Source organism: Zingiber officinale, chromosome 5B, assembly GCF_018446385.1.
Source record: "Zingiber officinale cultivar Zhangliang chromosome 5B, Zo_v1.1, whole genome shotgun sequence".
NCBI lineage: Eukaryota > Viridiplantae > Streptophyta > Magnoliopsida > Zingiberales > Zingiberaceae > Zingiber > Zingiber officinale.
Window position 1 is genome coordinate 33,709,843 of NC_055995.1, and position 144,179 is coordinate 33,854,021.

Genomic DNA, 144,179 nt, shown 5'->3' on the forward strand with positions numbered 1-144,179 from the left:
AGCTATTAGTATGACTATTAGTCCTTAGACCTGAAGTCACCATGGATCCCTACATAAGGAGTTATGTACTTTAGTTTCGTCAAACGTCACCCGTAACTGGGTGGACTATAAAGGCGATTACTGGGTATGTAATGAATTATGCAGAGGGATGTGAGTGATGTAGATGAGATCTATCCCTCCCATATGACGGGAGCGACATCGCTATTCTTGATAGAGTGAGACCACTAAGTGCATGGCCATGCCCAAATGAGTCAACATTAGATGTTGAGCTCATTTGATCAAGTGAGTCTACTTGGAGTTCAAGATTTAGATTGATTAGAGGATGACACGGTCTATGCCTCACATTGATCAATCTAGATGTCTAGGATAGAAGGACAATGTCACATATTGTGAGGAGTCACAATTAGTAGTCACAAGGTAATGTCGGATCTTGACATTCTTGTAACTTGGGTAGTAATGATGTGTTGCTAGATACCGCTCATTACTTATGCTCCTAAATGGGTTTAGGGCATTGCCAACGTTACAAGAACCTATAGGGTCACACACTTAGGACAATTAGATGGAGATTAGGTTCATATGATGAACCAAGAGGATTAGATTCATTTGATGAATCAAATTGGATTAAGAGTAATCCTAATTGGGCTAACTTGAGTTTGACTCAAGTTGATTCAAGTATTTAATGAGTCTAATTTAGATTATGACTTATTAAATCAATTTAATTTAATGAATTAGATTCATTATATTAAGTTGGCTTGAATCATATGGTTGGATTAGATCAACCATGAGAGAGATTTGATCAAGTTTGACTTGATTTGAGAGGAAGAGAAAAAGTCATGTTTGACTTGACTTTTTGCCACATCACTAGTGAGTTGGCAAGATGTGGACCAATAGGATTGCTCCACATCATCAATGTGTGCCACCTCATGGAGGTTACAAGCCTCCATAGCATTTAATGTGGCCGGCCCACATTAAATGAGGAGGTTACACATGTTGCCATGTCATTTAGTGAGGTGGCAATATGTGGACCAATGGTGTTGATCCACATCATCCTAGAGTGCCACCTCATGGGGGTTACAACTCTTAATGGTTTCATATTAATTGCAATTAATGCAATTAATTTGGTGGTTTTACCATGGAGAGTGGCCGGCCACTTTGGGTGTAAAGGTGAATTTGATTTTTCATTCATGTGGTGCATCTTCTTCCTCCTTCCTCTCAAGCTCTCCCTCTCCCTCTCCTCCTTACTTGGCCGAACCTTACCAAGGTGCTAGCACACCTTTGTGTGAGGTTTTCTCCACCTAAGTTGTCCGTGTGGATACTTCTAGAGGACCGACGCTTGACGGTCTTGAGATCCGGCAACACCTTGGAAGAGCGGGATTCGCGTAGGGCGCGCATCAAGGGTAAAACACTTTTTCCTCGTAGATCTAAGTAGTAGATCAGTTTTTGAACTCGTACAAGAAATAGTTTTTCGAATTTTGTATACGAATCTTTGCACGGATCTACGGCTTTGGGTCCTTCGGGGTTTCCGCGACGCGAAAAAGCGGTTTTCGCGGCTCGAAGAACCCAACACCCAAGTCCAAGGACAAGAAAGGTTTGGGTCACAAACCTAAGTCCCAATTGGTCAAGCCCACTTATCATAATGTTTCATTCGATTATGGAACAAAACCTAGGGCTAGGAAGACCATTACCAAGGTCACAAGGGGAGTCACCCCTATAGTTGACCTTGATGAGACCCAAATGACCAAGGCTTTAAAGCCTAAGAGGGTCATTAGGAGGGTTGCTAGGGAAGTTATCCCTAGTGAATATTTAGTGAACCCAATGAGCTCTAATAGGTATTGGGTTCCTAGGAGCATCTTCTCTACCCCATAGATGGGTTAGAGAGTGTCAACTCCGATTAGAAGGGTAGTTAACCCAACTTTGAGGAAATTGATACTCAAGGAGCATTTTCAAGGTTTTGAGAACTTTTGAAAATGAAATGGAATTATCATTTACTCCTTTGAAGAGTTAAATGTGCCTAAAGATTGGAAATTTCATTTTTAATCTCAATTGGCATAATTTGTGAAAATCTAGAGAACTCTCGAAAAAAAAAAAATGAAACATGCCAAGTCTTGAGGATAAATTTGATCTTTAAGTGGCATGAATTAATCTAGAGTTCAAGAAGTGTCAAAATTAGGATTTTGGCATTTTGGGGCAATCTAGGATTAAATTTGAAGTTAGCCAAGTGGTTAAGGATACTTAGATAGGTAATCTAGGTATATTTACTTATGCTAAATCTTGCCATGATTGTTTGCCCTCACATGTCATGACATCATGTTTAGTTTTATTATCATTTGAAATGTCATGATAATGCTCAGGCTAGTTTTTATGTCATGTTTATTTAAGTTTCAAACTTTATGCCATGACATCATGACATTGGCATATGTTTTCATTTATGATACCATTTTATGTCATGTCATCATCTCTTGCATTAATAATCAATTGAATTGATTTAAGGATGAAAAACACAGTTTGATATTGAGATCAAATTTGTGTTTAGAAAATACATGAGACCTTAGTCTAAGATACCTAAACCCATATCTCACATCAAAATTGCCATGGATGTGTTTGATACACTTTAGATGTGCGTGAGATATTAGGATCATGAATTAGGATCAAGGTGCATAGTTCTTGTACCTAGATGAGCCTAATTCAAGAAATGGAGGATCATAGGGAAAGCTTGTGTACAAGTCATGTACATTTAGCCCTAAGATTATGGTCCTAAATTAAAAGGTTTAAAATCATTTTGAAATTGATTTGGAAAACCTTGATGAAGCCATCTTAGTGATTGCATTCATCATTGAACATTGTGATACAAAGTTGAGTTAAACTTGAACTATTTCAAAGTTTTTGAACTTTGTATCAAGATTGGAAAATGGAAGTTATTTTCATTGAAAACTATTTTTCCATGATAGTATATGTTATGAGGAATGTATCCTCAAAATTTCACAATTTTTCGAATTTTCTGGAATTTTCTAGGAGTTTCTGAATTTCGGGAAGGAAATTTCAGAAATCTCCTGTCAGAGTCTGGATCGGTCTGGGGACCGATCCAGGGAAGTCCTGATCGGTCTGCGGACCGATCCAGTGAGTAAGATCCAGAGAGCTTGGTGCGATCTGGTGAAGGCCTGATCGGTCTGGTGACCGATCAGTGACGATCCAGTGCGATCAATGAAGCCTGGATCGGTCTGGGGACCGATCCAGGGGGTTTTTGATCGATCTTAGGACCGATCAGTGCGTGCCAGTTTCTGTTTTTCAGCAGGTGTCTGAAATTTTAGTTTTTTGGGAGTTGAGTTTCGGGTTTCTAAAGGTTTGAAACTCTCCAAGACATTGTTGGTGCAATGGTCAAGGGGGAGTTGACCTTTAGGGGGAGTTTTTACCTAATTGTCAAGGGGAGTTGACTCTTAGGGGGAGTTTTTACTCCTTAAAGACTTTTGAGGATTAGTGACATAGGAGTGTCACTAAGTTGATTGTTGAGTTTAGTATCAAGGGGGAAATTAAGAGTTTCAATGAAAGGTATGGAACTTTCATTAGGAGGAAACTCTTGACCTTGATTCTCTCTTTTTGATGTGTGTCAAAAAGGGGGAGAGATGTCCCAAGGGGGAGAGTGTAGGTTTTGTAAGATGTCCCAAGGGGGAGAGTGTAGGTTTTGGAAGAATGTTCAAGGAAGAACATTGGAAAACCTAAGTTAGGTTATCGGGTTAACCTAATTTGATTTTGGATTTTGTCAAACATCAAAAAGGGGGAGATTGTTGGTGCAACCTTAGGTCAAGGTTGACTTGGTTGACCTGACTCGAGTTGACCTGACTCGAGTTGTGTTTTGATGTTTGACGATGTTTGACGAGAAGAGAGTTGTATTCTTGATGTTTGACAAGAATAGGTGTTTGGGAGATTGTAGGTGCAACCTTAGGTCAAGGTTGACCTGGTTGACCTGATTCGGGAAAAGTCCAAGCAGGGAGCTTGGCACGCGAAAAGTCCAAGTATGGAGACTTGGCATTGGAAAAGTCCAAGTACGGAGACTTGGCACGGGGAAAAGTCCAAGCAGGTAGCTTGGCACGCGGAAAGTCCAAGTATGGAGACTTGGCACGGGGAAAGTCCAAACAGGGAGTTTGGCGCGAGGGAAAGTCCTGGTAAGTGAAGCCAGGCAGTTGGAGAAAGTCCTGGTGAGTGAAGCCAGGCAAGGGAAAATCCAGATGGATCAGGGATGATCGGACATCTGGTGTTGAGGAAAGTCCAAGTAGGTCAAAGGGATTGACCGGACACTTGGCGGGGAATTCTAGCAGGTCAAGGGAGTGACCAGATGCTAGGAATGAAGTATCAACAGGTCGAGGTTGACCAAATGTTGGTTTGGAAGGCTTGGGACTTGGTTTGGGCAAAAACCAAGTCACTAGTTATCTGATCGGTCTGGTGACCGATCGAATCGATGTGCTCGATCGATATCGTCGATGCGGACCGATCGGAAGGTGATCGATGGCCGCGAGAAGGCGCTGATCGGTGCGTGGACCGATCAGAGCTTCCGATCGGTCGTGGCGACCGATCAGGAGACGATGTCGCGGAAGGAAGAGCTTCAAAGCCAAGAGTTGGGATCGGTCTGTGGACCGATCCAGCTGTGGCCTGATCGGTCCACAGACCGATCAGAGTACGCACAGAAGTTTTCTGTGCACTGACTGATCAGTCTGGGGACCGATCAGCGCAGGGCATGATCGGTTCACAGACCGATCAGGGTTCTAGCCGTTGCAACGCAACGGCTAGTTTTTTCGCTGTTTCTTCTTCGCAGGTATAAAGGAGACGAGGGCATCTTCTGTGATATAGTTTCTTTCTCTTCTCTTCTGCTACAGAGCTGCTGTTCTGGTGCTTGAGCTTTGTTGAGCTCGTCTTCGCAAGCTTCGCGTGAGCTTCTTCTTTCGGCTGGGACTCCGACTGAGCTGCTGCTGTGGTTGGCGTCTGAGAAGCTGTTGCTTCTTCAACAGTCGACAAGAAGTTGTGGCGAGGTTTCTCCACCCATAAGGAGCTCATATTTAGCCGGTTCTCCGGGGACTCATCCACCGACGGATTGGTAGGCTTCGTCCACCTTACGGACACGCCGAGGAGTAGGAGTTCATCTCCGAACCTCGTTACATCGGTTTGTTTTTCTTCTCCTTAGTTTCTTCCTTGTATTTCCGCTGCGACTAACCCTAACTGTAGGAAGAACGCGAGAATTTAGGGCGGCTATTCACACCCCCCCCTCTCTAGCCGCATACGAAGGATCCTAACAGGTCTCGTAGGGATTGTCGGGCTGTTAGTATTACCATGCTGATTGGGTACATAATGTGGATTGTATGTAGCTTGGTATGTGTTTTAGGAGACATCATGTTGACCGTACATTTGCATGTTGTATGTACACACGTGTTTGGTTATGTACTTTTGGAGGAGTTATGTTGATTGTATGTTTGTGGTTTATACACGTGTCTGATGTGTTTATTATTGGAGGATACATGTTGATTGTATTTACGATCTGTGCATATGTTTCCAGGGGGATTATTGGAGATTTTTGGTTGATTATACGTGTGTAGTTGTGTACATGTGTTCGGTGGGATGTGTGGATTTATCATGACGATTATATTCATGTTGTGGAGTGCTTATATGGAGTTAGAGTTTGCATGGATGATGACGGTGTCTGTATCATGATTATATATATATATATATCATGTTCATCATTCATTGCATACTGACGACTATTGTCTCCCTTGTGGTGAGAGAGTTGTCGGTTGTTTATAGCTGTCCATTCGGCCACTGTTGGAGAGTGGTAACTAGGAGTGGAGCTAGTCCTGTCATGCTTATTCAGCCGCTCAGTGTTCTGTCAGCCTCGACCACTCTGGAGCAGTGGGTCTTGAGGGTACAGTAGTCAGATGGCTTGAGTTGTGAGTGGTCAGGGACCCTTAGCTATGTAGTTATATAACTACTTAGCTGACCGTCCGCTTCGGCCGCCTATAGCGGTGCATGTACTGGAGGCTAGTACGGTTTGTCACGGACTCAAGCCTCTCGGCCATACAGGGGTCGTGGTGTCTAGAGAGGTGGCGGGGGTGACCATGGAGCATGCATGCACATTTGCATTTGATGCGCGGTGCATCGTTGGAGATATATTTGCATACATGCCTAGTAGATACTAGTTGCATGTGTTTGTGGTATGTTGCATTTGTTTGCGATATGATTGTTGCATATGGTTGTCATGCTGCATACATGTCATTTATTTTACATGTATATGCAGTCGTACTTATATTGCACAGGTGTCACGGGTGTATCTGTTGCAGATCCGGTGAGTTTACTGATCATTGTACCATGTGTCGATTCCAGATTAGGTATGTATCTATCATTATGTTGGTTGTGGTTTGTATAGTATGTATGTCAGGTTAGTAGGTTTTGTTGGTGCAATATCCCATAGGTCAAGGTTGACTGGTTTGACCAAAGCTTGAGTCTTGGTCATAGTTTCGATGTTTGACAATACATGTAGACACATGGACAATGCAGGTGCAGTTGTTCATATGGGGAGATTCTGATCAGGGACTGATCAGTGTGAATGAAGAAGAGTCAAGTAGGTATACTTGACTGGAAGGAAACCCTGGTGAGTGAAGCCAGGTGAAAGTCCTAGTGAGTGAAGCTAGGCAGATGAAAATCCTGGTGAATGAACCAGGTGAAAATCCTGGTGAATGAACCAGGTGAAAATCCTGGTGAGTGAAGCTAGGTGAAAGTCCTAGTGAGTGAAGCTAGGCAGATGGAAATCCTGGTGAATGAAGCCAGGTGAAAATCCTGGTGAGTGAAGCCAGGTGAAAGTCCTAGTGAGTGAAGCTAGGCAGATGGAAATCCTGGTGAGTGAAGCCAGGTGAAAGTCCTAGTGAGTGAAGCTAAGCAGATGGAAATCCTGGTGAGTGAAGCCAGGTGAAAGTCCTAGTGAGTGAAGCTAGGCAGATTGAAAACCCTAGTGAGTGAAGCTAGGTGAAAGTCCAAGTAGGTCAAGAGAGTGACTGGATACTTGGCATGAAAGAAAAGTCCAAATGGGTCAAAGGGATTGACCGGACACTTGGTGAGGGAGTCCTAGCAGGTCAAGGGAGTGACCAGATGCTAGGCATGATGGACCAACAGGTCAAGGTTGACCGGATGTTGGTTTGAGAGGCTTGGGACTTGGTTTTGGGCAAAACACACATGGATCGAATCGATCGACCGATCGATTGGCTCATGCCCAATCGATCGGTGGATCGATTCAGAGGTCCCGCGATCAAAGTCTCTACCAATCGATCAGGTGATCGATTGGGGAGAATCGCGATCGCACATAAAGCCTCCGGATCGATCCGTCGATCGATCCAAAGCCTCCCGATCGATTGGGAGTTTTCGAATCGATCGGGATCCGACCGTTGACGTCGTTTATAGCTGTTGGCGTGCGATTTCTTCAGTATTACTTCACAGATTCATTTCAGATCTTCACCAGCTCCTCCACAGCTCTTCTCAAGCTCGAGATCGCCAGTTCTTGAAGGTTCTTGGAGGCTCTTCCAAGTCAAGAGGCGGATCAAAGCAAGAAGAAGAAACTAGGGTTAGGGTTTGTGCACTCATTGTAAGCTTGTAAGCTTGTATTTCTTTACTACCCTTTCTTCTTCTTGTATTGAGTCTTGTAGGGCTTCTCCGCCCTTGGTAGTTACCATAAAGGAGAGTTTTATTTAGTGGAGGGTGTGTGTGTAGGTGTGGATCATTGGACTAGTCACCTCTTGTGAGGTGGATACCAAGTAAACCAACCGTGTTAGCGTTGTGTGATTTGTTTCTGTATTTTCCGCTGCACATCTTCGAAGAAACAAGCAACGGCGAACACCGAGCACGCGACGAGCTATTCACCCCCCCCCCCCCCTCTAGCTACTTTTGGTCCTAACAAGTGGTATCAGAGCGAGGCCGCTCTTCACCGGAATCATCGCCGGAAGGGGCAAACAAAACAAGCAAAGCTAGAGAGTGAAGAAGTTGGAGCAAATTCATCAAAGTCAAAGAATTCAAGAAGCTCATCTTCAAGATGCAATTCCAGGATGGACTTGGATTTGACACAAGGGTGGCTCCACCGTACACATCCACAAGCTTCGATTCTTGGAAATCAAGAATCGAAAATTTTCTTATGATGGAGATAGAGCAATGGTTTGCTCTAATGGAAGGCTTCAAAGCTCCAACAAACTCCAAGGGCAAAGCTCTCAAGAAAAGCAAATGGAGTAAGGAGCAACTCCAAAGATGTGAGGCAAATGACAAAGTGACCAAGCTTTTGGTCAATTTATTGCCAAGCAACATCTTGGAGCAAATTGGAGAGTTTGAAGATGCCAAGGAGCTTTGGAGAAAATTGGCAAGGATTCATGAGATCTCCTCCACTATACCAAATCAAGGAGAATCCAAAGAGGGCGACTCAATGGATCAAAACCAAGAAGAGGAGGACTCCGAGGTTGAGAGATGCTCAACATCCGAAGAGGAGGTCCAAGAAGCTTCATCCTCAAAGGAGAGCAATCAAAAGAGCAAGGAAGGAGTATATTCCTTGTTTCATGTACAAGAGGATGAAGATGAAGAAGAAGGTGAAGCCTCCACCTCTAGGATTGAGGGGGAGCAATCTTCATTGACACCGGAACAAGAGCAAGAAGAATCCTCCACATCCGGGTCAAGAGAAGATGAGGATGAAGAAGCTTCCACCTCCGCAAGTCAAGCAAAATCGAATGGAGGAATATCTTCGGATCAAGAGGAAGCTTCTACCTTCGGATCCAAAGGAGAAAGTGTCATCCCTACACAAAAAGGTATAAACATTTTAATTAATAATAAAAATCATATTATATGCTTTGAATGTAGGGAACATGGGCATTACAAAAGTAAATGCCCTAAATTGGCCAAGAAGAAGGGCCAAGTGGCACAAAAGAGCAAGGAGAAGCCCAAGGAGACCATTCCCGGAACAAAGAAGAGCAAGGAGCACATTGTGTGCTTTTTGTGCAATCAAAAGGGGCATTACCGAAGTCAATGCCCTAAAGGGAAGAAGGTGGTCAAGGCTCATGGAAGAAGCTCAAGTCAAGGGGGAGCCTCCAAGGTAAAAAGAAAGGTAACTTTCATTGAGTCTACCCCTTTAAATTATGGTAAAAACATGATAGTTCTAACTTACATCATTTTAATGCTATTTACCATGAAAATAGGAAGCATGATAGCGTTAAGGAAAAACATATAGCTTTTCATGCTAAAACCACTACACCTAGGGCTAGGAATGTAGGTAAAAGTCTAGGCAAAAACTCTAAGGATTTTAGCTACAAGCCTAGAAATAAAAATGCTCATAAATTTAATGGAAAACCAAAAACTAAGGACTTAGTGATAGAAAATCAAGTCTTGAGGTCAAGACTTGATAAAATGGAAAAGACCCTAAAAAGGATGGAAAATATCCTACAAGGGCAAAATGAGCAATACCTAGGGCTAGGAAAATCAAAGCCATCAAATGGCCATAGAGGGTTGGGATACAAACCAAAGGCTAAGAAGGATGTGCCCTTGTACCATAGGGTTCCATATAGTTATAGAACCAACCCTAGGTCTAGTGGTCAAGCCAAAAATACAAGGGAAGTTATCCCTAAAAGTATTTTTGCAACAAATGTGACTAAGACTTCTAAGAAGTCTAAGAAAGTCACAAAGAAGGTTACAAGGGAAGCAATCCCTAGAGTTAACCTAGAAAAAGTGACCAAGACTTCTAAGAAGCCAAACAAGGTCACTAGAAAGGTATCTAGGGAAGTTATCCCTAGTGAATACCTAGAGCATCCAAGGAGCACCAATAGGTTTTGGGTTCCTAGGAGCATTTTCTCTATCTCATAGATGGGTTAGAGAGTGTCAACTCTGAGAAGAAGGGTAGTTAACCCAACTTTGAAGAAATTGACACTCAAGGAGCATTTTCAAGGTTTTTGTTAACCTTTGAAAATGAAATGGATTTATTGTTACTCTTGGAAAGAGTAAAATGTGCTATAAAGGAAGAAATTTGAGAAGACTTTAAATGGCACAAGAAATCAAGTGTTAAGAAATACCAAATTGGGACTTTGGTATTGTCTTAGGAATTTAAGGCAAATCTAAGCCTTAATTTAAAGTGATTACTCTTATGATGAAAAATGGAATATGCCAACATTTGAGGAACGTTTTAAAATTTTAATTGGCATAATTAATTCAAGAGATTAAAGAAATGTCAAGTTGGGTTTTGGCATTTTCTTAAGGAAATTGGGCAATCTAGGGTTTATGCTTTAGGATTAGCTAAGGGTTAAGGATACTTAGATAGATAATCCAGGTATATTTTAATTATGCTAAATCTTTCCATGTTTGGTTGCCCATTATATGCCATGACATCATGTTTTATTTGTGCATTCATGACTTATTATGAAAAACTCAAAAATACCATGTCATGACATACATACATCATGTAGTTATAGGAAATTTTCTTCTGAAAATTATTTCTTTTTGATGTATGCCATAACATTATCATGCATTATGTTATTTCCTTAAAATTAAGGACAAATGGCAGTTATCATCAAGTGGTATACCAAATGACATCCTAGGTGGATGGTCAATATCCACAAGATGCCTAGATAAATATGCATGAACCCTAGGTTAGGGCAAAATCAAAATTAACATCTCACAAAGACCTATAAGATGACTTGTATGTGTTTTATGCACAATAGATACAAGTGAGATGTTAGGAAGATGAACAAAACTCAACATGCTGAGTTAGTGCATTTCCTTGAGTTTTAAGTTCATCAAAACACATAGTTATGTGTTTTCCCATCATTGGGAAAGCTAATGTACAAGTCATGTGCATTAAGCCCAAGGAACATGGTGGGAAATTGGTTTTGAAAATGTTTTCAAAATGATTTTGGAAAACCTTGGTGAAGGCTATCTTTTGATAGTTCTCACCATTGAATAGTTAGACATAAACTTGAAGAATACGCTAAAGTTTTAGCAAGTTTTCAAGCTTGTGTCAATCTTTGAAAATATGATGTATTTTCATAGAAAACTATTTTTCCATGATAAATTATACCCTAAACAATGTCTACACGAAATTTCATGATTTTTGAATTTTTGTAGAATTTTCTAGGGGCCTCTGAAGGTGACTGAAATCATTTTTCAGCAACTATCAGACCTCAATCGATCCTCCGATCGATTGAGGGTCTCAATCGATCAGTGGATCGATTGGGAGCAAGCTTCTCGCGAACAGAAGCTTGCTGGATCGATCAGCCGATCAATCCACAAGGCCTGAATCGATCAGTGGATCGATTCAGCAAGGTTCAATCGATTGGAACCCAACTCCAATCGATCCAAGTTGCTGATTTTGGTTGGGAAGGCTTATTTTCAGCATTTTGAACCTATTTTAGTCTAGGTAACCATTTCTAACCCCTCAAAATATATTTGTATACATAAAAAGGGTGTTTTCGTGTGGAAAACAAGGATGGATTGGTTAAGAAAGGCTAAGTTGAAGTTTAGGTTGAGGTTTGTTTCAAATTTTGAATATTTGAACCTCAAAACTTCTAAAATTGGGTTTCCCAAAGTTTTAGGGATTCCAAGTCATTGTTGGTGCAATGACAGAAGTTACCACCATGTCTTTAGGGGGAGGGACTCTTTAAAGACATGAAAATTATTTTTCATGAACCTTGGAAGGTGGTTAACCTTCCGTTAAGTGGATAATGCTCAAGGATGGGCATTTGCCTACATTGAGGAAGAATGTAGGGTTAAGGATAAATGAAGGGTATGGGACCTTCATTTGGGTCATTAGACCATGTTAATGCTCCAGAGCGAGCATTATTTGAAAATGAAGGGAATGAGTCCTTCATTATCGTGTTGGTCACAACGAGTGAAGTTGTGAACAACGATGAGCAACTCTTCAGGGGGAGAGTTTTTCAACAATGGGGCATTTGTTGAAGTGTGCCCAAAAATTGAGGCACGGGTTGATGTGTGCTCAAAGATGGGTTGATGTGTGCCAATAGGGGGAGAATGTGTGGTTTAAGTTAGGCCTTCATTACCTATGGGGGAGGTCATAGGGGGAGAATGAAGGGAACCAACATTCATACTTTGGCATGAATGGAGTTAAGGCTATGGGATTAGCTTAACTCAGAATGGTCCAAACTTAAAGATATTGTCAAACATCAAAAAGGAGGAGATTGTTGGTGCAATATCCCTTAGGTCAAGGTTGACTGGTTTGACCAAGCTTGAGTCTTGGTCATAGTTTCGATGTTTGACAATACATGTAGACACATGGACAATGCAGGTGCAGTTGTTCATATGGGGAGATTCTGATCAGGGACTGATCAGTGTGAATGAAGAAGAGTCAAGTAGGTATACTTGACTGGAAGGAACCCCTGGTGAGTGAAGCCAGGTGAAAGTCCTAGTGAGTGAAGCTAGGCAGATGGAAATCATGGTGAATGAAGTCAGGTGAAAGTCCTAGTGAGTGAAGCTAGGCAGATGGAAATCCTGGTGAGTGAAGCCAGGTGAAAGTCCTAGTGAGTGAAGCTAGGAAGATAGAAATCCTGGTGAGTGAAGTCAGGTGAAAGTCCTAGTGAGTGAAGCTAGGCAGATTGAAAACCCTAGTGAGTGAAGCTAGGTGAAAGTCCAAGTAGGTCAAGAGAGTGACCGGATACTTGGCATGAAAGAAAAGTCCAAGTGGGTCAAAGGGATTGACCGGACACTTGGTGAGGGAGTCCTAGCAGGTCAAGGGAGTGACCAGATGCTAGGCATGATGGACCAACAGGTCAAGGTTGATCGGATGTTGGTTTGAGAGGCTTGGGACTTGGTTTTGGGCAAAAAACCAAGAGCTGGATCGATCAGTGGATCGATCCAGGCCTTTCCTAGCGAACAGAGAGCCTCTGAATCGATCAGTGGATCGATCCAGAGGTCCCAATCGATCAGCCGATCGATTGGGACGCTACTGCTTCGCACGATAAGCGCTGGATCGATCCGTGGATCGATCCAGGCATTTTTCCATAGCACAGAGGCGCTCTGGATCGATCCATGAATCGATCCAAAGCCTCCCTAATCGATTGGGAGTTTTTGAATCGATCGGGATCCGACCCTTGAGTCGTATTTGAGCCGCAGGCGAGCGTTGTCTTCGACACTTCTTCACAGATTCATTTCAGATCTTCACCAGCTCCTCCACAGCTCTTCTCAAGCTCGAGATCGCCAGTTCTTGAAGGTTCTTGGAGGCTCTTCCAAGTCAAGAGGCGGATCAAAGCAAGAAGAAGAAACTAGGGTTAGGGTTTGTGCACTCATTGTAAGCTTGTAAGCTTGTATTTCTTTACTACCCTTTCTTCTTCTTGTATTGAGTCTTGTAGGGCTTCTCCACCCTTGGTAGTTACCATAAAGGAGAGTTTTATTTAGTGGAGGGTGTGTGTGTAGGTGTGGATCCTTGGACTAGTCACCTCTTGTGAGGTGGATACCAAGTAAACCAACCGTGTTAGCGTTGTGTGATTTGTTTCTGTATTTTCCACTGCACATCTTCGAAGAAACAAGCAACGCCGAACACCGAGCACGCGACGAGCTATTCACCCCCCCTCTAGCTACTTTTGGTCCTAACAGGTTTGATATGTTTAGGTGCATTGATTATGATAGTATGATCATGTTCTTTATTCCCTACTGAGACTGTATACTTTTGATCTCCATGTTTTATTTGTAGACCATGCACTATTTTTTCTATTACCCGCTGAGTTACCTATACTCACCACCGCATGTATACATTTATGTTTTCAGGTAGCTTGTAGATGGTTGGTGTCGCTCGGAGTATCCTGTCTGTCGGGTCCTACGTCACATCCGAAGACCGCGCTTGTTTTCTTTTGTATATCTTTTTATTATTTTTGGCATTGTATTTATGTGTAGCCATGTGGCTATCTTGTGGTTTTGGTATTGTATTTGTGTTTAAGCCGTGCCGGCATGCATTGTATTTATTTGGTTTGTGTGGGATTTCCTTTGTTTTTCCGCTGTGTTTTAGTACAGCCGTGTGAGCTGTTTTATATATAACTGCGTGGTTGTGATTGTTTCATTCCAGCCGAGTGGGCTGTTATTATAACTGCGTGGTTGTGTATATAAATATTCCAGCCGCATGTGGCTGATGTATATTTTGTTTGTAGTGATGCTTCATATTGTCACCGGTACAGGGGAGATGCTGTCGGATTTTTGTCTGGCAGGGACTCCTTTGGGGGCGTGACATAAATATTTAATTGAATTTATAACATGGGTGGATTTAGATCAATAATGTTAAGCATCGTTTGTGATCCAAGTCTAAACCTCTAAGAACAAATAAGTTGAATTTGGGATCAATAATGTTAAGTTCTGTTTGCGATTCTAAATTTAATTTCTAAAAAACACAATAGGTTGTTAGGAAAGGTTCAGGACTTGTACAAATTTTTTGTACAGGAGAACCGGTACGATATTCCGAGTAACAACCAACAACATTATGACAACATATTCCTTCAATGGCCTCATTAAGTGCATAAGTTATGAAAGGAGTGCATACAAGTAATGAAAGATTCCTTAGACGATGACTATACGCCTCACAGGTTGTACATACTCCCTTACTCGACAATCTTTGACACCCGACATTCCATGCCACCTCATGATTGTGAAGGTTATGAGATGTAGTATATAAAGGAGGGGTCCTCTCCATTGGCGAAGTATGTAATATTTTATACTCTGCTACACCCATGCATCCGCTATTCATCTCTCCATCCTTTCGATCGGGCAGCATACTGACTTGAGCGTCAAATAGCCAACGTCAAGGACTCCTCCCCTGGTTTTTAGCGCTGACGTCTTTTATGCTCTCTTTGTGTTGTGCAAAGAGGAAGAAGAAGCCCCTTTGTCTCTAATTCAAGGATCACTCCCTATCAACAACATAGCCACCTGCCTAGCGCGCTGTTTCCACTAGTTTCAGAAAGGATCACTACTGAAACAATCTAGCCACCAGAAAGTGTTTCCGACCATTGAGACTCGCCAGAACACCAACTATTGTCACCGGATATGTTGCTCCAGCAATTAGATTCACTTCCAGTTCAACAAGAGTTGCTTCCCACCACCGAAAGTGAGATTTTCACCCCTCCTCTGCCACCGAAAAACTGTTCCAATGAACAATATTTGCTTCTAGAACTTGAGGTGTTGCCAGACTCGCTCTAGGAAGTGAATTGTGAGGTTTTCAAGGGCTAGAAGCATTGTTCACTGGTCAATTTGTATTGTCGGATTGCTTTGGCCCTAGACATGAATCATACCTTGATCCCTCTCTCAGATCGCTTCATCTCCCACCTTTAGCTTGTACCGATGCGGAGATATGACTCATGAATTAGTAAAGTCGCCTTGAGGATAACTTCGTGTAGATATGAATAGAGGCGAGTCTTCAAAGCATCGCTGGTTGATTCCAATTCCACTCCAATTGATTCCAATGAAGGTTAGCCTTGCGAGACTAGCAAATGCTTTCTCTAAGATTCGATAATGAACTCGCAAGTATAATTAAGTTATCATAAAATTTTATTATAGCCACAACTCACACGTTGTATTCTTGTAAGTGTGTGGTACGTGTAATGTAATAATTAGATTTTATTATTATTGTTTATGTCTTCCGCTGTGCATGTTTATGAAACTTATTTTAGTATGAATCCCATTAGGCTCCCTGACATAGTAAAGTTTAGATCTTTGAAAGAAATTTATGAATCAGATCAATTTACTCTCTTTATTACTAATCCCACAACTTTTGAAGAGGCAGTAACAAAAAAAGAATGAAAAAAATGCAATGAAAGAAGAGTTATTGACAATCTATAAAAATGAAACACAAGAGATGATGAATCTACCTGAAGGCAAGAATGTGATTGGTCTCAAGTGGGTGTTTAAAATAAAATATCATGCCAATGGAACCATTCAGAAATATAAGGCTCAACTTGTTACAAAAGGTACTACAACAACAAGGTGTAGGATCATTGTGTTAGAGGAGGAGGAGGATGTTGGGATCTAGCGCACCAAAGACGCGGAAACGTAGCAGAAAAATTACTAGGTCCTCTTATCCTGCGAATCCATGCGAAGGGAAGAATTATTTTCTATTCATAATCTATACTAAGCTACATGATAGGATTATACCTTTGTTGTGTGCCCTTCGCAATCCCGACAACAACCTCTTCTTATTTAGATGCAGATCTCAGCGCGTTCAAGCATCCGCGCCACTACGGTATCCACACGAACAAGCCTTGTCTTTGATTGTCTCACAAACAAAGCAAGATGGAGAGGGAAAACACACAAGGTTGTAATAGCAACCTATATGTGTGTCTCAGCCAAGAAAACGGAAGGAGGAAGAAGAAGATCAAGGGGACTTTTCACCTTCTCAAGCAAAGAAAATCTTATGAAAAAATATCATCCAAATGATATTTATAACCATCTCATGGTATACCAAGAGTCTCCACCCTTTCATCTTCTAATCACCCTTTCATCTTTAATCCAATGGCTCAAAATCAACCATTCAATCCAATGGTTGAATTTTGACCATTCAACTTCCTTTGTGAACTCAAGTTCACCCAATGAGTCTAACCCATTGATTCCCATGCAATTGAACTCAATCCAACAACTGGATCCCTTTGAGTCTAACTCAATGAGTCAAATTCGGATTACACTTAATCCATTGATTCATCACATAAATCCATCTCCATATCAACTTGTTCTTAGTGTGTGACCCTATAGGCTCTCGTAACGTTGGCAATGTACCCAAATCAACATTTGCGATACATAAACAATAAGTGGCATCTAGCAAGGCATCATTGCTACCCAAGTGACGAGAAAGTCGAGATCCGACCTAACCTGTCCGTGGCTATCATCATGTATGACTTGGTCCCTCTATCCTTGATATCTAGATTGATCAATGAGGCATAGACTGTGTCATCCTCTTATCAATCTTTGTGTTTTTTGATCTCTAAGTAGACACACTTATCAAATAAGCTCAATATCTCATATTGACTCATTTACGCATGGTCATGCTTTCTTGTGTCCTACTAATCAAGGGGCTCACAGATATTGCTTCCGTCATATGGAAGGGATAGATCCCATCTACATCACTCACATCCCTCCGCATAATTCATTGCATACCCAGTGATCGACTTTATAGTGCACCTTGTTACGGGTGACATTTGACGATACCAAAGTGTACAACTCCTTATGTAGGGAACTGTAGTGACTTCAGGTCTAAGGACTATTCATACCAATAGTTACATGAGAATATTTATGGCACTCATACGACGATCCATGAAACATTCTCATGGTCGGTCATTCAGTATATATTTTCTAATATATACCCATGTGTCAACCTGATATCTCATATCCATGACTTGTGAGATCAAGTCATCCGCTGACCTACATGCTAGTCTTAATGCATTAATATTGTCCTTGTATATTAATGCTCGACTATGAATAGTTAAGAGTAGTGTTCTCTACAATATCTCACTATGAATTCAACCAATTGATATATTATAGATAAGAACCTACTACTCAAGGACATTATTATATTTATTCAATCGGCACTGAACTGCAATAAATACAATAACCAACTTTTGCCTTTTATTAATAATGATATATAATACAATATGAGCCCTTTAAAATCATCTCATAATTGGTACTAGGGCTAATACTAATAGAGGAGAGGGGGTGAATAGCTCTCATGACTTTCATATTTTTCACAAAATATAGAATGCATAGCGGAAATAAAGAAACATAATCGCAAACACAAGTAATTTTACTTGGTTTGGAACCTATGACGACTCCTACTCCAAAGTCCACACGTGAGAGTGCTCCCATTGGGTAATCACTATAGTTTAAGAAAAATCTTTACAAATAGAGTACAGAAATGATAATTAAAAGTATTGAAATAAAATAAAGTTTACCAACAACTTGGAAAATTGGATCTTTGCATAGTCATTGCTAAAGTAGTGTTACGATATTGTAGAATCATCTTTTAAGAAACAGACATAAGAGAAGATCATTCTAGTTTGTTCTAAATCACTATTCTAAAGTGTTGGTCGAGACCTTCTTTTATAGCCGAGTTGAGCATGATCAGATCCACTGATCCCAGGATCAAGTTTCACAACTTGACTTTTATCGGTCAACTGATCCACCCTGATCGGTCGACTGATCCTTCTGTATCGACTCGTCTTTTAGTCCAGATGTTGCCACTTCAGATGAAATCTTCATTCGATCGATCGATCCCACCGTTCGATCCACTAATCCCACTATCCTCACTGGCTTATTTGGTCTGATCAACTCACTGTTTATCCACCATTTGCCCAACTGAACCTCCCTATTTGGTCGATTGATCCCTCGGTCAAAACCTCATCGCGAGTTGAAATCTAATCATTTTTCTTGGGGGTTCGGTCGATTAATTCAGATGTTTGATTGACTGATCTAGGCAAAATCTCTGGGTTTGGTCGACTGATCCCAACATTCGATAGACCGAACAAGGCAAAATGCTAACTTGCAAAATGTTAGTCTTCCTGCAAAACAAAGTTAGAATAATAGACAAACAATATATAAAAAGTAACTTTGACAGCTTCTGGACTGTCCGATCCTGACTTTGAGTTTTGTTGAAACTCTAGGTCAGACCAATATCTACTGTTCCTTCTTCAAGGAACACATCCTCACTTACTCCTCTCAGAAGAGATACCTTTTGCCAGACCGGTCCTTCGAACTGTCTAAACTTTTGCTCAGTGTCTGAGACATCAGGACTTCATGCTAGACACCCGATCCCTGACCTGTCAAGTCTTCCACCTAGTGTCCATGACCCCCAGGATTTTCACCTAACGTCCTCGACTCTAGGATTTCGCTCAATGTCCTCAACTAGCTAAGACATTTTTCAGTCCCTTGGACTAGGACTTTGTTGTCTAACTGCAGCTATGACTTTTCACCTGCCTAGTCTCAACTAAGACTTTTCTTTGCCTAAGATCACTTAGAACTTTCCTATACACTCAGTTCAACTTGTTAGACAACAAGAAACTTTAACTTTAAACTTTTTACCATAATCAAAACTTAGGTTCAATCATTTGGTGCTTCCTACACCAACACAAGGTATTGATTTTGAGGAAACATTTTCTCACATTACTAGATTTGAAACTGTGAAAATTATATTGGCTGCACAATTACATTGGAATGTTTATTAATTTGATGGTAAATTTATATTTATAAATGGAGACTTGCAAGAAGAAGTTTATATGTATCAGCTAGAAGGTTTTATAATTGAAGGCAAAGAGATGAAGGTGTGTAAATTGAGAAAAACACTTTATAGGTTAAAACAAGGTCCACGGGTATGGTATAGCAAGATTGATGGCTATTTCTGGCAAAATGATTTTACGAGAAGCGAAACAAACTCACTCTTTATGTGAAGAACAAGGTAGAGATAATTATCTTATTGTGTGTCTTTATGTCAATGGTATAATATATATGAGCTCTTCTGATTCTCTACTGATCGATTTTAAATCTAATATGATGAAGAGATTTGAGATATAAGATATGAAAATATTGCATTATTTTCTTGGTCTTAAAGTGAAGCAAGGAGTTGACGGGATTTTTATCTCATAAAGAAAATATGCGACAGATCTACTTAAAAGGTTTAGTTTATTCAATTACAATCTAGCTACTACGCCCATAAATATAAATGAGAAGTTGCAACTGGAAGATGGTTCAGAGAAAGCTAATGTAAAAAATTTCAAAAACTTGGTTAGAGGTTTAATTTATTTAACTCATATTAAACCAGATATTACTTTCTATTAGTGTAATTTTCAGGTTTATGCAAAATCCTATGAAGTATCATCTTGGAGTAACTAAAAGGATTTTATGCTATATTGCAAGAACCGTGGATTATGGAATTTGGTACACTAGAGTTTCAAAATTTGATCTTTGTGGATTCACTAGTAGTGATTGGGCAAGTTCAGTAGATGATCGAAAGAGCACATCACTAATACGTTTTTAATCTTGGATTAGGAGCAATTTCATGGAGTTTAAAGAAGCAAACTACTACAGTCTTATCCTCTTCAAAAGTAGAATATGCAGTAATAAATTTAGCAACATGGATTAGAAAACTACTTACAGATCTTCACTAATAATAAAAAGATGTGACTATTATTTTTTGTGGTAATAAGATGACGGTTGTAATGACAAAAAAAATTATATTTTGCATGTGATGACTAAAGATATTGATATTCGTCTACATTTCATTTAAGACTTGGTTGTAAATTATGAAATTATGTTGGAGCATTACAACACGTATGAACAAATGCCAGATATTTTGATGAAGTCATTTTCAAGAGATAAGTTTATTTATTTTAGATCATGTTTTAGTATTGATAATTTTAAATCAAAAGAGAGTGTTGATGAAATAATTTAAAATTAATAATTGAATTAGTGAGATGGAGTGGTGATTAATAGTAGAAATGGTTAAAGGAAAAAGTTCTATGCTGAAAGTATTTGTATTAAATGAGTTAGTGGGATAGAGTAGGAAGCCAGTGGTTTGAATGAGTTAGGTGAATATATAGTTTATAAATAGCTTATATAGTAAAAAAAAGATTATTTTATTATCTACGTGTCTCCAATTCTCTTCCAACACGCAGAGCCTCTGCTACTCCCCGAAGTGTTTTGTTTAAGACCGCAAGCCAAAAGATTGTGCAGACACACGGCAGTCAAGAAAAACTATTTAATTGCCTGTATGCACTGTTTTCTACCGTTCAACATCGGTACGGTTATTTACACTGTCGGCTCGTGTTGCCTCAATGCACTGTTTTCTACCGTTCAACATCGGTACGGTTATTTACACTGTCGGCTCGTGTTGCCTCAATAATTGCTACTCGCGTTCTTAATATAATATTAGCGATCAAACATTCACGCAAACCTGATCTTTCCTCATCACAAACCATTGACAGGAGCCTAATCGCCCTTCACAAACAAGCTTATGGAAGGCCCCGATTGCTTAAACATATTAGGAACAATTATTACATAGAATATTGAACAAGAAGTACTACCAAAGCTAGAAATTTGACCTCGTCTTTCATCACTGGAACATGATTTCTTCTGAAGCCGTGATGGGTTGATTCGTGCAGCTGAAGTTCCATGGACTGATGAGGTTATCAGTGAACTGAGCCTGAAAAACTTCAGGGCGTGGATGAAAACTGTTGCTGCTGCTGCTGCTCTTGAGATTGTTAAGAATCTCATTGAGGGCCTGTAGTCTGTTGCTCAGTTCCATCGCCTGAGCTCTCAGCACGGAATTCTCAGCCTCCACGCCAGATCTGCGCTGCGCGATGAGGTTCAGCACGGACAGCGCATGGCTGCTCTCCTTCCTCAACTGACTCACCTGCGCCATCAGATCATCCAACTGCTTCTGCTTGCGCATCCTCGATCGCCTAGCCGATTCGCGGTTCGATATCATCCTCTTCCGTTTCTTCTGATCCAGCAAAGCCTGCAAGTCCTCTTCCGAACCCGAGTTGTGCAATAGGCTGGATCCGGAAGAAGTTCCACTAGAAGAAGCCATCAGAACAAGCAGAGGAAAAATAAGTTGCTTTTGTCGACTAGAATTCGGTGAGGCTACAGCTTAGCTACTTAGTTGACGAAAATACGAAGAAGCCAATATCTTTGCGAAGATGGAAAAAAGGCTCCAGCTAACACTCACTTCTCAACACAAGAAATCGTGAAAAACATAGAACCAGTAGAGAAAAACTACAGAGAAGGATTGAGCAAGATGACTCATACGCAGAAGGGTGAACTTTATCACAAACCAGGACAGAAGGACTTCACTTAGGGTATGCTGCATGAATCAGAAACATTAAGAGGTAGAAATGTTGCATGTGATCAGTCCCCAAAATGGAATCAACACATAATTATACAGCAGCTTCGTTTCCCTGAAGATTTTGAACTCTAGAGCAGTGGGGAAAAAAAAATACAAACAAGAAAGCCAATGAAGAATGAGAACAGCAGAATCTTAGGGAAGCTAGGCAAGGAGAAGGTGAAAAGGGAATTGAAGTTTAGAAGATGGTGGCATTTATAGAGAAAGATGGACCCTCCGGAAGTTGCTCTGATTTATTGCAAGGTAGGTGACATTTCACACAAGCAAACAATTCCAGCTGGTGGGATGAACTGACCTCTCAGTTACTCCCAACCGATCTCTGCTTTTCCTTGGATCCCACCACTGGTAACTCCACTGTGGATGTGCGTTTTATAAGCTGATTTGACTACTTTGCAGTAAGTGAGTTACGATATCTTTTCTTGCAAAAATGATCATACTTATACTGTAATTATATAAAAGACGGTAAATCATCTGATCAGCTTATAATCAATCGGTTCATTACAAACTGCAGAATCTATTACTACAAAAAATAAAATAAAGCATCTAAAGTAAACTAAGGCATGAATGCTATATTGTGACATCTGATAAACTAACTCAAGCATATATACCATTGATAAATGTATAGTTCCTACCCTTTTGGTGGAACACTGAAACTAAACTATGACACATAATGCTATTACACTATAGCACTTTGTATACTAAACTATGACACTTGCTACTAACTTTGCCGAGGCCACCAAAACCTTATAATTCAATCGAGAATTTACTATTGGCTTCCAACAATCATAAGATCAATCAACTAGTGGATACATTTGGGTAATACTTTTGGCATAAGATCGAACTTCCATGAAAACATCTAAAATATTCCTCTAATACTGCTTAAGTATAAAAAAATATACCAAGTGACCTCAGATGGCTTATTGAAGATTTCCTTGACGTCGTTAATTACTTGTAATTTCACATAAGATACATCTCTATCTTGTAGGGTGATGTGTAATTTTTTTTCCTTTTAATTTTAGATCTATTCTTTGTCTTATTGTATAGATAATTGATTGAAAATTTTGTTTGTTTAGTTGAGGTTTCATCCTAGAGTGAAAATCTTACTAACATTTGCATATGGACTAACATTTGAATTTATTTTGTATTTGTCAGAAAAATGTCCTTTCCTTTAACCCACAACATAATTAGCTTGCGCTTGAAAGTTTTTCAAGCTAAATCTTTTTCTCTATTATATAGCAGTTGAGTCTATTAGTACTACTGGACCATCTCATTCTAACCCACAACATATATAAAATTTCCATTTAAACATACTATAATATTAATTAAGCTTGCTTTTTTTAATTTGATCTTCAGATTGAATAGATCACTTATGTTTCTTGATGTTTTCAAAAGATGGTTTCTTATTCTTTTTTTTTTTGTGAAAATATTTGTGGTCTGTTATTTATCATGAGTACTATTGTAGACATGATATTGTTTCTCTTATTGTCCTTTGATGAATTATTGGCTTCGGTTAAATTGTTTGATTAATTGCAAATGTTTTTTTTTTCATCTTTTTAGGGTCCCATGCAGTCTGGACCAGTAATTAGGTTCACTTAAATGGTCTGCATCTACAATGAATCATCATGTCTGATACGGTTGGTAATGAAGGGGCCCAAGAGGAAAGGATTAGAGGAGTCAAAGGCCAGGTGGCGGTCAAAAGTCAAGAGGAGGTGGCAGTCAATAGTCATGGCGACTTGGCGGTCGAAAAATCAGGTGGAGGGGGCAGTCAGAGTTCAGCATAGGGGGTAGCCAAGGGTCAGACAGACTTGTTGATCGTGAGAAAAGATGTAGGAGAATGAGGAGAAAGCCAGGCGGAAGCAAATTGGGATCGGCAGAGCCAGGCGGAAGCAAATCGGGATCGGCAGAGCCAGGCGGAAGCAAATCGGGATCGGCAGAGCCAGGAGGAAGCAAATCGGGATCGGCAGAGCCAGGCGGAAACAAATCGGGATCGGCAGAGCCAGGAGGGAGCGAATTGGGAGCGGCAGAGCCAGGCGGAAGCAAATTGGGATCGGCAGAGCCAGGCGGAAGCAAGTCGGGATCGGCAGAGCCAGGCGGAAGCGAAGCGGGATCGGCAGAGCTGAGCAGAGTCAACTCGATCTACAGGTCTGCGGTGGAGGGCTAGGAAATACAAAGCGCAGAGGCAGGTGGGGATCGGCAAAGCTGAGCAGAGTCAGACCATCTGGCAGGTGACACCTAGGGGCTGGAACTGATAGGGAGAAGTAAGGCCAGTGCAAGTCGCAATGAATCGGAGAAGCCAAGTTGTGCGGGTGCGGAGAATCTCAACGGTCTGTCGAGGATAATCATTACATACCAACAATACGTGCGAAGGCGAAGGTTCCTAAAACCGAAAGATGCCCTCATATCCAATAGTAGCCCGCCAGTTGTGTCTCGCTACAAGACAAAACCCATATGAGAAGGCGGAGTTTCCAAAACAGAGAGATGCTTTCACGGCAAATAGCAGCACGACAGGTGTCCGGGATTACAGGACAAAGCCCGGTGCCTAACGTTTTTTGACAGGATGGCAGGTTCTAAAAGGAGGACGCATAAAAGGGGAGAGATCCCTCAGAAGCAGGTACGCGCACACACTCCCTCGTCACTTTTTTTCCACAACTGTTTTTCCTTTGGCTTCTCTCTGTTTTTTCTGGGGAAAAAGGACCTAACTTGAGCGTCGGAGGGCCTGATCCGGGGACTTTTTCCCTGGGTTTCGGTCTCTAACGTGAAGGGGGAGATCGTCTGAGTGTGCGCAGGGTCCTGCGGCAACATCAGCCACCCGTGGAGGCCGAATCATCTTCTGCGACTTCCCGTCAACAGCCAGGCCACCTCGACCAGCCTCCGTCCGACTCAGCCTCCGGACGGGATCAAATTTGGCACCGTCTGTGGGAAACACAACAACCTATTCCGGAGCGTGAAGATGGAGGACTCTGGTCGAAGTTCCAGCAGGAGGATTAACGTCACCATGACCGCGGGGGAGTACGAGCTCTTCAAGGAGGTCAGGAAGCAGGCCGCCTCTGAAAAACAAGGAACGGTTTCACGACCTCGCCTGGCGCCCGAAGCATCTAGAGAGCCATCTCCTGCCTCCGACAGGGGCTCAAAGAGGAAGCAGCAGGAAGAACTCCCTCGTACTTCATTCCGGGAGCCTCGCCGCAACTATCATCGAGCCGAACCTCGTGCGCACAGTCCAAAGAAAGAGGAGCCGCCGGCGTCGGTGGCGGAAAGCTCTCTACATCCACCTCGGGATTCCGGAAAGGGGAAAGCTATAATCCCTGCCAGAGATCTGCCTGAGGATTCGGATGACAAAGTACCCTTCTCGGCTCGGATCCTTAGGGAAAGCCTGCCCAAGGGATATCGAGCCCCGAACATTGGAGAATACGATGGGAGTAAGGACCCGGAAGAGCACCTGAGGAAGTTCAAGAACGCGGCTATCTTGTACCAATACAGCGATGCTGTCAAATGTCGAGTATTCCTACACACCCTGTCAGGGTCGGCGCAGAAGTGGTTCGATGGATTCCCCCCGGAGTCCATCAATCGCTTCATGGATTTCAAAACGGCCTTCCTACGCCGTTTCGCCAGTAGTCGTAAGTATCAAAAAACCGACCACTGTCTTTTTGCTCTCAAGCAGGATTCGACTGAGCCCTTGCGGAGCTACATCAACCGGTTCAGTCTGGTGGCCAACGACGTCCCCTCCGCCACCTCAGAAATATTGATGAGCGCCTTCTCCCACGGATTGCGAGAAGGGGAATTCTTTAAGGACCTCATCAAAAACTCCGCCCGAAGCTTCGACGATATGGTGGAGAAAGCTTCTTGCTACATCAAGGTGGAAGAAGCGCAGGCCGCTAGGTGGAAGGCCGAGAAGACGGTGGCTCCGGGCAACAGACCTGAAAGGAGAGCACCGCAGCCAGCTCAGCCCTTCCAGCGCGTTCAACCCAGGCCTGCCCCCCAGCCCGCTCAAGGAGTCAGGCCAGCTCCGCGAGTCGCCGCCGTACACGCGCCCAGGCCTGGACCAAGGGGGGCACCATATTGCACATATCATCGGTCCAGGACGCACGATCTCAGTAACTGCTTCCAATTCGCCCGCGACTCCAGGCGAGCTGCGGAACAGGGCTTGCCTCCCCCGGCGTTGGCGCCCCAAATACAGAGAATGGAGGAAGAACGGGCTGCAGCTGGGCGTGCTCGGCAGACCCGGCTCGACCTAGCCGGCCCATCTAACCAAGTTGGCCTCGGGGAAGACCGAAGGGATGCCGGCGAACTGGAGAACCGGGGCAACGTTGCTGTGCGAGAGAGCGGTATGATCTCAGGAGGGCCCACTGACGGGGACTCAGGCCGAGCCCGCAAGTCGCACGTTCGGCGGTTGTATGTGGGAGCCGTGGGATGCAGCCACGAGCAGGCCTCCGGCCCTGTTATTAGCTTTGGACCTCAAGACTTGGAGGGCCTGGAACTGCCCCACGACGACGCCCTCATAATCAAGGCCGTTATCGCTAATAGCCGAGTGACTCGGGTCTTTGTGGATACCGGGAGCTCGGTCAACATTTTATTCAGGGCTGCGTTTGAGGAAATGCAGATCGACGCCGCTGAGCTCCAACCTGTAACCACTTCCTTGTATGGGTTTACAGGTAATGAAGTCAAACCCATGGGTCAGATCAAGCTGGCCATTTCCATGGGCATTGAGCCATTGGTGCGCACGCGGAGGAGCACTTTCATTGTGATGGATTCGCCTTCCTCCTACAACGTCATCCTGGGAAGGCCAGCTCTGCATGAGTTCCGGGCTGTCGTCTCCACTTTTCATCAGAAGATCAAGTTTCCGGTCGGCGAGCAAGTCGGGGAGGTCAAGGGAGAGCAGAAGGTGTCTCGAAGCTGCTACATAGATATGGTCCGGGTGGAGGCGCGTAAGAGCCGGCGGACTCAGGATGGTGGAGTACATGCTATCCAAGAAGAGCCTCTGCCTATTGCAGAGGAGCCCATTCCTTGGGAAGAAATTCGGCTGCATGAGGACAGAGCAGAGAGCATCACCCGCATTGCCAGTGACTTACCGCTGGAGCTTAAGTCTGAGCTAATACAGTGCCTGATCCGCAATAGGGACGTTTTTGCTTGGTCACCAGAAGAGTTGCCCGGGGTCAGGCCAGAAGTAGCTGAGTACAAATTGCATATTATACCCGAGGCCAAGCCAGTCAAGCAGAAGAAGAGAAACTTCTCCGCCGACCAGAACAAGATTATCCGAGCTGAAGTGGATCAGCTCAGGAGGGCGGGACATGTGCGAGAGGTGCAATTCCCGTCCTGACTTTCTAACGTCGTGTTGGTGAAGAAGCCAAACAACAAGTGGAGGGTGTGCATAGACTTTCGCGACCTCAACAAAGCCACTCCCAAGGACTGTTATCCTCTCCCGCGTATCGATCAGGTAGTGGATTCTACTGCTGGCTGTGAGAGGATATGCATGATGGACGCTTACCAGGGATATCATCAGATACCCTTGGCCAGGGAGGACCAGGAGAAAGTCAGCTTCATAATGGCCGACGGTACCTTTTGCTATACAGTCATGCCATTTGGGCTCAGGAATGCTGGGGCTACCCACCAAAGGATGATGGACAAAGTCTTTCGGAGTCAGATCAGGGGGAACGTAGAGGTCTATGTTGATGATATCCTGATCAAGTCCCCCCTGGCGTCCAGCCTAATAAGAGATGTAGAACAAACCTGCGGGACTCTGAGGCAATATGGGGTGAAGCTGAATCCCCTGAAGTGTCTGTTCGGGGCCAAAGGAGGAAAGTTTCTGGGCTATCTGGTGACCGAGCGAGGGATAGAGGCCAACCCGGAGAAGGTGCAAGCACTTCGGAACATGCAGATCCCTCAGAATCTGAAGGAAACGCAGAAGCTGGTCGGTAGGATAACAGCACTGTCCCGATTCATCTCCAGATCTGCAGATAGAGTGGCGCCCTTCTTCAAAGTGCTCAGGAAAGCGGCCAAGTTTCAGTGGACGGAAGAATGCACACAGGCCTTCGAGGAACTAAAGCAGTACCTGGAGTCCTTACCATCACTGTTCAAGCCTGTTGTGGGAGAGCCCCTTTGGGTCTACTTGTCAGCTACCCCCGAGGTCGTGGGGGCCGTGCTGGTTAAGGAGCAAGACAATGTACGACCAGTGTATTTTTTCAGTCATCTATTGAAGGGGGCTGAGTCTCGGTACACGGCCCTGGAAAAGTTGGTTTACGGACTTGTTCTAATGGCTCGACGCCTCCGATCGTATTTTATGGCACATCCCATCACCGTCCTGACAAACAGTACTATGGACCGAGCCCTCACCAAGGTGGAGGTAGCGGGCCGGCTTATCAAATGGGCGACCGAGCTAGGGGAATATGATATACAGTATCAGCCCCGAACCGCGATCAAAGCACAGGCTCTAGCGGATTTCTTGACAGAAGTTTATCAGGCCGACTCGGAGGAAGTCTGGAAGATTTATGTAGACGGATCAGCTACCCATCGGGGAAGTGGCGTAGGCGCACTTCTAATATCCCCACAGGGAGATATTATGCAGCTGGCTGTACGACTGAATTTCAGAGCTACCAACAATGAGGCAGAGTATGAAGCTCTATTGGCAGGTTTGCAAGCAGCTCGGCATGTGGGGGCGAGCAAAGTCGTAATACATTCAGATTCGCAGCTAGTAACTCAGCAGGTGACCGGACACTTCGAAGCAAACAATGAAAAGATGCAAGTTTACAAGGAAGCCTATGAGAAGATGAGGAAAGATTTCAAAGAAGTCACAGTTACCAAGATTCCCAGGGCTGAAAATGAAAGGGCAGATGAACTAGCTAAAATGGCCAGCTCTCTGACTACTTGGGTACTTGACAGACCTATAGTGCAGACCTTCCTTATAGCTCAGATCGATTTACAAAATAATTTGGGAGAAACAATTGATTGGAGGGCGCCCATAATAAGTTTCCTTCAGCAGGGAATTATACCCACCAACCCAGAAGAGGCACGAATGCTCAGGAGACAGGCCCATTCTTATATCATGATCGGAGATCAACTCTACAAAAGGTCTTTCTCTAGACCTCTGCTCAAGTGCTTGAATATGGGAGAAGCAGATCAGGCCTTACGAGAGATACACTTGGGGTGCTGTGGTAATCACGCAGGCGGGAGAACACTGGCTCGGAAAGTACTGTTGGTCGGGTATTTCTGGCCTACTTTGCAGAGGGACGCGCAAAAGTTGGTGAATACTTGTCTGTCATGCCAAAGGTACCAGAATCTGACGCACCGACCTACAGAGATGCTGAGAACTTCTATAGTGTCTTGCCCGTTTGGCCAGTGGGGTATGGATATCGTGGGTCCTTTCCCGATGGCTACGGGGCAAAGGCGTTTCTTGCTGGTAGCAGTAGATTACTTCTCCAAGTGGGTGGAAGCGGAAGCTCTGGCTAAGATCACTGAAGATGCGGTGATCCAGTTCTTATGGAAGAATATCTTTTGCAGATTCGGCTTGCCTCACAAACTGGTGTCAGACAATGGTAGGCAATTTCAAGGGCGCAAGATACAAGATTGGTGCAAGGGGTTTGACATAACTCAGGCCTTCACTTCGGTGGCGCATCAAAAAAGCAATGGTCAGACAGAGGTAGTCAACCGAGAAATAGTGCGGGGGCTCAAAGTCAAGCTGGATCATACGGGAGGCAGTTGGGTGGACGAGCTCCCAAGCATCTTATGGGCCTATCGTACAACACCCCGAGAAAGTACAGGTCTGACACATTTCCATTTAGTGTATGGCAATGAAGCAGTGGTACCTCTGGAGGTCGGGATACCATCTGTGAGAAGAATAATGTATGATGAAGGGAACGCAGAGCGACGGCTGGCTGAGCTAGATTTTATCAGCGAAACCCGTGAACAAACAGCGGCCAGGTTGGAAGCCTATAGACAGAGAATGAGGCAGAATTATAATAGAAGGGTGACCCCCCGATTCTTCGGAGAAGGAGATCTCGTTTGGAAGCAGATAAAGCCCTTAGGGGAAGTGACGAAGTTGGCTCCTCAATGGGACGGACCGTACAAAGTTATCAAGAAATTGGCATCGGGAGCCTATTATTTGCAGGACGCTCAAGGAAGGAAGCTGGATCGACCTTGGAGTGCTAACTACCTACAGCCCTATCGAGTTTGAGGGGGCTGGCTCTGTGGACGTAGGCCGGATCAGACGAAGGGCGTGGAGACAGTAGGAGAGTCAAGTGAAAACTCGAAGAAGACATGTGTACATGTAACAATTTCCCAGTTTAAGTGGCTAGTACAGATCATTTGAAAGGAGCAAAAATCTCATCCGGAAAGCCTTGAATGATTTGGTCGTGATTCAAGAAGTCTGCCGGGGGGATAGAGCTCAAGAAGCCATGTGCATGCAGTTGCCTGATAACTCCAGCCGCCGTATATGGCACGGTCGTAGCAAAGCGTGCCCCAGCCTAGGATAGAAATTCGGGAGAAGTTAGATACGACATTCGGCTTCGCAGGCAACGAACCTCCTCTCCTTCTTGATAGACAGTTAAGGCGGTGGATACTCCAGTTAACGCCGCTCGGGACTGTGACAGTTCTGCTTTCAGCGCCCGCAATTCAGCTGCTTGAGTCTCCAACTGTGCCGCCTGGACCTCCAGTTTATTGTTCTTGTCCTGCAGAAGAGTATTCTTGGATTGTATTTCCTGAGCTTTGTGGGCTAGTTGCTGTTGAAACCCCGCCTCAGAGGCAGCTCTTTCCTCTTTTACAACCCGGAGCTCATCTCTCACCTGTATCAAGGACTGTTTCTGACGGTCAGTCTGATTGGTTAAGGCCTGAATCTCCGCTCGCAAAGCATAGCTGGCTTGGGCGGGATCGTTCAATTGCAACTCTAATTCGGAGACTCTCTCCTGGAGTTCCTTGCTTTCATGATGAAGGGTGTGGAAAGATTGGTTCAGCACTAGGGATTCTGCATGAGTCTGGAGGAAAGATATAACCCTCAGTTATGGCCAACCACTACCCAGTATAAGGTGAAGAGTACTTACTTTAGCCCAGGACTTTGAGAACCTGTCCATCTGGGCTAATGGAGGTGCGTCACCCATTTGATCCATACTCTCTGCCCACAAACTACCGAGGTAGCCTTTCATCATCAAAAGGCTTGTGGGGGCGTCGTGTCGCCGAGTTAGAGCAGCTTCAGAAGGGATGGTGGTCCTGTAACGATGGCGGGCGGAGAAGGAAGGTTGAGACGGGCCGGCGTCAGCACCATGAGGGGCCAGCGGTGGTTCGGGAACGGGCTCAGTGGGCACTGGGTTTTGATGATCGCCGGGGCCGTCTCCCTCTGTAGCAGTAGGAGCAGAGCGGAACGCAGCCGGTCGCCCCCTGTAGGGGTTAGGAGAGGCTGCCAGATAAGGGGAACGGAAGTAAAGAGGGAAGTAATGTCAGGGCCAGTCACGACAGTAGCAAAGGGCATTATGGTCATATGAAAAAACAGAACCAAGCGTTAATGAAGTCAGATTTGGTCTTCGGCGCCGCCTGTGAAGCAGGGGCTGGTTGTCAGAGTCAGAATCATTAGAGCGAGGCTGACCCTGTGAAGAGGCCGCCGCTCTCCTGTCGGTGGCGCCCCGGCCGGAGGAGCTTGGACCTGCGCGATGAAGAGCCACGCGACTGCGTCCGGATGCCCGCGAGGCTCCTCGGAAGGCGCTTCTGGCCGGGTGAGTAGCTTGGCCCCGACCCCGACCTCGGCTCGAGGCGGCAGGGGAAGGAGAAACGGCTTGTGAGGCAGGGTTGGGAGCAGGCTGAGTCGCTGCCCCGACTGAGGCAGACCCAAGGTGAGGGAGTAGCCTCCTGCCCAAGATTGTCCGACTGCGCCGCATTATCTCCCGGTCATCGAGGGGCAGAGGCAGAACCTCCGACGCACGATATAAAACTTCAGCTGAAGGCGCCAACACGAGAAGTCACTACCACAGGGAAAGTGATCGAAGAGGAGGCATCCAACACGAACTTACCTAAGGAGCGCGGGGTGTCAGAAGTACAGCGGCTTAGCCTGAAGAAAGAAAGTAGCTCTTCAGATAGTAGTCTCGTCAGATTCAAGCGCCACTCCTCCATTCGATCAGCAGCCATGGCATAGGGGAGGTCCATGTGGAATTCGTCCAGCGCTGGAGTCAGAGGTAGTTCAGGTTGCCAATGCATGGGCCATTCTGTTTCCTCCGGAAACCGGAGAAAAAAGAACTTTTTCTTCCAGTTAGCACTGGGAGAAGGAAGAGAAGAAAAGAAAGCAGTTTGGCTGCGGGCTTGGAAATCAAAGAGACCATCGGCACGCCGAACGAGAGTGAAGAAGCAATGAAAAAGGGGAGCTGACCAGGAAACCTCACAAACTTCGCAGAGTACTACAAAGCCACATAAAATCTTTATGGAGTTGGGGGTTAGCTGACCTAAGGGGATCTTAAAGTAGTGGCACACTCCAGACAAAAAAGGATGAGGGGGCAGACGAAGGCCAGATACAAATTGCTCAGTGAAGAAAGTGCACGAACCAGGCAGAGGGTCGAAATATAAGTTCACGCCAGTATGAATGATGGGGCGAAAGCTAGTAGGGATTTCGTAAGTGTACCGTAGGTCATCCCAATCTAACTCAGCGAAAGTTGAAGCGTCTGGGAAATGCTCCGCCAGCAAGGAAGCCCAAGAAGGAGAAGTCATTGCAAGGAAGATTATAGCAGAAGGCAGGAGGAACCGATGAAGAGAGGGGGGCTTGGAGGAAAAAGAAGAAGCGCGGCGCAGCCTCAGAAACGATCAGTCGGCAGCGGCGATGTTTGAGTACTTCGGGGCGATAGCGAATCATAACAAAAGGGAGAGAGGAAGAAGATACTTATAGGTATGGTGGAGGAAGAATATTCTCGTAAGTCCGCAACGGACGGTGGATGCAGGGGCGGATGCAGGCAGGGAGCGTTCTGTGATGAGCCTCGGAAATATAACCAGAGGGCATTATTGGAAAGGCGAGGGCTCGAAGCATGAAGCATCCCCTGAAGGAGTCGCTCCAACCAAGACAAAAGTATACGGAAGAGCCATCAAGGAGACAGGTAATGCAGGTCAGCAGGCTTCAGGGACATGCGAAATAAGAGTTGGCCCGGGCCGGGCTAGGCGCAAAGACAGCTATCAGAGGAAGCAAAACAAGGCCAAACAAAGCAAGCAAAATGAGCAAGGGCAAACAAATCAGCGGAGATCTAACAAGGCCAAAGGCGACCTACTAAAGAAAGAAACAAGCTAAGGATGTATAAAGAGGAAGCGAGATAATTTGCCGGAGTTCAGAACGACCATAGCAATAATTACAATCACAGAAGGGTCGGCGTCAACACATAGAAGGAGAATATGGTAGTACATCACTCATCATACTACATCCGGGGGGGAAGGCACTGAGTCAACGGAAGTCGAAGGAAGGAGCCCGGGGTCGGCTGGCGCTATATCGGAAGAAGCAGGATCAGTGAGCTCATCAGAGGCGGCAACGGAAGGGGCCTGGGCAGAGATATCCCCGAGAGCTGGATCGGCCACAGGTGGAGGAGCCTCCAAGAGGAACAGTCCCTCATCCGCTTCAAAAGAAGGGAAGGTGTCCTGCGGCAATTCCCTGGTCAGGCGAGCTGTGCCCAGGAACGTGGCGGGAGGTGCCGAGCGTAGGAAGCCCTGCTCAAAGGCTTGTCTGACCCCACCAGCGGCCCCGTGGCAGAGTAGCAAGATCATCCAGCGTCCCAGCTTATGGAGGAAGAAAGAAGAACGGACGTAGGCCAGCCTGTAGGCCTTCAGCCGCTCTGATTCGCCAGCCCGGTACGCCTCCAAACTGTTCCGGTTCTCCTCAGCTTCAGCGCGTGCCACAGTTAAATCACTCTGGCCTTGAGACACCGTTTCCTGGGCCTTCAAGAGATCCGCTTGCAAGGATTGGAGAGTGGATTGGCACGCTTCCCACTGAGTCTGCATGGTTGTTTCTCGGGCAGCGGCAGCACTAGCCAGGGCTTGGGCGTCAGCCAGCCTCATCTGCAAGAGCTCATGACCTTGCCGTAAAAGCGTCAACTCCTCTGATTGAGAGAGCAGCTCTGCCTCTTTGTCCTTCAGCTCAGAGACTGTCGCTTGACGACGATCCACTTCAGAGGCCAGGGAAGACTCACTTGTCTTCAAAGCCGCCTCCAACTGTTGAAGTTTATCAAAGGCAGCATGGGAAATGGTCCGAGCAGAGGCCGCCGACTCCCCGATGGCACGCAAATAGGCATCCAAGCTTCCCAGAGAAGGCTCAGGAGGAGCGGAGGAAGCCGCAGGGTGCTCAAGTTCCTGAAGACGTGCCTTGAGCACCGCGTTCTCTCGCTGAAGCTTGGTTGCTCGCTGCACGGCGCTCAGACTCGCGGAGCAGGTCTGCAAGTGGCCGGAAGAAGAGAAGGGGGGTTACAGAAACACACAGGTATAAGGAAAAAGAAGAGAAAGGGCTTACCGCGACCAGGGAACGAGTAATTTGATCGAATTCCTCCAAAGGGAAACTGCTCTCCCAGAACTGCTGACTGGCTGATTGCCAGGAGATGGCCAGGTCCCCATAGAAGTTGACCCTACCGAAGATAGGCGATGAGTCGGCAGCAAGCGTGCAGGCCGGATCGGTCTCCGAGGGAAGCCTCCATAACGCTTCGAAGGCTGGGTCTGTCGAGGGCAGGTTCAGGGTCGGCATGGCCGAGCTCGGAGGCACGCGAAGAGGAGACGTGGAGGGCATCAGTAAGTACGGGGGCTGATCACTGGAGGATGAAGGCGGGGCAGGTAACGTACTTTGGATTGGCGCCGAAGCAGTCAGGTCCAACGGTGGGTCTGCCACTTCCGGATCAGAGGCCTTCTCCGGGACCAAGCTTGCCTCTTGAACCGGGCTCGTATCCGAGGACCTGGTGGGGGAAGAAATGCTCACTACACGTTGATGGCGGGGAGGTGGAGGAGAAGTTGCGAGGGCTGGGGCTGTTCTCTTGCCCTTGCGCATAAGGCGCAGCTTCATAGTTGGCGGAAGAGAGGACACTGGCTCTGCGGGCGATGGCTCGGTCGCAGGTTGATCAGCGACGTGGGGTAGGGCTGAGTCTGCAAGGCTGAGAGCTGGTGGCTCAATAAGCATCAGGGCGTCCTCTGCCTTAGAAGTCCGGGGTTCAGAAAGTTGTGGGCCAGCGGCAACCGCGGGACCAGAAGGTAGTCCTTGAGTCAGCTCTTCGTTCAGAGCTTGCAGAACGGCCACCGCAGGCGTCTCTTTGCTAGCAAAGGAACGGAGGATGGCGGCCGCTACAAAAAGAAGAAGAAAAAGCACCTCAGTTAGCGAAGAGCAGCGTACAAAAAATATCAACTTACCAAAAGGAGCTCCAATTTCTGTCGGGATAGGGCTAAGACCAAAAGCGTACAGAATGCCCTCCAGCATCAGCACGGACAAGCGAACGACAACGCCGCTCAGCTTGCCTGAGGCTGTGTAGCAGGCGGAATCGTGAGCATGTGAAGGGAGGTCAGTAGCAAGGATAGGCCGCCATTGGGAAGGCCTAGCTAAGGGGGTAGGGGGCTTAAGGAAGAAAAAGCGAGATCTCCAGCCTTTATTGGAAGAAGGTAAGTCGTCAAAAAACTTAAGGCCCGGCTTGGCCTGAACATTGAATATCCCTGCCTCAGCTCGCCGGAAAGAATAGAAGTGATGGAATAGTCTAGCAGTCAAGGGAATTTGATAGATGCGGCACAAGATGATGGTTCCACAGACCGCTCGGAATACATTGGGAGCAAACTGAGAGATACCAATCCCACAGTACTGACTCAACTCAGAGAGAAAAGGATGTAGAGGGAAGCGAAGGCCGCCTAAGACCTGATCCTTAAAGACAGTAATAAACCCTGCGGGGGGAGAAGAAGGGTGTTCGTCTGTCGTGGGGAGGTGAAGCTCATATGTGGCGTCTAGCCCCAAGTTGGATTGCAGTGAAGACAGGTCGTGATGGTCCAAATCAGAGATGTAATGTGAATACCAGAGAGGGTCCTTACCATCCATGGCTGTGAGGAGCAAGCAGGCGAGGGGGATGAAGGCAAGAAGGGTCACAGGTCAGGCGTAAGCAGAGAGACGAGGAGCTGCGCTGCTAGAAACGGCCGCGAACGAAGAGAGGAGGATGGCGAAGCGTCGGGGTAAGGAAAGCAGACTGCCTTTAGGGTTTATAAAGCCCCTTCATTCCTAGGAAACATCGAGAGTCGAGCCGCATATCTTTTTGGGACAACGTGCCTCAACGCCGTCGGATGGGAAATAAGCGCCGAAGGATGCAAAAGGGAGTCAGATGCTAGCGTCAGGGGGCGTGCGCAAAGGCGCGGGACAGGTGTCATCGCGAGAAGGAACGCATTAAAGGTCGACAAGGCAAGGTAATCATGAAGGGGCGTGGCCTCAAAAAAGAAGCATTCTTCGTGAAAGGCTCAAGGCGAGGCGGGAAGTTTCATGAAGCTGCAGAAGTCAAGCAATTCAAAAGGGTCGTAGGTAAGACGGGACAGTAGAAGCGATTGCCAGACCAAAAAAGTAGCAAGCAGGGCTGCGGAGACATTCCTCGACCGAGCAAGCAGCTCTGCGTAGGTAGCCCTAATCCGAGCAATTGACCAGGAGCGTCACAAGAACTGCGGAATCATCATAAGATACAAGGGCATTGTGGCCCAAGGGTGGAGTAAAGTTTTTACGCTCCCTCTTCCATTCTTAATTCTATACTGTGCGTAATGCAATTGCAGGAATAAACGCGACACAAATGAGGACGCCCAAAGCTAGCAATAGCGACAAGAATAACTAAAGCAATGAGGTCGGCGTAGGCGGCACGGATGGAGACGAAGAAGAGTGACTCATCTAGGCCTTTGCCGTTCGGGGGTTATTACTAGTCTCGGACCAGCGCCATCGCCACCGGTCTCGGACCGGAGTATCATTACTGGTCTCGGACCAGCGCCATCACCTCCGGTCTCGGACCGGAGTATCATTACTGGTCTCGGACCAGCGCCATCGCCACCGGTCTCGGACCGGAGTATCCAGACTCTCGCCTTAGTGCGAGTTATAAGTGAGCTCTGCTCTCACGACCAACGACCTTTCAGGTCGGCTCCCATGCAAGAAATAAAAGTGAGCCTCGTGCTCACGCCCAACGACCTTTTAGGTCGGTAGTCCCAGACTCTCGCCTCAGTGCGAGTTATAAGTGAGCTCTGCTCTCAAGACCAACGACCTTTCAGGTCGGCTCCCATGCGAGAAATAAAAGTGAGCCTCGTGCTCACGCCCAACGACCTTTTAGGTCGGTAGTCCCAGACTCTCGCCTCAGTGCGAGTTATAAGTGAGCTCTGCTCTCACGACCAACGACCTTTCAGGTCGGCTCCCATGCAAGAAATAAAAGTGAGCCTCGTGCTCACGCCCAACGACCTTTTTGGTCGGTAGTCCCAAACTCTCGCCTCAGTGCGAGTTATAAGTGAGCTCTGCTCTCACGACCAACGACCTTTCAGGTCGGCTCCCATGCGAGAAATAAAAGTGAGCCTCGTGCTCACACCCAACGACCTTTTAGGTCGGTAGTCCCAGACTCTCGTCTCAGTGCGAGTTATAAGTGAGCTCTGCTCTCACGACCAACGACCTTTCAGGTCGGCTCCCATGCGAGAAATAAAAGTGAGCCTCGTGCTCACGCCCAACGACCTTTTAGGTTGGTAGTCCCAGACTCTCGCCTCAGTGCGAGTTATAAGTGAGCTCTCCTCTCACGACCAATGACCTTTCAGGTCGGCTCCCATGCGAGAAATAAAAGTGAGCCTCGTGCTCACGCCCAACGACCTTTTAGGTCGGTAGTCCCAGACTCTCGCCTCAGTGCGAGTTATAAGTGAGCTCTGCTCTCACGACCAACGACCTTTCAGGTCGGCTCCCATGCGAGAAATAAAAGTGAGCCTCGTGCTCACGCCCAACGACCTTTTAGGTCGGTAGTCCCAGACTCTCGCCTCAGTGCGAGTTATAAGTGAGCTCTGCTCTCACGCCCAACGACCTTTCAGGTCGGCTCCCATGCGAGAAATAAAAGTGAGCCTCGTGCTCACGCCCAACGACCTTTTAGGTCGGTAGTCCCAGACTCTCCCCTCAGTGCGAGTTATAAGTGAGCTCTGCTCTCACGACCAACGACCTTTCAGGTCGGCTCCCATGCGAGAAATAAAAGTGAGCCTCGTGCTCACGCCCAACGACCTTTTAGGTCGGTAGTCCCAGACTCTCGCCTCAGTGCGAGTTATAAATGAGCTCTGCTCTCACGACCAACGACCTTTCAGGTCGGCTCCCATGCGAGAAACAAAAGTGAGCTCGGTCCTCACGCCCAACGACCTTTCAGGTCGGCCCCATGCGGGGATTAGAAATCAACTCCTCTGCGAAAATCATAAGCGAGCTCGGTGCCTATGCCTAACTACCTTTCTGAGAGATATGCCTCACCTTGAGCAGAGCGTTTTCCATAATCAGGTCAGCTACATCTGGCTTTACTTTACGCGAATTTCAAATATGCAGCAAATACGCAGGGCAAAGGATGCGGAACGTCATCTACCCTACTCCTAGAGCGTCAGCATTAACTATGAAATCAGGTTTTGCGCGTTCATTACAGTTTTAAGTCTTAAGCACTATGTCGATTTTATTATCCAAAACTCATACATGAAAAGGAATCATGAAGCGATTTTTGACTCTTACATACGGACCAGTTCCTAAAAAATACTTGCTAGATGAAAATTGAGCAGGAGAGACCATGTCGAAAGGAGACAAATGTACAAACACCGCAGCACAGTCCAATAAAAAGGTGATACAGCCAAGGCCACAAGCAGGAACACCGTATGACAAAGGAGTCACTGCGACAACTATTCCCTAGGCCAGCTTTGACTCGGGGAAGGAATTGGCCCTGGGGAATGAGCACTCCCGCGTGAAGACCTGTCGGGAGAGTCATGGGCGTTCACAGCTCGAGCCAGCTCCGCGCGTAAAGATCTGATGACCGCTTGCTGCTGAGTGATGGTGCGTTGCTTATCCTCGAGGCCCGCACGGAGGAGGGAGAGCTCCTTTTCATGCTCTCGACGCAACTGTTCCTGGAGACCAAGTTGACGCTGCAGGCTAGCCTGGCACTGCTCCTTCCTCGTCTTCTCCACATCCACGCAGTACTTTGCAAGGCGATACTGGTCTTCCATGGAACGCAGAGCAGCTACCTGGCGATCTCGATCCTGAGACACGCGATTTAGCTCGCGCTCTCTCGAGACAAGTAGCGTGGTGAGTTCGTTTACCAGCGTTTGGGAGGGTGGTTGGTCAACTTCCTGAGAAGAGGGAGGAGAATGCATTGTGTGGAGAAGCGGTTGGCGGAACGCGGGTAAGACAGCGTAAAAAAGAAGGGATAGCATGGAGAAGCGACCTTAAGGCTCCTTATAAAGAGGAGTAGCAGCTAAGTCAAAGCAACTGCGGGGGCGCGGCGCCCCAAGCGGCTGGCGACGCAATAAATGAGGCACGGCACCCCAAGCGACGCGACACAAAAGTCGACGCCTGAGGCAGGGCGCGCAGAGATATGCTGAGGTCATAGAGATACGCTGAGGTAGATAACCAGAGATACGCTGAGATCATAGGGATATGCCGAGGTCACAGAAATGTGCGGAGGTCTAGTCAGTCAGACTGTCGTCCTCCTTCGACTAGACTTGAGGGGGAGGCTTGTGATACGGTTGGTAATGGAGGGGCCCAAGAGGAAAGGATTAGAGGAGTCAAAGGCCAGGTGGCGGTCAAAAGTCAAGAGGAGGTGGCAGTCAATAGTCATGGCGACTTGGCGGTCGAAAAATCAGGTGGAGGGGGCAGTCAGAGTTCAGCATAGGGGGTAGCCAAGGGTCAGACAGACTTGTTGATCGTGAGAAAAGATGTAGGAGAATGAGGAGAAAGCCAGGCGGAAGCAAATTGGGATCGGCAGAGCCAGGCGGAAGCAAATCGGGATGGCAGAGCCAGGAGGAAGCAAATCGGGATCGGCAGAGCCAGGCGGAAGCAAATCGGGATCGACAGAGCCAGGAGGGAGCGAATTGGGAGCGGCAGTGCCAGGCGGAAGCAAATCGGGATCGGCAGAGCCAGGAGGAAGCAAATTGGGATCGGCAGAGCCAGGCGGAAGCAAATTGGGATCGGCAGAGCCAGGCGGAAGCAAGTCGGGATTGGCAGAGCCAGGCGGAAGCGAAGCGGGATCGGCAGAGCTGAGCAGAGTCAACTCGATCTACAGGTCTGCGGTGGAGGGCTAGGAAATACAAAGCGCAGAGGCAGGTGGGGATCGGCAAAGCTGAGCAGAGTCTGACCATCTGGCAGGTGACACTTAGGGGCTGGAACTGATAGGGAAAAGCAAGGCCAGTGCAAGTCGCAATGAATCGGAGAAGCCAAGTTGTGCGGGTGCGGAGAATCTCAACGGTCCGTCGAGGATAATCATTACATACCAACAATATGTGCGAAGGCGAAGGTTCCTAAAACCGAAAGATGCCCTCATATCTAATAGTAGCCCGCCAGCTGTCTCTCGCTACAAGACAAAACCTATATGCGAAGGCGGAGTTTCCAAAACAGAGAGATGCTTTCACGGCAAATAGCAGCATGACAGGTGTCCGGGACTACAGGACAAAGCCCGGTGCCTAACGTTTTCTGACAGGATGGCAGGTTCTAAAAGGAGGACGCATAAAAGGGGAGAGATCCCTCAGAAGCAGGTACGCGCACACACTCCCTCGTCACTTTTTTTCCACAACTGTTTTTCCTTCGGCTTCTCTCTGTTTTTTCTGGGGAAAAAGGACCTGACTTGAGCGTCGGAGGGTCTGATCCGGGGACTTTTTCCCTGGGTTTCGGTCTCTAACGTGAAGGGGGAGATCGTCTAAGTGTGTGCAGGGTCCTGCGGCAGCGTCAGCCACCCGTGGAGACCGAATCATCTTCTGCGACTTTCCGTCAATAGCCAGGCCATCTCGACCAATCTCCGTCCGACTCAACCTCCGTACGGGATCAATGTCCTTATAAGAATGCAACTTCTCGTCTTTGAAAATGATTGCCCATATTATCCAATAATTTCTTCTTCTTTTTTATTGCTTTTGGGGAATAACATCTCTGTCTATCATGTTCTTTGGAAATTGAAACACTTTACAATCCACAAAAATATATACAGATTGTCTTGATGACATAAAGAATGTACAGCACCTCAACATTATAAAGCACACACTTACCATGTTATTCTTAGAAATTGAAACACTTGATAATCATAATCCACAGAATATTTACAGATTCATGAAATATATAATGTACAATGCCACAATCTCGTGACATTACCCCATGTGCTATTATTATATGTCACTGTGGATGTATATGACTATATATTGCGCATGCACCATAGTCTCCAAATAGTTTAACCTTTCGTCGCATGAGGCCAAGGATTCGGTCGGTGTCATGGTCACTTCTGATGGTTACGTTGTGCTTAAAATTTTACCAGTGCTACCTTAATATTTATCACAAAATATCAATGTCAAAAATATCTGGTCGATATTTATCAATTTTATCAATGATTATATGATTATATGAGATATTATATGATATGAGTTATGATATGTCGATCTGATGAGTTAAAGAGGGGTTTAGATTAAGAAAGATATGAGTAGCATGTTATCGGCCGATCGCAGGCCGTGCGAGCACCCGTGTACTCATATATACTCGGTCGGACAAAGCTCGCCCGAGTATAAAGACATTTAGCCTTATATATAATTTTCAACATATCATTGGTTGACCGCAGGCTGAGCGAGCACCTATGTGCTGATATATGTTCGACCGGGCAAAGCCCGCCCGAGCATAAAAGCATTTAGCTTTATATATGATTTTCAGCATATTACTAGTCGACCGCAGACCGAGCGAACACCCGTGTGCTCATATATGCTCGACCGGGCAAAGTCCGCCCGAGCATAAAGGCATTTAACCTTATATATAATAATTTTCAGCATATTACCGGTCGACCGCAAGCCGTGCGAGCACCCATGTGCTCATATATGCTCGACCGGGCATAAAGGCATTTAGCCTTATATATGATTTTCAGCATATTACCGGCCGACCGTAGGCAAAGGGAGCACCTGTGTGCTCATATATGCTCGACCGGGCAAAACCCGCCTGAGCATAAAGGCATTTAGCCTTATATGTGATTTTCAGCATATTACCGGCTGACCGCAGGCCGAGCAAGCATCCACGTGCTCATATATGCTCGGCCGGGCAAAGCCCGCCCGAGCATAAAGGCATTTAGCCTTATATGTGATTTTCAGCATATTACCGGCTGACTACAGACTGAGCGAGCACCCGTGTGCTCATATATGTTCGGTCGGGCAAAACCCGTCGGAGTATAAAGGTATTTAGCCTTATATATGATTTTCAGTATATTATCGGTCGACCAAATGTCGAGCGAATTAACACCCACGTGCTCATATATGCTCGATCAGGCAAAGCCCGGTCGAGCATAAAGGCACTTAACCTTATATGTGATTTTTAGCATATTATCGGTCGATCACAGATCGAGTGAGCACCCACGTGCTCATATATGTTCGGCCGGGCAAAGCTCGCCTGAGCATAAAGACATGCTCAATAGAAGGTACTCCTAATATATATATACGGTTGGCTTGAACGACCGACCGAGATAGATTCAACATAAGGTATTCTTAATATAGGGTCGGCTGGAACGACCGACCAAGACAGACCCAACATAATATTTGGCGGGAAATATCTTCTAGAATCTTTTTCAGTTATAATGACGTATTCCCAATCACAAATATAAGTCATAAACGACAAAAGAGATACATCTGGGGTACAAAAAAGATTTCTTAAAGGATTATTGCACGAAATATAAAAGATGACTTCATCTCCTAACAAACCCTAACGAATCGGGGACTACTCCACGACTACGGCGATCCTCTTCTCTCCGCGTCCAGCAGCCTAGTGTCCTCTCCCGTTCTCGGCGATCGACAACCGGCGACTCAAGTAAGCTCCTCTCATCCCTCATCTCTTCCGTTTCACGCACACAGCAGTTGCTACAGGGGCCTGCTAGCGGCCGGTAGGCCGCCCTAGGCAACTTCTTGCGGCAGACTGGTCGCGGTAGGAGCTTGCTCGCGGCAGGCCAGCCGTCGCAGGCGTCTGCTCATGGTAGGTCAGCCGCTGTAGGCGATGCTCGCGGCAGGCCAGCCATCGCAAGTGCCTGCTCACGGCAGGTCGACTGTCGCTGGCCGCCACAGGTGCCGCAGTGAGTCTCCACAGGCGTCGCAATGAGTCTCCGCAGGCACTACTCGCGATAGGCCAGCCACCACAGGCGCCTGCTCGCGGTAGGTCAGCCGCCGCAGGATGGCCGCCGCAGGCGCTTGCACGCGATAGGCCGACAGCCGCAGGCGCCATAAGCTGGCTACCGCACGCATCGCAATATCAATAGTTACTTAATGGTTTAACCTTGTTGCTCTCACTTCTAATGGGAAATAGTTTCATATCGAATATTGTGTGATGATATCTCGTGGTCATGAATGGAGAAAACCATATTGTTCGGTGAAGAATTTTGATTTCTAGTTAAAATGGTAATGTTTTATTACTTTGGCACGCTTAAAAACATGTTTAGATCAACTCAAATAAGCACCTTAGTCAAACCATTTCTGTGCGAGGTTTGCATGTCCATTGTTCTATACATTAGATTTGTTTTACTTACATTATCTTTTGTTTATTATAGTTAGTTTCATTATATGTATTGTAACGACCCGACCTCTCGGCCCCTTGGGCGGCCCAACTGACGGCCCATTTGGCGGCCCCTTGGCAGTCCCTTGGGCGGCCCAACCGGTCGTGCCGTTACTCACTAGGTCTTCCCACCCCTGGCCAGTGGATTTTTGCCTTCCCCAGGATTCGAACTCTAGACTTCCAGGCTAAGTACTAGAGTTTATGAATCCTGGTAGCCAAGTGAGCACAAGGGACCGCCAAGGGACCGCCAAATAGGCCGCTAATTTTTTATTGTAACGACCTGACCCCTCGGTCCCTTGGGCGGCCCCTTGGCAGTCCCTTGGGCGGCCCCTTGGCAGTCCCTTGGGCGGGCCAAATGGCGGCCCAAACTGGCAACCCATTATGTCGTCGACCGACGACCCTCGGCCGTGCCGTTACTCACTAGGTCTTCCCACCCCTGGCTAGTGGATTTTTACCTTCCCCAGGATTCGAATTCTAGACCTCCAAGATAAGTACTAGAGTTTATGAATCCTGGTAGCCAAGTGAGCGTCGCTCACTTGGCTACCATGATTTATAAACTCTAGTACTACTTAGTCTGGAGGTTTAGAGTTCGAATCTTGGGGAAGGCAAAAATCCATTGACCACGAGTGGAAAGACCTTGTGAGTAACGGCGCACGGTCGAGGGTCGTCGGTCGACGACATAAGGGGTCGGCAGTTTGAGCCGCCAGTTGAGCCACCCAAGCCCAAGGGGCCAAGGGGTCGGGTCGTTACATGTATTGTTATTTCATTTAATGATGCTCTAAGCAACAACATGTATTTATTAGAAAGTCTAAGTTTATAATGATTCCCTAAGCAATACAATTATATTCTAAGTTTATAATTATTCCATGATATTCTAAATTTATCATTCATTTGCTTTAGGTAACAATGTATATGAACAAAGCTTGGATGTATAATCGATTAGAAAATGAATTTATCAGAGATGATTTTATTGCTGAAGTTGAATAGTTTGTGAACTTTGTTAAAATTCATCCAGAATGTATGAATGGTGCTGAGTTACGGTGTCCGTGCAATCATAAAAAATGTCAAAATAGAACTTTTCGTGATGAGGATACTGTAAAAATGCATATATGTGGAAATAATTTTGTGCCAAATTACTATAACTGGTATTGTCACGGAGAGCCTTGTTTATATGAACCAATTAGGCCTTCTGGTGGTTCCTCTTCTGGAAATACTGTTACCGCTCCTGAAGCAAAAAATAATATTGATATTTCAATACAATCAATGGTTCATGATGTGATGAATGTAGTTGATTATTCCAATATAGATGGAATACCAACACCTGAATATTAGCAACTATATGAAATGTTGAAGGCTAGTGAAAGAGAAGTGTGGGAAGATGTTCCTTCTGGTCATTCTCAACTATTGTCTACTGCAAGGTTATTGAATATGAGAGCATAACATCATTTTTATGAAAGATGTTATGATGACATCTGTCAATTGATGTCAGAGTTGCTCCCTGCTGATAACATAATGACTGCTAGCTTCTATGAAACAAAAAATTGATCAGAGGTTTAGGTTTGCTTGTAGAGAATATTGATTGTTGTATAAACAACTGCACAATATTTTGGAATGAAGACAACGATCTGAATGAATATAAAATATGTACTCACTATCGTTTTCAGCATCGTACTCACATACCAAGGAATAAGAGGAAAAATATTGCTTGGAAAGTGTTGTATTATTTTCCGTTAACTGCTAGTCTTCAACGCTTGTATACATCTGCAACTACAGTTTGCCACATGATGTGGCATCATGAGCATGAGCACGAAGGAGGTATAATGTGTCATCCTTGTGATTCTCCTGCATGGAAACATCTTGATACTGTGTTTTCCTCCTTTGTAATGGAACCACATAATGTGAGATTGGGACTTTCTACAGATGGATTTCAACTATTTGGTCAGTCGAGACAACAATATTCATCTTGGTCAGTTATATTAACACTGTACAACTTATCCCCATGGATGTGCATGAAAAATAAATTTATGTTCCTTACTGTACTTATTCCTGGTCCAACCAATCCCAAAGATAAGATAGATATTTTCTTGCAACCTCTAATTGCAGAGCTGAATGAATTATGGAATGTAAGGTCAGTGACTTATGATGTTACAAGTAAAACTAATTTTACATTGCATGTTGTCTTATTATGGACGATCAGTAATTTTTTAGCATACTCAATGTTGTCGGGATGGAGCACGATTAGTAAATTAGCATGCCCACATTGCATGACAGAGTCTGATGTATTTTTATTACTTTGCAGTGGGAATGTATCTTGGTTTGATAATCACCATAAATTTTTATCAGTTGATCACCCTTTTAGGCGAAATAAGAAAAATTTTCTAAAGAATGTTGTAGTCGGAAAACCTCCCCCAACAGTCTATGCTTTAGGTGAAGAAATCATTGAACAAATAAATAGTTATGGATTTCTCCCAGTATCTCAGCCTAATTCTGATGAGATAAATAAATATCTTGTTAGGATGTGCAAGTGTGGTTAGAAGAAAAGAAGCATTTTCTGAGTTGCCTTATTGGAAGTATCTACTCATTCGACATAATATAGATGTGATGGATGTTGAGAAAAATTTCTTTGATAATATCTTCAACACTGTGATGAAGGTACCTAGAAGAACTAAGGATACTGCAAAACCACGTGAGGAATTAAAAGAACTAGTCAACAGACCAGAGTTACATCAGAATGAAACAACCAATAAGTTTCCAAAAGCTTGTTATACATTGGACAAAGATGGTAAACAAGCTTTATGTAGTTGGTTAAAAGAAATCAAACTCCCAGATGGATATGCTTCGAATATAACTCGATGCGTTGATATGAACAAGTTAAAGATGTTTGGAATAAAGAGTCATGACTGTCACGTATTCATGCAAAGACTTATTCCAATAGCTTTTCATGATTTACTTCCCAATAATGTTTGGCAAGCACTTACATATTTGAGTCTTTTTTTTAGGGATTTAACAACAAGGTGTATTATGACGGTCGATATGATTCAGCTAGAAACTGACATTCCTCTCATACTTTGTAAGCTGGAGCGCATATTTTCACCTAATTTTTTGATTCAATGGAACATCTACCAGTACATTTACCATATGAGGCACGAATAGCTAGTCCTATGCAGTACAGATGGATGTATCCATTTGAAAAGTTTTTGAGAAAATTAAAGAATAATATTCGTAATAAAGCAAGAGTTGAAGGGTCAATATGTAATGTTTATCTGGTTGAGGAAGCATCTTCCTTCCGCTCTTATTATTTTGCTAATAATGTTAAAATCAGACATCGCAAATGTCCTAAAAATTCTGATGATACTCAGAATATAGATTCATCGATGCTTTCTATTTTCAAATTTTCTAGTAAACCAATGGGCGCATCTGTTTCTAGATGGTTAACTCAACAAGAATATCATACTATAAGAATATACATACTCTTAAACTGTGATAAGGTCAAACTATACATAAAGTAAGTTAACTTTTCTAATCAAACTTTTATTTTGTTGTATTTGTTTGCTTAATATTCTAATTGTCTTAAAATTACCTTCTTTTACAGCTTGTATGAACAACAATTATATCTATAAAATCTATTAATGAGTGCAAGTGAGGTTGCTGAAAAGTTAGAGACCGAATTTGCATTGTGGTTTCAAATCTATGTAAGTTAGAGAAATTTTCATAATTCTTCATTAAATCAAGTTTGGTCCTAATTTATATCATCACTATTTTGATAGGTGAAAGACCGCAGAATATCAAATATGCAAGATGATAGAATATTGAATCTTGCATTAGGACCCCTTTGCCAAATAATAGTCTATTCTGGTTACTATGTTAATGGTCTCAAATTCTATGTGACACAACGAGATTCACAAATATTAACTTATAATTATGGTGTTTGCGTTAAAAGATCTATCGACACCAATAATACTGAGTTTGATTACTATGGTAGACTTGAGGAAATTATAGAGGTTGAATGTCATGCATTACCTATAAAAAGGTGTGTTGTTCAAATATTCGTGATATGATCTGACCCCAAGAACAGGTATTAGAATACATCCAAATTATAATTTAGTTGAGGTTAATGCAAACAGAAGGTTCAATAAGTTTGAACCTTTCATTTTTGCAATACAAGCGGGTCAAGTTTTTTATCTTGAATATCCTACGAAGAGAAGAAGAGCTAGTGAATAGTTGTTTGTTTGTCAAATGAAGCCTCGTTCAACCATAGAAATGTCGAACACCATTACTGCTCAAAACTATGATGCATTTTAAAATAACAAAGTAGAGGGGCATTCGGTTGATTCACAACTCCAATCTACATCACAATTACTTGTAGATGTTAATGCCACTGACGAGGAGATAGATGATGGAGAGATATCTAGTAGTGAGGATTTTACTGAACTAATAGAGTCTAGTGATGATGACTTACAAACTGTTAATGTTGATTAGAAATGTTTCTAGAGTATAGTATTGATTAAATTTTAATATTATTATTCATCAAGTAAGTTATGCTTCAATCATATTTTGTTGCTTATTTATCATGTTATTAAACTTTATTATGATGTCTGTAATGTTATTTTGTAGATATCATATATCATGACAGATCATCCAGCACCACTCCATGGATCTACAATCCTTAGGGTTGTCGAAGAGTCGTAAGTATTTTTTTATTATTAGTAATTCAAGTTCTTTATTTATAACATATATCTTATGTCTTAATATTATTTATATGTAGATTTACTCCTGATGGTCATCGAGTATCGACATATATTACCAGGAAATTTAAAGAAAGAGTCTGCATTTCTAGTACTATATGGAGGTATGTAGACAATGAGACTAAGGATTTTTATTATAAAGAAATTGTGGTAAGTAAATTGAATATGTACAATATATTTATCCTTTAATATACTAAATTTTTAATTTTTAATTGTAAAAAAAAAATATACGGGGGAGGATGGGCACGAGGCAGAATTTGTAGTGATTTGGAATATTTATTATACCAAGTTATACAAAGACCTATTATATTATGTGAGAAAGGATGACACAAGGCCAACTTATATATCCAATGAGATCTGGTGTGCATGGATGGCCACTTGGTCTGCACAAAGATGGCAGACAAAGGCTCAAAAAGCTCGAGAAAATAGGAATACAGAGCCAGGTAGCCCGAGTACCAGATCCGCTCGGCATACATCAAGATCCCGATCCATTGTTGAGCACGCTATGGATCTGGTGAGTGTAATTTAAATTTATATAAATCAAATTTTTATTTATTAACAAACTTGCATAATTTTGGCCAAACTTATTTTTGCATGCAGGAGCATTTTTTAGAAAGACAACCCACTTGCTTAGAGATCTTTCTCAAGACTCACGAGAGAAAGGATGACACATATGTTGATGCTCGATCCAAGAACATTGGAGTTTGAATTATTAACTTTTTTAATATTTAATCTTTAATAATGATTAATTAGCTTTAGTAATTGTGTATAAGATATAAATTGTATATTTTTTCTACAGAGGAGGAAATGACATGTAGGGTTGCTCAAGCATCTCAACCACCAGTAGAGGGAGGGGACTCACAGGATCTATCCACCTAGCAAATAAATGAAATTTATTATGTTGTGGGTGGAAGGATAAAGAACTCCTCCCTCTACGGCCTTGGCTCCCAGGCCAAAGTGGTATTTGATTGCTTGAGGACTCTTAGGGGTCGTGTCAGTTCCTCTTCTTCTTTGTCTGAGGTGGAGTTATTAAGAAAAGAAAATCAAGAATTGAAGACTCAAATGACTACGATGGATCAGAGGTGGGTTGCTCAGGAGCAGACATTAACCCAAATGCGAGCAGTCATTGCTAAATCGGACCAATCACAACAACCCCAGTCAGAGGAGACTCGAGACCCATCAAACCCTGCTGATGAGTAGATTTTTTCTGAGGTATATTCAACTACAACTTGCTTTTTTTTTAATTTATCATACATTAATTAAGTAAAATATATTTATTTTATTTGAATATTATTAGATATTTATCTTAAAATGTATAACATTTTTCAGGAGTCCATATTGATACATCACCATCACCACTATTATTAGATATCCAAAATATAATGCATGTATTTTTTTTACATGTAAAATTAGTTATATATTACAATTTTTAAGTTATATATTACATTTGCATCGATTCATTATGATCATAATCTCTTGTATTTGATTTTTACAGGATTATATTTAGATATATGTGTAGGTGATGTATCATGGTAAATATTTTGGATATTTTGTATTTGCCTTTCACTTATCATGCACTTTTGGATACTTATGATTGTGAGTACTTGATATTTGGATAGTTTTGCTTGTATTTTGTATTAAATTTTGGAGATTTGGGCAATTATGATTATGTTTTATATTGTATTTTGGATGGCTTTATGTTGTGAGCTTATTGTATGTTGTCAGAATATTGTATGAATTGTGATATATGTATGAATTGTATTTGTGCTGCCATCGTTTGTGATGATTTATAGTTATATGAAAATTGTATATAGAATATTTGAAAAACAAGAGCAGATTTTTTAATTTTTTTTCTTGTTTTTACCAACGGAATCCCAATTCCGTCAGTGATTACCGACGGATACCTCAAATTCCGTCGATAATCTATCGACCAGCACAGTAACAGTTGCGATATATTACCGACGAAACTTGTAATTCCGTCGGAGATTACCGACGAAATCTTTCATTCCGTTGGTAATATTCGACGGAATTGTAGTTTCCGTCGGAGATTCCCGACGGAATTACAGGTTCCGTCGGTAATCTCCAACGAAATTACAAGTTCCGTCGATGATTTACGGACTGAATTTTATTCAGTCGGCAACTTCCATTATCTGTCATCCACTACTTGCCGACGGGAAAAGTGTTCAGTCGTTAAATTTTACCGACGGAATATATAATTCCGTCGGTAATTACTGATTAAATTTTATTTCCGTCGGTAAATTACATTGCCGACCAAATTACTCCCGATATCACAAATTCCATCGGTAAATTCAAATATCGACGGAATACCGATGAAAAATTCAGTCGTTATTCATTACTATTTTTTGTAGTGATTCAAGTTAACTTATAAAGCTTAATTGATGACAATGTCACTAAGTGTAAACATTCACCATCCAAGGGAATCATTTATGAGTTAATCTGGATCGAAGCGAACCAATTGTGATCTAAAATGATACAATGGACCTGGTTTGAGGTTGATCTACATTAGTCCACCAAGGAGCAAATAGTCGATTGATGATAAAAATTGAGTTAACAAATAAAGAAACTGAGCAATGATCGCAACAAATAGAGTTATGAAAACAATGGATCAACTGACTCACAAGGATAAAACAATCAACTGGACCCCTTGTCAGGAACTTAATTGGATAGAGAAGGAAAAAAAGTCAATCTTGAGGCTTATGACCTGGGGCGATGGCAACACTTTGAGTGTATGACAAAAAAGGATTGACCTCTACTGTACAACGCCAAGCGACACAAGGAGAACTAGTTGTCATTCATTAATATTTTCTAAAATACTAACCGTTAAGGGCTACTTCTAGTTTATACCTAGACTATCCATTTTTATAAAAGAGACCTTATTCCAAAACACTTAATTGAGGTTACATTCTTCTCTTGCGTTCTTTTCCTCTACTCTCATCTACAAGAGTTTCAAGGTGTTGAATGTTTTGCTAGGTAGAAAAATTTGCAGTCTTTCTATTCCAAAACGAAAGTTATTATACATTGGGAGAACTATCAACAACCATAAACTCTTGAACAGCATAATATCATCTTAAAAAGTAAGTCCAACTTTCGACTTGACCGACCTTAATTAGGACTAATTGTAAGGGGTGCCTCAGTTGATTGAAAGACTAACAATAATAGATAAAACCTAAAGAGATACATCAATTAATTACAAATTTGTACTCTATGTCGCCATCCAAATCGCCTCTGCATGCCAAGTCACCAACAAGGCAACGAGCTCATCGCTCGACATGACAATAGATGTTCTCGTAATAGAGGACCATGAGCGTACAACCTATCAGAAAAAATAAATATTGAACATTAACTATAAGAATTTGAGATGTACTCCACGTATATATTAATTAAATTTGAGCTGTAGTTGATCTACCTAAAGGCTTAGGCCCATCCTCCCTTGCATGCCCCCACATCTTCCCCCAGTACCATGAGGCACATGCTGTGCGCTACCTTTAGCAGAGCACTCGAGAATGTGGCGGTAGCTAAAAGTGATGGTGAATGACAAAGGGACTCTAATTCTTCAAGATACTGTAAAAATATTCATGATCAAGAAATGAGGAGAAGAAGATTATAAGAAGGCCATTCATTCCTTCTTCTCACTCATTACCCCGATGTGTGAGACATGACAAAGGAACGATAGCTAAATCCTGCTCCTCTGATGTGCAGCATTGCCTGTGCATCTACTTTACTAGAAAACAGACGATGAAAGGAGGGAATTTTTAGGCTTTTGCTTTATCTTTTTCCCCCCTCCCCTTTTCGGTGCAAAAGTTGTATGTTTTTCACCTGCACAGCATAGCGTTTTTACTGGCCAATTTTTAGCCCCACGCAAACAAAGGAAAAGCATGAGAACTAAGACAGATCGGAAATAAAGGTTGGCTACAGATTCTTGTTGTTTTGCTCCTGCTTAGCAGCAGTAGTCGCTCCCCCACAAACCGACCAAATCTTGTTCTTTGGATTTACCTCCCTGCGTTGAGATCTGATGAGAGTTAAAAACAGAGCAGTAAAGGAACAACAGCTGAACTAATTTCAGTATTCAATAGGCTTATATGTAATTTTGTAACACGTGGATTTATATCGAATTTGTGTAATTTGAGGTGGATTTATGTGTGTAAAATTTATTATATATATAGGACGTAGTCCCCATAGGATAGGGATATACAAGATCTCCTCACTTCCCATGGATGAGTAGAGTATGATGTCGCCATCCCGGTTCCTATGGAAGATCTATCTTCTTCTTCCAAGGATCAAGATTTCTAAGACGACGTTGAGAGGATGGCAAATCCACTGTATTCAAATCATATTTATCTTTCGACCATCGTCTTTATGTTTTGTTTAATTCGTGCGGTAATTTTCAATGTTAATTAGATCTTGTGCATGTGTTCTTTTTCGAATTGATATGGTTGTTAGATTATCGACTTTGAATTCATGATTGAGAAACCTCTAACAAGTGGTATCGGAGTCACATATTATTTTATCAATTTTATAATAATAAAGTTAGGATTTTTGTTGGCTTTGATTGTTTTACGCTATATTTTGATCTACTAACATAAAATGACACTTGATCTTTAAAAAAATAGAGAAGAAAACCTAAGATTAAGAGTTATTTTTGAGTTTCTGACATTTATTTTTGAAGAATACTAAGAATAGTGGTAACCACAGTTGTTTTATAGGAAAACCATTGTGTTTGATTCGAAAAATCAAATTGCATCGAAAACAATCGACTGTTGTATAACATCAATCAGTTGTTGTACCTAAAATAATGAGCAAAAATATTGAGTTGATTGGGGCACTTGATTGATGGTATTAGTTGATTGCCATATAGAAACAATCGTCTATTATTCGTAAAACCGAGCACAAAATTTTTTTGAGTTGATTGTCGCACCCAATTGATGTTATCACTTGACTACCATGCAATACCAATTGATATGTGTCTGAATTCACACACAAAAGTTTTTGGACCAATTGATGTTCTTGACTTTAGCTATCAGTCGACTGATGTCGATTGATGGCCACAAGGTCGGCCACAAAAAGTTTTCCAATTGATTGAGACATTCGATTGAGTTCATTGTTGATCCTGTCTGAAGGCTGAGGAGATGACGCGTTGGCTCAAGTGGAAGGTTGGTTGACGAATAGTTGATTCCCGATTTGTGATGAAACTCCTATCCTACACACAATCAGACTATCCAACAAAGCGTTAGTGACCCAGGATCGGGGTGGGAATCCTTGGCTAGACTATCCGACGCTCAAGTCAGTTCGATCTCCAAAAGGTGGATGAATAACAGTAAGGAAAACGCTTGTGAGAAGATAGGGTTCAAATGCAGATGCTTGTGTACTTTGCCAACAGAGAGAACTTCCCTTTTTATATCACCTTACATAACCTCCGCAATCGTGAGGTGGTCTCCGGTACATCAGAATTTGTTAGAAGATGAAAGAAAGTACAACTTGGGTGTTTCATATAATCTGAGGGATCCTTTTCCTACCCACAGATGTACCTCTATTGTCGTTTATGTTTCACGCCCTTATTGAAGCGGTTAAGAGAATATGCTGCTACAATTAATATCAGAAACATAATAGCCTTCGAAGAAAACCCTAAAGGAATATTCCCCGACATGTTCTAACAAGTTGTCATAATGTTGTCTGCTGCTAGTCTACTGAATATATCTAAGTCGGCTCACAAGGCCAGCCGTATTGCTTGCCATGATATCAATATGCTCTATCATATATTAAATACTGTAGAGATCTATTCAAAAACTAATATAATGCTCACAGTTTGCCAAAGCCTTATTCAAGAAATCATATGACAAATCATGTATGCTATAGCTTTATCTCAGGGACAATGTGACATTAGGTAGCTTAAACCCAGTCGACCTGTGTCTGATTGAGCGGACTTGTAGAGTTTCTTAAGGACAAGTGCCTTTAATCCCGCCCGGTCTTTACCAGACCGGGTGTACAAGGGAAGCCTTGTGTTCGATCGGTCTTCGTCCGACGATCTTATACTAAGAGTTTTATAAGGCCACGTGTCTTTAAGTTCGTCGGGGCTTTACCTGGTCGAGCGTATATAGAGAGTCTTATATTCGATCGACCTTCGTCTGACCTGTCTTATACTACGAGTTTTATAAGGCCACGTGTCTTTAAGTCTGTCCCAACTTTATCCGGTCGAGCATACATGGAGAGCCTTATGTTCGATCGACCTTCGTCCGACCAATCTTATACTAAGAGTTTTATAAGGCCACATGTTTTTAAGTCCGCCCGAGCTTTACCTGGCCGGGCATACATGGAGAGTCTTATGTTCGATCGACCTTTGTCCGACCGATCTTATACTAAGAGTTGTTTTAAGGGAACGTGTGTTTAAGTCCATCCGGGTTTTACCTGGCTAGGTGTACATGGAGAGCCTTATATTCGATTGACTTCTATCTAGCTAGTTTTATGTTAAGGGGGTTTCAAAAATTTTAAGTGCTTAGAGGTCGATTAGATTTTCATTTCGTCAAGCTCCCTTACATTCGACCGACTACTTGACTAATCAGGTATATTATTTCTTGATTTTTAGAGTAAAACACTAGAGCCCTTATATCTGATCAGCTTTATGATTAGTCGACTTTATTCAAGCATCCTACTTTATAACCACTCAGTTAGGACCCTAGAGTTTTATCATGGGCGATCGATAGAGTCATATGAGAAGTGCTCCCTCATTCTGACTTTGACCCCCACCTTACCTTGACTTTGACCACTACATCATCCTCGAGATCTTTTTGCTATAACCTATATCAATTGTCATTGCATATCAGTTGACTGATGTGTTCGAACATGAGTATAGTAAGTTTTTCAATCAATCAACTCACTCAATTGTTGATAATAGTTGAGTTCAACACTCAACTGATCAAGATTAAGTCGAGCACATAAGATTTTCCAATCAATTGTTATTCATTGATTTTCCAATCAATTGTTATTCATTGACTAGTCGACTATTGGGCTAGCACTTGATTCTCATTAGGGATCAACCAATTGTTTATGTTTGATTTCCTAGGATTTTTTGAGTCTATTTACACATATGTTGCTAAATTGAACTAATGCTATCACCAAAGTGAAAATTATTAGTAAATTTAATACATTTTGCGTCAATATACGTATATCTATGCTAAAAGTAATTGATCAAAAGAAAATTAATTTTAAGCCATATATATGTTTAAGAATAGTTCATTTGGTAAATCATGTGCCTGATATGTCAGCCCAAAAAAAGGTATATTATGTGGATGATTAAGGTCATTGTGAGATATGAACTTAGACATACATATAACTCATAAATCAGATCTACTATAAAGTTTGTCTCTTCCTCCTCACTGTAGATTTCTTCTAAGGAGCCTCTCCCTTCGTATATGCTCTCCTCCTGGTGACTTGCTATCAATGTAACTCCAGCATACTCCTCCAAATCAGATTCTAATAATGACTGGTCACAAGTCACCTTTAGGTTTTTGTGCTTTGTTGATGTACTTGGTCCTTTCTGTTGGTGCAATCGACCTCTAGGGTTTAGATATTTGACAATATACCTAAGTTTGGTCAATTTGAGAGAAGTCTAGTCAGGACTAGATGACTAGCAAAGGTAAGTCCTACCCAAAGGATAGGCAGGTGAGAAGCCTACTGATGACTAGTCATAATTGGAGGTTAGGCAAAGTGGAAGTCCTGGTGAGTGAAGTCAGGCCCTAGTGAGTGAAGCTAGATGGTGGAAGTCCTAGTGAGTGAAGCCAAACCCTAGTGAGTGAAGCTAGGTAGTGGAAGTCCTGGTGAGTGAAGTTGGGCCATAGTGAGTGAAGCTAGGTGATGGAAGTCCTGGTGAGTGAAGCCAGACCCTAGTGAGTGAAGTTAGGTGGTGGAAGTCCTGGTGAGTGAAGTCAGACCCTAGTAAGTGAAGCTAGGTAGTGGAAGTCTTGGTGAGTGAAGCCAGGCAATAGAAGTCCTAGTGAGTGAAGCTGGGTAACCCTAGCGGTCGACCGGACTAGTGAATCTTGAAATCTATTAACACTGTCTTACTTTACTGTTTTATCTATTGTGCTAACTCAGTTTTGCAGGGAAGTCCAGCTAGGTCAACGAGCCGATTGGATAGCTGACATGAAGTCCAGATAGGTCAACAGGCTAACTGGATGTCTGGCAAGACGGTAAGTTAAGGTAAGTCATTGGAGGAGAGTGATTTTGTGAGGACGTGTTCCCCGTTTGAGGGAACAGTAGGCGTCGATCCAGCTTAGATCCATTTGGAAAATCTAAGTTAAGATTTTGACTAGATTATGGTCTCGAGGTGACATAATCTAATTACTACTCTATTTGTTATATTGTGCTAACTTTGTTTTGCAGGGTAGTATAATTTTTATTGCCTCGGACTAACCTTTTCTTGCAGGAAAAAGAGTTGTTGGAAAAGGGGGGGTCCGGGCACTCGAAAGGGATTCGGGCGCCCGGAACTGGTCCGAGCACTCAATGCCCGAAGCTTATCTCATCGCCAGCGTTGAATACACTGATTGGTTAGCCGACGTCACGGTCCAGGCGCCCGGAACTGCTTATATAAGCAGTCTTTCACTAAGAGCCAAACACAACTTCTTCTACGATTGCTCTCTTGCGCGTTGCTCCAAAGACACTCCTGCAATGCTGCGAAGCTCCTCCGACAACCTGCGACTCAGTTTTATTTTCCTTGTTGTCGGTATTTTTTATAGTTCTGTACTAAATTGTGTAATTCTTTTTACAAATTTTTAGTGATTGCCCAATGAAAGCAGTCTCACATGCAGGCCTTGGAGTAGGAGTCGATGAAAGCTCCGAACCAAATAAAATTGGTTTGTTAGCGTTGCTTCAATTTTTTCTCTTCCGCTACATACTCGATTTAATTTATGATTTTCGACGATCGCTATCCCCCCCCAGCGAACTTTCTGATCCAACACTTTTGTCATCCTTCTTCTTCATCTTTAGACAGTCCTCTTAATGTGTCCTTCTTTATTACAATTATAACATCTTATTTTCCTTGCTCTTCTTTTCTTTACCTGTACTTAGTTAAACTTATTAGTTCTAAAATATTTCTTAAATTTTCTTACCATATATGTTGTTTCATCATCGTCGAAGGAGGTGTCAACGTCTGATTCATCCTTCTTAGCTTTTGGAGCAATATTGTTTGATTTTTCTACTTCTTGAGAATCTATACAGTGAGACTCGTGAAGTTCAAAAGTTGAAAATAAGTTTTCAAGAGTGCATACCTCATGGTCCTTAGAGATGTAGTAAGCATCTACTAAGGCTGACCACTCTTGAGTTCTCAGAAAATAGTTAAGTGCGTACCTTAAGGAGTCACGATTTGTTACCTTTTGTCTGAGGTTATTGAACTGGGTGATCAGGTCTATGATCCTTGCATGGAGTTGAGCTACCTTCTCTCCCTTGTTCATCCGGAGGTTCATCGGTTGGCTTCAGAGGATGCGCCACTTTGCTAGTTTGGCTTCTGAAGTACTTTCATGAAGCTCCAAGAATTTCTCCTAGAGATCTTTGGTAGAGTCGTAGCTTCCGATCCGGCTGACCTCTTGGGGCAGAAGAACGCTAAGAAGATGGAACTCTACTTTTCCATTAGCCATGAAGTCGGCTTGCTCCTTTTTTGTCCATACATACTCTTCTTTCTCAGTTTCATGTTGATCTGTAGGTGCTACAAAAGTGTATTTTATAATTAATAGAATTTTGAAGTTAGTTTTGAAGAATACCTCCATGCACTTCTTCCATGTTGCGAAGTTTCCCTCAAATTTTAGTGGATAGATGCTAGATCCAGCCATTTCTTTTACTTCAGATAGTAGTTAGTCCTTCTATAGCGAGGCTAGCTTTGATACCACTTGTTAGGACTCGTGCGCCCGACAAGAGGGGGTGAATTGCACTTCAAAAAGAAAATGAAACCTTTCTCAGTCTTTTAAAATATTAAAGCACTTGTGTAAAAATAATTGATAAACTAATTAAAAGAAAGAGTCTACCAATTTTACTTGGTTACAACCGAAAAACTTGTTAATCCAAAACTTTAAAACACTAATCAAATTCTCCTTTCGTCATAGGTGGAGAAGCCTCTTACAAGCGTTGAAGCACACAATCAATGCAATAGAACAGTAAAGAAGCTCGTGTACAAGTTATTATGAAGTATTTAGATCAAGGTTGTATTTATAGCCCTGATCCAAGAGCTTGGAAAGGTTTCAAGCGCCTGGGCATGGATAAAATTTTATCCTCATCGCAATAGATCATGACAGCTGGTAAATCGATAAAATTTCTAGTCCCGACGCCTGGACCTGGTTTGAGCTCCCAGAGTGGGTTAAATCGGTCCATGGATAGGGTGTAGGCCCAGGGTACCCTGGCTGCCCTGGGGGTCTAAGGCCCAAACCAGGTCCGGGGGTCCGGACCAGTCTGGCAAGTCAACATCATTATTGACTACCTCCCATTCTGGCTCCATTCGCTCCAGCTCTATTCGCTCTGGCTCTATTCATTTAGGCGATTTCCGCCATCCAGAATAGGGCTCACCCAAGCCCATTTTTTGACCTTCTCGAGCAAACTTCTGCTCTGACTTCTCGTCCCTCGAAACTGTCACGCGCTTCCTTCTAATCCTCCAGCATACTCTTACGTAGCACCTCATCCGTCGATGCACTGAGCGCATTCTTCTCGCTAGCTGTGTCTTTAACTCGAACTTCTATACTCCTAAGTTCCTGTACACTTAGACATAGGGCATTACAACACAACAGGACCTAACTCTAATTCGGTTGACCACATCAAAACTACCTCAGGGTATTAACACTAGTGACAAGGATGTTAGAGTGTATACTAAAAGCCTAGCTTTTGTATAAACATTTATTTTATAAATAAAGAATCACATTGGTCAAATGTCTACATTTATATGCTAAGTGTAGTTGTTCAATTAATTTATATTGTAGATAATATGGTGTGTGGTGTCACACATAGAAGATCATGTTATCAATTCCTTATAAATTATAAATAGTAGCTCACGACTAAGATGGAAAGGAACAAACCATTGGAATAGTCGTAGTATAATTTGGTATTAGTTTATCTTAACTATAAAATTACACTAGTACACTCTAAGTGTATTAAGCAGGACCATTTAAGGTAAGTTCTTTTTATACTGACTGAATAAAAGAACAAGACCTTTGTTATTATAGAAGTGTGTGCTCTTAATCCTGATATAATAACAAGCACATATATCTAGTATTTATTTCTTTAACTTATCAATGGGTGAGATTTAGTTCAATAAATCAAGAGACCTGATAAGTTAGGAAATGATATTATTTATAGTGTGTGTTGTTGATTATAGAAGAAAATTATGTCCTAGTAATCTAGGATGATAATGTCCCCAAGAGGAGCTCATAAAAATTGTCATGTAAACCCTGCAGGTGGACTTAGTCCGACATGATGATAAGGTTGAGTGGTACTACTCTTGGAGCTAGATATTAATTAAGTGAGTTGTAAGTAATTCATTTAATTAGTGGGCATTTTATATCTTAAACACAGAGAAACTAACACACTCATGATAAGAAGGAGTCCAAAATATAATTTGAGATTGGTGCGGTAGTTCAATAATAATTCTTTAGTTGTATAAATTATTATTGATGAAATTAAGTTGGGTGTTCGGGGCGAACACGGGGAGCTTAATTTCATCGGGAGACCAAAACTAATTCCTCCTCTCGCTCCCTATCGTAGCCTCTTATTTATAAAATATTATACCCACCTTCTTACCCACCTTAAGGTGGCCGACCAAGCCTAGCTTGGAGCCCAAGCTAGGGTCGGGCAAACCAAGGTGGGTTGGTTACATTAGGTGGCCGACCCTAGCTTGAACCCAAGCTTGGTGTGGCCAACCACAATGAATTAAAAGGTTTTTATTTTTTTAAAATCTTTCTTATGCGGAAGTCATGGTTTAAAAGAGAGTTTAAAATTTAAATATTTCCTTTTATAGTTTTCTACAAAGGATTAAGAGAAAGGTTTGATATCTTTCCTTATTTGTAGTTAAAAGGAAGATTTTAATTTTTGATAAAACTTTCCTTTTTAAACCATAATCATGATTTAAAAGAAAGTTTTAAAAATTATAAATCTTTCATTTTATAGATTTCTACAAAAGATTAAGAGAAAGATTTGATATCTTTCCTTATTTGTAGATTGAAAGAAAGATTTTAATTTTCGAGAAAACTTTTCTTTTTGTAATCATCCACATGTTTTAATAGAGAGATTTTAATTTATAAAAGTTTTCTTTTATAACCAACCATGAAGGGAATTTTTAAAGAGAAATTTTATTTTAAAAATTGCCAAAAACAAATTAGGAAGTTTTAATTTTGTATTTAAAACTTTCCTTGTTTGGAGCTCAAGGTGGTGGCTGACCATTGAAATTTAAAAAGGAATTGTTGTTTAAATTTTCCTTTTGTTGGCAAGGAGAATAAGGAAGTTTTATTAAAACTTTTCTTATATGCCAAGACCAAGGAATATAAAAGAGAGGGTAGAGGTGCCTCACCTTATAACCTAACATCTATTATTCCCTCTCTTCTCTTCCTTGGTATGGCCGACCCCTAGTCTCCTTTTCTCTTCTTCTTTAGTGGCCAGTGGCACCCTCTCTTGGAGCTCTTGTGGTGGCCGGATTTTGCTTGGAGAAGAAGGAGAGAAAGGAGGTTTTGTTCTAGCATCCCTTGGAGCTTGAAGGTTGGTGGCCAAAACTTGCAAGGAGGAAGGTGGTGGTGGTTCTCGTCTTGGTAGATTGTCGCTCACACGACATCCAAGATAAGAAGAGGAATACGATATAAGATCAAGAGGTTATTGCTTACAAAGAAAGGTATAACTAGTAATTCTATTCCGCATCATACTAGTTTTCTTTGTATAGATTTTGAAATACCAAACACAAGAGGCATATGATTCTAGGTTTCGAATTTGTGATTCAAGTTTGTATTTTTTTTATTTTTTCGATCTTGTGATTCGATTGTTCCTTTTGGTTAAACCTAGGGTTACTATAAGGAAATTAAATATTAAATTTCGTTGAAAGGCTTTGTCTAGGAAGTGGTGGATGCTCTCATACCCAAGAAGGCTTAGTGTCTCGCCATGTTTAACCTGGAAGCCAATCTTTGAAATTAATATTTAATTGAATTTGTAACATGGGTGGATTTGGATCAATAATGTTAAGTATCGTTTGCGATCCAAGTCTAAACCGCTAAAAACATATAAGTTAAATTTAGAATCAATAATGTTAAGTTCTGCTTGCGATTCCTAATTAATTTCTAAAGAACACAATAGGTTGTTAGGAATGGTTCAGGACTTGTACATAATTTTTGTACAGGGGAACCGGTATGATATTTCGAGTATCAACCAACAATTGGTATCAGAGCTAGGGTTTACCTCTGTGTGTTTGATTTTCAGATTAATTATGCACATGTCATACATAATTTAGGCAGGATAATAGTAGGATGTGCTAACTCTGTGGTTGCAAGCTCCAACTATTATGGCTTATAGATATTGTGTGTCATTGGACCCTTGGACATGTCAAGGGCATTTTTGTGTGTGCATGATTGTATGTATTAAATACAGCAGGAGCTGTATTAGTTTTAGGATTTTATATTTTTATTTTTGATCTAGATTACATGTACATTCCTTTGTGGAATATACGATCGGAATATGTAAAATTCTATTTTTGTTGTGGATTGTATCCTTATGAGGCGTGGTACTATTTGTGGACCAGAGGCGCAGCGAAAAAAGAAGAAAGATAAATGCGGTGACTAGACCCGATTGCAGTGGCTAAAGATGCCAGTAGCTAGGGTTGGTAGCACACGGAGGACAATGATGAAGAAAGTCATAATAGTTGGAAAATTAATTTCCATATTTATTACTTTTATTTACTGTGATATGTGCTTGCATGGTTAAAATTCTTCACCTTAAATAACTAAGTGGGAGAGGGATTAATAAATAAATTTCACGGTCTCCATTACTGGTTTGTAAGTGATGCGACAAACTTGTGTGTTGGCTCTGAGTGCCTCCCTCCCCATCGGATGAGTTTATTTGCAGATCACTAGATCAAACTTCCTTTATGAATGATTATAGAAAATTATTTAGGAGCGTGTGATCTTCTCCATCTAAAGGGGCACAATCCTATTTAATGGACTAAGTATCAAGTAATGGTATACACTTAGACACATTTAATAATATCCTCCCCATCGGAGTCACTGCTATTATTTGTGCGACCGAAGGAAAAATCAACTATTAATTTTATTTGTCATAAAGTTAGGTTGACAAGAATAAAATTAATGCGTCAAACCTCCTCTTACAAATGTTTGATTTTGTATACGTCCACACTATCGTGACATACAAAATTCACGGTGTTTGAAGTGTTGAGAAATTTAAGTAATATTGTTTGAGGAATCAATATTATTCTAAATTTAGAGTCTTGACCAAAGTTTATTTTGTGATTCTTAGGATTACTTTCAACCCATTGGCCATTATACTGAAAGAGAACAAACTTACTGGTCCAAACTACATAGATTGAAAAAGAAACCTGGGCATTATCCTAACTGCTGAAGGCTATAAGTTTGTACTGTTAGAGACCTGCCCTGATGCACCTAATAGTGATTCTAGTGAAGAGGAGATTGAGTATCATAAGAAATGGGTAAAAGTAGATGAGATGACGTGGTGTTATATTTTGGCTTCAATGTCAAATGTGCTACAACATCAGCATCAGGACTTACCAACTGCTTATGATATGATGAACAATCTCAAGGAACTCTTCGAATACTAGAATCGGGCTGACAGGCAAGATTGTATAATCTCTAGGTACTGGACTAAAAGCAGGAATGAAGAAGCCGAAAGGCAAGTGCTTCATTTGCAAGTAGTCTGGACATTTGTAGGCGGACTGTCCTCGTAGGAAGAGAACAATATAGGTATGTATTATTCTCCAATAGTTGGAACATGTTTAGTGGTGTTATCTACCGGTACCTGGCATGTAGATATGATAACCACTGATCATGTCTGTAAATCATTGTAGGGGTTCCAGGAAACCCGACAACTACACGAAGGAGAAATCACTATTTACATGGGTAATAATACAGAAGTAGCAGTTGTTGCAGTGGGAGATGTTTATAGAAATAAAATATTAGTTTTAAGAAATTGTCTTTACGTACCAAGTTTTAGAAAGAACTTGATTTCAGTTTCTAAACAAAACAAAGGTAGATATTCTATCTATTTATAATAGCAAAGGTGTTATCAAGATAAATAGGGAAGTTATATGTTCTGGTACATTATTTAGAAATTTGTAAATCCAATATCTTCCACAAAGCAACAAATGGAAATTAATAACACATCTTCTAATTCTAATAAGAGAAAGGAACCTTCAAATATAAACCAAACATATCTATGACATCTAAGGCTTGGTCATATTAACTTGAGTAGGATACAAAGGCTTATAGCCGATGGACTCTTGGGTTCATTAGTATTGGAAAACTTTCCAACTTGCGAATCTTGCTTGGAAGGAAAAATTGTTGGTGCAACATCCCTCAGGTCAAGGTTGACCTGGTTGACCAAGCTTGAGTCTTGGTTTGGGTTTCAATGTTTGACAATACGAGACTTCGATGATATGGACAAGTGAAGGTGCAGCTGTTCATTTGGGAAGATTGTATGGTGCAATTTCCCTCTGATCAGGGTCTGATCCGGTTGACTGAAGAAGAGTCAAGTAGGTCAAGAGTGACCGGATACTTGACCGGGAAGTCCTAACTGGGATGTTAGGCAGAAGATGGAAATCCTAGTGAGTGAAGCTAGGTGAAAGTCCTAGTGAGTGAAGCTAGGCAGAATGAAAGTCCTAGTGAGTGAAGCTAAGCAGAATGGAAGTCCTGGTGAGTGAAGCCAGGCAAAGAAGAATCCTAGTGAGTGAAGTTAGGTGAAAGTTCTGGTGAGTGAAGCAAGGCACGAGAGAAATCCAGATGGGTCAAGGTTGACTAGACATCTGGTGAAAAGTCCAAGTAGGTCAAAGGATTGACTGGATACTTGGCACGGAGAAATCCAGATGGGTCAAGGTTGACCAGACATCTGGTGAAAGTCCAAGTAGGTCAAAGGAGTGACCGGATGCTTAGCATGATGAAGAAAAGTTTAAGTGGGTCTAAGAGGTTGACCGGACACTTGGTGAGGGAGTCCTAGCAGGTCAAGGGTGACCGGATGCTAGGCATGATGAACCAACAGGTCAAGTTTGACCAAATGTTGGGTTGGGAGGTTTGGGACTTGGTTTTAGGCAAAAACCAATAGCCGGATCGATCAGCCGATCGATTGGCTGGAGCCAAATCGATCGGCCGATCGATTGGTGTGTCCCTGCGACAAGCCTTCATCCCAATCGATCAGTGGATCGATTGGGAGGCAGTCGCGAGCACACAGTAGCCTTCTGGATCGATCAGTGGATCGATCCAGAGGTCCCAATCGATCAGTGGATCGATTGGGAAGGTGCTGTATGTCGCGATAAGCCTTGGATCGATCCACCAATCGATCCAGGCTAATTTCCAAAGCATAGAGGCGCTCTGGATCGATCTGTGGATCGATCCAAAGCCTCCTCGATCGATTGGGAGCAATCCAATTGATCGGGATCCGACCATTGGCGCAAATAAAGGTCGTTGGAGTGCGTCTTCTTCGGCAGAACTTCTACTGTTTATTCCTTATCTTCACCAGCAACTCCACAGCTCTCACTAAGCTCCAGATCGCCAGTTCTTGAAGGTTCTTGGAGGTTCTTCCAAGTCAAGAGGCGGATCAAAAGCAAGAAGAAGAAGCTAGGGTTAGGGTTTTTGTACTCATTGTAAGCTTGTGCTTGTATTTCATTACCTTTCCCTTTCTTCTTGTATTGAGAGTCTTGTAGGGCTTCTCCGCCTTTGGTAGTTACCATAAAGGAGTGTTTTATAGTGGAGGGTGCGTGAGTAGGTGTGGATCCTTGGACTAGTCACCTCTTGTGAGGTAGATACCAAGTAAACCATCCTTGTTAGCGTTGCGTGTTTTTGTTTCTTGTATTTCCGCTGCATATCTCTAAAGAAACAAGCAACGCCAACCACGAAGCACGCGACAAGCTATTCACCCCCCTCTAGCTACTTTTCGGTCCCAACAAGTGGTATCAGAGCGAGGTCGCTCTTCACCAGAATCATCGCCGGAAGGGGAAAACAAAACAAGCAAAGCTAGAGGGTGAAGAAGTTGGAGCAAGAATTATCAAAGTCAAAGAATTCAAGAAGCTCAACTTCAAGATGTAATTCCAAGATGGACTTGGATTTGACACAAGGGTGGCTCCACCGTACACATCTACAAGCTTCGATTCTTGGAGATCAAGAATCGAAAATTTCTTAATGATGGAGATAGAGCAATGGTTTGCTCTCATGGAAGGATTTGAAGCTCCAACAAACTCCAAGGGCAAGCCTCTCAAGAAAAGAAAATGGAGTCAAGAGCAAGTTCAAAGGAGCAAGGCAAATGATAAAGTGACCAAGCTTTTGGTCAACTTATTGCCAAGCAATATTTTGGCTCAAGTTGGAGAATTCAAGGATGCCAAGGAGCTTTGGAGCAAGTTGGCATCAATTCATGAGAACCCCTCCACTGTACCGAATCAAGAGGAATCCAAAGAGGGCGACTCATTGGAGCAAGACCAAGAGGAGGACTCCGAGGTTGAGAGATGCTCAACTTCCGAAGAAGAAGTCCAAGAAGAAGCTTCATCTTCGAGGGAAGGCAATGAAGGGAACAAGGAGGGAGCATACTCCTTGTTCCATGTATAAGATGATGAAGCCTCCACCTCTAGGATTGAGGGGGAGAAATCCTCGGTGACGCCGGATCAAGAAGAAGAGGAAGCTTCTACATCCGGGTCAAGAGAAGAAGAGGTTTCCACCTCCACAAGTCAAGCAAAATCAAATGGAGGAGCATCATTATCGGATCAAGAGGAAGCTTCTACCTCCGGATCCAAAGAAGAAAGTGCCAATCCTACACAAAAAGGTATAAACATTTTAATAAATAATAAAGATCATATTATTTGCTTTGAGTGTAGGGAAAAAGGGCACTACAAGAGCAAGTGCCCTAAATTGGCCAAGAAAAAGGGCCAAGTGGCACAAAAGGGCAAGGAGAAGCTCAAGGAGACCGTTCCCGAAACAAAGAAGAGCAAGGAGCATATTATATGCTTCTCTTGCAATTAAAAGGGGCATTACCGAAGTCAATGCCCTAAGGGGAAGAAGACGGTCAAGGCTCAAGGAGGAAGCTCAACTCAAGGGGGAGCCTCCAAGGTAAAAAAGAAGGTATCTTTTATTGAGCCTATTCCCTTGCATAATGGTAAAAAGCATGCTAGGTCAAATTTATATCACTTCAATGCTATTTACTATGAAAATAGGAAGCATGATAGCATTAAGGAAAAACATATAGCTTATCATGCTAAAACCTCTCAACCTAGGTTTAGAAAGGTAGATAGAAATTTAGGCAAGAACCCTAGGGATTCTAGGTATTTGCCTAAGAAGAAGGAAAATCAAGGTTTTAGTGAAAAATCTAAGGTTGAAGAATTATGGAAGGAAAATCAAGTCTTGAGGTCAAGACTTGATAATTTAGAGAAGACCCTTATAAAAATCACAAATATGACACAAGGGTCCAAGAGCAAAAATCTAACTCTAGGAGTATCAAAACCATCCAATGGCCATAGAGGTTTGGGATACAAACCTAAGGCTAAGAAGGATGAAATTTCGTACCATAGGGTTCCATATAGCTATGGAACCAACCCTAGGTCTAGTAGTCAAGTCAAAAATACTAGGAAGGTCATTCCTAAGAGTATTTTTGCAACAAATGTGACTAAGACTTCTAAGAAGTCAAAGAAAGTCACAAAGAAGGTCACAAGGGAAGCAATCCCTAGGGTTGACCTAGAAAAAGTGACCAAGACTTCTAAACCAAACAAGGTCACTAGGAAGGTATCTAGGGAGGTTATCCCTAGTGAGTACCTAGAGCATCCAAGGAGCACCAATAGGTTTTGGGTTCCTAGGGGCATTTTCTCTACCTCATAGATGAGTTAGAGAGTGTCAACTCTAAGAAGAAGGGTAGTTAACCGAACTTTGAAGAAATTGACACTCAAGGAGCATTTTCAAGGTTATTATTAACCTTCAAAAATGAAATGGATTAATGAAGTACTCTTTGAAAGAGTAAAATGTGCCAAAATTTGAGAAGTATTAATTCCATTTTAAAATGGCACATATTGGGAAAATCATAAGAACTACCAAGTTGGGATTTTGGTATGTTCTTAGGAAATTAAAGGCAATTTAAGCCTTAATTTAAAAGTGCTACTTTTGTGGAAAAATGCAATATGACAATCCTTGAGGAATAAGCTTAATTTCAATTGGCATAAATTAAACAAGAGAATTAGAAATGTCAATTTAGGTTTTGACATTTTCTTGAAGCATTTAGGGCAATCTAGGTTTAATTTTTAAGTTTAGCTAAGTTTTTAGGATATCTAGATATGTAGTCTAGGTATACTTTATTTATTCTAACACTTGCCATGTTTTGTTTGTCCAATATATGCCATGACTTCATATTTAGTTTTGTATTTCGCATTCATAACTTATTATGAAAAATACAAAAATACCATGTCATGTCATATATACATCATGTAGTTGTAGGAATCTTTCTTTTGAAAGCTATTTCATTTTGATGTATGCCATAACATTATCATGCATTATGTTTATTTCCTTAAAATTAAGGACAAATGGCATTAGTTCAACAACTGCCATTTGTTTAACAAGGGGAATAAACAAGTGGTATTTGTTCAACAATTGGTAATCAACAAGTGACATCCTAAGTGGATGTTCAATATCAAATTCAAAATGCCTAGATAAATATGCATGATCCCTAGATTAGTGCAAAACCAAACTTTACATCTCATAAAGACCTATAAGGTGACTTGTATGTGTTTTAGTACACATTAGATACAAGTGAGATGTTAGGATGATGAACAAAACTCAAGATGTTGATTAAGTGCATTCTTTTGAGTTTTAAGTTCATCAAAACACATAGTTATGTGTTTTCCCATCATTGGGAAAGCTAATGTACAAGTCATGTGCATTAAGCCCAAGGAATATGGTGGGATATTGGTTTTGAAAATGTTTTAAAAATAATTTTGGAAAACCTTGGTGAAGGCTATCTTTTGAGAGTAATCACCATTGAATAGTTAGACACAAACTTGAAGAAAACACTAAAGTTTTTGCAAGATTTCAAGTTTGTGTCAATCTTTGCAAATATGAAGTATTTTCTTAGAAAACTATTTTTCCTTGATAGTATATACCCTAAATAATGTATACACATATTTTTACGATTTTTGAAATTTTATAGATTTTTCTAGGGGCTTCTGAAATTCAAAGAAAGTGAATTTCAGCAACTATCAGACCTCAATCGATCACCCAATCGATTGAAGGGTCTCAATAGATCGGGTGATCGATTGAGAGCACGCTTCTCGCGAATAGAACCTTCCTGGATCGATCCACCGATCGATCCAGCCCTCCTGAATCGATCAGTGGATCGATTCAGCAAGGTTCAATTGATTGGAACCCAACTCCAATAGATCCAAGTTGCTGATTTTGGCTGGGAAGGCCTGATTTCAGCATCTTTGAACCTATTTTAGTCTAGATAACCTTTCCAAACTCCTGAAAATACATTTGTATACATAAAAAGGGTGTTTTCATGTGGAAAACAAGGATGGATTGGTTAAGGAAGGCTAAGTTGAAGTTTAGGTTGAGGTTTGTTTCAAATTTTGAATATTTGAACCTCAAAACTTCTATAATTGGGTTTCCTAAAGTTTTAGGGATTCCAAGTCATTGTTGGTGCAATGACAGAAGTTACCACCATGTCCTTAGGGGGAGGGACACTTTAAAGACATGAAAATTATTTTTCATGAACCTTGGAAGGTGGTTAACCTTCCGTTAAGAACATGCTCAAGGTTGAGCGTTTGAACCTTAATGGGGAGTGGATATCCTCATTGTATAAGTGGGTTTAAGTGGATAATGTTTAAGGATGGGCATTTAACTACATTGGGGGAGAATGTAGGGTTAAGGATAATGAAGGGTATGAGACTTTCATTATCGTGTTGATCACAATGAGTGAAGTTGTGAACAACGATGCACAACTCTTCAGGGGGAGAGTTATCCACAAGTGAATTTGTTGATGTGTGCCCAAACATGGGGCATGGGTTGATGTGTGCCCAAAGATGGGGTTGATGTGTGCCAATAGGGGGAGAATGAATGGACTTATGAAAGTTAGGCTCTCATTATCTAAGAGGGTTGCCCTCTTAGGGGGAAAAATGAAGAGCTTAACTTAAGTGTTCATTACCTAGTGGCATGAAAAAGGCTTAGGCTATGAGATTAGCCTAACTTACATGTGGTATTGTAAGTGGAAGTGTTGGTATTGTCAAACATCAAAAAGGGGGAGATTGTTGGTGCAACATCCCTCAGGTCAAGGTTGACCTGGTTGACCAAGCTTGAGTCTTGGTTTGAGTTTCAATGTTTGACAATACGAGACTTCGATGATATGGACGAGTGAAGGTGCAGTTGTTCATTTGGGGAGATTGTATGGTGCAATTCCCCTCTGATCAGGGTCTGATCAGGTTGACTGAAGAAGAGTCAAGTAGGTCAAGAGTGACCGGATACTTGACCGGGAAGTCCTAACTGGGATGTTAGGCAGAAGATGAAAATCCTAGTGAGTGAAGCTAGGTGAAAGTCCTAGTGAGTGAAGCTAGGCAGAATGAAAGTCCTAGTGAGTGAAGCTAGGTAGAATGGAAGTCCTGGTGAGTGAAACCAGGCAAAGGAGAATCCTAGTGAGTGAAGCTAGGTGAAAGTTTTGGTGAGTGAAGATAGGCACGGGAGAAATCCAGATGGGTCAAGGTTGACCAGACATCTGGTGAAAAGTCCAAGTAGGTCAAAGGATTGACTGGATACTTGGCACGGAGAAATCCAGATGGGTCAAGGTTGACCAGACATCTGGTGAAAGTCCAAGTAGGTCAAAGGAGTGATCGGATGCTTGGCATGATGAAGAAAAGTCTAAGTGGGTCTAAGAGGTTGACCGGACACTTGGTGAGGGAGTCCTAGCAAGTCAAGGGTGACCGGATGCTAGGCATGATGAACCAACATGTCAAGTTTGACCAGATGTTGGGTTGGGAGGTTTGGGACTTGGTTTTGGGCAAAAACCAGTAGCCGGATCGATCAGCCGATCGATTGGCTGGAGCCAAATCGATCGGTCGATCGATTGGTGTGTCCCTGCGACAAACCTTCGTCCCAATCGATCAGTGGATCGATTGGGAGGCAGTCGCGAGCACACAGTAGCCTTCTGGATCGATCAGTGGATCGATCCAGAGGTCCCAATCGATCAGTGGATCGATTGGGAAGGTGCTGTATGTCGCGATAAGCCTTGGATCGATCCACCAATCGATCCAGGCTAATTTCCAGAGTACAGAGGTGCTCTGGATCGATCCGTGGATCGATCCAAAGCCTCCCCGATCGATTGGGAGCAATCCAATCGATCGGGATCCGACCGTTGGCGCAAATAAAGGCCGTTGGTGTGCGTCTTCTTCGGCAGAACTTCTACTGTTTATTCCTTATCTTCACCAGCAACTCCACAGCTCTCACTAAGCTCCAGATCGCCAGTTCTTGAAGGTTCTTGGAGGTTCTTCCAAGTCAAGAGGTGGATCAAAAACAAGAAGAAGAAGCTAGGGTTAGAGTTTTTGTACTCATTGTAAGCTTGTGCTTGTATTTCATTACCTTTCCCTTTCTTCTTGTATTGAGAGTCTTGTAGGGCTTCTCCGCCTTTGGTAGTTACCATAAAGGAATGTTTTATAGTGGAGGGTGCATGAGTAGGTGTGGATCCTTGGACTAGTCACCTCTTGTGAGGTGGATACCAAGTAAACCATCCTTGTTAGCGTTGCGTGTTTTTGTTTCTTGTATTTCTGCTACATATCTATGAAGAAACAAGCAACGCTAACCACGAAGCACGCGACGAGCTATTCACCCCCCCTCTAGCTACTTTTCGGTCCCAACAAAAATAACCAAGAGACCTTTTAAGGCCATGTGGTATAGAACCAAAGATGTGTTAGAACTAGTTCATTCTGATTTGTGTGGTCCTATGTCTATCCAGGCAAGAGGTGATTTCGAATATTTTATCTCATTCATAGACGACTATCAAGATATGGGTACATTTACTTGATGCACCGTAAGTCTGAATGTTTTGATAAGTTCAAAGAGTACCAGGTTGATGTGGAGAAACGTCATGGTAAAAGTATCAAGACACTACGGTCCGATCGTGGTGGCGAATACCTCTTTGGAGAGTTTAGGAATTACTTATCAAAAGCAGGGATTCAATCCCAATTGTCTGCACCTGCTACACCCTAACAGAATGGTGTGGCAGAACAAAGAATAGGACTCTTATGGAAATGGTTAGATCGATGATGAGTTATTCAGAATTACTAAATTCGTTTTAGGGATATGCTCTGGAAACAACAGTGTACATTCTGAATATGGTACCTTCTAAATCAATACCCTCTACTCCCATGGAATTGTGGAATGGGTGTAAGCCTAGTCTGAGTCATATTCGGATATGGGGTAGTCCAGCACATGTGCTGAAGAGAGATACTAACAAGTTGGAATCACGTACAGAAGTTTGTCTGTAGGATATCCTAAGGGAACAAAAGGTGGTTTATTTTATAATCCTAAAAATCAGAAGATCATTGTTAGCACCAATGCTCAATTTTTAGAGGAAGATTATGTAATAAATCCATGAGTAAAATTGTTCTAAAAGAAATACGAGAGGACACGCCTACTTTAGTACCAACAGTGCAAGATGAAATATCACAAGAAACTGCAACACGTATCACAAATGATACACAACAATAGACAGTGTCTTGTCATAGTGGGAGGGTTATTAGGCAACCTGAAAGATTCATGTTTTTGGGAGAGTCGTCGGACTTGATCCCAGGTAAACATGAACCTAATTCTCGAACATATAACGAAGCACTCCAAGATATAGATGCAGAATCTTGGCAAAGAGCAATGAATTCTGAAATTTAATCTATGTATTCTAATAAGGTCTGGGAGCTTATCGAACCACAAAATGGTGTAAAAGCCATTGGATGTAAGTGGATCTACAAAAGGAAAAGAGGGATAGATGGGAAGGTGGAAACCTTCAAAGCAAGGCTTGTAGGAAGGGGTATACTCAGAAAGAGAGAATCGATTATGAGGAAACTTTTTCACTAGTAGTTATGCTTAAGTCTATTCGGATACTCTTATCTATTGCCACTCATATGGATTATGAGGTTTGGCAAATGGATGTCAAGACAACTTTGTTGGTTAGTCCTAGGAAGATCGTACCGGTTCCACTGTACAAAAATTTTATACAAGTATCGAACCTTTCCTAAATAACCTATTGTGTTCTTTAGAAGTTAAATTAGGAATCGCAAACGGAACTTAACATTATTGATTCCAAATTTAACTTATCTATTCTTAATGGTTTAGACTTGGATCGCAAGCGGAACTTAACACTATTGATCCAAATTCACCTATGTTATAAATTTAATTAAATATTAATTTTCAAAATTGGCTTCCAGGTTAAACATGGCGAGGCACTAAGCCTTCTTGGATATGGGAGCAACCATCAATTCCTAGACAAAGCCTTTTAAGGAAAGCAAATATTTAATTTCCTTATATAACTCTAGGTTTAACCAAAAAGAACAATTGAATCACAAATTTGAAAAACAAAAAAAACACAAACTCGAATAACAAATTCGAAAAACTAGAATCTAATGCCTCTTGTGTTTGGAATTCATACAAAGGAAAATAACTAGCATGATACGAAAGGAAATTACTAGTTATACATTCTCTTTGTATGCTTATGACCTCGAGATCTTCTGCCATATTCCTCACCTCGCCTTGGACGTCGTGTGGGCGACGATCCTCCAAGATGAACACCACCCAAAAGCTTTCTTCTCCTTCTCTATGTTACGGCCACCACCACCTTAAGGGAACAAGAGAGCAAAGGGAAAGGAAGAGGGGAGAGGGCCGGCCACAAGAGGAGCACCAACAAGAGAATAAGAATTGTTGAGCACCAACAAGAGAATAAGAATTGTTATCTCATGAGGCCTCCTCTCCCCTTCTTTTATATTACTTGCCCAAGGCAAATAAGGGAAAAACTTTTAACAAAAATTAAAATCTTCCTCTTGTTTTTCCTTTTTCCTTTTTATTTTTCCTTTTCTTTCCTCTTGATTGAATCAATCATCAATCAAAGAATGATTGGTTTGATTGGCCGGCCTTTGCTTGGCCACCAATCAAGGGTGGTCGGCCACATCATTAAGAAAAAAAAAATTTATAAAATTTTATAAAAGAAGAAATCCTCTTATAAAATTTTACAAGCTCTCTTTCTTAAAGTGGATGTTAAAAAAGGAAAGTTTTAAAAATTAAAACCATATTTTAAATTTTAAAATTCTCTTCTAAAAATTTCCTTTTTTAACATGTTTACAAAAATAGAAAATTTTAATTTTAAAACTTCTCTTCCTTTTTCCTAAAACCATGAGGATGGTTAAAAAAGGAAAGTTTTAAAACTTTTAAAACTCTCTATTAAAACATGTGGCCTAATTCAAATAAGGAAAGTTTTTCATTTTAAAATTTCTCTTTTAAAACTTATAGTTTTCTACAAAGAGAAGATTTTAAAAACTCAAAACACCCCTTCAACTTTGAATTATTGTGGTCGGCCCCTTCTTGCTTGGGCACCAAGCAAGGGGCCGGCCCCTTAAGAGAAGATGGTGGCCGACCCTTGGCTTAGTCACCAAGCCTTGGGTCGGCTCTCTCTTGGACACCAAGAAGGGCTTTTATTTGGATGGACTTGAGGCTTTAATGAGGCTACGACAGGGACCTAGAGGAGAAATTAGTTTTGGCCTTCTAATGAGCTTGAGTATCCCGTGTTCGCCCCGAACACACAACCCAAGTTCATCAATAATAACTCATTCCACTAGAGATTTATTATTGCACTACCGCACTAATCCCAAATTATATTATGGGCTCCTTCATATATGAGTGTGTTAGTCTCCCTGTGTTTAAGATAACGAATGTCTACTAATTAAGTAAGTTACTGACAACTCACTTAATTAATATCTAGCTCTAAGAGTAGTACCACTCAACCTCATTGTCATGTCGGACTAAGTCCACCTGCACGGTTTAACATGACAATCCTTATGAGCTCCTCTTGGGGACATTCTCAACCTAGATAACTAAGACATAGTTTCCTTCTATAATCAACAACACACACTATAAGTAATATCATTTTCCAACTTATCGGACCTATTGATTTATCAAGCTAAATATCATCCTTTGATAAGTTAAAGAAATAAATACTAAATATATATATTTGTTATTATATTATGATTAAGAGCACACACTTCCATAATAACTAAGGTCTAGTTCTTTTATTAAGTCAGTATAAAAAGAACTTACCTAAAATAGTCCTACTCAATACACATAGAGTGTACTAGTGTAATTTATTAGTCAAGATAAATTAATACCTAATTACACTACGACTATTCCAATGGTTTGTTCCTTTCCATCTTATTCAAGAGCAACTATTTATAATTTATAAAGAACTGATAACATGATCTTCTGTGTGTGACACCACACACCTACAATATAAATTAATTGAAGAACTACACTTATCAAATAAAATATAGATATTTTACCAATGTGATTCTTTTATTTCATAAATAAATGTTTACAAAAGCTAGGCTTTTAGTATACACTCTAACAATCTCCCACTTATACTAAAAGACTAAGCTGCCATATCTTCTGCCATACATCTGATTCCCATCCCCTCCACATGCCGATCAAAAGCTTTCGCCGGAAGGGCCTTATTGAAAGGATCTGCCAGGTTATCTGCTGATGCAATCTTGGCGATGACAACTTCTCCTCGCTTGACTATGTCTCGTATCAGGTGGTACTTGCACTCTATATGTTTACTTTCCTTATGGGCTCGTGGTTCCTTCTAGTTTGCAACTGCACCACTATTATCATAATAAATTGTGATGATTTTGGGCAAACCAAGAATCACATCTAAGTCCATTAGGAAGATCCTGAGCCATACAACTTCTTTGGCTGATTCAGAAGCTGCCATATACTTAGCTTCCATGGTTGAGTCTGAAACGTATTTCTGCTTGACACTCCTCCATGCAATGGCTCCACTTCCTAAAGTAAACACATAGCCTGATGTAGACTTACTGTTGTCCCTATCTGATTAGAAATCTGAATCCGTGTAACCCACAGGGAGCAAATCGTCTGCTTGGTAAACTAGCATATAATCTCTAGTCCTTCTTAGGTACTTCAATATATGCTTTACAGCAGTCCAAGGTTACTATGATATCTGCTAACCATGCCCACGGTAAAACATATATCAGGTCTCGTACACAACATTGCATACATTAGGCTTCCCACAGCCGAAGCATAAGGAATTGCCTTCATTCCCTCTATCTCCTTTGATGTCTTCGGAGACATCTCTTTAGATAAGGCTACTCCTTGCCTAAAAGGTAAGAAACCCTTTTTGGAGTTCTGCATGCTAAAATGAGCAAGGATTGTATCTATATATGAAACTTGAGATAGACACAACATCCTTTTCTTGCGATCCCTTATGACTTTGATCCCAAGAATGTGTGCACATTCTCCTAAGTCCTTCATATCAAATTGTTCGGATAACCATACCCTTACGTCCGATAACACTTTGACATTGTTGCCAATTAACAAAATATCATCTACGTATAGTATAAAAAATATCACCACGTTTCCGTTACACTTCTTGTATACACAAGACTCATCCGGACACTAAATAAATCTATATGACTGGATTACTTCGTTAAACCAGATGTTCCAAGATCTTGAAGCTTGCTTCAGTCCATAAATGGACCGATTTAGCTTGCACACTTGATGCTCTTTGCCTTTTTCAATGAATCCCTTTGGTTTCTTCATATGGATGTTTTCTTCAAGACTTCCGTTAAGGAAAGCTGTCTTAACATCCATTACCAAATCTCATAATCTATATGAGCGGCAATGGATAAGAGTATCCGGATAGACTTTAGCATAGCTACCGGTGAAAAAGTCTCCTCATAATCGATTCCCTCTTTCTGAGTATACCCTTTCGCAACAAGCCTTGCCTTGAAGGTTTCTACCTTCCCGTCTATCCCTCTTTTCCTTTTGTAGATCCACTTGCATCCAACGACTTTTACACCATCTGGTGGTTCTACAAGCTCCCAGACCTTATTAGAATACATAGACTCTATTTCAGAATTCATTGCCTTTTGCCAAGATACTGCATCTATATCTTGGAGTGCTTCGTCATATGTCTGGGGATCAGGTTCATGTTTACCCGGGATCAAGTCCGAAGACTCTCCCAAAAACATGAATCTCTCAGGTTGCCTTACAACCCTCCCACTACGATGAGACACTGTCTGTGGTTGTGTATCATGTGTGACACGTGTTGCAGTCTCTTGTGGTACTTCATCTTGTACTGTTGGTACTGAAGTAGATGTGTCCTCTCTCATTTCTTCTAGAACAATTTTACTTTTGGGCTTGTGGTCCATTATATAGTCTTCTTCTAAAAACTGGGCATTGGTGCTAACAATGATCTTCTGGTCTTTAGGACTATAAAATAAACCACCTTTCGTTCCTCTAGGATAACCCACAAACACGCGAACTTCTGTACGAGATTCTAACTTATCAGCATCTGCTTTCAGCACATGTGCTAGACTACCCCAAATCTGAATATATCTTAGACTGGGCTTTCGCCCATTCCATAATTCTGTGGGAGTAGAAGGTACTGATTTAAAAGGTACTAAGTTCAGAATGTGCACTGCTGTTTCCAGAGCGTATCCCCAAAACGAATTTGGTAATTTTGAATAACTCATCATCGATCTAACCATCTCCATAAGAGTCCTATTCCTTCGTTCTACCACACCATTCTGTTGAGGTGTACCAGGTACAGACAACTGAGATTGAATCCTTGCCTCTGATAAGTAATTCCTAAACTCTCTCAAGAGGTATTCGCCACCACGATCAAACTGTAGTGTTTTGATACTTTTACCAAGACGTTTCTCCACATCAGCCTTGTACTCTTTGAACTTATCAAAGCATTTAGACTTGTGGCGCATCAAGTAAATGTATTCATATCTCAAATAATCATCTATAAAAGAGACAAAGTACTCAAAACCACCTCTTGCCTGGATAGACATAGGACCATACAAATCAGAATGAACCAGTTCTAACACATCTTTGGCTCTATACCCCTTGGCCTTAAAAGGTCTCTTGGTCATTTTACCTTCCAAGCAAGATTCACAGGTTGAAAAGTTTTCCAACTCTAATGTACCCAAGAGTCCATCGGCTATAAGCCTTTGAATCCTACTTAAGTTAATATGACCAAGCCTTAGATGCCAAAGATATGTTTAGTTCATTTCCGAAGGTTCTTTTCTCTTATTAGAGTTAGAAGATGTGTTATTAATTTCCATTTGTTGCTTTATGGGAGAAATTGGATTTAATGTATATAAATTGCCAACCAATGTACCAGAATAGATAATAACTCTATTTCTCTTTATAACTACATTGTTACTGAAAGAAACAGAATATCCATCTAAATACAGTTTAGAAACTGAAATTAAATTCTTTCTAAAATTGGGTACATAAAGACAATTTCTTAAAACCAAACTTCTATTCCTATCAAAAGATAAGTAGACGTCTCCCACTGCAACAACCGCCACCTTAGTAGCATTGCCTATGTAGACAGTTATCTCTCTTTCAAATAGTCACCGAGTTTCCTGGAACCCCTGCAAAGAGTTGCAGACATGATCAGTGGCTCCCGTATCTACACACCAGGTGCTGGTAGATAACACCGCTAAACATGTTTCAACTACTACAGAATGAGATATACCTTTATTGTTCTGATTTCTATGAGGACAGTCCACCTTCCAATTTCCTGACTGCTTGCAGATGAAGCACTTGCCCTTCGGCTTCTTAATTCCAACTTTTTGTCCTGTACCCTGAGGTTTATTCACCTTCTTTGCTGAAAAGACCTGTTTCTTCTTCTTCTTGCCTTTCAACTTAGAAGTAGAACCATTTTCAACATAGTAAATCTGAGAACTGTGACAAAATATACCTTCTACTGCCTGTAGTTCTGTCAGAAGTTCTGCCAACGGATACTCTCTTTTATTCATATTATAGTTCAGGCGAAACTGCTCAAAACTTCTGGGTAGCGTTTGGAGAATTATATCGACCTGGGTTTCCCCATCGATTTCACCTCCAAGGACTTGTGTTTCATTCAGATAAGTCATCATTTTGAGGATATGATCCCTTACGGGTGTCCCCTCCGACATGGTGGCTGTCATTAACTTTCTCATTGCCTCTTGCCTAGCAGTCCAACTTTGGTGCCCATAGAGTTCTTTGAGATTGTTCATTATATCATAAGTAGTTGGTAAGTCATGATGCTGATGTTGCAATACATTTGACATTGAAGCTAAAATGTAACACCACGCCATCTCATCTGTTTTTACCCATTTCTTATGATACTTAATCTCCTCTGGGGTAGAGTCACCATTAGGTGTATTTGGGCATACCTCTGATAGTATAAACTTATAACTTTCAACAGTTAAGACAATATCCAGATTTCTTTTCCAATCTATATAGTTGGGACCAATAAGTCTATTCTCTTTCAGAATAATGGTTAGTGGGTTGAAAGTCATCCTAAGAATCACAAAAATAAACTTTGGTCAAGACTCTAAATTTAGAATAATATTGATTCCTCAAACAATACTATTTTAAATTAACCAACACCTCAAATCACCGTGAATTTTACATGCCACGATAGTGTGGACGTATACAAAATCAAACATTTGTAAGAAGAGGTTTTACCCATTAATTTTATTTTTGTCAACCTAACTTTATGGCAAATAAAATTAATAGTTGGTTTTCCTTCGGTCGCACAAATAATAGCAGTGACTCCGATGGGGAGGATACTATTAGACGTGCCTAAATGTATACCATTACTTGACACTTAGTCCATTAATAAGATTGTACCCCTTCCAATGGGGAAGATCACATGCTCATAATTAATTTCCTATAGTAATCCAAAATGGAAGTTTGATCTAGTGATCCACAAACAAACTAATCCGATATGGAGGAAGGCACTCAGAGCCAACGCGCAAGTTTGTTTGCATCACTTACAAACTAGTAATGGAGATCGTGGAATTTATTAAAATTCCTCTCCCACTTAGTTATTTAAAAATGAAGATTTTAACCTATGCTAGCATATCATGCACACATACATCACAGTAAATAAAAGCAATAAATTTGGAAATTAATTTTCCAACTATTATGGCATTTTCCATCACTGTCTTCAGTATGCTCCAACCCTAGCTGCTGCCATCTTTAGCCACCGCCATCGGGTTGAGTTGTCGTATCTATCTTGCTTCTTATTCTGCTGCGCCTCTAGTCCTCCAATAGCACCATGCCTCGCAAAGATACGATCTGCGACAAATATAGAATTTTACATATATCGACCCTATATTCCACAAAGGAATGCACATGTAATCTAGATCGAAAAATAAAATTCTAAAAAACCTAGGGCTAATATAGCTCCTGCTATATTAGTTAAATACAATCATGCACACACAAAATAATGCCCTTGACATGTCCAAGGGTCCAATCACACACAATATATATATGTCATAATAGTTGGAGCCTGCAACCACAAAGTTAGCACATCCTACTATTATCCTGCCTAAATTATGTATGACATGTGCATAATTAATTTGAAAACCAAAACACACAGAGGCAAACCCTAACTCTGATACCAATTGTTGGTTAGTCCTAGGAAGATCGTACCGGTTCCACTGTACAAAAATTTTGTACAAGTGTCGAACCTTTCCTAAATAACCTATTGTGTTCTTTAGAAGTTAAATTAGGAATCGCAAATAGAACTTAACATTATTGATTCCAAATTTAAGTTATCTGTTCTTAATGGTTTAGACTTGGATCGCAAGCGGAACTTAACACTATTGATCCAAATCCACCTATGTTATAAATTCAATTAAATATTAATTTCCAAAATTGGCTTCAAGGTTAAACATGGCGAGGCACTAGGCCTTCTTGGATATGGGAGCAACCACCACTTCCTAGACAAAGCCTTTTAAGGAAATCTAATATTTAATTTCCTTATATAACTCTAGGTTTAACCAAAAAGAACAATCGAATCACAAATTTGAAAAACAAAAAAAAACACAAACTCGAATAACAAATTTAAAAAACTAGAATCTAATGCCTCTTGTGTTTGGAATTCATACAAAAGAAAATACCTAGCATGATACGGAAGGAAATTACTAGTTATACCTACTCTTTGTATGCTAATGACCTCAAGATCTTCTGCCGTATTCCTCACCTCGCCTTGGACGTCGTGTGGGCGACGATCCTCCAAGATGAACACCACCCAAAAGCTTTCTTCTCCTTCTCTATGTTTCGGCCACCACCACCTTAAGGAAACAAGAGAGCAAAGGGAAAGGAAGAGGGAAGAGGGTCGGCTGCAAGAGGAGCACCAACAAGAGAATAAGAATTGTTATCTCATGAGGCCTCCACTCTCCTTCTTTTATATTACTTGCCCAAGGCAAATAAGGGAAAAACTTTTAACAAAAATTAAAATCTTCCTCTTCCTCTTGCTTTTTCCTTTTTCCTTTTTATTTTTCCTTTTATTTCCTCTTGATTGAATCAATCATCAATCATGGAATGATTGGCTTGATTGGTCGGCCCTTGCTTGGGCACTAAGCAAGGGTGGCCGACCACATCATTAAGAAAAAAAATAATTTTTAAAAACTTTTATAAAAGAAGAAATCCTTTTATTAAATTTTACAAGCTCTCTTTCTTAAAGTGGATGTTAAAAAAGGAAAGTTTTAAAAATTTAAACAATGTATTAAAATTTAAAGATTCTCTTCTAAAAATTTCCTTTTTTAACATGTTTACAAAAATAGAAAATTTTAATTTTAAAACTTCTCTTCCTTTTTCCTAAAACCATGAGGATGGTTAAAAAAGGAAAATTTTAAAACTTTTAAAACTCTCTATTAAAACATGTGGCCTAATTCAAATAAGGAAAGTTTTTCATTTAAAATTTCTCTTTTAAAACTTATAGTTTTCTACAAAGAGAAGATTTTAAAAATTCAAAATACCCCTTTGACTTTGAATTATTGTGGCCGGCCCCTTCTTGCTTGGGCACCAAGCAAGGGGTCGACCCCTTAAGAGAAGATGGTGGCCGGCCCTTGGCTTGGTCACCAAGCCTTGGGCCAACCCTCTCTTGGACACCAAGAAGGGCTTTTAATTGGATGGACTTGAGGCCTTAATGAGGCTACGACAGGGACCTAGAGGAGAAATTGGTTTTGGCCTTCCGATGAGCTTGAGTATCCCGTGTTTGCCCCGAACACACAACTCAAGTTCATCGATAATAACTCATTCCATTATAGAGTTATTATTGCACTACCGCACTAATCCCAAATTACATTATAGGCTCCTTCATATATGAGTGTGTTAGTCTCCCTGTGTTTAAGATAATGAATGTCCACTAATTAAGTAAGTTATTGACAACTCACTTAATTAATATCTAGCTCCAAGAGTAGTACCACTCAACCTCATTGTCATGTTGGATTAAGTCCACTACAGGGTTTAACATGACATCCTTATGAGCTCCTCTGGGGACATTCTTAACCTAGATAACTAGGACACAGTTTCCTTCTATAATCAACAACACACACTATAAGTAATATCATTTCCCAACTTATCGGGTCTATTGATTTATCAAGCTAAATCTCACCCTTTGATAAGTTAAAGAAATAAATATTAAATTTATATGCTTGTTATTATATTAGGATTAAGAGCACACACTTCCATAATAACTAAGGTCTAGTTCTTTTATTAAGTCAGTATAAAAAGAACTTACCTAAAATGGTCCTACTCAATACACACAGAGTGTACTAGTGTAATTTATTAGTCAAGATAAACTAATACCTAATTTCACTATGACTATTCCAATGGTTTGTTCATTTCCATTTTAGTCGTGAGTAACTGTTTATAATTTATAAAGAACTGATAACATGATCTTCTATGTGTGACACCACACACCTACAATATAAATTAATTGAAGAACTACATTTATCAAATAAAATATAGATATTTGACCAATGTGATTCTTTTATTTCATAAATAAATATTTACAAAAGCTAGACTTTTAGTATACACTCTAACAAGCTTTCCTTAACGGAAGTCTTGAAGAAGACATCCATATGTAGCAACCAGAAGGGTTTATTGCAAAGGGCAAAGAACATCTAGTATGTAAGCTCAGTCGGTCTATTTATAGACTGAAGCAAGCTTCAAGGTCTTGGAACATCTGGTTTAATGAAGTAATCCAGTCATATAGATTTATTCAGTGTCCGGATGAGTCTTGTGTATACAATAAGTGTGATGGAAACGTGGTGGTATTTCTTATATTATACGTAGATGACATGTTTGATAGTTGGAAACGATATCAAAGTATTGTCGGAAGTAAGAGTATGGTTGTCCAAGCAATTCGATATAAAGGACTTGGGTGAATGCACACATATTCTCGGGATCAAAGTAATAAGGGATCACAAGAAAAGAATGTTGTGCTTATCCCAATCTTCATATATCGATACAATCCTAACTTGTTTTAGCATGCAAGATTCCAAGAAAGGTTTTCTACCTTTTAGTCATGGAATAACTTTATCTAAAGAGATGTCTCCGAAGACATCAAAGGAGATAGAAGACATGAAGGCAGTTCCTTATGCTTTAGCTGTAGGAAGCCTAATGTATGTTATGTTATGCACGAGATCGGATATCTATTTTACCGTAGGCATGGTTAGCAGATATCAAAGTAACCCTGGATAAGGACATTGGACTACTGTAAAGCATATATTGAAGTACCTGAGAAGGACTAGAGATTATATGCTGGTTTACCAAGCAGATGATTTGCTCCCTGTGGGTTACATGGATTCTGACTTCCAATCAGATAGGGACAAATAGTAAGTCAACCTCGGGGTTTGTGTTTACTTTAGGAGTTAGAGCCATAACAATGAAGGAGTGTTAAGCAGAGATAGTTTTTCGGACTCCACCATAGAAGCTAAGTTTGTGGCAGCCTCTGAGGCAGTCATAAAATCTGTATGGCTCAGAAACTTCATGATGGACTTAGATGTGATTCCTGGTTTTCTCAAAATTATTACAGTGTATTAATAATAAATGGTGTAGTAGCAAACTCGAAGGAACCATGCGCCCATAAAGCAAGTAAACACATAGAGCGCAAGTACCACCCAATACGAGACATCGTATAACGAGGAGAAGTTGTTGTCGCCTAGCTTGCATCAGATGATAATCGGAAGATCCTTTCTCTAAGGCCCTTAAGGCAAGAGCTTTTGATGGGCATGATGAAGGAATGGGAATGAGATGTATGGCAATATTTATGGCAACATAATCTTTTAGTATAAGTGAGAGATTGTTAGAGTGTATACTAAAAGCCTAGCATTTGTATAAACATTTATTTTATAAATAAAGAATCATATTGGTCAAATGTCTACATTTATATGCTAAGTGTAGTTGTTCAATTAATTTATATTGTAGATAACATGGTGCGTGGTGTCACACACAGAAGATCATGTTATCAATTCCTTATAAATTATAAATAGTAGCTCACGACTAAGATGGAAAGGAACAAACCATTGGAATAGTCATAGTGTAATTTGGTATTAGTTTATCTTAACTATAAAATTATACTAGTACACTCTGAGTGTATTAAGTAGGACCATTTAAGGTAAGTTCTTTTTATACTGGCTGAATAAAAGAACAAGACATTTATTTTTGTGGAAGTGTGTGCTCTTAATCCTGATATAATAACAAGCACATATATCTAGTATTTATTTCTTTGACTTATCAATGGGTGAGATTTAGTTCAATAAATCAAGAGACCTGATAAGTTAGGAAATGATATTATTTATAGTGTGTTGTTGATTATAGAAGAAAATTGTGTCCTAGTAATCTAGGATGATAATATCCCCAAGAGGAGCTCATAAAGATTGTCATGTAAACCCTGCAGGTGGATTTAGTCCGACATGACGATAAGGTTGAGTGGTACTACTCTTGGAGCTAGATATTAATTAAGTGAGTTGTCAATAATTCATTTAATTAGTGGACATTCTATATCTTAAACACAGGGAAACTAACACACTCATGATAAGAAGGAGCCCAAAATGTCATTTGGGATTGGTGCAGTAGTTTAATAATAATTCTTTAGTTGTATGAATTATTATTGATGAAATTAAGTTGGGTGTTCAGGGCGAACACGGGGAGTTTAATTTCATCGGGAGACCAAAACCAATTCCTCCTCTCGCTCCCTATCGTAGCCTCTTATTTATAAAGTATTATATCCGCCCATACCCACCTTCTTACCCACCTTAAGGTGGCCGCCCAAGCCTAGCTTGGAGCCTAAGCTAGGGCCGGGCAAACCAAGGTGGGTTGGTTACATTAGGTGGTCGACCCTAGCTTGAACCCAAGCTTGGTGTGGCCAGCCACAATGAATTAAAAGGTTTTTATTTTTTAAAAATCTTTCTTATGTGGAAGTCATGGTTTTAATAAAGAGTTTAAAATTTAAATCTTTTCTTTTATAGTTTTCTACAAAGGATTAAGAGAAAGGTTTGATATCTTTCCTTATTTGTAGTTAAAAGGAAGATTTTAATTTTTGATAAAACTTTCCTTTTTTAACCATGATCATGATTTAAAAGAGAGTTTTAAAAATTATAAATCTTTCCTTTTGTAGCTTTCTACAAAAGATTAAGAGAAAGATTTGATATTTTTCCTTATTTGTAGATTGAAAGAAAGATTTTAATTTTGGAGAAAACTTTCTTTTTTGTAATCATCCACATGTTTTAATAGAGAGATTTTAATTTATAAAAGTTTTCTATTATAAGCAACCATGAAGGGAAGTTTTAAAGTGAAATTTTATTTTAAAATTTTCAGAAACAAAATAGGAAGTTTTAATTTTGTATTTAAAACTTTCTTTTTTTGGAGCTCAAGGTGGTGGCCGACCATTGAAATTTAAAAAGGAATTATTGTTTAAATTTTCCTTTTGTTGGCAAGGAGAATAAGGAAGTTTTATTAAAACTTTCCTTATATGCCAAGACTAAGGAATATAAAAGAGAGGGTAGAGGTGCCTCACCTTATAACCTAACATCTATTATTCTCTCTCTTCTCTTCCTTGGTGTGGCCGGCCCCTAGTCTCCTTTTCTCTTCTTCTTTAGTGGCCGGTGGCACCCTCTCTTGGAGCTCTTGTGGTGACCAGATTTTGCTTGGAGAAGGAGAGAAAGGAGGTTTTGTTCTAGCATCCCTTGGAGCTTAAAGGTTGGTGGCCGAAACTTGCAAAGAGGAAGGTGGTGGTGGTTCTCGTCTTGGTAGATCGTCACCCACACGACGTCCAAGATAAGAAGAGGAATACGATAGAAGATCAAGAGGTTGTTGCTTATAAAGAAAGGTATAACTAGTAATTCTATTCTGCATCATACTAGTTTTCTTTGTATATATTTTGAAATACCAAACACAAGAGGCATATGATTCTAGGTTTCGAATTTGTGATTCGAGTTTGTGTTTTTTTTTTTTTTTTTGATCTTGTGATTCGATTGTTCCTTTTGGTTAAACCTAGGGTTACTATAAGGAAATTAAATATTAAATTTCGTTGAAAGGCTTTGTCTAGGAAATGGTGGATGCTCCCATACCCAAGAAGGTCTAGTGCCTCGCCATGTTTAACCTGGAAGCCAATCTCTAAAATTAATATTTAATTGAATTTGTAACATGGGTGGATTTGGATCAATAATGTTAAGTATCGTTTGCGATCCAAGTCTAAACATCTAAGAACAAATAAGTTAAATTTGGAATCAATAATGTTAAGTTCTGCTTGCGATTCCTAATTTAATTTCTAAAGAATACAATAGGTTGTTAGGAATGGTTCAGGACTTGTACAAAATTTTTATACAGGGGAACCGGTATGATATTCCTAGTATCAACGAAATTTCCTCTTAACCAGACTTCCTAGGTTACCTCTCTCTACTTAATGGCATTATAACTTGGGTAGACTCTCCAGTGCAACCTACGTTGGGGTTGTGCTAGGCTTTAGTTAAAATCCCTATACGAGTGTAAGCATGAAGTTAGGTATATGAACAATACATAGGGACATTAACTAGCATCATAATGAAACCGAGATCCTAGAATCTATCACACCCCACTCACCTATGCTTATTCTCTCTCTCTCCCTCTATTCTATCTTTCTCTTCTCTCTCTCTTCTCAACCTCTCTCTTGCGTTCATGACCAAAACCAACTTCGATTGTCTAGATAGCTCACCGTGTGAAGTCAATTAGTGCTTAATCAATAGTCCTCATGAGATCGATATTTTATTATTTGATGACAACTGTGCACTTGCAACTTCGTAATAAGTTTTTGGCACCTTTGTCGGGGATTGTTCGCATTAACATTAGTGATTAGAATATAAGTTACTCTATACATTTTTTATTTTCTTTTACTTTTATTTTATTTCTTGTTTTTATTATGCACTTTTTTTCTTGTCTTTAAATTCTAAATTTATTTTTTAAAATCAAAATAAAAATTGATTGAGTGCCTTAATTATTTTAAATATCCTATATCCATGTGCTACATGATGATTACTCTGTAAGGAAATAGGTTGCTAAATACGCAAACGCGCAGCGGAAAAACCCATTTCCTCCAGAAGATCCATGCGAAGGGAGAAGAAAAATATACTAAGTTTACATAGGAACATGAGAGATTATACCTTTGTAGCGTGCTCACGAACTCCCGATAGCTCGGATCACATCACGATCTCGCGTTCGCACCTCTAAGGTATCCACACGAACAAGCGTTCGTTTGTCTCACAAACTCACAAGATGGAGAAAGGTTGTGCTAGCAACCTATAGAGTGGATTTTGGCCAAGAGGAGAGGAGCAATGAGAATGAAGATAATTAAGCCAAAATGAAGAGAAAAACACTTAAGTATTTTCATCCAATGAAAACACTTAATTAGTATTAATAGCCTTAATGAGCATTTACACTCCATTAAGGACCACACACTTGTAACTCCTCATTTCAAATAACTCCTCATTTCAATTTCGAAAATTGAATCAAATGTATCATTCAATTTTGAAATTCAATGAATGTCTCATTAATCCTCACTTGAGTCTAACTCAAGTTTCCTCACTTGAGTCTAACTCAAGTCTAATTCACGTGAGTCTAACTCAAGTTTAATTCAATCGAGTCTTACTCAATTAATCTCATACAATTCAAATTCAATGAATCACATTTCATTAATTTGAATTGACTCCTTGAGTCTAGTTTGAATTGGACTTAATCCAACAATTAGATCCAATTGAGTCTAACTCAATAAGTCCAATTCGGATAAGACTTAATCCAATGATTCATCATATGAACCCATCTCCAAATCTACTTGTTCTTTGTGTGTGACCCAATAGGTTCTCATAACGTTGGCAATGTACCTAAATTAATATTTAGATACATAAGTAATGAGTGACATCTAGCAAGGCATCATTGCTACCCAAGTGACGAGAAGGTCAAGATCCGACCTAACCTGTCCGTGGCTATTATATTGTATGACTTGGTTCCTCTATCCTTGATATCTAGATTGATCAATGAGACATAGACCGTGTCATCCTCTTATCAACCTTTGTGTTTCTTGATCTCTAAGTAGACACACTCAATCAAATAAGCTCAATAACTCATATTGACTTATTTGACCATGGTCATGCTTTCTTTATATCTTACTAATCAAGAGGCCCACAGATATCGCTTCCGTCATATAGAAGGGATAGATCTCATCTACATCACTCACATCCCTCCACATAATTCATTGCATACCCAGTGATCAACTTTATTATCCACCTTGTTACAGGTGACGTTTGCTGATACAAAAGTACACAACTCCTTATGTAGGGAACCGTAGTGACTTCAGGTCTAAGGACTATTCATACCAATAGTCACATGAGAATGTTTATGACACTCATATAACGATCCATGAAACATTCTCATGGCGGATCATTCAGTATATATTCTCTAATATATACTCATGTGTCAACCTGATATCTCATATCCATGACTTGTAAGATTAAGTCATCCATTGACCTACATGCTAGTCTCAACGCATTAATATTGTCCTTGTATATTAATGCTCGACTAGGAATAGTTAAGAGTAGTGTTCCATGTATATCTACAATATCTCACTATCAATTCAACCAATTGATATATTGTAGATAAGAACCTACTACCCAAGGACATTATTATACTTATTCAATTGGCACTGAACTGAAATAAATATAATAACCAACTTTGCCTTTTATTAATAATGATATATGAAACAAAATGAGCCCTTTACAATCATCTCATAATTGGTACTAGGGCTAATACTAACATACTCATCGTGTCTTGTGAGTTCAGTGCTATTATTTGAAGTGAAACCAGAAGTTTTTTTAGCCATGGATTGGTATTCTTGGCAACTTGGAGATGTAAAGTATAATTTGGATGATGAGCAAATGCAGAACATCTGCACAGTATGTGATAGTTCATTCCATCCATTTATCATATGCCACCTCTTCCAAAATGAAGTTGGCCCTTCCATAGAATCAATTGATGATATATGCACAGTTTGTGGCAGTTCATCCCATCCAGCTGCTATATGTCACTTCTTCCAAAATGCTATTACCTCCTTCATGGAACGTTAGAATCTATTCCAACCTGTGCATCAAGACATGTATGATTCAGTTCTAGTACTTCTAGCTACAACTGGGGAGATCAATAAATTCAAAACTTTCAACCCAGCACACTTCTAAGGAAGATGAGCAGTCACTATTACAGTAGTATATCCCTAATTCACCTCAACACTACAATCAAGATGGGATGGGTTATTAGAATTTTGAGTACAACAACATTCAAAGTATTGAGAAGTCTTCTCAAGAAAATTAGAGTCCATCAAAATTTCAAGATGATTCACTATTAGATGAACCACAACAGTTGAAAAATTATGAGTTGACTAATTGGGAGAACTCCCAAGACTTAGATATTCCTACTCCCAATCAGATGAAGACCAAAATACAAGAATTATAGAGCTCTTGATGTAAGAGGGGATCTTGTTTCTCTGATCCCTACAACAAGTTGATGTGTTAAGTCCATATTCGAAGCTTAAGTTGAAGGATAATTTAGAGGGGATGGAATGTAAAGCTGAAGACGACTGTGAACATTATTCTACAACTCTGCAAGACTGCTCTATTGCTTTGCATGGTGTTGATGTATTTGATAATACTCCAAACACTGATAAGACCATTGATGCATCTTTATCTAATCTTGCTATTGTTCTTGCTGCAACTTCTAATAGTACATGCTTGAGTGATGATGGGATTATAGAGGAAGCAGATATTAATATTTGTATGCAGCCCTCCAAGTGGGAAGTGGTGGAAAGCCGAAGACCCCAAGGTTGGACACTCCCACCTTTGCCTATACTTCACTTTCATCAGAACAAGTCTCAACATCAACTGTGATCACCGTGCTCTTGGCCTGGGTACTTCAAGTGGACCTTCTCCTACCATCAAGAAGACCCTTTAAGGGGAAGAAGAAGGAGAGAGAAATTTCTTAAGATGTGATTCCTACGATGAAAGCTCCCTCCTCATTTTGGGACATTAGCCGGAAGGTTCGGAGATACCTCACTCCAGCAAGATCATGATTTAGAGGAGCCAAATAAGGGGTCGAGCTAATGACCTAAAACAAGCGCTTCTTGCAAAGTAATTCAAGTTCTTCATTTATATTCTTTATTTTAGTTTTTAGTTTCTTTTAGTTTTTTATTCATAATAAATCATATCCTTTACTTAATTTTTCTTATCTATCTTCTTTTTATAGGATTTAATGTTGTGAAGGAATGTGAATATCAGATAGAGGAGTATTTTTAGTACATGAATATCAACCATTTGGAACTCATCACTTGATAATTTCTCTTACTTCAAAATCTCCTCCATATTTCATTTTCAGTTTTCATTTTGACAATGAAAAGTTTAAGTCTGGGGGGGGGGGGATGTGTTCGATTCATTTTAGTTGTTGCTTATTTCTTTTATAATTTTTTCTTAGTTGCATCACTCATCATGCCATTGTTGTTTGTTCCTCATAGTAAAATACTAGCACGCTTCATCTAGATATCTATATTATGTGATTTGATATGCTAGTATATCTATTGATCTATGTTTTCCTATTCATAGTAGCATGAAGTGAGTATTGTTTTTACTAGAAGAATATGAATATTGGCCTAGTTTTAGGATCTCTTCACATTATGCTTGACTTTAATGTAGATATTTTTTAAAAATAGTCATGATTCATAGAACCAGACTAGTACTCTTGCTTCTATGGTGACCTCTTAACTATATTTTGGTTATTGGATAAACTCAAATTATGTAAGCTCATTTGAAAAAATCAATCACAAAAAAATGAAGGTTTGTTCAAGTTTGATACTTTGCAAACATTCAAAAAAAGAAAAAAATAAGGGAAAAAATAGTTATTGTGAGCAGAAACTAGTAATTCACCCATTTGAGACCGAGTTATATTATTAGGAGAAATGAATACTATGTCTCTCTTGATACAGAATATTCCTTAGAGTCCTTGTGTAGACAATGCATAACATTTTTGTAGGGGGCGAACCTTGCGTGTGGCAGGTAAGTGAAAATTTAACTAGGCTTAGAGATTGACACTTGAGAAAATTAAGCCACTCATCACACTGAACACAGAGAATGTCTATTTAGGCCACACTCAAATAATTTTTGTATCATGCTCATCATTGAAACTATATAATAGATTTATATTGATTCACTAAGGATTATTACATGTCATCTACGCATATAAATCTAGATTGTGAGTTTTGCTTGAGGACAAGAAAAGTTTAAGTTTGAGGGTGTGATGTACATAGATTATATATAATTTTATGAATGTTTTGACGCATATCTACTTGTATTTCATGAGCATAATTTATATTTATTGCACCCTATTTCTGTAACACCCATAAAATCTCTAGCAATTTTATATAATTTTTTTTGCATGGTTAGAATGAGTTTTATGTGGGTTCCTTCTTCAAAAAAAAAAGAAGAGAAAATAGAACCAAAAAGAGGCATGGCCAAGGTTCGAACCTTGAACCTTTTAGTAAGTGACAAGCTCTCTGTGATATGGGATAACTAGTAGCCCCAACAGGGGTGCGCTGTTAGGAAGGAAAGGGAAAGTATAGTTAAGGATAGGGAAGGTGAAGGGGCACCTTTCTCCCTTCACTTAGAATGAAAAGTTTATTTTTCCTTTCTCCCTTCATTTAGAGTAAATGAAGTAAGGGAATGAAAAGGTGTTTTCCCTTTCTCCCTTCATTTAGAATAAATAGGAGTAAGGGAATGAAAAGTTATTTTCTTCTTCCTCCTCCTCTCCCTCCACCGAAACTAGCCTCCTTCTCCCCCATGTTCGGAATCAAGCCTAGGATTTCTTCCTAGGAAGTCTTCACAAGGAGGAGTCCTTAAGGCCTAAGTCTTCTTACAAGCAAGATATGCAAGGGGGAGTCCTAGAAGCGGAAGGTCTTCTTTTTCTCTCCACCAAGGGTATTCTCCTTGTGGTAAACCAAGCGAGAGGAGGTAAGTATTCCCCCTCACCTGTAGTACAAGTGGTTTTCCTCGTTGTTTTTTTTTGTGTTGCTTAAAAACTAGGACCATGTCCCTTAAAGTTTCAGCCAAGAAGAAATAAAGGGATTAGGAAAGTTTAAACTCCAACTAGACTTGCTTATGCTTTCTCTCATGATACCTAATTTATTATGTGATGTTATTAAGATTCTATTCATGGTTGATGTTGCTTAAAACCTAGGACCATGTCCCTTGAAGTTTCGGCCAAGAAGAAATAAAGGGATTAGGACAGTTTAAATTCCAACTAGACTTGCTTATGCTTTCTCTCATGATACCTAATATGTTATGTGATGTTATTAAGATGCTATTCATGGTTGATGTTGCTTAAAACCTAGGACCATGCCCCTTGAAGTTTCGGCCAAGAAGAAATAAAGGGATTAGGAAAGTTTAAACTCCAACTAGACTTGCTTATGTTTTCTCTCATGATACCTAATATGTTATGTGATGTTATTAAGATGATATTCATGGTTGATGTTGCTTAAAACCTAGGACCATGTCCCTTGAAGTTTCGGCCAAGAAGAAATAAAGGGATTAGGAAAGTTTAAACTCCAACTAGGCTTGCTTATGCTTTCTCTCATGATACCTAATATGTTATGTGATGTTATTAAGATGCTATTCATGGTTGATGTTGCTTAAAACCTAGGACCATGTCCCTTGAAGTTTCGGCCAAGAAGAAATAAAGGGATTAGGAAAGTTTAAACTCCAACTAGACTTGCTTATGCTTTCTCTCATGATACCTAATATGTTATGTGATGTTATTAAAATGCTATTCATGGTTGATGTTGCTTAAAACCTAGGATCATGCCCTTGTAAGTTGCGGCCAAGAGAACTACTAGAGCTAGAAGAGAGCAAACACTCCAATCATGCTTACTAATGGTTCCCTATGATATGTTATCTGTTGGGTGAACCTTATGTTACCATGTTATACTTATTCAAGACTTATGTATGATGAAAGGTCTAAGAGATGCTTCCCTATAAATTGGGACTAAGAGCACTTTTTATGATATGACAAGGAACATGATATGCTATTTTACTTTTGTATGGCTTGTACCGGACCCTAGCAAGGTCCAGGGGATGGGCTCCTACGTCTCCCCTAGGTCGAAGCACGGGCCTAGTTCCCTAGTAGGTTCGGGATTAGCTACCTCGGATTTATTTAGGGATGCGCGTAAATCATGTATGTGATACAATGTCGGGCCCTCGTGTTGAGATTTATGTTTAAGTGTTTATATAATATATGTTTTCAAAAGAACATCTTGCATATATATTAGTTCATGCTATGCAATTATTATGCTTTAAGATGATGTACTCTTGTGATATGCCTATATGTTGTCTAAATGAACAGGTCAGTACTCTATGTTAAATTCATGATTTATGACTTTCGTGAGTAGGAAAGGATCTTACTAAGCCTATGTGCTTATAGTTTTATTTTTTCTTGTACTGCAGAAAAGGGTAAAGAATGGCTAAACTAAAGGGAGCAGCAAGAGGGGCAAAGATGTGTGTTGCAGTTGTTGGTGCAACCTTAGGTCAAGGTTGACCTGGTTGACCCGACTCGAGTTGACTTGACTCGAGTTATATTTTGATGTTTGACTTGGGAAGATTGTCGGTGCAACCTTAGGTCAAGGTTGACCTAGTTGTGTTGCATGTTGATGTTTGACACTCGTGAGAGAGTTGTATTCTTGATGTGGGACAAGAATAGATGTTTGGGAGATTATTGGTGCAACCGTAGGTCAAGGTTGACCTGGTTGACCTGATTCGGGAAAAAGTCCAAGTATGGAGACTTGGCAACGGAAAAGTCCAAGTATGGAGACTTGGCATGGAAAAGTCAGCGGGGAGGTTGGCATGGGAAAGTCCTAACTGGGATGTTAGGCGGTGTGGAAAGTCTGGTGAGTGGAGCCGGTGGGAAAGTCCTAACGGGATGTTAGGCAGTTGGAAAGTCCAGTGGAGCCAGGCAGGGGAAAGTCCTAACTGGATGTTAGGCGGTGTGGAAAGTCACGTGAGTGAAGCCAAGTGGGAAAGTCCTAACCGGGATGTTAGGCGGTTGGAAAGTCCCGTGAGTGAAACCAGCAAGGAAAATCCAGATGGATCGGGGATGATGGACTTACGGTGTTGGAAAATCCAGATGGATCAGGATGATCTGGTGTTGGAAAATCCAGATGGATCGGGATGATCGGACTTCGGTGTTGAAAAGTCCAAGTAGGTCAAGGGAGTGATCGGATACTTGGCACGAAGAAGAAAATCCAGATGGATCGGGATGATCGGACATCCGGTGTGGAAAGTCCAAGTAGGTCAAAGGATTGACCGGACACTTGATGGAGAGTCTTAGCAGTCAAGGGAGTGACCGGATGCTAAGCATGATATACCAACAGTCAAGGTTGACCGGATGTTGGCTTGGGAGACTTGGGACTTGGTTTGGGCAAAATTAAGCTCGGATCGATCGCAGACCGATCGGATACGGTTGGTATCCGATCGGTCCGTGACCGATCGATAACCAATGGCGATCATGGTTCAGGCTTACCGATCGGTCTAGGGACCGATCAACATGGAGCCCGATCGGTCCCCGGACCGATCGGACGCCGAGGTGGGATCGGTCCGGACCGATCAGATTCCACGCAGAGTTGGGCAACTCTGCGGAAGCCTTCCGATCGGTGGGACCGATCAGGCCCGATCGGTCCCCACGACCGATCGAGCACGATAGCGAGTTCGGAGAAAGCGCCGATCGGTGCGTGGACCGATCAGCACACTCGATCGGTCCACGCACCATCGCGACGATCCACTTCCTCCCCGACCGATCAGTTCTAGCTGCTGCATCGCAACGCTAGTTTTCTCGTCTTCTTCGCGGTATAAAAGGATCAAGGGCATCTTCCGTGCGACAACTCTTCTTCCTCCTTCCTGTTGCGTTGTGCTTGAGTTTTGTTGAGCTCGTCCAAAGCTTCACGTGAGCTTCCTCGACTTCTTCGACTGGTTTCAGTTTTTGAAGCTGCTGCTTCATCCGGACTCCAGTCGACGAGAAAGCAAGATTGGTAGAGTGCTTGTGTATTCTTATTGTATTTCTTGCTTACTCTTTGTTCTTGTACTCTTTGTTTGCTGTTGCAAACGTTTGTGGCGAGGTTTCTCCACCCACAAGGAGTATAGTGTATTAGCCGGTTCTCCGGGGACTCATCCACCGACGGATTGACTGGACTCGTCCACCTTACGGACACGCCGAGGAGTAGGAGCCCTAATCTCCGAACCTCGTTACATCCTTGTGTTAAGGTTTGTTTTTCTTCTCTTTCGTTTCTTTGTATTTTCCGCTGCACTAACCTAATCGTAGGAAGAAACGCGAAAGATTGGGGTCGGCTATTCACACCCCCTCTCTAGCCGTTCAAAGGATCCTAACAAGTGGTATCAGAGCGAGGACGCTCTTCGTCGGATCAACACCCGTGGGAGCAAAGCTAGAGATGGATCAATTCGGAGAAGACATCACGATTCCACCCTTCTACAACGACAACTTCATATATTGGAAGGTAAGGATGATGTATTTTCTTAGGACTAATATGTTGAACTGGTTTTGTGTACAAGAAGGGTTTTCTCCTCCAATGGATAAAGAAGGAGAGCCTCTAGAGAAGAACAAGTGGACGAAGGAACAAGTCCACCAATCCACGATCAACAATGAGGTAACTAAAACAATTGAATTTTCATTACCTACTAATATTTTGTGTAAGATAGGTAAATACAACAATGCCAAGGAATTGTGGGATAACTTGGCCAAGTACCATGAGGAGAGCTCCACTTCAAGCCATGAAGAGGAGCCTAGTGAGCCAAGTAGCTCACATCATGGAGGGAGCAAATTGGGAGTTGAGGGCTACTCAACATCCAAGGAAGAAGAGGAGGAGAGTTCCTCTTGCTCAAGTTCGAAGCAAGAAGAAGAAGTTTCCACCTCCGGAAGGGTTGAAGAAGAAAGCTCATCTCCATCCACAACCCTAGGTAACTCAAACACTGTGATTTCAAGCAAATTACACATAATGTGTTTTGAGTGTAGGAAACATGGGCACTACAAGAGTAAGTGTCCAAGGAGGGTTAGGAAGACTCCACCGGCACCAAAAGTCAAGGGAGCCGGAGTCCCGACACGCAAAGGCAAGGAGCACGTGGTATGCTTCCAATGCAAGCGAAGGGGACATTATCGGAGTCAATGTCCAAGGGGGAGGCAACCTCACAAGGACAAGGGATGCACATCGATAGGGGGAGCTAAGGCAAACCCCAAGGTACCTTTTAAGGCACACTATTGCAATTCAAATAAGAAACATGCTAGTAGTTTTATTGCTATTGCAAATAATGATGAGCATGTTAACACTAGAAATCAACACATGTGCTTAGGTGCTAAACATATTAGCCTAGGTAAGGATAACACTAGAAATACCAACCCTAGGTTTAACGCTTCTAAAGTTAAGGAAAACCTAGGTAGAAATCCCAAGAAGACTAGACACATGCCTAGGAATATCTCAAGAGAAAATGACAAATTAAAACTTGAGGTATTAGAAAGGGAAAATCAAGTCTTGAGGTCAAGACTTGATAATTTAGAAAAGGCTCTTAAAAACATGGAGAAGTCATCTCTAGGGTTTAAGGGTCAAAAACCAATGTCCAAGGACAAAAAGGGTTTGGGTCACAAACCTAAGTCCCAAATGGTCAAGCCCACTTATCACAATGTTCCATTCGATTATGGAACAAAACCTAGGGCTAGGAAGACCATTACCAAGGTTACAAGGGGAGTCACCCCTATAGTTGACCTTGATGAGACCCAAATGACCAAGGCTTCAAAGCCTAAGAGGGTCATTAGGAGGGTTGCTAGGGAAGTTATCCCTAGTGAATATTTAGTGAACCCAATGAGCTCTAATAGGTATTGGGTTCCTAGGAGCATTTTCTCTACCCCATAGATGGGTTAGAGAGTGTCAACTCCAATAAGAAGGGTAGTTAACTCAACTTTGAGGAAATTGACACTCAAGGAACATTTTCAAGGTTTTTGGAACCTTTGAAAATGAAATGGAATAATCTTTATCATTCACTCCTTGGAAGAGTAAAGTGTGCCAAAGTGAGAATATTTTAATCTTATTTGGCACAATCTAAGAAAACCTAGAGAAATACCATAATTGGGATTTTGGTTTTTCTCTTAGGGATATATGGGCAATCTAGGGTTAGGTTTTAAGTTAGCTAAGGCTAAGGATACTTAGATAGGGAATTTAGGTATTTTATTTGTGCTAACTTGCCATGATTGGTTGCCATATGCCATGCCATGACATCATATTTATTTTATTATCATTTGAAATGTCATGATATGATAATGCTTAGGTTATCTATATGTCATGCTCTAGTCAAGTTTCATACTTTATGCCATGACATCATGACTTTGGCACATGTTTTCCATTTATGATATCATTTATGCCATGTCATCATCTCTTGCATTAATAATCAATGAATTTGATTTAAGGATAAAAACACATTTTGATATTGAGATCAAAGTGTAGTTTAGCAAATGCATGAGAACTTAGTCTAAGATAACCTAAACCCATATCTCACATCAAAATTGACTTGGATGTGTTTGATACACTTTAGATGTGTGTGAGACATTAGGATCATGAGTTAGGATCAAGGTACATAGGTCTTGTACCTAGATGAGCCTAATTCAAGAAATGAAGGATCATAGGGAAAGCTTGTGTACAAGTCATGTACATTTAGCCCTAAGATTATGGTCCTAAATTCAAATGGTTTTAAAAGCATTTTAAAATTGATTTGAAAAACCTTGATGAAGCTTTCATAGTGATAGCATTCATCATTGAGCATTGTGATACAAAGTTGACTTAACTTTGAACTATTTCAAAGCTTTTGAATTTTGTATCAAGATTGAAAAATGGAAACTATTTTCATAGAAAACTATTTTTCCATGATAGTGTATGTTATGAGGAATGTATCCTCAAAATTTCACGATTTTTGGAATTTTCTGGAATTTATTAGGAGTTTCTGAATTTCCGGAAGGGGAAATCAGAAATTCTGATTTCAGTGGCTGGATCGGTCCGGGGACCGATCTAGGGAAGATCTGATCGGCCTGCGGACCGATCAGTGACGATCCAGTGCGATCGGTGAAGCGTGGATCGGTCTGGGGACCGATCCAGGGGGTTTCTGATCGGTCTGGGGACCGATCAGGGCATGCCGAATTTCTGATTTTTCAACTGTTGGTCTGAAATTTCATCTGGAAGTTGGGTTTTGTGGATTTCTAAAGGTTTGAAACTCTCCAAGACATTGTTGGTGCAATGGTCAAGGGGGAGTTGACCTTTAGGGGGAGTTTTTACCTAATTGTCAAGGGGAGTTGACTTTTAGGGGGAGTTTTTACTCCTTGAGGATTAGTGATATGAGATTATCACTAAGTGGATTGTTGAGCTTAGTATCAAAGGGAAATTAAGAGTTTTAATGAAAGGTATGGGACTTTCATTAGGAAGAAACTCTTGACCTTGATACCCTCCTTTTTCTTTTTGATGTGTGTCAAAAAGGGGAGAGTGTTCATTGGAGAATTAGTGAAGAACCCAAGCTAGGTTATCGGGTTAACCTAAGCTAGGGGAAGAATGTCAAGGAATGTTCGAGGAAGAACATTGGAATACTTTTTGATGTGTGTCAAAAAGGGGGAGAATTATTGGAGAACCCAAGTTAGGTTATCGGGTTAACCTAAGGGGAGAATGTCCAGGTTATGTTCAAGGAAAGAACATTGGACATTGGAAGATGGTTGGAAAACCTAAGTTAGGTTATTGATTATGGTTTTGTCAAACATCAAAAAGGGGGAGATTGTTGGTGCAACCTTAGGTCAAGGTTGACCTGGTTGACCCGACTCGAGTTGACTTGACTCGAGTTATATTTTGATGTTTGACTTGGGAAGATTGTCGGTGCAACCTTAGGTCAAGGTTGACCTAGTTGTGTTGCATGTTGATGTTTGACACTCGTGAGAGAGTTGTATTCTTGATGTGGGACAAGAATAGATGTTTGGGAGATTATTGGTGCAACCGTAGGTCAAGGTTGACCTGGTTGACCTGATTCGGGAAAAAGTCCAAGTATGGAGACTTGGCAACGGAAAAGTCCAAGTATGGAGACTTGGCACTGGAAAAGTCCAAGCAGGGAGCTTGGCACGTGGGAAAGTCCTAACTGGGATGTTAGGCAGTGTGGAAAGTCCTGGTGAGTGGAGCCAGGCAGTGGGAAAGTCCTAACTGGGATGTTAGGCAGTGTGGAAAGTCCTGGTGAGTGGAGCCAGGCAGTGGGAAAGTCCTAACTGGGATGTTAGGCAGTGTGGAAAGTCCTGGTGAGTGAAGCCAGGCAGTGGGAAAGTCCTAACTGGGATGTTAGGCAGTTGGAAAGTCCTGGTGAGTGAAACCAGGCAAGGGAAAATCCAGATGGATCAGGGATGATCGGACTTCTGGTGTTGGAAAATCCAGATGGATCAAGGATGATCGGACTTCTGGTGTTGGAAAATCCAGATGGATCAGGGATGATCGGACTTCTGGTGTTGAAAAGTCCAAGTAGGTCAAGGGAGTGATCGGATACTTGGCACGAAGAAGAAAATCCAGATGGATCAGGGATGATCGGACATCTGGTGTGGAAAAGTCCAAGTAGGTCAAAGGGATTGACCGGACACTTGATGGAGAGTCTTAGCAGGTCAAGGGAGTGACCGGATGCTAAGCATGATATACCAACAGGTCAAGGTTGACCGGATGTTGGCTTGGGAGACTTGGGACTTGGTTTGGGCAAAAACCAAGCTCTGGATCGGTCTGCACCGATCCGATATCTGATTAGTATCCGATCGGTCCGTGACCGATCGATAACCAACGTAAGGCGATCATGGTTCAGGCTTACCGATCGGTCTAGGGACCGATCGGATGGAGCCTGATCGGTCCCCGGACCGATCAGGGCAGAGGTGGATCGGTCCGAGGACCGATCAGATTCCACAGAGTTGGGCAACTCTGTGAAGCCTTCCGATCGGTGCGGGACCGACAAGATAGGCCTGACGGTCCCCACGACCGATCGAGCACGATAGCGAGTTCGGAGAAAGCGCGATCGGTCGTGGACCGATCAGGCACACTCTGATCGGTCCACGCACCGATCGTGACGATCCACTTCCTCCCGACCGATCAGGTTCTAGCCGCTGCATCGCAACGCTAGTTTCTCGCCGCCTTCTTCGCAGTATAAAAGGATCAAGGGCATCTTACGTGCGACAACTCTTCTTCCTCCTTCCTGTTGCGCTGTGCTTGAGTTTTGTTGAGCTCGTCCAAAGCTTCGCGTGAGCTTCCCGATGGAGCAATGCTGCTGTTAGAGTTTTTGAAGCTTCATCCGGACTCGAGTCGACGAGAAAGCAAGATTGGTAGAGTGCTTGTGTATTCTTATTGTATTTCTTGCTTACTCTTTGTTCTTGTACTCTTTGTTTGCTGTTGCAAACATTTGTGGCGAGGTTTCTCCACCCACAAGGAGTATAGTGTATTAGCCGGTTCTCCGGGGACTCATCCACCGACGGATTGACTGGACTCGTCCACCTTACGGACACGCCGAGGAGTAGGAGCCCTAATCTCCGAACCTCGTTACATCCTTGTGTTAAGGTTTGTTTTTCTTCTCTTTCGTTTCTTTGTATTTTCCGCTGCACTAACCTAATCGTAGGAAGAAACGCGAAAGATTGGGGTCGGCTATTCACACTCCCTCTCTAGCCGTTCAAAGGATCCTAACAGCAGTGGCATGGTGGAAGAGATCTGTTTTGTGACTTATGCACGTTCTAAGTCTTGCATGTTAACTTGTTCTTTTACTTGATGCTTTTAATGGTTGCTACTTGATGTGAACTATACTATCTTTTGTTTCCATAAAACCTTGAAATGATAAGTACTTGTTTTAGTTAAAGAATTGCTAAGAACCTCCTTATCATGCTTGAAGTGTTAAGAGATGGACGACTAGGTACTTAGTTTATGCTTCGAACCCCATATTAATGTTCATACTTGTGTTTAGACTCCTATACTTCCATTAGGTTAGTTATCATGAACTTTCATTAAAGAAGTACCAAGTACCCCTTTAGAGAACAATATACATGCTTAGTAGTTCATCCTCTCTTTACTAGTACGCTTTATGCTCTAGTTTTAAACAATCATGTATCATGTTTCAAGAAATAGATACTAAACCAAGTTATATGCAAGAATGCTAAGCATGCTCACATGTGTTACATGTTTACATGCTTTAAGAGATTTACATGTTTAAATGTTTGTTTCTCCATGTTTAAATTTAAATTCTTCCGCTAAAACGATTGCATATGCATGTATGTATGTTCGCGTAGCGCCGCCCTTCCTGGCCCCTTTATAAATAGAAGGAGGGTGGGCATTACAATTTCATTATAGTGTCATATTTCTACTCCTTTTATTTAGAGATATACTCTTTGCTTATTTTAATTGATAGGACATGATTTGGAGCTAAAATGGATAAAAAATGTACACGGGATCATCTCCAAAAGAATTCAAGCTCCGACCATGTGAACTCACACGGCTGCGCCACATTCTAGAGGCAGAGCAGACCTCGGCCGTGTGGATTCCACATGGCTATGCCATTCAGCAGAGGTGGAGTAGATACCAGCCGTGTGGATTCCACGTAGCCGTGTTCATTTCCAGAGAGGAAACAGACACTGACCGTATAGATTCACATGGTCGTGTGGGTTTCCAAAAGTGAAGCAAATTCTGGTTGTGTGGATCCACACTGCTGTGTGAATTTTCTAGAGCCGAAGCTGTCCTTGGTCGTGTGAATCCACACGGACCAGACTGTGGTCGTGTGGTTTCACACAATCATAGCATAGGCCGTGTCAGGCCCGTGGCTAGGACTATTTAAAAGGGGGTTCTCCACTTTTTGAGAAATCATTGGCTTGGGGCTTGCCCCCATTCCATGGGGAAGAGTTCTCCCCCTTAGGGGAACCTGAGATCATTTATCTTCGCTAATTCGTCCACCTTCGGAGCAAGAGAATGCCTCCAAAGATGCTACGCTTCAAGGATAAGCATTCTCTTCTCCCTCAATCCTTGTTTTAAGTTGTAGATGCTATACATATCATCTCTTGGTTGTATCTCCCTTGTAATGGAGAAGATTCTCTAGATCTAGGATGTAGGATGTAGTTATGATGTGATGTGATATATGAACTATGCATTTGAACATTTTCCTATGCAATGATGTGATTATTACTTATTATATGTGTTATGCCTTTTACGTGTTTCATGAAATATATGAATATTGTAACATGTTGATTTAAGGGATTTATCTCTATATTAAGATTGCTACTAGAATGGATAACTAGGGGATCCATAATGACAGAGATTATCCATTCAATCGAACACATTATCTCGTTAGTGACAGAGGGCATCGATATTTATCTACTTTCTAGAGTCAAAAGATCTTAATATAGAGACTAATTCTTGTTAGGGCATTCTAATTAAAGTGGATACTCCAATATAACCGTTAGGAAGTGACTGTGTGATCTATGAATGTATGGTGGGGGTCCTAGTGACAGAGATTCCCTCTTAACCAGACTTTCTAGATCACCTCTCTACTTAATGGCGTTAGAACTTCGGTAGACTCTCCAATGCAACCTACGTGGGGGATGTGCCAGGCTTTAGTTAGAATCCCTATACAAGTGTAAGTATGAAGTTAGGTAGATGAACAATGAATAAAGACATTAACTAGCATCGTAACGAAATCGAGATCCTAAAATCTATCACACCCCACTCACCTACGCTTATTCTCTCTCTCCCTCTATTCTCTTTCTCTTCTCTCTCTCTTCTCAACCTCTCTCTTGCCTTCATGACCAAAACCACCTTCGATTATCTAGATAGCTTGTCGTGTGAAGTCAATTAATGCTTAATCAATAGTTCTCATAGGATCGATGTTTTATTACTTGACGACAACTGCCCACTTGCAACTTCGTAACATAGAGAGAAAGTAAGGTCTAGTTGTGCTAAAAAGCATGACCGTGCCTTCCAACCATAGCTTGATCGGAACCTCCGGCTAGACTGTAGACCAAACTTTGAACCATCATAACTTTAGCTCAGCTCGAGCCAATGCTCGATCCAAATATCAAATAGTAGATAATTTCAAGGGCTACAACTTTGGTTCTAGGTGAATTACGATAAAACTAGGTTTAAGGGGTAAAAAACTCGGTTTACAGACCCCTTTAATCCTGATTTTTCTAGGAAGTTTGGAGGATGTATAAAAGAGTCAATAACCTCATTCTTTTACTAATCTTGAGTTTGGGACTTCATCCCTCTCCTTGGAGAAGGGTTCTTCCCTTAGGGGGAAACCTTAGAGAGGTCATTTTTATCATCTCTGATGATCTGTCTACCTCTAGAGCAAGAAGTCTAACCTAGAAGACCGGTGACACACTGATAAGCATTCTCTTCTCTCTCAATTCATGTTTTGAGTTGTAGATGCTATACTTATTGTCTTTTGGTTGTTTCTTCTTTGCTATGAATTAGATTTTCTCGATCTAGGATGTAGGAAGTAACTATGATATGATGTGATATATAAACTATGTATTTGGGCATTTTCTTATTCAATGAAGTGTTTATGTCATATTCTATGTATGTTGTGTCTTCTATGTGTTTGATGAAATGTGTGAATAGTATAAATATGTAGATGTGTATTAATTGTTCACCCCATAGGGGGAATGCCCTAGATCGTATGACCAAGGGGCTTTAATGACAAGGATACCCCGTTTCTAAACATCTAGGGCATTGCCTTGAAAGGGAGGACAATTCTCCACAAGGAAGTAGGGAATTGGACATAATTATTATTTCTATCTCTATGTTATTGAGTGTTAGTGTGTTCTTATGATTTATGACTGAGGGGCCCTAACGATAGGGGTATCCCATTACCGGGCTTCATAGAAATCATTATTATTTAGTAGTATAGGATATGGATCAAGATAGCATTCTGGCTTAACCTCCGCGAGGAAGAGCCGGTAATGAATCTAACTTCCTACATATGCATAAGGATGGAGGTAAAGAGATAAATAATGCATAGGGATATTAACTAGTATTATAATGAAACCAAAATACTAGAATCACCTCTCAAACCATTTCTCACAACCTCTTAAGCTCAACCCCTCTCAAGATCAATTCTTCTCTCTCTTTCTCTTAACCTTCTCTCCCTCTCTTCAATCACTCTTCTAGCTTTGTGAGCCATCTTTCGATTATCTAGATAGTTCGTTGCACGAAGTTAAGTAGTACTTAATCAACAATCCCTATAGGATCGATATTTTATTACTTGACAACACCCGTATACTTGTGGACACACATCAAATTTTTTATATGAGTCAACATCTATTGAAAAATCAAAATGAGAGTATCTCTCAGATAGAGTACTCTAGGATAATTAAAAGTGTAATGTCTTTAATGAGTTGTACATGACCAGACTTAACCTACATAGTAAGCAAGTTGAGTACATACACGAGTAATCCCAGTGTTGAGCACTGGAAGGAATAACAAAACTATTGAGGTACGTGTGATATACTCGTGAGTATGGACTACACTACACGAGATATCCTGTTATGATGGAAGGATACAACGATGCAAATTGGATATCGGATATAAAAGACTCTAAGTCCATAAGTCGATATGCCTTCACTTTGGGAAGTGTAGCTATTTCATGGAAATCTTATAAGAAAACCATAATTACTAGATCCATAATGGAGTCTGAATTTCTAGCTCTTAATAAATGTGGTGAAGAGGCTGAATAGTTACGACAATTCTTAGAAGATGTTCCTGGATGACCAAAACCTGTATCAATAATTTGCATACATTGCGATAGTCAATTAGCAATTGACCGGGCACAGAGCTATCTGTATAATGGTAAGTCTCGACATATATGTCGAAGACACAATACCATTAGACAACTACTTTTAACGAGAGTTATTACTATTGACTATATATAGTCAAAGGATAACCTAGTGGATCTGGTAACCAAAGGTTTAAACAGGGAATTAGTTGCTAGCTCATCGCTAGGAATGTGCTTGATGTAAGTGTCGATGCCGACTACAGGTGCAAAAGAAACCCAACTTATGCTTACTCGAGATCCTAAAAACTAAGTTCAATGGGATAACCTAATTGCACTGAAAGGTAATCACTATGGGGGAATGACCCGATGAATCAGTAAGCAAATGAAGGGTAAGTGTTTTTACTTTTGATGATCACAGTGGAGTAATGAAAATTACTCTTGAGAGATCACTAATGTGAGAAAAAAATGAGACCGATTTGAAGAGAATTTGAGGTACAATTCTTAACGCTTCTCATAGAATTAGGTGTATTCATGACCAAAAACGGATACACTTATGAGACATGAGTTATATCAGGGAGAGTCTTGAGTGAGATCTATTATGCTTACACAAACGATAGAACAATTTAAAGACATCGCGTCTACTGATAAGTTAGTGTGCAAATAGTTTTTTACAAGGAAAAGTTCAAAGGATAATATCTACCTATCATATACACGGCTTAATTGTTGAAGACTATCACATATCTTATTTCCATTCACATGGAAAATGTGGGAAAAAATATGAAAGATTGTGTGAAAAAATATGGATGAAAATATGACTGATTAATTATTAGTCCCATATTAATTGGATGACATTACTGATCGATTGTACAAAGAAGATGTGACTTCAGAGTTTAAATTATACTAATCTAAAGAATTCTCTTATAAACATCAATAAAGGACCGGGGTTGGAGCACAATGTCTCCACATGAATCAGTCAGTTCATCGGAATACTCTTTTCCTACTAAAATTATGCGGCACGACACATATAAAGCATGTAAAGCATGTATTACATGTGCCACCTGGTTTGCATGCCCAAACTCATGTGCTACCTGGTGTGCATGCACAAATCCACAATGACTTGCATGCCACATGTCATATGGTTGGCATGCAAATGCCACCAAGCTTGCCATGGAGATTTCTTTATAAGGAAACGATGGAGAGGCAAAGTGCACAAGCAATTCTTTGTGAGAAAGCAAGGGCAGACACATATAGCAAGGAACAAAAACGAAAAAGTTAGATTCCTTTTATTCTGCTTTGCAATTCTTTCTCAAAAGATACTCATGATAATATTCGGATATACGTCAGTTTACCATGTCAACCTGTGTAAAATTTATCATGGTCTCATAATTTTATTTTGAAAAATATACGCAAAATTTATATCATGATCTCATAGTTTTATTTTGAAAAATATACGTCTAAATGTGACTTGTGAATTTATTTTAAGAAGATTATTTCGATGCAAGATTTACATCTTTCGTTCCTCGATCGACGCTCATCACGCAATTCAGATACAAACTATGTTTTTGTCCTGCGTCCTTCTCGATATCAAAATTTCTACTCGACATTTAGAGTTATGGACTAGTGACGGATCTAGATAAAAAAAAAAAGAAGAGAGTGCTCAAAGAAAGGAGTTCAAGCTTGTCTTCTTTCTCGTTGTTCTTCGGATTGTAACATATTGGTAGAATTTTTTAAAAATAAGGGTGTGCTCAAGCACACCTCTATTTCTCCCTAGATCTGTCACTGTTATGGACGATGTAACAATTTAATGATCGATCTATTTAATCAGGTTGTTATGGACGATGCAACAATTTAATGATCGATCTATTTAACCAGGTTGTTATGGACGATGCAACAATTTAATGATCGATCTATTTAATTAGGCTGACAGTTTTAGATTATCAATTTAGATCATTTTAATAAATAGATAAATAAATAAATATTATTTATTCAACAATTAAATGGACAGAGATTCAATATTTTTTTCCCGTGCATCCATCGATGCATCCATCTTATGAATTAATTAATGTAGTTGAAAAAGGCGGTGGCTTCCAAAAGTTACTTGTCATCATCATTGTTGGGTACCTTCAGTTTATGTCGGAGACAAATAAGCAACATATTCACCAAACATTAGTATCGACCTGCATCCTTATCAGAGAGGAGAGGGCAAGGCCGGCCTTGCCACATAGGGCACAACATTGTAGAACAAAATAAAGGTAAATATGAAAAAAAATATTCCCCGGCATTAGCATCTAATAGTTTGTTCTCAATGACCCTACCCTTTGTTTTTTTGTTTTTTAGCTTTTCACTTTATCATCATCTTCAGCATGGACATCCTTATTGTAATCCAGCTGTTGCATCCCTCACTTAATGTTTCCACAGTCTTAAATTAAATTAAAATTGTTTTATATAAAGTTTTTAAAATGAATAAAAATTATATCGAGCCACGAACACAAAAAGTAGTGGATCCTCTGGGTCGATTTAATTTGTTGGCACCAAAGTTGTTTTTAACTTGCTTAGAATCTAAGGATCTTGTCATTGTCAGGAAGATGTAAACATGATTACTAAAGATCTTTTAGTTTTAGGTACTTAATCCATAAAAGATTAGTTTCTTCAGGGAAGAAAAAAAATTATCGGATAAAAATGAGAGTTAAAATTTCTCTTTAGTAAAGAAATATCCGTTACAATATAATGCTCATGGTGGATGATAATCATTTTTCAAAATATAATTATCGTCATGAAATATAATACACACCGAGAGAGAAGAGATAATGCGCAAAAGAGAAGATGTTAAATTGTTTTGGTGTTTAGATGACTGATTTTTTTTTTTTAGGTCGCATTCTTTTAATGAAATTAAAAAAAATTGAGTGGTGCAATTTAGAAAAAGCCCGTCGAGCTTTATATAAATAATGTCGAACAACACTATCTAACCCCTCTCTCTTATTTGGTCCAACCAAATTGTGGATGGCCAATCTATTGACTTGCGTTGTTGGGTGACAAACCCAATGAGGTGGGCCGCTTCAGCACTCTCAACTGGGCTATTGTCAGCCGATTTCTATGGGTTGCATATAGCAGCAATCCCACAATTGGACAGCTTTCAACTCAATCAGGGAAGATTATACTTTATAATCCAATTTTTAGTTTGTTCTACAAAGTTAGTGCTCCCCTAAAAGTTATAGGAAAATAATAAATTGATTGATGGTGGAAGCTCATTGATGAGCTATTCATTGACAGATTAAAAATTATTATGATCCAGGAAATAATTGATTGTCGGTGGATCCAATTGACTTTTTGATAATAGTTTCAAAGTGAAACTGAAAATGTTTGAAGAATATAAAAAGAGGATTACAAAGAGCATTTGAATGCACATTTAAGTTTATTATTATTAATATTTCAAAGTCCATTTTTAAGCCTTAATCTTTCTAATTTTAATTGTTCATCCTCATATATGAGAACCTAATAAAAAATATGAGATAAAGGAAAATTAGGAGGCTTTTAGGTATCTCATGTCCAAGAGTGATAAACTATAAAGTAGGGATGAGAGTTCCATACCATGTTATAGATTATAATAGTACTATTTGTATGTTTGTTTGTTTATTTTGAAGGAGAGTTTTGGTGTAACGGTAAAATTATTATTTTGTGATAAAAAATCATGAATTTAAATCCTAAAAATAATTTTTTTTAAAAAAATACATACAATGAAATCCTTTCTCGAGATCTCGTATAGTGGGATCTCGTATAGTGGGAGTTTCGTATATCGGACTATCTTTTTTATGTTTATTTATTTTATTTTCACTATACTAATATAATGTGATTGACCATATTAGCAAGAGTGTAATCTAACTTTATAGGAAAAATATTATTCATCGTCTTTAGCCATCTAGACACTTTGCCTTGTAGATCCTTATAGGTAAGGCTTTTAGGCATGTTGAAGATTTGGAGCACAGAGCTTTCGGCAATATCATTGTGAATGATATTGTGGTTAAAGACCTAAAGCATGCACAGCTTTGAGAAACAGCATTCGAGGAAGCTATGGAGGTTGAAGAGCAAGAAGATAATGTGATGTGAGAGATTACATGTGAAAAAAAATGTAATATGAGATTCATGCTTTAGGGCAAATCACTGGGAATGATGTAGGTAAAACTAAGTAGAGGCTATTTAGTTGGCTTGTAAAAAATCTTTAGAATTAGAAATAATAGGTTCGTTGATATAGTCTATGGTCATGGTTTAAGGCCCAAGCTTTGCATAGGCTTATAAAGGCATAAACCAAATAAATCAAGTAATCTTAGAGTAAATTGAATCGAGTCGACTACAAAAGTTGATAGTAAACTCTATATTTAAAAATAGAATATTTTCTATTGGGCTCGAGTCAATTGGACTTGCTCGAGTGACTTGAATAGGATTTTAGTTTACTGAGCTATTTAAAAATCGATCATTGCCTAACTATTAAATGCCACTCTTTTATATATATATATATATATATATATATATATATATATATATATATATATATATATATATATATATATATATATATATATATGGTTAGACTTATAATTTTATAATAAAAGGATAGGGATCAATTCTTGATAGATACATATCCTAAATTTTTTTTCTTCATATTTTAATCATTTAACAATCGATTATAAATTAAATTTATAATTTATTATTTTTTATATAATATGAGGATGGACTATGAAAAATATTTAAGAGGAACATAATTATTTTTTACTCTAATGGATATAATTATTTTTTTACTCTAATGAATGTACTCTTAGTATAATGTACAAATTTGTTTAGTAGACTCTACTAACAGCTAACAGCTAAGTGGCATAAAAAAACACTATCCAAGGGATTACAACGAATTTTATATATGTTTTTTGGTATTTTCTTTTAAACTTATTTTCTATGTTATATAGAGAAATGCATCTTACCATGTTTCTCCATCTTTAAAATTTGAATTTATTAGTGGATATTAGGGGTGATTCATTTGAGCATAGCAAAAAGATGATTATACTTATTTCCTCTTAAAGCCAATTTTTATAAAGTGAGGTAAATCATAGGGTCAATTTATAATTAACTGTCAAATAGCTAGAGGGTGAAAGGAGTTTTTTTTCTTCAAGGTCATGCGTCCGTTGGGAATTGACTCCTTACCTTATTATAATAAAACTACCACTTCTAATCAATTCGACACCCTTGGGGCTGGGTTATTCATTTGATGAATCAATAGGTCGTTGGAGTAGGGTCTAAATAATGTAAAATTTATTGATAGTATTGTCTTAGAATTTTGTTTTTAATTTATATTTATTTTCTTTTGTTCAATATATATATACTTTCAACACGAGAATGAAACACAAAATAGGAAGTGCTTTATCTTTACACATGAGCAAGGAAAGATTTTTTTTTTTTATTTGTAAGTTACACACTATTCACTCCCCTTCAGCCACTAACCATTCACGAATCTATTAAGACTTTAGTATTGTTCTTTACCTACTATAGTAGTCTTAGTGAGTTTTCATCATTGCTAGAGACTTTTTAGCAAACAATTGCAATCCAATACAACCCTCTAAATGCAATTACACTCTTTAGAGTTCTTTATGAGATCATGGTTTGGTGAGTCAACAAGAGGCAACAGTGGAGGGAATGGTTGGATCAACAACGACTAAGTCTGGTTGAATTAGACAAGGGGCAAATATAAAAGATATTTATCGGGTTAGAAGCGATGGTGAGCTACACCTATTGTAGGTTAGTTGGATTCATTATAGTTTAATAATAAACCAAATCGGTTTGGTTTATTTATGAACTAAAATTGGTTTGGTTCAATCATGAACCAATTTAGTTTGATTCATGAACCAAGTTTAATGATAATGGATTGGGTTGGCTAATTAGATTGGGTTATGATTTACTCCCCAAGTTATTGTAAGAAGTGTATAAATACTCCTCAATGAGGAGAAGAAATTAATCAATTGTTGATTAGAGAAAAACCTAATAGAAATTAGGGATTTCTCTCTTATCATCTCTCTCTCTCTCCCTCTCCCTCTTCTCTTGCCACCGACTACAAGGAGGAGAGGCCTCCTTGCGTTGTCATCTAATCCCATTGAAGGGATGCTCCCGTCGGTCACACGGCTACTACTCCCTACTCTGGCCAACCAGTTTGGTTGCTACTCCTTCCGACCAAATCTTCTGTCATCCAAGGCTACTATTGCCAACAACAATAGTTGTTGCTACCTCAGCGCCTTCCACTACTGGACCTACTACCCCTTGCTGGCAGCAAGGCATTTAGCCATCGGACAACAAGGAAGTTATTGTCTTTGTAGTTGTGCCGCAGTCCAAGGGTTGTGCCACCAGTGCAAGGGATGTTTCAGCCAAGTTATGCTACCCCAAAGCTACTATTCTAGCCATCAATAGTTGCTGCCAGGTGTAGCCGCTATCGGATCTGTTGGCTCTTGTCGGCAGCGAGGTTTCTAGCTTCTGAACAACAGACATATGACTATTGTCCATCTCGCTTGGCGTCGTTAGGTTATCTTGTGTATGTTGGATCGTGATGCATGTGAGAGGGGGGGGGGGGGGGGGGGGAATAAAATAGTTTTCAAAATGCTTCTTTTTCGATTTTTGAAAACACGAGTATATAGAGGAAAGTAAGAATTAAAAGATTAAGAGACATGAGAAGAACACAAGTGGTTTTTACTTGGTTTGGAGCCTTCGGCGACTCTGACTCCAAGGTCCAGGTCTCGCGGATCTATCGATGGGCAATCCACTAAAAACCTCTTCTGGTACCCCCAGAAGAGAGAATCGAGTACAAGAAAAATTAGGCCAAATGCATGGTAGAAAAAGTGACTATCATCAAGGAATGACTTAAGGCTGCTCAAGATCGACAGAAAAGTTGAGCTGATTTAAAAAGAAGACCCATGGAATTCGAAAGCCTATATAAAGATTTCGCCAATGAAGGGAGCAGTTTGATTCAATAAAACTGGGAAACTGAATCCTAGATATGTAGGACCTTTTAAAATTCTGGAGAAAGTGGTATCACTAGCTTACATATTAGCATTACCACTAGTTATGTTAAGGATTCGTAATGTCTTTGACATCTCCCAACTAAGAAGATACATTTAATATCCGAGCCATATTCAAGAAACTGGGTCACTCCTAGTCGAAGAGAACTTGAATAAAGAATTGAAGTATGAAGAAGTTCCTATTCGAATTATTGACACCAAGGATTAAGTACTTAGATGAAGAACCATCCCGTACGTCAAAGTATAATGGTTCAATCAAACTGAAAAGGAAGCTACTTGGGAACCTAAGGAAAAGATGCGCAAGCATTACCTACATCTCTTTAAAGATCAAGAGAGCTCAAGTTTCGAGGACGAAACTTCCAATAAGGAGGGTGGAATGTGAAGACCTGATTTTGGACATACCTTTGAAGATTAAGTTAGGTTTGGCTCCTAGAAATCTTGATACCATAAAATTAAATCCAAGTTTATGATTACTTTGTGGCATGTGTAGGTTTGTATCTTGGGAATTTTGAATAATGGATTCTTGCTCTTTATCATGATAATTTAATAAATCATATGTTAATTTTATGTGTTTCAAATTTTTATTCTAGTTATATCTATGTTTCTTCTTGCTTCCTAACAAGATGATTTAGTGAGTCATATATTAAAATTTTATGCCTATATTTCTTTTGATTTTATTATGATAACATAATGAGTCATGTGTTAATCCTTTTATGTAATTTGGACTTGTTCTAGCTATGCTTATATTTCATGTGCTAAGTTGTAATGGTATGGTGACCTTTCATCTAGCCATGACTTTTCACCTAGCCTTTTTAATGGATGACCCTTCATCTAGCCATGATCTTATTGGAACCCCAAGATTATTTTAGTGTGATCAACAAGTTATGTTAGGTCATGTGTATTTTTAACCTTGTGTCTAAGTGTGCAGGAGCTTAGGAGCACAAGTAGTCGAGCGGAAGACGCAGCTAGCAAGAAGGACGGCACGCGGTGCGTCCGAGGGACGAGGCACTGCGAAAGAGTACGCCGACAGACGAGAAGGAACGTACGGTCGTTCCAAGGGGCGAGAAGTCGTAGTGGAAGACTGCTTGAGGAGCTAGAGACGCAGCTAGTGAGAAGGTCGGCACGGGGTGCGACTGAGGGACGAAGACTGTGGATGAGTACGCTGGCGGATGAGAAGGAACCATGCGGTGATTCTGAGGGACGAGAAGCCGGAGCGGAAGCCTGCTCGAGAAGACCGGAAGTTGGGTTCGGGTGAGCCCTATTCCGGATGGCAGAGATCACCCAAGCGAGTGGAAGACTCGGTCTGAGGCGAATGGAGTCGGAGCAGAAGACCCAGGATGGAAAAAGTCAACAGGGTTGACTTTTTCCCCCGAGGCTCCCGGAGCTGTCCAGGGCTCCCAGAATAGTCCGGGGCGCTCGGAGCCCTCCAGGGTGCCTGGACCCCTCCGGGACGCCCGGAACCCTTCCGGGTGCCCGGAGTTGACTTTTTCACAAGATCGAGTTTTGACTCTATCTGAACGTTGGGGGATAAGATTTATCCACCCTAGGGCGCCCGGAACCCTCAGGGCGCCCCGACCAAGGCTATAAATATAACCTTGGTCCAGAAGCTTTTCAACAATTAGAACTCAAGCAATTCTTTCAACACTTGTACACTTTCTCCGTAGTTTAGCTTCTATTGTGCACTTCATTGCTATAAAAGGCTTCCCCACCTAAAGGAGATATCAGTGCTACGCTTTCCTTGGATTAACAACCTCCCTAGTTATAACCAAGTAAATCCCGGTGTGCCTTTTACTTTTCTGATTTACTTTCTGTTTATCTTATTTTGCAAGTGTCAGTTTAAGAGTTCGAGAAGGGTTTTTGTTTTAATTTTGTCAAGCTATTCAACCCCCCTTATAGCCAGTCGCCAACGGTCCTACAAGTGGTATCAGAGCCAAGGTGCTTCAGGAGGACTAATCGCCAATCGAAGCAAAGATAATTGTCGGACCAAGCATCTACCCGTCGAAATTCGAAGGGGATTTCGCTACCTGGAAAAAGCGAATGCAGGTATTCTTTACAACTGATTTTGAATTAATTTTAATAATAGAATTTGGCTTTGTAGCTCCATAGGGCAAAGAAAAATATCAATGGACGAAAAAAGAATAGGTCGACTACGTGGCGAACGGCAAAGCAGAATACCATCTGCTAAGCGTTCTTCCGCCACAAGAAGTCAATTGGATCGGGAACTACGACTCGGCAAAGGAACTTTGGGAGAAGTTCCTTGAGATGCACGAAGGAACGTTCGAAGCCAAGCTTGCTAAACGGGATCTACTTCGCAATCAGCTCACCAGCCTGCGACTTGGGGAAGATGAGAAAGTTGCACATCTGCACTCGAGAATCAAAGAGATCATCACTGGACTGTCGAATCTCGGAGAAAAGGTAAGTAACCGAGATTCGCTAAGGTATGCTTTAAATTCTTTTCCGGGAAATTCAAAATGGGAATCACTAGTAGATGCCTTTTACATTTCGAAAGATTTAGAAAAAATTAAACTAGAAGAATTTTTCTCGACATTTGAAGTGCACGAATCAAGATGTGCAGGTACGAAGGAGCCCAAGAATAATGTCACCCTCAAAGCATCGAGTGACGAACCTGAGTCAAAATCTTCTTTTGATGATGAGGAAATGATAATGATGGTAAGACGGTTCAAAAAGCTTTGTAAATCTAGAACTACTAACCATCCGCAGGGCAGAAAGAAAAGGACCATCTGCTGCTACCACTACGACGAAGAAGGGCACATCAAGGACAACTTCCCCAAGCTGAGGAACAAGGATAAGGATAAAGTTAAGAAGCCTGTCCAAAAGCGTAAGGTCCTAAAGGCGACATGGGACGATACGTCGTCCGAATCGGAAGTCAAGACGTTCTCCGGACTCGCGTTAATAGCGAGTCATCAAGATGACAACTGCGATTCAAGCTCTTTCGAGACGAGCATCAAGAGCATTGATGAAGGGGGAGCTACGTCGGAAGAAAGCAGCAGTTCAGGCGGAGACACGAACAACAAGATCGACAAGGTAAGTGAGGTACGATCTCTTCCTCCCGATAAACTTTTTAAGTTTGTTAAGTTGCTAATTAAGACTGCTGCAAGTTAGAAAAAGAAATTAAGAATTTAAAAATAATATTAGCTAAATCCTTCCCTTTAGAAGAATTAGATAAAGTTAAATTAGAAAATGAGAAATTGAAATCAGAAAATGAAAATATGAAAATTCAAGTAGATAACTTGAAAAATCGTGCATGCCTATCTAATACAAATTTTAGAAAGTTTAATAATCTAAATTGGTATTATAGATATCACAAGGAACAAATTAGGAATATTTTAAGAAAATATGTCCCCAAGAAATTTTTGGTTAATCCAGTAGGTTGGAACCTATATTGGGTTCCTAAATCTTGCTTAGCCTAACTTTTAATCGAAATTAGCGCTTTCAGTGAGAAAATTAAAAAATGAATTTCTTTATGAGGTTTTGTCAAAGGAAGTGGTTGTTGCTCCAATAACCAAGAAGGCCTAGTGCCTTGCCATGACTTGGAAGCCAAAATATCGAAATAAAATGTTTAATTAACTTTCTGGTAAAGTATTAAAATTAGAATTTAATAATGCTTTAAAAAAATCTATTAAACATTTAAAAAAATTCAAAAATATTTATATTTAGAATTTTTTTTGAAAAAAAATAAGTTAAAAGTTCTTCTGAAATTAAAAAATTTTGCTTAAATTTTTAATTAGAAATTTTTGTTGCAAAATTTCCTAATCCAGAATTTCTTAAAAATTTTTCCCTTAAGAAAAATTTCTTACCTAAAGTTTTTTAAACTTAGAATATTTTTTGCTAAAAATTATTGTAATTCTTTAACTTAGAATTCTTTTTAAAGAAAGTTAGAAATTTTTTTACCCTTAGATTTTTTTCAGACCCCCAATTTTTTATGTGATCAAAGAGGGAGAAAGAAAAGTATAAGTCTAGGGGGAGAAAGACTCAAATTTAAATTTTCTATATTTTTACACTTTATTGCAAAATTAGTTAGTTTATTTTTTATGTCTATTTTACCCTAGCCTAACTTGGGTTGCTCACATCAAAAAGGGGGAGATTGTTGGAACCCCATAGTTGTTTTGGTGTGATCAACAAGTTAAGTTAGGTTCTGTGTATTTTTAACCTTGTGTCTAAGTGTGTAGGAGCGTAGGAGCACAAGTAGTCGAGTGAAAGACATAGCTAGTGAGAAGGATGGCACATGGTGCATCCGAGGGACGAGGCGCTGTGGAAGAGTACGCCGACGGACGAGAAGGAAGCATGCGGTGGTTCCTAGGGACGAGAAGCCGGAGTGGAAGACTACTCGAGGAGCAAGAGACGCAGCTAGCGAGAAGGTCGGCACGGGGTGCGACTGAGAGATGAAGACTGCGGATGAGTACGCTGGCGGACAAGAAAGAACCAAGAGGCGATTCCAAGGGACGAGAAGCCGGAGCGGAAGCCTGCTCAAGAAGACTTGTAGTTGGGTTTGGATGAGCCCTATTCCGGATGGCAGAGATCACCCAAGCGAGTGGAAGACTCGATCTAAGGCGAAAGGAGCCGGAGGAGAAGACCAGAGATGGAAAAAGTCAATGGGGCGTCCGGAGCTGTCCGGGGCGCCCGGAGCTATCCGGAGCCCTCCGGGGTGCCCGGAGCCCTTTCGGGCGTTCGGAGTTGACTTTTTCACAGGATCAAGTTTTGACTCGATCTGAACGTTGGGGGATAAGATTTATCCACCCCAGGGCGCTCGGAACCCTCAGGGCGCCCCGACCAAGGTTATAAATATAGCCTTGGTCCAGAAGCTTTTTCAATAATTAAAACTCAAGCAATTCATTCAATACTTGTACGCTTTCTCTGTAGTTTAACATCTGTTGTGCGCTTCATTGCTGTAAAAGGCTTCTCCGCCTGAAGGAGATACTAGTGCCACGCTTTCCTTGGGTTAACAACCTCCCCAGTTGTAACCAACCAAATCCTTGTGTGCCTTTTACTTTTCTGATTTACTTTCTATTTATCTTATTTTGCAAGTGTTAGTTTAAGAGTTAGAGAAGGGTTTTTGTTTTTATTTTGTCAAGTGATGTGCGTAGATTATATACACTTTATGCATGTTTGGACGCACATTCACATACTTTTAACATGCTTTATCTATGTATTTTCGTACTTCCAGCTTTCCTTTTAGCATATTTACTCTTTTTGTTTGGAGATTTGCTTTTGTCATTTTCTGTATATAGAGGTCGAATTTGGTGAAGGATTCGTGTTCAAGACAAAATCTGCAAGTGAAGCTAGAGAGGAAGGCGTTGTACCTGAACCTCACATGACCCTGCCATGGGGGGTTGCCCAGGCCGTGTGGGGAGCCCAGGCCGTGTGGTTGCAGCAGAAAAGGAAGTAGCCTTGGCCGTGTGAACCTCACACGACCGTGCCAAGATTTGAGGCAAAAAGGAGCTAGGCCGTGTACACTACACTGCCATGCAAGGTTTCTAGAGATCAAGAATGCCACGGCTGTACACACCACATGGCCATGCAAGGTTTTTAGAGACCAAGAAGGCCCTGGCCGTGTGCACCACACGGCTGTGCAAGGTTTCCAGAGGCAGAGGCAGTGTAGGCCATGTAGATCTACACGCCGATGCAAAGGGAGTTGTGGAAGAAGCATGTCACGACCGTGTATCACACACGGCCATGTAAGGTAGGCAGAGAAGGGAGTGGCCTTGGCCGTGTGAACCTCACACGCCCGTGCCTCGGGGCCTTGTGGCACCCAAACGTCCCCTCTATATAAGGCCTCCTTCATGAATTTAAGGGGAATTCTCTCCCTTTTGGGGGGAAATGAAGATTTGGGCGTTCCTCCACCATCTTGGAGGAATTTTCTGGCGATTCAAGGGCAGATCTTCAACGTTTCAACTCCAAGATTATGGATTGGATCCGAAGACGGTTCTTCATCGTAGATAAGCTTTCTTTCTTCCTTTTCTTGGATTTGGAATCAAGAATGCATGTAATTTCCTTCTCTCCATATTTCTTCCCTCATTTCATGATGTAGATTTCTTTGTTCTAGGATGGAGGGAGTAATTATAAGGATGACTTGATGTAAAACGCTTGTGGATATGCCAATTTCTTATTTCTATGATTTTGCCCTGTTTGTATTCATTCTTTCTTGTGTGGATTGTTATGATTAGGGCTTAATTACCATGCTTGATTAAATGTTTGGATATCTTGTGGATCTTGTAGAGGTAATTCCTCATTCGATTTTCCGAGGGACGTACGTGACACACATGCCCGTGTAAGGACGTTTGAGGGATGATCTTGAAGGTGAAATAGGGTTATTCAAGGGGGTAGGATAGATAGTGTGCATTAATCTTTGTATCTTTATGCAGTTGATAAATTGTGAATTCTTATGTTAATTATCCGAGGGACATTCGTGACAAGAACAAGCCCGTGTAAGGACAACATAGATTCATACCTAATTGATCATATTTAGGTATAGATTTTAGTCCTAGGCCGGTTGTTTATTGCAAGAGAGAACCGGCAACCTTCAACAAATAATGGACAATTGAGGAAAAAGATTTGGTAGATCATTTACATAGAATAACCTTACAAAGAAACCAAAACTCCTAGAACATCCCATCATTGCCCTTATTCTTGTTTCTTATTCTTTTATTCATATCTTTACCTTTTATAGTTTTACTTTGCTTTTGTGAATCGATTGATTAGACATTTAGCTAATTCATGTTGAGACATATTTAGTGGTTATACCAGTCCCTGTGGATACGATATCTTTTATTATTACTTACGATATTCCGTACACTTGCGGAGAGTCAACAAGTTTTTGACGCCGTTATCGGAGACTGCGCTATAACATTAGGGATTATCAATTGAGTTACACTAAACATAACTTTTCTTTTCTTTTCATTTGCATAGTTGAATCTATTTTTTAGAATTCTGTTTTCATAATTCTTTCTTATATATCTTGCTACCTCTTAATAATTCTTTTTGATCTTGGTAACTGTAATTTTGTATCTCCTATTTCTCTTCTTTTGCACATCAAACATAGTATTCAGGTCATTAGGAGATTATGGGGCTCCAAAGTCTGCTAAAGGATTAGGGCCAATTGTTTACCCTGAAATTCGAGCAAGAGATTTTATGCTTAAACCATCCTTTATCTCAATGATTCAGCAAGCTCAGTTTGGGGGTTTAGAGATTGAGAACCCTTATTCACATCTAACGGAATTCTATAGATATTGCTATACTATGAAATATGAGGAGGTTCCGTCTGATGTTATACAGCTACTGGTTTTTCCTTTTAGTTTGAAAGATGCTGCGAAGAGATGGTATAATTCTCTGAAATCTCAAAGTATCAAAACCTGGGATGAGTTAGAGCAGAAGTTCTTGGGCAAGTATTTTCTCCCACAGAAGACTACTTATTTGAGAAGTCAAATCTTGAATTTTAAGCAACTTGTTGGGGAGGAGCTACATCAAGCCCGAGAAAGATATTCATCTCTTTTATAGTTATGTCCGCATCACGGTATCGAGAGATGGTTAATCATGCACTTATTCTATGTGCGACTTTCTTTCTCAAATACAAGTCAATTAGATATAGCCTCTGGAGGATCTTTTTTGAAGAAAATCTTAGAGGAAGCCAATGAGATAATTTGCAGGATTGCATCAAATTTTAATGATTAGTCAGGATAGAATAACACAACTCTAATGGTTAATACTGTTGAAGGAAAGGAAAATGGTGAGAAAGGAATTACTCTGAATCAGAATGATCTTCGAGTATTGTTACCTTGGTGTTATGAGTCTCTTTCAAAAATATTTGATGAAGAGACAATTTTTACGAAGGAGAAGAAAGGGGATGATATTCCTCTAGAAGATGAAGAGGATTTAGAGAAGGGATCTCAAGAAGAAGAAATTATGTTGATAGAGTAAGAGCTAACTGTGCCAGAAATAGTGCCACCTCAACTTGAACTTAAGTCATTACCATTAAACTTAAAGTATGAATTCCTTGGACCAAATTCCACTTTTCCAGTTATAGTCAATGCCAATTTAACTGAGTCTGAAACACAGAGATTGATTGAAGAGTTAAAGCTGCACAGAAAAGCAATTGGATATACAATTGATGATATCAAAGGGATTAGTCCTTCCCTTTGCATGCATAGAATTTTACTTGAAGAGGGTTATAAAAATTCAATTGAACATCAGCAGAGGTTAAACCCAAATCTGAAAGAGGTAGTAAAGAAGGAGGTGCTCAAACTTCTTGATGCCAGGATCATTTATCTAATTTCAGATAGTGAATGGATGAGTCCAGTACACGTAGTCCCAAAGAAAGGTGGAATGACTGTAATAAAAAATGAGGATAATAGGCTGATTCCCGCACGAACAGTAACGGAGTGGCGAATGTGTATTGATTATCGAAAGTTGAATAAAGAAACTAGAAAGGATCATTTTCCCTTGCCTTTTATTGATGAAATGATTGAGAGATTATATTGGCTAAGCACTCGTATTTTTGCTATCTGGATGGATATTCAGGATTTTTCCAAATTCCAATTCATCCTCAAGACCAAGAGAAGACTACTTTCACATGCCCCTATGGCACCTTTGCTTATCGTCGTATGCCATTTGGACTTTGTAATGCTCCGGCTACTTTCAAAGATGTATGATGGCGATATTTTCAGATTTAATAGAAAAAATCATGGAAGTGTTAATGGACGACTTCTCAATTTATGGGAATGACTTTAACACTTGTTTGTCAAATCTTTCTACAGTTCTTCAAAGATGTGAAGAGACAAATTTAGTATTTAACTGAGAAAAATGTCATTTCATGGTTAAAGAAGGAATTGTTTTGGGACATAAAATATCAGCACATGGGATTGAAGTGGATCAAGCAAAAGTAGAAGTAATAGAGAAGCTACACCCACCAATTAATGTAAAAGGAGTAAGGAGTTTCTTGGGGCATGCCGGATTCTATAGGCGTTTTATCAAGGACTTCTCAAAAATTTCTAAGCCTTTAACAAATTTGTTAATTAAAGATGTTGAATTTTGTTTTGATAGTGATTGCATTGAGGCTTTTAATAAAATAAAAAGTGCTCTTACTTCAGCCTCGGTAATCCAAGCCTCGGATTGGAATCTTCCATTTGAGATAATGTGTGATGCTAGCGACTTTAAAGTAGGAGCAGTTTTAGGACAAAGAAAGAATAAGATTCTACATACAATCCATTATGAAAGTAAAACACTTGATGCAACTCAGGTGAATTATTCCACTACAGAAAAAGAACTCCTACCCGTAGTATTTGCATTTGATAAGTTTAGATCATATCTGGTGGGTTCAAAGGTGATAGTTTATACTGATCATGTAGCCATCCGATATTTACTAGGTAAGAAAGATGCTAAACCTCAACTTATCAGATGGATTTTATTGCTTCAAGAGTTTAACTTTGAGATTAGAGATAAGAAGGGAGCATAAAATGTAGTGGTTGATCATCTATCCAGAGTATGACCAAATAAAGAAAAGGATGCAGATTTTGACTTACCCATTGATGATGTTTTTCTCGATGAGCACCTTCTAGCTTTGTCAAATGTTAAAATATCTTGGTATGCAGATTTTGTCAATTTCCTGGCAAGTGGAGTTTTACCTCTAAATTTCTCCAATCAACAAAAGAAAAAGTTTTTTTCAGATGTGAAGAATTATATTTGGGATGAACCCCTCCTTTATAAGAAATGCAATGATGTGATTTATCAAAGATGTGTACCTGAGGAAGAAGTCAGAGATATCTTATTTCATTGTTATTCTTCTTCTTATGGAGGACATTTGGGGAATTCTAAGACAATAGCGAAAATTCTTCAAACAGGTTTTTATTGGCCAACTCTATTTAAAGATACTAAGAGATTTGTACAGTCATGTGATCAATGTCAGAGGACTGGAAATATCACTAAGAGGAATGAAACACCATTGAATTACATACTTGAAGTAGAATTATTTGATGTATGGGGAATAGACTTCATAGGGTCATTTCCTCTTTCATATGGGAACAGGTTTATTCTTGTAGCAGTGGATTATGTATCTAAATGGGTAGAAGCTATAGCCTCTCCTACAAGTGATGCCAAAACAGTTATCAAATTGTTTAAAAGCATAATTTTTCCAAGATTTGTTATGCCTAAAGCAGTCATTAGCGATGGTGGATCGCACTTTATAGAAAGACAGTTTGAGAATTTACTTAGAAAATATGGAGTGAGCCACAACGTAGCAACACCATATCATCCACAAACCAATGGGCAAGCTGAGATTTCTAACCATGAAATTAAAGTCATACTAGAGAAAACAGTATCTACTTCATGGAAGGACTGGTCATTGAAGCTAGATGATGTCTTATGGCCATATCGTACTGCCTACAAGACTCCTATTGGAATGACTCCATTTCGGCTAGTTTATGGAAAGTCTTGTCATCTTCCGGTAGAATTAGAGCATAAGGCTTATTGGGCAATTACAAATCTAAACATGAACCTCAAGGAAGCAGGAGAGAAAAGGAAGCTTCAGTTAAATGAGCTTGATGAATTAAGATTGGATGCCTATGAACATGCTAGATCTTATAAGGAAAGGACAAAGAAATGGCATGATCAACACATTCTCCGCAAAAGTTTCAAGGAAGGAGATCTAGTTTTATTGTTTAATTCAAGACTAAAGCTTTTTCTGGGAAAGCTTAAATCAAGGTGGGCGGGTCCATTCGAGGTTAAAAAGGTTTATCCTTTTGGAGCTGTAGATATTTGGAATAAAGAACTTGGAATGATTAAGGTAAATGGCCAACAGTTGAAGGAATATGTGCATGGTATGAAATTAGAGGAGAAACAAACATTATATTTTTCTGAACCTCGTCCTCCGGATTGATTATGTAGTTAGTTCCATTTTATGTTTCTATTTTTCATTGTAGTGTTTTTACTTGATTTTTACTTTGTTTTTAGGTTAAATTCTACTTCCTTGAGCTGGCCATGATGTTTTCATGGGCATGGAAGTGTAGGAGAAGCAAGGAGGAAGAGGAACTTTCTTTTGGAACAAAATAGAGCATGGTCGTGTGTCATACACGGCCAGGCATATCCTGCAGAGGAGGAGGTTGCATGGGCCGTGTCTACATGACACGACCATGTAAAGTCTACAGAGAAGAAAAGGTGCAGGGTCGTGTCCCAGACACGGCCGTGTGAAGACTCCAGAGGAGGAAAGCTTCTTGGTCGTGTCTCACACACGGCCGTGTGAAGAAATTAGTATAGAAGCATGCACTGGCCATGTCATCCGACATGGCCATATTCTAATTCCAGGGGAAGAAATGGGTGAAGCCGTGTCCCAGACACGACCGTACAAGGATAGCCGAGGAGAATAAGGTTACGGCCGTGCCAATTGGCACGGCCATGTGAGTCAACCCGAAAGGGAGAAGTGAGGGGCCGTGTAGATCTACACGGCCCATATGGAGAAATCTGTTCAGGCCGTGCCTCCTATACACGGTCATATTTAAGCCGTGTCCACCATACACCCCCTCATCTCAACACCCTCTTCTCTCCAAAACTCCTTTCTTCTTAACTATTTTCTCCAAATCTTCTCAGATCTAGGTCTAAAACTCTTTCTTTTCCACAAACTTCATCTAGATCTAGATTTTTCTTTTCTCCTAGACTCAAGATCTCCACGTTCATAACCCTAAGATCTTATTCTTCAAAATCTATTTCTTCAAGATCTAGCTTCTCTAATCACAAACAGTACCCTTCCCCACTCAAACTTGACAATATGCCCAACCTTCTGAAGAGATTTCGCAAGGGGGGTGGTAGATATAGTGGAGACAAAGGGAAGGAGCCAACTAAAGATAAAGGGAAACAACCGGTGAAAGGCAAAGGAAAGAGGACCTCACACGACGAAGGTAATGACAACGAATTCAATATCGTGTTTAGAAATGATGATCAAATAACTAGATTTGTAATTCTTGTCAATAGAAAGATCGTGTGTACTAGGTATATGGACCCAACCATTTTAGATATGATTGGAATTAGAGATGATATAGATTGGATGATTGGGTTCCTAGATTGGAGTGATATTTTGTACACACATCTACCTACTTATCCTCGCCTTGTTTTGGAGTTTCTAAGTTCACTAGATGTCCATTTTGCCAATGAGGATGATTATATTGGTAAAATAACTTTTAGATTAATGAGTCAAGAATTTCAATAGACATTTAGTGACTTTAACACTTGTTTTGGATTATCTTCCGGTAGCTCTTGGAGGTTTAATTCTAGGTTTAATTGGAACAATTTTTGGAGTTCGATCACCGGATTAGATCAACCCTATGAGCCCTCTAGAGCCAAGGCTCTCACATACAAAATCCTATTTTTAGATATCTACATCGAGTCATGAGCAAAACTATTTTTGGTAGAGGGGAAAGTGATGGAGTCGTTAAGAAAGTAGAACTTTATTCTCTATGAGCTATGTTACATATGGTTGATTTTGATTCCGGTTTTCATTTTTTGCAAACCTTAGTGAGAGCTGCGAGGGCATCTTCGGGATCAATAGTTCTTGGTAGTTTGATTACTCAAATAGTCATTAACATGGAACTTGATTTAGATGGGTTGGAAGTTATTCATGGAAATGATATGATCGACATGGATGCATGTCTTGCTATGAAAATGATTGTTCGGGATGAGAATGGTTTTGCATTTCCTAGGAGGAATGGTTTTCCTTTACCTCTTCCTTGTCCTGATCGAACTTCAGTTCGTAACCCAGCTAATTGGGTAATCACTGATTTAGACCCCGAAAATGTCCCTTCCATATCCGAAGACATAGAGCCACAATTTGAGCCCTCATCATCTGGACACCCGCAGCCCTCCGGACATCCAGATCCTGCTAGACATTCTTTTGCCTATGATATGGGTTCCTTCAGATTTAATTTTTCTGATTTTCATACTTCTCTAAAATCTCTTCATGAGAAGCAAAATGCCTAATGAAGAATGTTGGAAGGTCGCTTCTCTTTATCAGATAATCAGTTTAGAGAAGTACAAGAGCACTTTCAATTCACAAGGAATTTCAAGGTCAAGTGGCTGAATTTGTTCAGAACTATGATATTGATCAAGCTAGAATGAGAGATTTTATATAAGACATGAGTGTTACTAGCCAACAAATAGATGCTCTATATGAATATCATAGATTCCTGGGTGAAATGCTTGGTTTTCCTAGTTTTCCCATTGGGGCACGACGTGTGCCTCCTTTCCCTCATCCACCTCCACCTTCTCCTCCATTTTGATTTCATCGGGACGATGAAAATTTTAAGTCTTGGGGGGGGGGGGGGGGGAGGTGTTGAATCTGATTTTTCTTTATGCATTCTAGTTTTCAGTTTTTGCTTGTTTTGTTCTACATTTTACTTTGTTTTTCTTTGCACCTTGTCTTGTTTTGATTGGTTGATTTTTGATAGTCACTTGACTATCTTTTGAAAATTTTGTGGCATACATCTTGAGAACATCAAACTTCACTTATATGCTTTCTTGTCTTCAAGTGAAAATGTTAGCACGTTCATTATCTAGATTCATGATGTTTTAAGTGATGCTAGTAGTATGCTTAATGAATTTCTTTTCTCTATCTTGGGTAGCATGAAATAAGCTAAGTATCATATGGAGATGAGTTTTAGTTTTGGCGTGACCTTAAGGATCTTATCTTCACTACACTACTACTTGATGCTTGAATAGTTGATACTATTGAAATGATCATGATTCATCTTGTTTGTTTAGTACTTGATTTCTATGGTGATTTCTCAAACTTCATTTTGGTTACTGGATGAGGCTCAAATCATGTAAACTCATTTCAAAAAATTAAAGTATCCCAACATTTGTGCTAAAAGTACATTTGTACTAAAAGTACATTTGTGAATAAGATTTGCACAATGCAAATACTTATAAAAAAAAGTGTGAAAAAAGAAAAAAAAGAGAATAAGGGATATAAAAAATAGTTGTCGTGAGTGGAATCTAGGAAGTCACCCCTTTGAGACCAAGTTAGGTTACTGGGGAAATGACTACTAGCTTCTTTTAAGATTGAGCACGCCTTTGAGACCTTGGGTTGATTGAGAAATATGAACCAAGTGTGTGGCAAGTAAGTGTCTATCACTGGTTACTTGTCTATCACCGGAAATATTAGGAATTCAAATTTGATGACAACTTGACTAGGACATAGATTGAAACTTGAAGAGTTTTGAGTTACCTTGCACTGTGCACAAGAGACTTATGCTTGAGCCATACTTAACTTGCTTCCATGATCATGCTTGTTATTGAAATTTTTTGATAGAGTTAGGAAAATGCATTAGGGATATGAGAGCATTGTAAAACATATGAATTTAGATTGCGGCATTTTGCTTGAGGACAAGTAAAGGTTTAAGACTGGGGGTGTGATGTGCGTAGATTATATACACTTTTATGCATGTTTGGACGTACATTCACATACTTTGAACATGCTTTATCTATGCATTTTCGTACTTCCAGTTTTCCTTTTCACATATTTACTCCTTTTGTTCGGAGATCTGCTTTTATGCATTTTCTGTATACAGGGGTTGAATTTAGTGAAGGATTCACGTTCGAGGCAAAATCTGCAAGCGAAGCTAGAGAGGAAGGCATTGTACTTGAACCTTACATGACCCTGCCATGGGGGGTTGCCAAGGCCGTGTGGGGATCCCAGGCCGTGTGGTTGCAGCAGAAAAGGAAGTAGCCTCAGTCGTGTGAACCTCACACGGTCGTGCCAAGATTAGAGGCAAAAAGGAGCCAGGCCGTGTACACTACACGGCCATGCAAGGTTTCCAGAGATCAAGAAATCCATGGTCGTGTACACCACACGACCGTGCAAGTCTTCCAGAGACCAAGAAGGCTCGGTTCGTGTGCACCACACGACCGTGCAAGGTTTCCAGAGGCAGAGGCAGTGCAGGCCATGTAGATCTACACGCTCATGCAAAGGGAGTTGTGGAAGAAGCATATCACGGCCGTGTATCACACACGGCTGTGTAAGGTAGGCAGAGAAGGGAGTGGCCTTGGCCGTGTGAACCTCACACGCCCGTGCCTCGGGGCCGTGTGGTGCCCAAACCTCCCCCTATATAAGGCCTCCTTCATGAATTTAAGGGGGATCCTCTCCCTTTTTAGGGGAAATCAAGATTTGGACGTTCCTCCACCATCTCGGAGGGATTTTCCGGCGATTCTACGGCAGATCTTCAACATTTCGACTCCAAGATTGTGGATTGGATCTGAAGACGGCTCTTAATCGTATATAAGCTTTCTTTCTTCCTTTTCTTGGATTTGGAATCAAGAATGCTTGTAATTTCCTTCTCTCCAGATTTCTTCCCTCATTTCATGGAGTAGATTTCTTTGTTCTAGGATGGAGGGAGTAATTGTAAGGATGATTTGATGTAAAACTCTAATGGATATGCTAATTTCTTATTTATATGATTTTGCCCTGTTTGTATTCATTCTTTCTTGTGTGGATTGTTATAATTAGGGCTTAATTACCATGCTTGATTGAATGTTTGGATATCTTGTGGATCTTGTAGAGGTAATTCCTCATTCGATTTTCTAAGGGACATACGTGACAGACATGCCCATGTAATGACGTTTGAGGGATGATTTTGAAGGTGAAATAGGGTTATTCAAGGGGGTAGGATATATAGTGTGCATTAATCTTTGTATCTTTATGCGGTTGATAAATTGTGAATGCTTATATTGATTATCCGAGGGATGTTCGTGACAGGAACAAGCCCATGTAAGGACAACATAGATTCATACCTAATTGATCATATTTAGGTATAGATTTTAGTCCTAGGTCAGTTGTCTATTGCAAGAGAGAACCGACAACCTTCAACAAATAATGGACAATTGAGGAAAAAGATTTGGTAGATCATTTACATTGAATAATCTTACAAAGAAACCAAAACTCCTAGAACATCCCTTATCATTGTCCTTATTCTTGTTTCTTATTCTTTTATTCATATCTTTACCTTTCATAATTTTACTTTGCTTTTGTGAATCGATTGATTAGACGTTTAGCTAATTCATATTGAGACATCTTTAGTGGTTATACCAGTCCTTATGGATACGATATCTTTTATTATTACTTACGATATTTTTGTACACTTGCGGAGAGTCAACATCAAGCTATTCAACCCCCCTTCTAGCCGGCCACCAACGGTCCTACAGACCCTTTACCTATCCTTTTTAATGGATAACCCTTCATCTAGCCATTTCTTCATATGCCTTGGCCACCCCTTCATCTATCCATGGTTGACCTATAAATAGCCAAGGCATTATCTTCCAAAGGCACACTTGAATCCTTTGAAAACTTTCTATCCAAGTACTATATTAATTCATCCAAACCTTATCCACATTTTGTGCAAGTTTCTACCCAAGTTTCGATCAATAAGTGCAAGTTCAAGTCCTATAAAATTTTTGTTTAAAATAGAAGAAGTTTCTGACTAGGCGAATATAGTTGCGATCTATGTTTTCGTTTCATTATTGATCATTTTATACTGCTCATTTTATTTTTTGAATTCCAAGATGTATTATTATGACTCAAGTTTGATATGGTAAAAGGGAATTTCTGGAAACATACTAAGAGATGATAAGTTATGATCCTGATACGGTGTGTAATAATAAATGATATATGACCTCACCTCTTAGAGAAATTACATATAGGGGATTGATCAGTAAAGGAAATTTTTGAAAATATGATAAGATATGACAAGTTATGGTCCTGATGCGGTGGGTAATAATAACTGATATATGGCCTCACCTCTTAGAGAAATTACATATAGGGACTGATCAGTAACATTATAGATAACAAGATGATTAATAGTGCTATAAGTATATGTTTTCGATTAAGTTTGTTCCTTTCATGAATTCTGAATGTATTGTTATGTTTTGTATTCTGTCATTATATGCTCGGTCGATCCCTACTTACTGAGTGTTTTCCGGAGCACTCACCCCCTTACTCTCATTCCCAGATAAAGATGAGGAATAAGTTGAGAAAGAGGAGAAAGATGATGGTGCACCGGGGTCGGCAAAAGGGGAGGGGTGAATTGCCTGCAAATAAAGAATACCCTCCTCGAGGCTTTTCAACTCAAAGAATAATAGGAACAATAAAATCTAAAATAGTAGTAATAAAATAGAGACAGGGAATTTAACTTGGTTACAACCCAGTGAGTTGTTAATCCAAGGTAGTCGAACAGCTCTACTAGAATGTCTCCTTCACTATAGGCGGAGAAGCTTATTTTACACACTAAGAATACTCAGAAGTTGATAGAAAATTGTTACAGAGTTGATTGACTAATTTCCTAACTCCAGGGACCTTTATATAGCTTCTGGAAAATTTTTCTCGAGCCTTGAGGGCGCCTCCAACGAGGTTGAGGGCGCTTTCAGCCAAGGTGAACGGATAAAACCTTATCCATACGCAAATGGTCGAGTTGACCAGGATGAAGGCGCTTTCAACAATATTGAAGGCGCCTTCAATGTTGAAGGCACCTTCATTAGTGTTGAAGGCGCCTTCAACGTTTAGGGCACCTTCAAAACTGTTGAGGGTGCCTCCAATAGCTTCTTCAGCTTTTCTTCATCTTCACGAAGACTTCTGAAGTTCCAATCGCTTGGGTGATTATGGTCAACCGAAATAGGGCTCACCCGAACCCAATTTTCGACATTCTCCTCGAGCAGGCTTCTGACCCGACTTCTCATCCCTTGAATGTCGCGTATGTTCTTCTTGTCCACCGGTGTACTCTTTCGTAGCTCTTTCGTCCTTCGGACGCACCAAGCCCGTCGGCTCCCTTCTGTAGGATCGAAAAGAATTTAGATATCTCCACAATGACATGATATTGTCCACTTTGGGCTTAAGCCCTCATGGTTTTGCTCTTGGGCTCTACCCAAAAGGCCTCATGTCAATGGAGATATCTTTCTCTTATAAACCCATGATTTTTTCCATGTGTTTTCAATATGGGACTATGTTTGCAACCTTGCAACCCCAACAATCCCCCCCTCAAACAAAGGACCATGGGCTTCCCACGTCCGATCCTTGACCCACCAGGTCTTCCTGCCCCTTGGTCTACCCGACCTACTAGGACTTCCTTGCCTAGCCGCAACTAGGACTTCCTGCCCCTCGGTCCACCCGACCTACTAGGACTTCCTGCCTGGTGTCTGGTCCTCTTGATCCGAACATAGGAGCCCCCACTTTCTTTGTTCGAGGTAAATATTATACTCACATGGTTCAATTAGACCATAACTCTTGTGCACAGTCGGCGGTTAAACCTTCTGGCAGTCCGGGCTCTGATACCAATTGTAGGATCGAAAAGAATTTAGATATCTCCACAATGACATGATATTGTCCACTTTGGGCTTAAGCCCTCATGGTTTTGCTCTTGGGCTCTACCCAAAAGGCCTCATGTCAATGGAGATATCTTTCTCTTATAAACCCATGATTTTTTCCATGTGTTTTCAATATGGGACTATGTTTGCAACCTTGCAACCCCAACACCTTCCTGTGCCTTCCTTCTCGCTAGCTGCGTCTTCCGCTCGACTTCCTGTGCTCCTACACATTTAGACACAGGAATCAAATAACAAACATGACCTAACCTAACTTGGTTGATCACATCAAAACATTCACGGGGTCCAACAATCTCCTCCTTTTTGATGTGCATCAACCCAAGTTCAAGTTAGGGAAAAAATAGACAAACAGTAATTTATAGAAATTACTAAGCTAACAGCTTAAGCATAAAGATTGCAATAATAGAATTTACAACACTAAGAATTTTTATTAAAATTTTTAACTCTCCCTAAACTTGTTCGTATCTCTCCCCCTTTGATCATAGCAAAAAAAATGGGTTTATAATTTTCAAGTAGAAATTTTCTAAGGAAAAGTTCATTAAAAAATTCATTTTCAAAATAATTGTCAAAATTTTTTTTAAGGATTTTACAAACATAAATATTTTTGAAGTTTTTCTAAGTAGAAGAAAAATCTAACTTAGGCAATTTTTAAACAATTTTGAGAATTTCTTTTGAAAATTTTCTAACTGAAATTTAGGTAAGATAATTTTCTCAAAAAATTTAAATAAAAATTTATAATTTCAGAAGAAATTTTAACTTAGGAAAAAAATATTATCTGAGAATTTTTATAAGTAAAAATTTTATGCAAGAAATATTTTTCTAAGTATAAAAATATTTTTGAATATTTTTAAATGTTTGAAAAACTTTTTAAAGTATTATTTAATTCTAATTTTAATGCTTTATCATAAAGTTAATTAAACATTTTATTTCAATATTTTGGCTTTTAGGTCATGGCGATGCACTAGGCCTTCTTGGTTATTAGAGTAACAACCACTTCATTAGACAAAGACTCATAAAGAAATTTTAACGTTTAATTTTCTCGCTAAAAGCTTTAACTCAAAAAAAATTTAGTCTAGAAAAGATTTTGGAACCCAGTAAAGGTTGCTTCCTACTGGATTAATCAAGAACTTAGGGGGGTACATAACTTTTGAGAACTTTCCTAAGTTGTCCCTGATGTTTTCTAATGAACCAGTTCAATTTTTCATATAACTTAAGTTTTGATTTTAGGAATTTATTTAAGCATGCATAATCATTTTTCAATTTTTTTATTTTTTTTTCAATTTCTCATTCTCTAATTTTAAATTATCGTACATTTCTAGTGGGCATGCTTTTGCTAAGTTTAATTTCAACTCATTATTTTCCTTTTCTAATTTAACTAAGTCTTTAGTGAGAACTTTTATAAATTGAAAGGACTGCTTGGGAGTCAAATTACGTACCTCACTTACCTCTATTTCGGATTCTCCCCCTTCATCACAGCTTTCTTCTTCTGATGATCCTCTCCCTTCATCTATGCTCATCTCCGAGCTGGTTTCTTCGAAAAGATGGTTGGTCATCAGTGCTAATCCCGAGAATGCTTCGACTTCTGATTCTGAGGATGAAGATTCATCCCATGTAGCCTTCAGACTCTTGCGCTTCGAGGATGTCGGCCTTTGAGACTTCTCTTTGTCCCTTTTCTTTAGTTTTGGGCAGTCGTCCTTGATGTGCCCTTCTTCGTTACAGTTGTAGCATCAGACCGTCCTTTTGTTGCGTTGTTATTTCCTTGACTACGATCTAAATTTATTAGTTTTAATAAATTTATTCAATTTTCTTATTAATAAAGCCGCTTCAGACTCATCGATCGATGCTTCAAAGTCGGGATCGTCATTTTCGGCTTGTAGGACAATATTGAGATTGGCTTCGCTTGACTTGGCTCTCCAATTCGAGACTCGTGAAGTTTGAAGGTAAAAAATAGATTTTCTAAAGTACTTACCTCAAAGTCCTTAGAGATGTAGTATGCATCTACTAAGGACACCCATTCTGGAGATCTTGGGAAGGCGTTGAGCGAGTACTGGATTGAGTCTTGGTTTGTTACCGATTCTCCGAGGTTATTTAGCTGAGTTATCAACTATTTGATTCTTACTTGGAGTTGTGCTATCTTCTCGTCGTTGTTCATCTGGAGATTCATTAGCTGAATCCGGAGGTTGTCCCGCTTTGCTAACTTTGCTTCTGAGGTGCCTTCGTGGAACTCCAGGAATTTTTCCCAGAGGTCTTTGGCGGAGTCGTAGCTTCCGATCCAACTTACCTCTTGGGGCGGTAAAACGTTGAGCAGGTGAAATTTCACCTTTCCATTGGCCACGAAATCAGCTTGCTCCTTCTTCGTCCACTGATACTCTTCTTTGTCTTTTGGAGTTGTAAAACCAAATTTCATAGTTAGAAGAATATCAAAATCCGTTTTAAAAAATACCTCCATTCTTCTTCTCCATGTAGCGAAGTTTCCGTCGAATTTGGGGGGTTGAATGCTTGTTCCGACCATCGTCTTGATCTTTGTGCTTCAGTCAGCGGTCAGTCCTTCTGAGGCGGTCTGACTCTGATACCACTTGATGGTGCAACGGGGCCGACAAAAGGGGAGGAGTGAATTGCCTGCAAATAAAGAATACCCTCCTCAAGGCTTTTCAACTCAACGAATAATAGCAACAATAAAATCTAAAATAGTAGTAATAAAAGAGAGACATGAAATTTAACTTGGTTACAACCCAGGGGGTTGTTAATCCAAAGCAGTCGAATAACTGTACTAGAATGTCTCCTTCACTGTAGGCGGAGAAGCTTTTTTTACACACTAAGAATGCTCAGAAGTTGACAAAAAGTTGTTACAGAGTTGATTGACTAATTTCCTAGCTCCAGGGGCCTTTATATAGCTTCTGGAAAAAAAAATTCGAGTCTTGAGGGGGCCGCTAACGAGCTTGAAGGCACTTCCAGCCGAGGTGAGCGGATAAAACTTTATCCACGCGCAAATGGTCAAATTGACCAGGCTGAAGGCGCCTTCAACAACATTGAAGGCACCTTCAATGTTGAAGGCGCCTTCATCAGTGTTGAAGGCGCCTTCAATGTTGAAGGCGCCTTCAATGTTGAAGGCGCCTTCATCAGTGTTGAAGGCGCCTTCAACGTTTAGGGCATCTTCAACACTGTTGAGGGCACCTCTAATAGCTTCTTCAGCTTTTCTTCATCTTCACGAAGGCTTCCGAAGTTCCGATCGCTTGGGTGATTGTGGCCAACCGAAATAGGGCTCACCCGAAGCCAATTTTCAACCTTCTTGTTGAGCAGGCTTCCGACTCGGCTTCTCGTCCCTCGAATGTCGCGCACGTTCTTCTCGTCCACCGGTGTACTCTTCTACAGCTCTTTCATCTTTTGGACGTACCGAGCCCGTCGGCTCCCTTTCCGTGCCGTCCTTCTCACTAACTGCATCTTCCGCTCTACTTCCTGCGCTCCTAAGCTTCTGCACACTTAGACATAGAGATCAAATAACAAGCAGGACCTAACCTAACTTGGTTGATCACATTAAAACATCCACGGGGTCCAACACAAGAGACGTTTTAGAGCTGGTAATTGTAACAACCACCCTACTTACTACTACTACTCTCTAAGGATGACCGTTACTTAACTACTAACTCTACTTAACCGGTATGATTAAAAATCACATGGAAACCCTACCGAAAAATTTCGACGGAATCTCCCCTGTACCGGTGACCTTATTCAACAATACATGCAATATATACTCAGCCACAAGCGGCTGGAACACATATCAATCAACCACGCAGTATAATAAATCCAAAATAAAGAAAACAACACAAGAAATCATCACACAAGATTACAATTCTTCTACTACGTCCTAATCATATCAAAATAACAAATACTATCTCAAATACTCCTATCATAGCAAAAGTAACAAATACTATGCAAAAGACAATAAAAATTAAACTAAAACTTCTTTCCTAGTCCCAAGGCTTCCATAGTCCTGACATCACACATCCTTCGAACACCTCCTTGTCGCCTTCCTTTCTATATCTTTTGCTTTCCTGTATCTGCAGTAAGAGAAAGTGTAGTCTATAAGCAAAATTTGCTTAGTAAGCGCTATCTAACTCACAAAATCTCGATATGCATGTATATAAATAAAAACATGCTAAAACTGAATGCTAACATGTAAAGCTACTCATGCTCATACATAGCAAAGGAATCATACTAACTGAAATACCAAACATGTATAGCTAATCATGCTCATAAATAGCAAAGAACAGTCAACTAACTCATGCTCTTCTATTAGTAAAGAAACATACTGAAAGGCTAAACATGTAAGGCAAGTCTATACTATCATACTTGCATAAAGAACTATGCTTACTGAATTCTAAACACCTTCTGAATCTTATTTCACTTGTTTAAAGACTTATTCTTTAAATACTTTACACTTATGTAAAACTTGCTTTACTTGTTTAAAACTTATATTTATAATACTTCAAAATAATAATCAACTTCTTCTTGGGCCCGGCAACTGTGCTTTTACTTTTGTAACGACCCGACCCATTCGGCGGCCCATTTGGCGGCCCATTTGGCGACCCTATGATCGTCGACCGTCGACCGTCGGCCGAGCCGTTACTACTAGGTTATCTAAACCTAGGGACGACTATGGGAGCCCAACCCAAGGACAGAGAGTCCAGTACAGTGCCACTGATAAAAGTAAAATACTCATTATCTTTTAATACTTCTATATAATGCCTCGGCATTTTCTTTAGCACCTTGTGTGCCAAAATCCCTAAAGTCTTGACTTTGGGATCTATTTAAGGCCTTGGCCTTTTTCTTTCTTTTCTTTATCTTTCTTATACTTGTTCAAGTAAAATACTAGCCTCTTCAAACATGCTATAACATATTAAAACAAAGGAAAACAAATCTGAAGTCTTTAGACATGCTATAGCAGAGATAAATCAAAGAAAGAAAAATCTGCATTCTTTAAAAGGAAAACTGCATATACTTAGAGTGTAGCTATTCATGCTTGTTAAAGTAACGAAGTAACTAAAACTGCAATGCTAATAACAGGGCTGTTCGTGCCCATTAATGGCACAAAAAGATCTAAGCTTGTATGCTAAATATAAGGGTTGTTCCAACTAATTAAGAAAGCATAAGAAACTAAATCTGAAACTGAAATCTTATACTTAAATACAAGGTTAACACAAGGAAAACTAAAGAGAACTAAATCTGAAACTTGAGCGCGAAGAGGAAAACTAAAACTACACGGTAAGAAAAACTAAATCTTATACTTGCTAAACTGCAAATTGAAAAGAACTAGATGCTTATAGAAATCTAAAATTCTACACTTCCACTAGATATGGTACACGCCTACTGCCAAAACAAAAAGAAGTAGATACTTAAAGAAAACAGCAAAAATTTGCACTGCTAAAGGAAATAAACTGAAATTCAAAGGAAACTAGATATTTGATGCAAGAATCTGAAATGCTTAACACCTACTGTACAGGTCCAATTAATTGCAACCTAACTCAAAACTGAATTACTAATCTATCACAAGATTCCAGCAAGCATAACATGTTCATAAAGAAAATTCCAGTACTACCAGACCGTGCTCATAACTTTAGCAATGCCATCAACTAATTTGTTTCCAGAAGAGTTCAACCTAATTCATCTATATAGGAATGCAAACCAAGCCTCTCCATGGAAACAAGGTCTCAACATACATTGTTCTGCATAGAATTTACAACATATAAAGTCTGTTGCAAGTATCAGAAAATTACAAATAAATTCCGAAATTATCAGTTTGTTCTTCTAAACCTGGTTTTGCTATCTATAGCCACCAACCAAAATGAAAACTCATTTCAATTCTCATATCTTCTATTCTTCATACTCAATGTCATGGTAAGGAAAACAAAATATAACTATTCTTCCTTTGAAAACTCACGGCAACAGACAAATCCCTAACATGCTTCACAGCACAACTCGAACAAATAAGGGAATACCAAAACGAATCGAAATCCGGAACTATCCTACTGCAGGTGAGTAGCGACTTACCCCTTGTTTGCTTGGACTTACAACCGAGAGGAGGAAGGAGGTCTAGGGTTCGGGTGAAGCTTCAAACCTCGAGATTTCAACCCTTCCTCGTGCCCACGAGCTCTCTTCGACTAGGGAACCTCGAATCTGTAAAGATCGGCCGGAAAAAGGCCTTCGCCGGCGCCGGAGAACAAAGCCCTAGCTTTTCTGCGGTTCCGCCGATCACCGTCGCGCCCGTGAGGGAGGAGGAGAAATTTGATTTCGGCTAAAACCTAAGTTCTCCTTTTAATACTCTCATATTTCTGTTAACTAGTACTACTTAAATATATTTCAATATAAATTTAGTTAAGAAAAGTTCGGCTGGTCTGTTGGTGGGCTGCGTTCTGCTTAAGGCCCGGCGCAATGGTTCGAATCCCGGCTGCAATCTATTTTCTTCCTATTATTTCTTGCTATTAACTTCTATTACTTAAATAAAATTCTTCCTTTACTTAATCAAATAACAATTGCTAGCCCAGTTGGTTAGCCGGCTTTTAACCAAATCAAAGGTTTAGGCTTCGATTCCTCCACCGCGCACTTTTTATTCCAATTTATTTTAAACGTTCTAACTATAGCTTAAATATATTTCACTTCCTAATTTAACTGCAATGACCGCCAGCACAGTTGGTTAGGATGGTTTTGACCGAGTCAAAGGTCGTTGGTTCAAATCTCGGCTTGGATAAAAATACTCTAAAAATCTCTAGAATTTTTCTATAGCATTTTTAGATTTTAATAAGGTCTTTTGGGACTCCAAATCATGAAATTTGGGGTGTTACAGTAATGAAGCTCTATCCAAGTAATTCTGCCTTTTAGTTCATGTTATCTTTACTTGTACACTTCCATTTTTCGCTTTTGGATTGTAAAAATAATATTTCTGTTATATTATTATTGGTTTGGTATTCATTTTACGAGGCTTATTTTTTTTGAGTATTTATATTCGCAAGCAATGTCGATGTCATGCACCTAGGTCACAGGACGTGACAGTAGGAGTCGTCGAAGGGTCCGAACCAAGTAAAACTACTTGTATTAATGTTTTTTTTTGTTCTTTTCCACTACATATTCTCATGATTTAAAAAAAAATGACAAATGCTATTCACCCTACCCTCTCATGCGTTTACAATCATATCATTTGTAATGAGATTAGATAAATGTTTTAACTTACATTTTCTTTTTAATCATTCAAATCTAAAATAGTCAAAACATAGGTATTAAATATGATATATATCAATTAATGATGCACATTCCGATTGTCTTCTAAAAGTATCCATAATATTATCCTATCTAAAATTTTTATCCTAAAATTTATATAGAATAGTTAAAAAATATTTACATTAGTTATCCTATTCATTCTTTAAATTTTATATTTATAAATAGTACTTTTATAAATTTAAGAAATGAATTTCATTTCCTAAACATTATAGAAGAGATAGAAAAAATAAAAAAGTTAATATATAGTATAATAAAAAATGGATATCAAAATTTATAAAAAAAAAATTTATTCTAAATTATGCATTTTAGAAAAGAAAATTGGTATGGATGTTCTAAATATGAGATGTTTAAATGAATATCCTTTTATTGAAATCGTCAATACAATATATTACAATAGGATTTGTAGCTACTACATGCTATATCAATTATGATCCATAAATACCATAACGTGTAGAAATTATAGATCATACTGTTGCAATAGTATTTAAGTGATTGTAATTAAGTTGAAAAAATTTTGATCAAATTTGAACAATTTTAACAAGTTAATAAAAGGTATTTTGATATAAATTATTTTATAAATAGTAGTATTGATTCAGTTGGAGTAATTTGATAGAGTTGACTATTATATATAGATTGTAGTAGTTATTGTCATAGTTACTACACTTATAGTAATTATACCCCGTAATTACTACAATAGTATTAGAATAGGGCTTGAAATAAAATAAAAAATGATGGTGCTTTTATTATATATGAAAAAAGGGCACTCTTTTTATTTCTAGTGAAAAAGGGGCACTTTTGCATAATCCACCGACTCAGCTGGACTCTAACTATTGTTTTATCGTATTGCCACATTATTTTATTCTCCACTATCCATAGCCACCTACTTAACCTTGGTAGAGGATAGTACAATATAATATCATTTCTTTCGACTAATCCAACTCATAAGAGTATTGGTAACGTTAATTCATTATAATATTCATCATCTCATCAAAAAATATGAAATTCATCATTATATACTTATTCTAACAACATATCTCTTTCACTCATATTTTTTTTAATATTAATACTCATTATTTATGGGTCACACCGTCCACTCATACATCTCTTTTACTATTTTTTAAAATAATATTAAAAATTTTATAATTTTAAAAAAATAAAAACAATGAGAGAGTGTGTGTTCAAATTTTTAAACATTCTCTCCTTTTTTTTATAAGTGGATATTATAAGAGATATTAAATGGACATTATAATATCCATTTAATACTCCATTGAAGATGCTTTAAAGTGACAGTGCGATGTGAAGTGGAAGCTTGGATAGCTAGCAGGCAGTGGTAAATAGTATACCCGTAAAAAATATTTCTTTCTCTTAAGTTAATGCTACATACATATTAGCTGAAATAACATAAACATACATAAATTAAAATACCACAGTGAACATCATTATGTACTTGGTTCACAATCATAAATTGCTTGTCTAAAGTCTGTGCATAACGTTATCTATTACTAAGTTTTCTCTTCTCGGGTAGATGAGCATATGAAAAGAAATAATAACTGAATAAGTATTCTCAATCATGCATGTCCGTCTCTATTTATAGCCTATGTCTCGATGTGATCAACTTCTTGACGTTTCGTTGTTCTGGTTGTCCATAAGGGCTTTCGATCACTAAAAGTTTGTTAAATTAGTCCTCGGACTCATCTACAAACATGTATCCTTTTATCCATTGTTGTTGACATGACACCTTTCAACTGCCCTATCTATTTCGACTACATAAATACCCAGTCAAACTAGATTCTTGACCATCTCATCAGGATCCATGCTCCACATATATTTTGGTCGTCCAAATCCAGCCTCGATCACCCGAACCTTCCAAATAGCTCAGCTTCAAACTTGTTCAAAAATAAATATTACAAACGGATAGGTCGATCAGATTCATTCTGGTCACTCAAATTTCCAATCGCTTAGATTCCAATTCTGGAAGCTCAAAACTTTGACTCAAGTTGACTTTTTAGACACTTGAAACTCTAACTCATGTTGAATATGATCAAGTCCACCTAAGTTGAGCATACCCTCATCCTAAATACATATCACTCCTAAATACATATCACTTAACTTAGCTCACTACATCTTACCTTGAACAATCTTCCTCTTAACTCAGCTCACTACATCTTACCTTGAGCAATCTTTCTCTAGCTTTTCATCCCTTAAATGCATCGAGACTTTCAACTCACTCATACATTCTTCTCATTCCACTAGAATGTTGTTTTACTAAACCTCTTATCCCTTGTATGCACTGAGCTTGTTTGCTTACTTCTTGTGTCATCCTTTTTACATGCTTGCATCTTCTGCTCCAAGTTCAATTATCTTTGACACTCCTTGTCCTTTTGGTCCTTCGAGTATCTCATACCATTCTTCACCGTATGCACGAGGACCATAAGTCATCGAGCACTCCTATGTATTTACCTAAATCTCTACATTTAGATACACATATCATAAACAAAAGTAAAATCTAACTTAAACTTATTTATGTTGAATATTTTTCTTTAAGAAAAATATGGTATATTAATTTTCAATGTTGAGATCTAACAGTTGGGCCTGATTAGTCATTTCGACGATGAGTCGATGACTCTAACCAGTGGAGCTTGGTATGGCGACATGGACCTTATTCCATTTATACTCTCGACATCCTCTTTCGGTTATCGAAGTACCTTCTCAGATAATTAGAGACATACTCTTCTTGGCATCATCGCTATCAACCTAATTATCTAGTTGATTGTCGAGTTATCCCTTCGGATATCGACATAATCCCTTTAGGTAAACTTATCCCTAAGAATAAGAGTATTAAGGTCGAGGTGAAGGCTAGGCCTTTTTTCCTTAAGACGATATTATCCTGCTCAGGTGCTTATGATTTATTGACAATGGTCTCCCAATATACAACGACTTATGTCTCAAAATACGAGCACTCCAAATTTTGAGCGCTGTTGAACTTTCAAAGCCTTGAAACTCTTAAAAGAGGAGAGAGAGAAGAGAACTCAAGAGTAGAATTCACAACTTGAGAATTGAGTGTATTGAGTGGAAGAAATGAGGTTTGTTTTATAATGATGAAGGGTTACTCCCAAACGATGAAAGAATATGAGATGTGTCTTTTTTCCTTTAAACTTTTTCATTATAAATAATTAATCTAATTGATTAATATGATTTTCTATTTACTTAATCTATTATAAATATTAATTAATTAATTAAAATCATAATAACTAATCTTTTAATCAATCAATAATTAATTAATAAAATTAATTATAATTTCATAGCCCTCAATGGCTCCACATACTCGAATTAGCGTTCATCCATGAATTTAACTCATATACGAATCAATTTTTTGTCCGATCATATCGGACCAACCCTTTATTAGACATTAATTTTTCATTCACTCGAGAAATTTATTTACAATAGTCTACTGACGAAATATCCGTCTTATCCCTATTGATCATTAAACTAATTTTCTAACAATTTAACCAAATATTAAGGCTATGATTCACTCCTTTTGGAATACTAACGATCTCCTCCTTAACCGATCGAGGTACTAACATGAAGAACCAAGCAATTAACATCCTCTGTCTTTTTTTTTTATTCAACTTGTAAATTGCATTGTTAGAGTACCTTATAACATTAAATGAGTTAGTCTTTAGATATTAGAGATACACATCAAGAGTACCCTTTAGATATCAAGATTCTCTTAGTGACCACTAGATGAGGTTATTTCGGACAATATTAAAATCTTGCACATAATCCTACGACAAATAATATGTCAAGTCAACTATTTGTAAGATATCAATTAACCTTCTAAAGTATTTAGACTGAACACTCTTACCTTCGAGATAATTATCCATTTGATGTTTAGGCATTAGAGTTGACTCTTTGACACTTTCCAAACCAAAGCTTTGGATGATTTCTTTTGCGTACTTAATTTCGTGAGTGTAGACTTTTTTTTTTTTTTACTTTTCTTTATTTGTAATTCGAATAGAAATTTATTTTTCCTTCAAGATTCATTTCAATTAGCTCCCCATTAGAAGAGTAAACTCAAAAAAAAAAATTATTAGTTGAACCAAAAGTAATGTTATCGACCTATATTTGTTAAATAAAAATATCATTATTATTACATTTATATACAATGTTAGATTGAATTGACCCCTTTAGAAATAAGAAATATGTAAAGTTTATCACACCAAATCTTAAGGGCTAGTTTCAATTTCTACAATGACTTTTATGTTTGAAAACATGTTTAGGATAATCCAAACTAGAGGCTGTTTGAAAATACTTCTTTTAAAGATCCATTCAAAATATTAATTTTATATTCATTTGATAAAATAAAAACTCTTAAAGTGGCAAAAGCCAAGAGAATATATATAGATTAAAGATGAGCCATGGGTTAATAAGTCTCGTGTATAGCGTTGTTTTAACCCATTGATCCTTTTTTTCAAGCTTTATTCCTAAAGATCCAATGAGTACCAATGGTTAAATGATGTGTATAATCTATAAGTATACAGTTGTTGTAGTAATAAAAGATATTGAATACATAGGGATTGAATATAAGCACTAGAGATCAATCACAACGAATTAGTTAGATGATTGAATTTGAGAATTTGTGCTCTTAAAGTAGAGAGACAGAAAGAGCAAGCAAAGAGTATTGATTGAGAAAATTTAGACAAGAGAAGTGTTCTAGGAGTTCAGTTTCATTGTGATGCTAATTGATGTAATTAAATTACCTATTACCCTTCCTCTATCTTTAGAGGACGGATCCTCTGGTTCATAATTTGCGGACTAGAGGATAGTCCACTGCATGGATTGGTTGATTTTGATGGACCTCACCTGTTAAATCAACCCATCAGAGAAAGTGGATCATCCTCTAGTTCGTAAATTGTGGACTAGAGGATCCTGCTTGCTATTTTTATGTACATGTAGGAAGTCTAATTTAATACTGATACTACTCTGCGACAGTTGTGACGGAGTGCTACTTCTATTAGTATCCAATGCTACCGAGTATATGTGGTCACCAAGGAAGTCTAGTTAAAAAGATACCCTTGTCACTAGGGCTCCTCGGTCATATATTCACAAAGATACACTAAACACTTAATAACATAGATATAGAGATAACTTATTAAGTCTAATTCAATACTTCTTTATAGAGAATTATCCTTCCTTTCGAGGTGACACTCTAGATATCTAGTTAAAGGGCTACACTTGTCATTATGATCCTCCGGTCATATGATCTAGAGCATCCCCTCTATGGGGTGATTAAATTAATACAATCATTCAATCAAAAATGAAATTTAAGCACAAACACATCATACACACATAAGATCAAATGAATATAAGGCATAAACATGTCATATGGATAGGAAATTGGCAAATGTAATGAGTATGCATCAATCACACATCACAACTACTCCTTTAATCATAGAACAAAGAAATCTACTCCATAACAAGAGGAGAGGAATCCAAACACATTGAAATTATAAGCTTAAAACCCAATCTAAAAAAAAAGAGGGAGAAAAGATTATCCAAGATGATGAGAGGTCTTCGGATCCAATCATAAGCTTTCGAAGTCAAAGGAGATGATGAATATGACTTCAGATCTTCAATCGGGGTACACAAAGGGTGTAGATATGGACCAAGATGGATCTCTCAAAAGGGAAAACCTTCCTTCCTTTGAAAAGGGAAAGAACTCCCCTTTTATAGAACAAGACATGGTCTTGGGCATGGCCCATGTCATGGTTGTACCTTTTGACATGACTAAAGCTTGAAACAGCTTTGTTGGAGTGGCACTGTTGTGGCTTTTGGCACCGCTAGAGTGTGAAATTGTTCGAGTGGAATGGAATGGCCACACCTTGATTTAGCTTTAGATACTTGGCAAGCTCGTGCCTTTTGGCACGACTTGACTCTTCTTCAAATCTAGAAATCTATCACGACCGTGTGAAACAACAAGTCCTATACTTGCTTGCGCATTGGTGAAGTGGCATGGTCGTGCCCTTTGGTACGACCATGGTCTGCTTGCCCAAGGGTGTAGAGCCACGACCATGTGGAAATGCACTACCAGACTTTACTCTTCTTTGATCTCTCCGAAGCATGTCTTAACACTATTTTCATTCTGAAAATGCATCATGTCAATAGAAAAGTGAATAAAGAGTAGATCTTTGACAAAAGGAATAATTATGATGAAGATATGATAAAAATAGGTGAAATTATATTGAACATATACAAAGAAAGTAAGTGAATGTGCATTAAATCGTGCATTAAATCATGCATAAAAGTATATATAATCTATACACATCACACCCCTAGACTTGAACCTTTGCTTGTTCTTAAGTAAAATTCTACAATCTAGATGTATTGCTTATATAATGCATCATAATATCCAATGTATCAATATAATTCTATCAGCTAATTTCATTGGTGAGTATGATCATAGAGTAACCTAAGCATGACCTAAATATAAGTTCTCATGCATAGTGCAATAAGTAATCTAAGCTCTTCAAGTTTCAATCCC

At 40.1% G+C, this 144,179-nt stretch overlaps 1 protein-coding gene across 2 annotated transcripts; it reads right to left on the reverse strand.

Moving 5' to 3' along the window:
• Nucleotides 1–20,906: 20,906 nt before the first annotated feature.
• LOC121984337 (bZIP transcription factor 44-like) lies at nt 20,907–22,059 on the reverse strand. 2 transcript variants are annotated; one of them, XM_042537225.1, is made up of 2 exons: nt 21,798–22,059; nt 20,907–21,539 (listed from the first exon to the last, which is right to left on the reverse strand). In XM_042537225.1, exons 1-2 carry the CDS (start codon nt 21,830–21,832, stop codon nt 21,077–21,079), a joined length of 498 nt encoding a protein of 165 aa, XP_042393159.1. In that variant the 5' UTR covers nt 21,833–22,059; the 3' UTR covers nt 20,907–21,076. The 2 variants fall into 2 exon arrangements, with proteins under 2 accessions (XP_042393159.1, XP_042393160.1); XM_042537226.1 differs by having other exon boundaries at nt 20,907–22,056.
• Nucleotides 22,060–144,179: the final 122,120 nt, after the last annotated feature.

Excerpts from the sequence above, each read along its gene's own strand:
- LOC121984337 (XM_042537225.1), bottom strand. The coding sequence starts at position 21,832 with ATGCAGCATACCCTAAGTGAAGTCCTTCTGTCCTG. Across the intron at positions 21,540-21,797 it reads AGTGAAGTCCTTCTGTCCTG|TGGAACTTCTTCCGGATCCA; the intron begins GTTTGTGATAAA and ends GGCTTCTTCTAG.